Source organism: Megascapheus bottae, chromosome 10, assembly GCF_031878675.1.
Source record: "Megascapheus bottae isolate mThoBot1 chromosome 10, mThoBot2.hap1, whole genome shotgun sequence".
Lineage (NCBI taxonomy): Eukaryota > Metazoa > Chordata > Mammalia > Rodentia > Geomyidae > Megascapheus > Megascapheus bottae.
This window is the reverse complement of record NC_143518.1, coordinates 18,515,099-18,659,277: the sequence shown is the minus strand read 5'-3', so window position 1 is coordinate 18,659,277 and position 144,179 is coordinate 18,515,099. Positions and strand designations below refer to the sequence as shown.

General features: G+C 41.2%; 3 protein-coding genes across 6 annotated transcripts in view; 2 read left to right on the top strand and 1 right to left on the bottom strand.

Annotated features, from left to right (window-relative positions):
- The window catches only part of Rgl1 (ral guanine nucleotide dissociation stimulator like 1), a 225,506-nt gene extending 196,453 nt beyond the window's left edge, over positions 1-29,053 (top strand). For all 4 annotated transcript variants that reach the window (XM_090340261.1, XM_090340263.1, XM_090340262.1 and 1 more), the window contains 9 exons: positions 3,090-3,179; positions 5,630-5,716; positions 7,185-7,217; positions 10,007-10,128; positions 11,572-11,661; positions 15,153-15,339; positions 19,520-19,774; positions 23,232-23,346; positions 27,432-29,053. In XM_090340261.1, the coding sequence (XP_090196387.1) occupies positions 3,090-3,179; positions 5,630-5,716; positions 7,185-7,217; positions 10,007-10,128; positions 11,572-11,661; positions 15,153-15,339; positions 19,520-19,774; positions 23,232-23,346; positions 27,432-27,619 (1,167 nt within the window). In that variant the 3' untranslated portion in view covers positions 27,620-29,053. The remainder of the gene's footprint in view (positions 1-3,089; positions 3,180-5,629; positions 5,717-7,184; positions 7,218-10,006; positions 10,129-11,571; positions 11,662-15,152; positions 15,340-19,519; positions 19,775-23,231; positions 23,347-27,431) is intronic.
- A 6,995-nt stretch (positions 29,054-36,048) lies between these two features.
- Colgalt2 (collagen beta(1-O)galactosyltransferase 2) lies at positions 36,049-117,405 on the bottom strand. The gene is made up of 12 exons (XM_090340258.1): positions 117,143-117,405; positions 70,602-70,712; positions 66,690-66,807; positions 64,683-64,817; positions 59,408-59,612; positions 52,870-52,989; positions 50,988-51,064; positions 46,006-46,112; positions 44,857-44,989; positions 43,466-43,593; positions 39,990-40,196; positions 36,049-38,787 (listed from the first exon to the last, which is right to left on the bottom strand). Exons 1-12 carry the CDS (start codon positions 117,403-117,405, stop codon positions 38,511-38,513), a joined length of 1,881 nt encoding a protein of 626 aa, XP_090196384.1. The 3' UTR covers positions 36,049-38,510.
- A 9,363-nt stretch (positions 117,406-126,768) lies between these two features.
- Positions 126,769-142,323, top strand: Tsen15 (tRNA splicing endonuclease subunit 15). Its single transcript, XM_090340257.1, has 5 exons — positions 126,769-126,913; positions 129,458-129,539; positions 129,837-129,972; positions 139,945-140,086; positions 140,819-142,323. Exons 1-5 carry the CDS (start codon positions 126,791-126,793, stop codon positions 140,837-140,839), a joined length of 504 nt encoding a protein of 167 aa, XP_090196383.1. The 5' UTR covers positions 126,769-126,790; the 3' UTR covers positions 140,840-142,323.
- The last annotated feature ends 1,856 nt before the right edge of the window (positions 142,324-144,179 follow it).

Below are 144,179 nucleotides of genomic sequence, written 5' to 3'. Positions count from 1 at the left end.
AAGTTTACCCCAAGTACTCTAAGTTAAATTTAAATGTGGCTCACATTCCAACAAAATGAAAAACTTGGCTATGAATTGATGTGGTCTGTGCATCATCACTAATGAGAGTGGAATACTGTAGGTAGTTGGTGTGTGTGTGTGTGTGTGTGTGTGTGTGTGTGTGTGTTTTCCTTTCATCTTTGTTGATCATTACTCATATGAAGTGTATAAGTGTAAAAAGTGTAACTTTTTAGCGCAGTTTTACAAAGTGAAATCAAAGCATTTAAGTTCCAGAAGAACCGCTAAAGAAAACTACTGGGTTCAGTTTCTTACTCTGGAGCTCAACTGACTTGTAGTTGGGTTATCTTAGCTTATCTTCTACTTGTGGGCAAATGCAATGTGCTATCTCTGTAATATGATGAGTCAGTTAACATCATAGTTAACAATTCTGTAGTTTTACTTTAACTGTTGAAAGCCATCTTCTTAGCTCTTCTTAAAGAATGTCTTACAGTTGTTATATCCTGATTTCAAAACAACAGAAAAATCTTCCTGATTCTTGTGACTCTTGGTGAGAATTCTTCCTTGTTAAATTGATATAAACAGCTGTTAGAAAGCCCTAGAGCTTTGCCTTGCTGAGGGGATGTATGTTTAGGAAATCTCCACAATGTGCAACCAAAATTAGAACAGGAGATGATTAGACCTGGTAAAGACTTAGTCAACTAAAAATCACCAGTAGTGTCTGAGCTAGCACTCAACTGATATTCTTGAAATGAATGTAGTGCCTTATAGACAGAGTTCTCGTAGACCTAATAGAAAAGGCCCCTGTGAGGTCCAAGAACAATATGGCTGAGGGAAGCTGAACTCTGAAAACAATGAAAATAAAGGAAAGGTGAGAGGTTTTTGCCAAGCTAGAGGTGGAGAGGAGACAGGAAGTGAAGGGCCTGGAGAGGGGAGTTGGTAGAAGTAAAGGGAGAAATTCATCCAGACAGAGGTGGTGATTAAAGCCATGAGGTTGGATAGCATTTTTAATGAACATATAGATAAGAGAGAGGTGACTTGGAAAGAAAGAAAAATCACTCAGAGAATCAGAGTATGAACGGGAGGCAAGAAGAAAGAACCAGAGTGATACCAGTACAGTATTCCCAGAAAAGTCTTAGCACAGTCAGACTAGCGTATGAAAACAGTATAGCAGAAGGGGACTTTAGATCAAGGAAGGAAAAAAACCTGGAACCACTGCATATGACAAATAAGTAGGTTGTCAACTGCCACCTCATTTGGAAAAGTGATAATAGTGTCACAGCCCAGGTTAGCCTCAAACTTGCCATTATTCTGTCTCAGCCTCTCAAGTGCTATTAAGGTTTATACCACCAGGCTCACCTTATCAATCATTTTAGTCCTGTGACCAGGGATGGAATCTCATGATCATGAAATCACAAAAGTCGTGACATCATTAGTGCTCTTGTTAAATGTCTCAGGTCTGTTTTCCCTGCTAATGTCAGTGCAAGATCTCCTTTTCCTCGGTTGTTCTACATCACCTTGTAGGAGCCTTTTACCTTTTCAGAGATCCCCATTAAGAATTTTAGACCTTCTAATTCCTTAGAAGAAATGAATTCACAGTCCAACAAAATGCATACCAGAAAGCTAGTACTTAAGATGTATGGAGGAGTAGGGAGATGGGGAAGGAGAAAGAAAAATGATGAGAGGAGGGGGAGAAGGTATTCATCCTATCTAGTGCATTTGCAATGAAACTAGGAAAATTGAGGGATGGAGTGAGAGTGGGAAGGATATAGGAGAACGATGAAAGAGGTGACATCAATCAAAATGCATTGTGCTTTTGAATTGATTTGTTGAATGGTAACCCTTTTGTACAAGTATTTAAAGATAATAGAAATATGATAAAATTTTTAGATTTATCTACAATAGTTTTCATACCATTCCTCAGCCTATGACCAAGGGTCTAAATAAAGGGAGATCTGAAGACCTACATACTTCGAGTGTACAGAAGTGGCACACATGTTTACATTGGACAGATTCAGTTACTGACTCCAAGCAAATTCTGAATTATTGAGGTGGACTGGAACTACTTCGCATAAGAATTGGCCTGGGCGAGGCTACTAGCATGCATTCCCCAGGAAGAATACTGAGTGTGAGAGACTTGTTATCATTTGTAATATGAGAACTAACATGGGTCATGGGTTACTCAGGGTTCTGTCCCACCCAGGACCTGGGTTAAGGCTGGTTAATGAGAGAATATATTCATGCCTTGCCTTAGCCATGACCTGGAAAAAGAATGCTCTTGTAATTGTACAATAAGGTAATGTAATAAACCCAGGGAACACCAAGGGAGAAACTTACATAGAAGTTCCACACTCCTGAATTGTGAAATTTGCCTCCCATTCATGTACTTCCTGGAAAATGAGAACTTAATAAGACACTGAAACCACAAAACCAAAACACTTTATGTTCCATCAGCAAACTCATGATTAGTCATTATGTACAAGAGTTTGTTTTTACAATGGACAGTGGGGGAGAAAGAGTGGCCAGCTGTCCTCTGCCACCAGGGTTTGTACAACTTCCAAGCCTGGGAGGCAATTAGACAAACTAGGGAAAAGGGGAAAATGGGTAAAGGTCTGATTTTCACAAGCTGGTGGTATGCCACAAGACTGGACTTCCTCAGACAACTTCTGATATAAAAGTTTCATTTCACTAAGAAATACCATAGTTAGTTCCTTTCTTTCGCAGAATGCCAGCCAGTCCATTTCAGTCTACCATCAAGAAGAAGAGTTTTTAATTTGCAGGACATACTATGACATTGACTGAAATTTGCTGTGTGTAAAAATACCTTCTTTCAAGTTTATATCCAAATGAGACACTTGTTACAGTGGAGGACAAACAGGATAATCCAAGAAAACCAGGCCTTAAGCAAAGAGAGCACGTGGAGCCCAGCCAAGCATTCACATACAACAGCTCAAAAGCCTGTTGGAGACCTCTTCATTTGTATGGGATTCAGAAACTTGTGGAGGCTGCATTCTAGAAACTAGAGGCCCTTTCACTTCTCTCCAGAATGGGAACCCCCACCAACCCTCTTCTCTGTGTGCTCTGTTTCTTAGGAAGGAACCTCAAAATTTGCAAATCTGGATAGCAGTGTGAAAGAAAACCAGAAGCGAACTCAGAGGCGGCTCCAGCTGCAGAAGGATATGGTATGTCCGCTCTCTTGTTCCTCTCTGAGCTTGCACAGATGCTGGACACCTAGCACAGGTGTCTTCCATTTGGTTCATTATTCCCATTTGGCCCCATAGGAGGGAAGCCTGAGGCCTGCAAATCACATTTTCTGGGCCATTTCCTCCCTCTTGATTATAAGGGAAATTCTATAGCAGAAATGTGTTTATCCCTCTTACCATCTCTTCCCCCCCCCCCCCCGCTCCCCGCCACACTATTATGCTCAAAATGCTGCTGTTACCTTGAGCTTGAAGCCTCCTGGGCTTCCTCCTTTGGTCAGCTTCTGGGATATGATGGCAAAGAGAGTGGGTTCTTGTACACAGAAATGATTGTATTTGTTTCCAAGTCTTCTAGCCATTGTCAGCTCTTCTTCCTAACTCTGTGTATGACCTAACCAAACCTTTCTAGCTTTTCACTACTTGAAGGAGAACCATGAGTCCCTTCTAAAGACTGAAAAATAATTATATCATCTTCAGTTGTACTTGAAGCTTGTAACTTTGAGCATAAATAGGGGATCAGTAAAAGGACAAACAGAATATTCTCATCTCCATCTTGAGAAGATTTCCCTTTTCTTTGGAAAGCTGGACATGAATCAGAATATTTTTGAATGCTCAGACTCCTTTGTAACATAAAGCCTATAAAACCCACAGTGGTTCCAGCTTCTTGACTGTTCAAAGACAAAGTTTAAAAATAGCTGTTAGCAAAGGAGTGGAGAGATTATTTTTGTTCTGGAGGAGACCTTGTGTGCATAATGAGAAGGACAGTGAGTTCCTAAGGACAAGCCCTGCTTGGTGTGAACTGACCGAGGTAGCAGCCAGGCTCGTGCCCAGCACCAGGGCCTTGCCTAGAAATGCAAAGCACCTGCACTGAAATACCTGAACACAGAAGGACAGGGAAATCTTGTGAGAGCCTTGTTGGTCCTATAGAGAACAGAGATACTTCCTAAGGAGATTTAGTGAAATGAACATAGTATTTTCCTGTAGCTGCATGTTAAGATGTTTTCAACTTCTTTTCCAAGGGACTTTTTTTCATATATTTTTTATTGTAATTAATAGAAGGGTTACATTATATTCACCAGATAGAAGGTGCATTACTTCGCATACATTGATACCCTTTCTCATGTCTTGGTCCCCACTTCCCTCCCCTGCCCGACCTCCACCCCTCATCTTATTTTCCCCCCTTCCCTATCCAATTTCAAATAACCAAATACAAATATTTCCAATATATCAGATAACAAAGTGAGACACTGTAACAATATGAAGTAACCAAGGGACAGCAAAAGAGATGAGAGATAACGTTGTACATTAGGAACAACATTCACTCATTATATGGTTTTTTTTTCTATATCCTAGAGGTCCTTTCATTTAGCGTCATACTATATGACCTTATGTATCTAGGTTTTGCTCTATTGCAAATCTCTGCTAGGAGAGCCCAAGGATTCTACTGATTATGACAAATGAGAGAAACCATTGAGCCTGTGTTCCTTTGAGTCTGGCTTACTTCACTTAATATGATTTTTTCTAAGTCTTTCCATTTCCTTACAAATGGGGCGATGTCATTCTTTCTGACAGCAGCATAGAATTCCATTGTGTACAAATACCACATCTTGTTGATCCACTCATCAACTGAGGGACATCTGGGTTGGTTCCATATCTTTGCTATGGTAAATAGTGCTGCAGTGAACATCATTGTGCTAGTGGACGATTGGGTAAATGCCAAGTAGTGGAATTGCTGGGTCATAGGGGAGCTCTATGTTTAGACCAAGGGATGTTTTTAAAAAAGGTGCTGTCTAGGTGTCCTTTAGAAAAACCACAGTCCAGGTTTTTTCTTAGTCACTAGACTGAGGTTGCAGGGTTTTTGGAAAGAATGTCACAAAATGAGGCATGGGTGACATCATCTGGTGACATGTTCACGGTACCACAGGTCATGTTCATTTGGTTAAGGTTCAATTTGTCAGGCTTCCCTCTTTAAGTTATTAGTTTTCCCTATGCATCTTGGGCTCCTCGAAAATGAGTCACTAAGGGATGTCCTGTATTCTTGTGGTTCATAGATCTCCATTGTGCACCAGTCATGTCTTTTATTGATAGTGACCCTATTGCTATCCAAGGTCTCCAAACTGCCAGGTGTGTCCACACCCTGTGACAGAGAACAGACAAACTACTAACATGAGCCTTAGTAAAACATGAACCCCATTACAAACATATTTGAACCTACATGAGTGAGACTTGGATTTTCATGACTTTGAAAGTTAGGCCTCAGATAATGAAGTTCCTATGTTATTTATAGAAGATTGAAATACTTGTCTTTTTATCATAGAGATGAACACTGCTAAGCTTAAGTACCTAAGTGGATCATTTTCTCCAGAGTGAAGGTTATAGAAGCCCTTAAACTTTTCAGTGCAATAACAGTCTTGTTTTTGATTGTTGTTCAGGGTGTAATGCAGGGAACTGTACCGTACTTGGGCACCTTCCTGACTGACCTGACCATGCTAGACACAGCTCTTCAGGACTACATCGAGGTGCGTTCTGGGTGGGTGGTGTAGCGAGCCTGCAGCCTTCTGATTGGATACCTAATGACAGTCACTTCCACTGGGTTCTACGGAAAATCCATAGATCCATGTGCACATAATATTGTGCTTGATGCGAGGAAGAATAGTAACAAAAGAAAAATAGAACAAAAGTAATGCCAAAAGTGCCTCAAAAGCCAATGGAAGGAATAACTTAACCACAGTCAGCCGTGATTGATAGGAATAATAAAATTTGAGCAGAAATGCCATGGAAGAATATAGCGTGTTACAATTAATTACAAATGAACATTTGTGATGAAAAGTCCTTATGAAGCATGGTATCTGAGTAAAACCTTCATAGTCTGTAGGAATTAGGTGGTTGAGTTGAAGAAGAGATGATGTGCCTGCCCTAACGTTCTACCAGGGGAGTAAGAATGAGTCACATCTGTGAATTATCACTCATATCCCTCTTTTCTTGGACTGCTGCCTGTTCGGGGGCCATACACTTGTACTTAACTCACTTACTCTTATGCTCTGTCTTAGAGTAGGACAAGAGGTGAAAATCAGGCAGCTTGGGAATAACAGTAGTAAAATATTAGGTGGGAAGAAACTTGCTATTTGAAATGAGATTTAAAGATAACTTTGACACTTATTCCACATCACTGGTAATCATAAGCCATCAGTGTGCATTTATTGTACCTTAATAGAAAATGTAGAAGTTGTATTTGATGGAATGTACCTATCTCCAAGTTTGTCATTGGTGCTGTGGACATGTTCGTTCATTCTCATTCCCTGAGCTCTGTGTCTCTTCAAATCCTCTGCCTGAGCTTATCTCAGGAAACACCATCAGCATTGGGGAATTTGGGGAGTGAGCCTACTGAGAATAGAAGCTGGGGATGAAGAATTGAAACTTCACTTTCCATGTGCCCTGTGGAAGGGATTTCCTTTTGATAAGCCATTGACAATTTAGTTGCTAGTATGAGTCACTGAAGGTCTGATTTTGTTGGTTTGGATAAAAGAAAAATGTGTAAGCATTATTTATTCAAGCCTTGGCTTTGCATATGTATGTGGGTTCTGACCTTCCTTCTTTATCATTACTATTCTAGTTGGTTCCAGACATTTTGAGAAAAGACTGTCAGCCTGCCCCACCCTATTATAAATGGAACGTTTTTAACTTTTTAAAAAGATGATTCTTTTTTTCTGTAGTACCTGTAATTATAGGATCATTAATAATTATTTCTTTTTTATATATTTTTATTATAATTAGTAAAAGGGTTACATGATATTTGCCAGATAGAAGGTGCATTAATTCACATACATTGATACCCTTTCACATGTCTTGGTACCCATTACCCTCCCCCAGGATCATTAATAATTATTTCTTAGTCATCCCTTTGATCTGTTTTAATACGACCTAGAATCACACAAGGCTGTGTTTCAAAGTATCTTGGTTGTTCACCTTTTTCTAAATTTCTTTCAGGGTGGACTGATAAACTTTGAGAAAAGGAGAAGGGTAAGTAAAGGACTGTCAATAGTTCTTTATTTTATTTCATCTAGATATAAAAAAATGAAAGAAATGGAGACAACTTTCTGGTAGAGGCAAGAATAAAGAAAGAACACTTATTGGACATTGTTATATGTCTACCTGTTGTTCTTTACAGTGCCATGCCATAGGTTTCACTAAACTCTCGCCTTCAAAGGTAGCCTCAAAGTGAGAAAACCAGGACTCCAGAGATCAAATAACTGGATCTAGCAACAGAGTCAGCATTCAAATCTTGTCCTCTAACTCCTAACCCCAATAAGGAACTAACAGTAGAGTTAGAGGTATGGGTCAGGGGCAGAATGTTTGCCTAGCACGTGTGGAGTCCTGGGTCCAATACCTAGCATAGCCAAAAAAAGAGAGAGAGAGAGAGAAAATAAAACTAACCAACTAGTAAGCAAACAACACCCCCCCCCAAAAAAAACCCCACAGAAATCTATTGACTTCCTTTGCAAATAGCTTCAGCAAAACCAGGTTCACCTTATGGTTAATGATGTATTTTTAACACTAATGAGTAATATATTTTATTTAATAAATAATAAAGGATGTATCTTATACTTGAAAATTACCAATAAAATAAATGTTAAATGTGTTCCATTACAAATAAATATATGAGGTAATTCATGTGCTAATTAGTTTGACTATACAATTTTCGTGAGTTAAAAATATTAACAAGTCTCAAGTGGTAGAGTTCTAGCCTTGAGTCCAAGGACAGGGCTCAGGCCCTGAGCTCAAGCCCAGGACTGGCAACAAAAAAAAAAATATTAACAAGTTTTCCTTACTAAACAGGGTTTCTTTTTTTTTTGTCTTTTTTCTGTTTTTTCTCCCTGCCCCTACCTCCTGTCCTCCTGCTAAAAAGGGTTTCTTACTAGATGAAGTTACTAAGGATGGTTAAGTCTTGTACTTCTGTTTGGGAGAGGAAGAGATGTGGTCTTCATTATTCAGTGTAGATATTTTTTTTCTTTTCTGTCAGCAAGGAATGGATATTCCATATTGATTTTAATCTGTCTGTAAATAGAATAGTTCTGAAATGTGCTATAAAAAGATAAGACAGGTGCCGGGCGAGGTGGCTCACGCCTGTAATCCTAGCTATTTAGATCTGAGGATCATGGTTCAAAGCCAGCCCAAGTACTAAACTCCATGAGACTTTTATCTCCAGTTAACTACCAGGAAATGGGAAGTGGCACTGTGGCTCAAGAGGTAGGGCAGTAGCCTTGAGCTGAAGAGCTCAGGGACAGCACCCAGGCCAAGAGTTCAAGTCCCATCACCATCACCAACAACAAAAAGATATGATAGTCTTAAACACTCACTATATTTTAAAAACTCTCTATATCTTTTGTGTGTCAAATGGTATATTTACATAGAACATTTAAATGACTCAAAGGAAAGCCAGTGAGCCAATAACTTTACCCCATTGTTCATTGTTGTTTTTTATTCACTTGTTCATTCTTTCATTCCAAAAACACTGATATATATTGAATACTAGGGCTCTGGGGATTGTAACAGAGGAAAAAAACAGAGGGCCCTGCTGTGTTGGAGTTCACAATCAAGGAAGGAGGAGAGAAATAAGAAAGTAATTGTAACATCCCTAATAAGGGCTTGTGAGCAGCATTGGGTCTTAGAGAGGCATTACGGGGCTTCTAGACTTAGTCTGTACATCAGAGAAACTTTGCATTGGACTTTAAACCAGTAGCACTTGGAGCTAACAAGGCTGAGCTCCTCAGTCTCAAGATATGAACTGGAACTATGGTAAAACTGCCATCATTCTTATCTTTTTAAGCAGGATGATAAATAACCCGTGTCACTACAGAGACCCACATCGGAGGTCACTGCATGGCATGAGCTGATTCTTAAGTTACTGTGTTGATTGTATCCTCCTGTAAGGATAATCTTTTAAAATTCAGTTAGGCCTCCACAGTAATCTTTAACTTCAGAATATGCTAATCTCTTTCCTTTTAAGAAAAGATATTTAATGCTTGGAAAGTTTGACTATAAAGCCTAAAATTAAAGTTTATACCTATTGCTGACTTTTAAGAAGGGAGCCATTGAAGCATCTAAAAAGATATAAATAATCTTGGACATAATTATATACTTGCTCTTTTTGTGAGCTTTAGAAGATTTGGTTAAATGATTTACTGGCATAGTAAAAACCTAAGGATTCAGGAAATCTAAACATTCAACTTTATGAGGCTCTGGACTGTTTAGATAGCCAGCCCTACCAAAGTTTGTTTATTGTGGATTGAAGAAGATGGAAACGGGTGCCTTAGAACCTTCTTGACTTAAAGCATTTGTTTCCTTCATATTTTAAGAAATAGATCTAGAACATTTTCATCAAGTACTTAAACTTTGAAAAACCTTAAAGTGTTTTTCTATTCCAAAGATGCAAATGAAATAAAGCCATCATGGCGTCAACTGGTGGCTAATTTTTTTTTTATTCATCGGAGCTCTTGTCCCATGGAGAAAGAAGATTAAAAATTAAAGAATATAAGGACTTGAGAGATTCAGATTATTTTTCTCCCAGTTCTAGGATCAAACCCAAGGCCTTGAATATACTGGATAATGCTTTACCACTAAGCCCCACTCTCTGCCCCACTCTCTGTAAAGAATTATTTGGTTATTATTTTTAAGAAAGTCGTTATTTCAGAGTCCTCTTAGATGCTTTTCATTGTATTTTATCCTAACCTGTCATATGTTCATGTTGAAAGGATGTGTATTTGGTGATCCTTATGATTTCTTTCCTTCTCATGTTCTGTCTGCTGTAGGAGTTTGAAGTGATTGCTCAAATAAAGCTCTTACAATCGGCTTGCAACAGTTACTGCATGAACCCAGACCAAAAGTTCATCCAATGGTTCCAGAGGCAGCAGCTCTTAACAGAGGAGGAGAGGTAGGCAGGCCACTTGGCTTCTGGCTAGCTGAACTGATATGGGGTGAGACAAATGCTGTGCCTAAGACCTCTCCAGGTCATATCCCTAACAGTCTAATTTCCAAGGAGTGTGATATGGCTGGAAAAGCTGAATTGAGGGCATCAGAAGGTGTGCTTTGTGAGATTTGTCATTTGGAGGAGCAGTGGATAACTGGTATGGGTGGGATCCAGGCACAGATTTCAAAGTAGTGATTGGTGAGCATAGAAACATATATGAATTCTTGTATTTTGAATTATGGCCCAGTGCAGACCACCAGTGTAGTCTGGTGGTTGGCAGATTAGTTGTAGGCCATATGTGGTTCACTGCCTGCTTTAACTTTTTTTAAGTGGCTGGAAAAAGAAACAAAAGAAGAATATGACAGGACAGTTATTTGAAATTCAAATTTCAGAATCATAAATAAAAATTTATTGGAACACAGCCCATTCATTTACATCTTAGTCTATGGTTACTTTCATGCCTTAAAGACAGATGAGTGGCTGCAATAGCGACCATATGGCCCTCAGACCAAAAATACTATCTGCAGATCCTTGCTGTCGACCAAGGAGTTTCTTTGCAAGTTTATCATAAGGGAGAATAAAATTGAAAGTAAAATCAGTCTTTTCTTGTGACAGTTATTATAATCATTGAGATTTCTCCTTAGGTCTGCCTTACTAAAGGGAGTTGTATAAAGTTGGACATCTTCTCCCACCTTCTCTAATCAAGCACATCTGTAGACTATAGCTCCAAGTCTTCATAAAAGCTACTACAAATCAAGTGTAAATGTCTCTTATACATGTGGTGGCAGTTATCTCTCCCTGGCCTAAAGCTATCTGAATATGGACTATTTCTAATGTAGAGCATTTGGACAATTAAAAATTATATTTATATATTTTTAAAAATAGTACAGTTGCCTCTATCCACTGAAGGTTAGATATTTTTCAACAATCTCTGCTTTCATTTTCTCAGCTAAATGAAACTCTTGTACCCAGACTGACACAAACACACACAGACCCCCCCCCACACACACACATGCACAATGGGGAGAAGGCAGTAGAAAAGTAGTAGGAGGGGAGGATGACAGAGTGACAGAGATTCCTCCCCTGGTGAAGCAGTGGAATGAGAATGATCAGGACGCAGGGTGGAGTGAGCCTGCGATGCTGCCAGTGGGCACACATTCCATTCATTTAGGGGCATAGAATCGATAGCCTCAGGTGGAAGTAGTAAGGGAGGCAATATAGAATGTAAATTTAGCCCTTTATAATATCTTACATTCATGTTAACACAGTCTATAGAGACTATTTCTATATATCTATAGTCCATGTCTTTATTCCATATCTTTTCTCTAAAGCAAAAACAATTTGTGTGGATTGCACCTGTCCTTTAGTTGTCAAACTTTATCCCACGACTTCCCTTCTCTTCTCCAGCTACGCCCTCTCCTGTGAGATTGAAGCAGCAGCAGATGCCAGCACTACTTCCCCCAAGCCTCGGAAGAGCATGGTGAAGAGACTCAGCCTGTGAGTGCTGCCCCGGGGCCCACTTCCCTCAGAGTAAAGCCAGTCTTCGAGTGGCACACAAGGCCTCTAGGATCAGCAGTGTCTGCCCCACCTTCCTTAGCTTTGCCTTCTCATTCTGCTCTTTGCATTTTAGCCATCAAGACCTCCCTGAGCGTGCCAGACACACTCATTTTTATTTACTTTTTGCTTTGGTAGTCTTTTGAGCTTAGGGCCTGACACTTGCTTGGCTGTGATACCTTTATCATTTGAGCTACAACTCGAGCTATGCTTTTTGCTGGTGAATTGGAGATAAAGTCTCTCAGATTTCTCTGTCTAGAAGAACTGCCGTTCTCTGGATCCTAGCCTCCTGAGTTGCTAGGATTAGAGATGTGAGACATGGGATCTTAACTTTTATCTCCTTCTTCTGTTAACAAGTCTTCCCCACATAGCTACATGGCTCATTTCACACTTTCTTCAGACATTTGTGAAAATGTTAGCTTTGTAATGAGCCTCCCCGCACACCCAATTTAGTATTATAATCTGTCTACTCTACCTGCCATTACTGCCCTTTCTCCTCACCTGTTCTCCATCTTTCAATTTCTCCATTATCCTGCATACTGAATGTATCTTTCTTCCTGAGCTAGTGTTGAACCCTCATCCTCCTGAGTAGTTAGGGTTTAGGCATGAGCCACTAGCACCCAGCCATTATGTTTATTTTTTGTCTAATCTACATTATGATCTAAGAGACAGTTCTTATTATTATGTTCACTTTATAGACAGGAAAGTGAAGTAATCTCCCAGTAACAGGAAAAGCTCAATCCATACCCAAGATTTAGCTCCAGAACCAAGTTTATGACTTCCCCTCCATACTCTCTTGGAAAACATTCCGAAGGAAGAAAGGCAGGAAGTTAAAGAGGATGGAGAAGCAGAGAGAAGGAAAGAAGGGAGAAATAAAGAGATTCTAGATTGAGTTAGGTCTAAGCTGTGACTAGAGCATTTTTGTAGAGGTACCTTAAGAGCACCAATAGTGCTTTCATAGTGTCCACTATAAAATTGACCTCTCCAATGTTAACTTTTAAGGACATTTGACTAACGAACCTTGTGAAGGTAAGAAGCACAATGAAGGATGTCTCTTCTGTCTGCCCCTGGGGTAGAAATCAGCAGTATCTGGGGATAAGCAAACCGGTGCCCAGAGAACACTGGACAGTTTCCATGGCTGAGTGGGCTTATGAGCCACACTGATCTGACCTGTTCCAAGTCCATCAGTGGCAGGAACTTGTACTGTGTCATCTGTGAGGCGAGGATGCCATGTTTCCCGAATTGGAGGATCTGGAAGATGCCGGATCACAGTGCATCCCCATGTGCTCCTTCTTCCATTCTATCCATGACTTCTAGAAATGTTAGACACCCAAGAGACTTCTTTCTCCTGTCTTTTAACCTCAGTTATCTTTGTCTTTCAATTCCAATTTCTTTTTTTTTCCATTTTATTTTTTATTATCGAAGTAATGTATAGCGGGGTTACAGTTACATTTGACAGATAGTAGATACGATACTTCTCACACATTGATACCCCTTCTTATGTTTTTCAGTTCCAATTTCTGAGGAACTTTTCTCCAGATTTATTCATGATTTTTCTGACACTAAATGATTTTTCTACTCAAAAATAGTCTAATCCTTCCCGAGTTTTTAAATTCTATCTCTCTTTCTCTCAGAAGTGAATCATTTATCAAATTATCTTGTTCTTTTTTTTTTTTTTTCGGTCATGGGGCTTGAACTCTGGGCCTGGGCACTGTCCCTAAGCTCTTCAGCTCAAGGCTGAGCAGCCCTGCCCCTTGAGCCATAGTGTTACTTCCGGTTTTCTAGTGGTTAATTGGAGATAAGAGTCTCACGGGGTCTTTAGTGCCGGAGATGGCTGTGCACCTTGATCCTCAGATCTCAGCCTCCTGAGTAGCTAGGATTACAAGCGTGAGCCACCGCACCCAGCTTCAAAGTATCTTGTTCTTTTGTCAGACTGTCTTGTTCTGTACTCTTTAATTTCTTCTTTTATGCTTTTATTATTTTAAATCATACTTATTCTATTGTGTGACCAGTGGTAGTCATAAAAATATTTGTTGACTAAATGAGTCAGTGAATGAATGGCCAGTTTCTTTCTGACAGTTCTCATATCAGAGGTTCTCTACAGTCTGAACCTGCTGTTTATTCTACCTGTTGATTCTTCCTTCACTGGACTATTTTCTGGTCTATATTTTATAAAACTTTTTATTGTGAGCTCATTGTTTTTTTCCTCTAGGGGATTCTCTACAATCTTGCTGAAAATGTATTTCCTTTTTTATTTCCTTTTTTTCAAATCTAATTCTCCCAGAGTATTAACTGACCTGTGGCCTGGAATGCTTTCTTTATGCCTCACTCTTTTGAATGCTTTGCTGGGATTGTCAACCAGACCGGGAACAAATCAGTGTGAGGCACAGTCAGGCTCACACATGAATTCAAGAGAGATATTTTCTTTCCATCCAAATTCATATAGTCTTTTCCTGTGCTCATAGGAAGAGTTTTTGTAGCCCATCACCTCTAAGTTCTTTCAGAGTCTTTGCTGAATGGAAGGGGTTGTGGTTGTGGTTTTCTACCTTTTACAGAAGTCCTCATTTCTGAATCCTTTGTATGTGTTAAGTGATCAGTGCACAATTACATGTCTAAAAATGTTATTCCACCCCTCATTAATAAGTACAGTCGATATGTTAATTAATCATAAAAATATGTTAGTATTTTGCTAAGAGATTCACCTCCCACTTGCCAACCAGAGCAGACAAAACTCACGTATTTATGGCTTGCAGTTCCCTTTTCACTGAAGGTCACAGGAATTTCCCTTACTATCTTGCAAGCTAAGCTGAAAGGAATTTTTAATATTTCTTACCTAGTTCTTTTATGGAGAAGGGGTTTGGGTTATTGTAGTTCACCAGATGGTTGAAAGCAGAAGTCTTCTTCCTTGAATTTTTATCCAAACCATGGCAAGGTTTCATTAAGTTCATATTATAGTTGGAAGTGTTAGAGGTATGGGGGTGTTTTGAGTATCAAAAGCTTATTTCATGGACTGAAAAGTTGGAGGACCAAGCCTGCCCTGCAACTCAGGAGGTTGAGATTTGAGGATCACAGGTCAAAGCCAGCTGGGGTAGGAAAGTCCCTCTCTCATTCCAATTAACCACCAAAATAATGGAGGTGCTCAGGAACAGTGCTTAGGATCTAAGTTCAAGCTCCAGGACCAGCACAGAACAGAACAGAACAACAGTTCTAGAAAGACCCCAAATGAATCAGCTTAACAATGTGTATTCTTGGAAGTTGGAAACAACCTATTGAGACCAGACATTTATTTGCAAGAAATCTCAGAGCAAACGTTTTCCTGACATACTGGCAACAGGGTATACAAGATTGAAAAAGGGGCTTAAATGGCAGTGTTTGTGTCCCTGTGGATTCCAGGTTTGTAATAGCCTGGCTGCTTGGTTCTCTGTTTCCTACAGGCTGTTTCTAGGGTCTGACCTGATCACTAACAGCACTCCCACCAAAGAGCAGCCCAAGTGCACAGCCAGCGGGAGCTCGGGTGAAAGCATGGACTCCGTCAGCGTCTCCTCCTGCGAGTCAAACCACTCAGAGGCTGAGGAAGGCTCCATCACACCCATGGACACACCGGATGAGCCTCAGAAGAAGGTATGTGCTTGACCTCTTCCATAGTCCTACCAGAAGCTCCATACCACATCGGTGCCCTTCTAGTTTCCAAGTGTATTTTGAAAGCACACTCAAGAGTGGGGATGTGGTGATTCATACCTGTCATCATAACTACTCAGGAGGCTGAGAGCCAAAGATCATGGTTCAGAATAGAAAAGTCTGTGTGACTCCCAACTCCAGTTAATCAGGGAAATGCTGGATCAGAGGAATGGCTGGTAACATGCCAGTTGTGAGCTAGAAAGCTGAGCAAGAATATGAGACTTTGAGTTCAAGCCTTGGATCTAGCGTGCACACACAAACACACAGACACACACACGCAAGCCGACTTGACTCTTGCAGGGGGGGGTACTTCTTATAGATACTGGTGTATAAGCAGCAAGCAGATTATATTCATTTGACTTAAAAAAATATTCTATGCCCACAGCTAAAGGCACTGAAGGATTCTGACCTACGACATGAGTATACTTTATTTAGAAGAAGCAGGGTTGCTTTGGAAGGTACAAAATACTAGGAGAGGAAGATATATCCATTTTTTTTTGTCTCGGGCCTGGCCTTAACCAAGACTTTACTATAACAGTATTGCATAGTAAATTGCTTTAAGCTCTGTGATGTTAAACAACTCTCATACATCTAAGAAGTTGGTTGATTTGAGCCAACCTTGACCCTAGAACAATGTTAATCTGAGACAGATCCACCTATCCCTCCCTCTTTTTTTTTTTTGAAGTAATAGGGCCCTCAGAGCATGCTTTTTGATGCTAAGATACATGAAGAAGGAGACAAGCTCAACCTAGAAAACACATGTCCAGTCTCTGCTTGGTTTTTATAGATCCATATTACCTTGGCAAAAGCAGTGTGGTCTTAGAGATTGAACACAGGGTACAACTTGAGCTATACACCCAGTCCTTCTAGTTTTATATTTTTAAATTTCGGTAGTACTGGAATTTTCACTCAAGACTTTGTGCTAGCTAGGCAGAGCACTCTGCCACTTGAATCATGCCTCTAGTCTCTTTTGCTCAGCTTGTTTTTGAATAGAGTCTTCCATTTTCTAAACTGCAATCCTCCTATTTAAACTTCCCACTGTATGACAGATTTGCCACCTCCGTGCCCAGCTCTTCCTGTTGAGATAGAGTTTCATTTGCCTCGGGTGCCCTGGAAATCAGATCCTCCCAATTGCATCCTTCCATGTAGTTGATGACAGGTGTGTGCCACCACATGCAGCTATTTGTTGAGATGGAGTCTTGTTAACATTTTGCCTGGGCTGGCTTCAAACCATAATCCTATCTCTAACTCCTGAGTAGCTAGGATCACAAACATGAGCCACTCACTCAACCTCTTTGGTTTCTTATTCCAAATATAATAACCTTTTACAACCTCCGGAAAAGCAATAGGAGTGTGCTGGTAGCATTTGATTCATCTTTGACCCAACAATATCGCGTACCAACATTATGTGGCCAGATCCCACATAAATAAATGAAGCAATGAAATCCACTCTTTTAGTGAGAGGAACTGTGAAATAAATCACAGGGCAAAGGGCTTGTTGGATGCAGTGTAGGGTGAAGAATTGAAGTTGATGATACAATCTGCCATGTATGAAACAACTGACAAGTGAGGGGAACTGATAACAGAATTTAGATTTTCAGTGGCTACATAAATAAAAGATTAAATGAAATATCAGCTTTAATCTTGTATCTACATCTACTTTGGTCTATTGGTCAAGTTGCTTGGATCAGAGAGGTCAAATTTTCTATGATTAGAGCCTTCACTATTTGGGGTTGCTTTTTGGCCTCTGAACTTGCTGTTTATGACTGCTAGCTTCCTAGCTTGTGTTTTGGCCCATGAGGTAAAGTTTTGCCATTATCAGCAGTAGTGGCAGGTTAGAAACGCTCAAGCGACTGTCACAAAGCTGCCAGTCCTGGAGAGGAGTCATGTTTAGGTAGATACTCATCACGCTGCAGGGGTGACAGCCCTTTATGCTTCCAAATCTGCCAAGAAAAGCTCTGCAAACACCTGATGACTGGTCATTTTCCCAAAGGTCATGTCCCCTGAGCCAGGGATATACATCTTTGTCCATGGCTTGACAAAAGCCTTGGGTCAAAGTCTAGAGTAAAGACTCACTTCACTCTTGGCAGGTCCTGATGCTTTTTTAGGCCTCATAATCAGATGGTGAATGCTGTCTGGAAGTGATTGTGGAAGTATTCCCTGCGTCACTGAGGGATTTTCATCTTTGTCTGGGAAGCAGATGGAATCACATTCACCAGGTGCTGCCAGGAAAGAAGTGTGCATCAATGCAGATACTCTGTTTTCAAAAACCATGAAGATTTAGGATGGGGGTATAGCTGAGCAGTATAGGTTTTACCTGGTATGCACAAAGCCCTGGGCTCAATCTTTAGCATCAAGGAAAAGCGTCTTTTAAACCATGCAGAGTACTGTTGTTGACTGGTCCCTTTGTTGTTGTTTTTGTCTGACTCTCACACAACTCACATATGACCTTTTCTCAGAGTCATGAATTTAGTTATGGGTGGTGGACGTGCATGTGCAAGGCTTCTGACCTGAAGAGCTCCAGGCCATGACCTGGGAAGCCCCCTAGTTCTTTGGCCCTGGGATTTGGTGTTGATCACCCTCTCTGACAGTCTTCCACATGTTCTTTCCATTGGCTGACTGTCTCTTTCAAAGTCAAATAGAATTAGCATTGTTCTTTCTTCGTGTTCTTTACTTCTTTCATTCTTCACAGGCACTGGGAGGCTCAGTCCCAAATTGTTTAGCTCTCTTGTAACTCAGACATCCTCAGAGCTCAATCTTAGTTATAAATATTAGATTTATGGAAATGTAACTAAGGAAAAAACTTTATGTAGAAGATGGAAGTTAAAAAAATTTCACCCAATAATTAGAAAAAATGTATCATATTATCATATTATGGTAGAGATGTGACAGTTGGCTGCATTATCAACATTGCTTATCATGTTGTTGGTTGTATTTGAACAACCTTGTGGTAGAATTTAATGTATGGTCATGCCACAGGAAAGAAGATTTAAGTATCCACTCCCATTTTATTTAGAGTGCAAGTTGTTAGAAGGGTAAACTTTTGGATCCTATTTCCACGGGAGGGCAGACACGTATGAAAGAAATTAGTGTTATTTATTTTTAAATGACTTCCAGAGTATTTTATAGGGCTAAACTGGTATATTTTAGCTTAACTCATTTCCTCCCCCGCAAAAAAATTTACAATTGCCCACAGTAAGGTTTCAACATAATGATTTTGTTTTTAGGGTACTACTTCTCCTAGTACATTTTAGTCATCTTCTTTTTCTGCATGTATGACAAATATATTGTTAATCCAACAAGCACATTAACTGCAGTACCTTATTCCTCCATTGCCTTCATATGAAATATGGCTCTAGCAGCTCATATGGAAAATGACAGAGCCACTCCAGGGTTGTGTTCTACTGGGCAAGTGATTTGATTTCTCTTATCGTTATAATTATTTGCTTATTTTTTATAAGTGAGTTGCGGAATCTAAATGAGAGTAGACACACAAAAGCTCATATTACTGTGGTATGTGAAACATACCATGCATGTTAGGTTGATGTCACAGCAGAGTGAGACTGGTGGAGTTGGGGAACTGGAGCGCGCGTCCTGGTTTTACTGCCAACTGGATATGTAAACTTGGGTCTCCAGGGTTCTTTCTGGGTCACAGGCTCCCTGGCTTGAGAAAGCAAATGGGACTTTTCACCTCCAGGTCTTTCTCGTTGTCATTTCCGCACAGAGCTATGGCCTTATCTGAGAAATTTCTAAAAAAAAATACAGATGTTTCTTCCCTACAACAGATTCTGATTGTGATGTGGAGTTAATATAGAAAGATTGCTGTAGCCAGCCAGATTGAAGACTACTGGGGCTGTGGTCAGGCTTTCCTGCAGCCCATCAAGCCATTTCCTTCGGTTAGAATCTGCTGCCATCTGCTGGTGAACTTCCAGAAGAGTAGCTGAAAATGGAAATGGGAGCCTTGTCTCATCTATCCACCAGGGACCCAGTATGTGTGGACTGCTGTGAAGGGATGCACTGAGGGGGATTTGTCCCAGCATCTACTTCTGCTATGACAGTCACAAAACGTGTTGGCTCAGGTTCTAATTCTTGTGTTCTCTTCTGGATGTGTTTACTCTTCCAGCTCTCTGAGTCGTCCTCCTCGTGTTCTTCCATCCATTCCATGGACACAAATTCCTCAGGGATGTCATCCTTGATCAACCCACTCTCCTCCCCTCCATCCAGCAACAATAATCCTAAAATTCACAAGCGCTCCGTCTCTGTGACGTCCATTACCTCGACAGTGCTGCCTCCCGTTTACAACCAGCAGAATGATGACACCTGCATCATCCGCATCAGCATAGAAGACAACAATGGCAACATGTACAAGAGCATCATGGTGAGAAGCTGAGAAGCGGGCCCTGGCTCTGCAGCCGTCAGTGCTTCACACTGGCACGTCTCCAGATGGGTGGGGTCAGCATCTCAGTGTGCACACACAGCAGACAACCCTGCACAGTCTCCAACCTCTCCTGGGTGTGGGTTGACAATGCATTTCCCGCCTAAAATATACTCAGCAACAGGCCTCTAGGATCTCACTTTTACATCTCAAGCATTGCTAAACTATATTAGTGCACACCAGTGTCCCCTTTTCCAAATGATGAACGTGGGTGACCGTAGCCCTCTCTTCTAGGGAAATTGCTGCCGGACCTCCCCTTCTCAGAGGAAGGAACGTGTCTGGAGGAACATGAGTCCTTCCTAGTGTGATCCTTGTTGGAAATGCATTGTGTGTGCGTGCAAGTTAGACCTGGAATGAAAGTATTGATATCCCCCCCACAGCCCAGCGAATGTGTGTGGAGTAGTAAGAAGAGTAATGTTTTATCTGTTTGCAAATTCTAGGTTGGTTGCTGAATGCTGTGGTTTTCTGTATTCTACATAGTGACAAACTAGCTACATACACAAGAATGGAGTTGGAAAAGGGATGATTTTGATGTTTGTTTTTTTTTTAGATAGTTGCATATATGCCTCTTTGTGAGTCAGTATTTATAAAATTAGAGATTTTTGCTGTTTTAGCAAAGGCATTTTAAAGTGAAGCTGGCTTGACTTTTGGCTTTGTTTTTTTTTACTGAGTACAGGGTATTGGAGATGCAGTGACCCTGGTATAGTTGGGTGTCGCTGCATTGTTTGAGCTCAGGTGCCAGCAGTTTTACCCACCAGTATTTCTTCAATGAGACTGCAAATGTCAACAGAAAGGAAAAGTCAGACAATAACTCATTATTAAATACACAGATCTCTGGGTTCACCTCAAAGATCTCAGAGAGAGCTACTTGGAAGGCAGAGGTAGAAGGATGAAGCCCACGTCCAACTTGGGCAAAGCTAGCTAGATACCCTATCTTGAAAACAGAATAGAAGCAGTAGAGCTAGGGGCATGGATCAAGTGATGAGTGCTTACATAGTAAACAAAATTACCTGGGTTCAGCCCTGGTACCCAGAACAGGCTGGGGGACAGGCCTCAGGGGCACTGGAGACCGTAAATCACCCATTGAGATAGCTGGCCTAGAGGACTTGCTTTAAGACTTGCTCATGTTCCGACGTTGGGTTCTTCCACAGGAAGTAGGAGAAACCACTTTCACCCCAATCTTCTCCGTGGCTGTGGAAACCATGACATTTCTCTCCATTGTGTGTTTCACAATGTCAATGTCCCTAGATCCTATAAATCACGACTGTTCATCGAGGCCTCATTCACTCCTGTGCCATTCAGAACAACAGATCCTAGACACAGGAGGAGCATTTGAAATGGAGATGACCCCAAATGACATGAGCTCTGAGTGTGAAATATACACCAGAGTCTGAAACCTTGGTACAAAGCAAGTGAGCTATCTCATTAGTAACTTTAAATTTGATTATATGCTGGCAATATTTTTATACATTAGGTTAAATAAAACATATGAATAAAACTAGTTTTGCCTGCTAAACCTTTTTACATGTAGCTGCTAGAATTTAAAGTTGGTCATGTGGCTTCTCATGTATGTGTTGGACAGGATGCTGAAGGACCTATTAACATAACTGTAGCCATTAGTTCCCCTCTGGAGTTTTATGGTACAAAGAAATAAAAACTCAGGGAAAGCCTTGGTCCATCCTCACTTTTCAGCCTGGCTTTCTTTTTAAACAGGAGGTCTGAATTGTTAGCATAAGCCCACCTCAGTTTAGCAATCTTGCCCGCGTGATTTTCTTCTTTTCTTTCTCCTTTCATTTGTGTTGTTACTCTAATCCAACCCAGTTTGGGGAGAATTTCCTCTAGACGATCAAAATACGTTTTCCTTTTAGGATGAGCCTGTTTTTTGTTTCCTTATATCTAGATAATGCCACATATTTTGATAATAGAGGAGCAGTCTTTTAATGCTTACAAGGACGCTGTTGTAATGTGTATTGTTTATTGAATCACAAAGACCAGCTGCTGCCCTAACCAGAGGGAAACATCTAGGCACCACCATCCTCAGACTCAGCCAATCTCTTGAAGGAACTCTGTGTGTGTGTGTGTGTGTGTGTGTGTGTGTGTGTGTGTGTGTGTGTACGTACATATATGTCTCTGCAGTCCTCTCATTTCCTAATGAAAACAGGAATGGGGATGAGGTGAAATTTTCAAAACATTAAGTAGCTGGTATATTGAAGTACAGTGTACATTTAAGTGTAGGAACAGAAAGCAAATCTGAAGTGGTCTACTCCTTGAGGGTTTTTTTGTTGTTTTTTTTTTTTGCCAGTCCTGGTGACTGAACTGAGGGCCTGAACACTATCCTTGGACTTTCTCAAGGCTAGAGCTCTACCACTTGAACCACAGCACCACTTCCAGCTTTTTCCTATGTATGTGGTACCAAGGAGTTGAACCCCAGTCTTTGTGCATGCTAGGCAAGCACTCTTACCACTAGACCAAATTCCCAGCCCTACTCCTTGAGTTTTATACCCCTCAGTCTCCCTGTGTCCCTTCCAGCCAGTTTTCCTCAAGCTTGAGGTTCGTTTTCCCTGCCACATGTGAGTTTTTCCTGATTTTGAAGCAATAGACTCTATTATGATATAACCTCAGCATCTGTTTCTCTTGCCCAACATGAGGTTTTCAAGATTTATCTACATTGTCATGTGTGAGCAGTCCTTTTTTTTCATGCATTTTTCTTGTCATTCTAAAGGTGAGTATAGAGGGGTTATGGTTACATATATCAGATAGAGTGCATTTCTATTTGAGCAATATCACCCCTTCCTTACTCTCTCATAGATTTTCCCCCACTTCCACCCAAAAAAATCATATAGTTCATTTTCAACATAGTATCTAGTGAAGACCACTGCGGCATTTGTTCATCCTTTGTCCCTCTACTTCTGTGTCCCGCTGACCCTCCCCCAATCAGATAAATAAACAAGACAAAAAGAAAACAAAAACAGCAACAAAAAAGTCTCTTGTTTCCATTTCCTGGAGCTCATTCAATAAATATCATTTTATACAATCAGATGCACATGGGCATTGTGTCTTTGTGTTCCTCTCCTGTGAGTCTCCTCCTTTGGTTTCACTGAGTTGGAATACCTAGAGACCGACTGCCAATACAACCACGCTCATTGCAGCATTATTTCTGATAGGCAAGATATGGAATCACTCTAGATGCTCCTCAGTGAATGAGTGGATCATTCCATTATCTTAGGCTTCTGCAGGTGGAAGCAGGAATGAACGTGAGAGTAAGGTTCAGTTGCCACTAGTCCATTCTTCCCAGAGAAGAACACGCACAACATGGGATGGAAGAAATAAGGGGGTCAAAAAGAACTCTCAGGAAACACTGAGCTAAGGATTTTTACAAATGCATTCGTTGTTTTTGCAGTTGACAAGCCAAGATAAAACCCCTGCGGTGATCCAGCGGGCAATGCTGAAGCACAACCTGGACTCTGACCCTGCAGAGGAGTACGAGCTGGTGCAGGTCATCTCGGAGGACAGAGGTCAGCACGGGGTCCTTCGAGGGGTCCCCAGTTGTGGAAGACAGAAAGGGGATAAAATGTGAATGATCTTTCTCAATTGGAACCTTGTGACGGATTTTAATCAGGCAAAAGTTAAAATGTGTTGACTTACTTTGTAAAATTCAGCATCTCAAGCTGCCCCCACTAACTTTTGGGTTCCGAAACTTTCCAAGAATCTTCTTTGCCATTTTTGTATACCTGTCTCCCTCTTTCTTTTGCCCTTTCCTATCTCGTCCCCTCACCCCCTTTTCCCCTTTTTCCCTTTCCTCTTCTTCCTCCTTTTCCTCCTCTTCTTCCTCCTTTCTCCTCCTCCTCCTCTCTGTCCTCCCCCTCCTCCTTGTCTCTTTCTCTCTCTCTCTCTCTCTCTCTCTCTCTCTCTCTCTCTCTCTCTCTCTCTCTCTCTCTCTCTCTCTCTCTCGCTTGCTCTCTCATTCTCCCTCTCTCTTTGTTTGGCAGAACTGGGAATTGAATCCAGGGCCTTGTGCTTGCTAGGCAGTTGCTCTACCACTTAAGCCATGCCCTCAGCTCTTTTATACATTATTCACAGAGTATTCGTCTAGGAATGGGTCTATCTGTATCAGAAGGTGAGGAATCTGTTGGATCTTTGCAGATGGCCACACATCTCCTCTATCTGATAGTGTATTTCTCAGTCACAATCTGGGTTAGAATTTCTTTTTGTGTTCATTCACTCATGAGAGGCTTCGTTTTTCTTCATGACTGATCTTCAGCTATCAAAAGCTTTGATTTCTGAAGTTACTGACCTTATGCTTTTTGTGATAAAGAAATACATCCATCAATCAAGGGCACTTGTTATTTAAAGCAATGCATTCCCTAAGGACTGCGAGTCTTCTCCAACAGGAGAAAGTATGTTGACTGAGACGACCCCCACCTGCAGAGACACTGAGTACTTGTCGGTTTACCAAGGAGGAGTGCTTCCTTCCCCAAGTCAGCAAAGGGGATTACATGCACTAGATATGAGTGTGCGGAGGGCCTGATCCACTGTACCTGACCTTCAGAGCACCCCGGCTTGGCCCTGGGCTCAGAGGACAGTGGCTAGAATGGGAATAGGGAACACTTGTTCCTAGACATTAAAAGTCACTGCCTCTCGGGAATCCTTTGGCACCTACTGCTTGGAGGTTTTCTCAATTCAGCTGAATCTTAGGTGGCATGACAAGACTTTCTCAGTTGAAACTTTTTTTTTTGCTCATCCTAGAGCATGAACTCTGGGCCTGGGTGGCCCTGAGCTCCTTTTTTTGAAGGCTGGCACTATACCACTTGAGCCACAGCTCCACTTCTGGCTTTTTCTGTGATTCATTGGAGATAAGAGTTTCATGGACTTTCCTGTCTGGGCTGGCATTAAACCTGGATCCTCAGGTCTCAGCCTCTTGAGTAGCTAGGATTACAGGCATGAGCCACCAGCACCTGGCAGTTGTACCTTTTAAATGCAGTTTGAATTAGAATTTGCAACCCCCAAAAGTGTTCTGAGTTTTAGCATGTAGCCCATGAAACAGGGTTAAGTGAGGCCTTGGGGTTTGAAGGTCTAGGGATTTCAGGGTGTAGCCTGGCCTCAGCTGTGCCCACAGCTGCGTGGACTGGGGCACAGCTCTGGTCCTTAATCACTCCCTCAGGGTCCTTACACATCACAGGGAAATTATGAGGCTAAATGGAAATAAGGTACTTGCTTGCAAGCACTTTGGACAAATACTAACTAATACGTAACTGGAAGGAGACCACTGCTGATCAGGAAAGGGGTTATGCTTCATAGAGCACAATGTGCCAGTCACTGCCAACCTGGTTGGTTTAGTCTAGCTGTGGCGGTCTGCACATAGGAAGCCCATTTGAAGCTCACTTTAACCCAACCTGCCTACTCAGATGCCCCTGCTTTTAAACCCACCTCAACCCCACTGCAACAGACCTGAACTTGCACAGCTTCCTAAAAAAAATTGTCAGTATTGGAGTTTGAACTCAGGGTCCCAAACTTGCTAGGCACAAGTGCCCTACAAATTTGGCTTGTAGTTTATTTTATCAGATAGGGTCTTTTGCTTTTACCCAGACAGTCTGACTGAAAGCCTCCTATCTCTGCTTCCTAGGTTTGGAAGATTTGCAGGCATGGCTGCCAAACTTGGCCTGTGCATTTACTTTTTTTAAGATATCCATTACCACTGAGTACCAAATAATATGTACTTTCTCTTTAAAATAATTAAATCAAATTATTAAATTAATCAAATTAAATTAGAATATATTAGCTTTGATGATTTCATATTGTACCGAAAACCATCTTTATTCAGAAATTACAGATAGCAAAAAACTAAAAATAAAAGACAGAATAAGGAAATTAGATAGCTAACTGGAATCACTGAAGCTGAAAATAAGTATCAGCAGAGACACACTTTTCTGTATGGCTGCTGTTTAGTGTTAAAGTGTACACTCTGTATCCAGGTTTTGCTCTATTGCAAATCTCTGCTAGGAGAGCCTAAGGTTTCTACTGATTATGACAAATGAGGGAAACCATTGAGCCTAAGTTCCTTTGAGTCTGGCTTACTTCACTTAATATGATCTTTTCTAAGTCTTTCCATTTCCTAACAAATGGGGCAATGTCATTCTTTCTGACAGCAGCATAGAATTCCATTGTGTACAAATACCACATCTTGTTGATCCACTCATCAACTGAGGGACATCTAGGTTGGTTCCATATCTTTGCTATGGTAAATAGTGCTGCAATGAACATTGTTGTGCTGGTGGATTTAGTATGTCTTTGTTTCTGCATGATTGGGTAAATGCCAAGTAGTGGAATTGCTGGGTCTATGTTTAGTCTTTTGAGGCACTGCCATACTGCTTTCCATAGTGGTTGAACGAGTTTGCACTCCAACCAACAGTGTAGTAGTGATCCCTCCTGGCCACATCCCCTCCAGCATCTGTTGTTATTCGTTTTCCTGATCCTGGCCATTCTAACTGGAGTGAGGTGGAATCTTAGAGTTGTTTTGATTTGCATTTCTTTTATGACCAGAGATGTTGAACATTTCTTCATGTGTCTATAGGTCATTTTTGTTTCTTCTTCAGAGAAGACTCTCTTTAAGTCTTTGGCCCATCTTTTAATGGGATGGTTGTTACTTTGGAGATTAGTTTTGGAGTGATTTAATTTTTTGAGCTGTTGATATATTTTAGATATGAGGCCTTTGTCTGTTGTATGGTTGGTGAAGATCTTCTTCCACTCTGTAGGCTTCCTAATTAGTTTTCTAGTGGATAATTGGAGATAATAGTCTCAAGGACGTTAGTGCCCGGCTGGCTTTAAAATCACAGTCTTCAGATCTCAGCCTCCTGAGTAGACAGGTTTATAGGCATGAGCCACCATGCCAGGCTCTTAGTGTTTTTTAATTGAATAAATTGTTGGACATAGGAGTTTCCCCATGGAAATTTTACATACACATGTATTTTAATTTAATCAGAATAGCCTTATATTTTGCTTTCTGTTTCCTGGCCCCTCCTGCCATCTATAGATGTAATATATTTGGATATTATTTGTCCTCTATCATTCCTTTTCTTTCTTCGTATAATTTATGTTAAATAAAATGAATGACAGGAAATTAAAACATTCCCTGTTAGGGGAGGGGCAGGTATCATCAGGAGAGGAGGGTCATTTGAGGGAGAATGATAATAAATATGTCCAGTGAATTCATACATAGAAAGAGAACAGTGGAGCCTGCTGAAATATTTTCTTTCTTTTTTGTTTTCCTTTTTCTTTCTCTTCTTGGTCTGAGACTGGGACTTGAACTTTTTACCTGTTGCTTTCACTCATTGGCGTATGCTCTACAAACTGTGTTCAAGTGGCTTTTAAAATGAGGCATGGGGAAAGGGGAAGTGATAAGAGAGGGATGAGTGTAATTGAGATACATTGTATGTAGGAAATGTCATAATGAATCATCTCTAGTAAAACTAATACAGGATACATTTTTTAAACTTTTCTTCCCTTGTCCTAGCCTTGTGTCTGGACAGGGCTTTTGCCTGCTGTATCCCTGCCAGGCTGCCCCACACAAGCTGACTGCTTTTGCTTCCCTCATCTTTTCCAGAACTTGTGATCCCAGACTCAGCAAATGTCTTTTATGCCATGAACAGCCAAGTGAACTTTGACTTCATTTTACGCAAAAAGAACTCAGTGGAAGAGCAGGTGAAACTGCGCAACCGGACCAGTTTGACATTACCCAGGACAGCGAAGCGGGGCTGCTGGAGTAACAGACACAGCAAGATCACCCTCTGAACAGGCACCAGGGCCCCGTGCCTGCCCAAGGCAGAATGGGGCCAAGGACAGGATCACTGGTGAAGCCAACAGATATTTATTAACTACTTCCCATGTGCAAAGCACTCTATGGAGAAATTGGAAATGAATTGAACATGAAAGGAATGAGCAATCCACTGAACTCTTGGACCTGAGACTTAAACAGAAAAGTATCCACATTTATAAATATATATATGCACACATATTAGTATGTCTGTGTATATGTATAGAGATATAGATCTAAAAGAAAGACTTTATGGGGTATTCTGGACCTTGGAAAAACATATTTGCACAATGGCCTGGGACGTTAAGGCCCCTTTTTACAGGGATATAGAAGGAACTGAGAACCTAGTCTCTTATCTTCCATGTAAATCAACTCAGCTCTAGGAACACAGAGTGTCCTTTGTGCCAGTATTAGAAGGAGTCCAAGCTTTATTTTTGTAAAAAGGAAGGATTACTTTCTCAATCAAGTGCCACCAGAGAAAACAGCTGGAGAGGTTGGAACAACCACAGGCTGAATGAAAGGCCATTTTGCAAAGGGTTTGGATGAGTCTGTGGCCTTTAACCTCTGCCTGCATCTTTTGCTTTCTGTCTGCCCCCTCCCCCTGCCCAGCCCTGGCGAGGCCCCCCTGCCCGTCAGTCATCATCCTGACACCTTTGCAGTCAACACAAGCCCATTTTGATTTACAGCAAGCCCACTGTAGTTCTGTGTTCTCGCCTAAAGGACCTGTCATCATCGTTACTGAACAAATAGCCATGTTCTTTCCTAACTTACCAGCCAAAAGAAAGCAAAAAGAATGTTGACCCATTTGGACTCTTGGATCTGTCTTGAAATACCACTACATCATTGCCTTTTCTCATTGCCTTCTGCAGGTGAAACTGTCGAGAGTCTTTTGCCATCTGGAACCTGGTACTTCTGTCTTATGTGCAATTTGTTGTTCAGGTGTCGACTTGGCGGTTGACTACATTCGATCACGCTGAGCCTGTGGAAGATTTGTGCAGCGGTCACTCTGTTTAGAGCCACTTGGAGGATGTTCCCTGCCAATAACACCATCTATTTGATTTGCTAATTTTATAGCATTCCTGTGCCTGGTTGTGGGGAAAGAAATGGGACTGTGTGTCCTATCTCAGTCTTTTCTCAAAGAGGTAGACCCTTCCAGATGGACTCAGTCGCATTCTTTGATTCCCCACGGTTGCAATCCTGGTGTCACCGCTAAGGGACACTTCTGTCTCTGGTAACACCATCATACTCCTTCTTCCAAATCTGAGCTATACTGGGGTTTGAACTAAAAAGCCATATGTGGGAAGTTGACGTGTTTGAGAAGCACTTTTAGATGATTGTCTTTTTCTAAGAAAAATCCCCCCATGCCAGTTTTTATTCCAAAAAAAATAAAGAGAACCAACCTAGATTATGAATTACTGATTGTAACATGCATCTCTTTTTCTTCTAATCTTGTGATACAGCTCCTGAAGTGTACATAGGGTTTCTGTGATGTTCATAGCCACATGGATTCGGTATGAAATATCATGAAAAGTTTAGAGATTTAGAGTGATGGACCAAAGAATGAACCAGGAATCAGCTTAGTGTCCTTGGTCTTCTAATAGATATCCTGGACCATTGTAGGTGATTGGACTAGGTGTTATAAAGACAGGTTGAGTAGGTTTCAACTGGTCGGAAAGCGCTTCCGTTTGTGAGCCTGGGTCAAGTTGTGTTTTTGTGCATAGAGGAGAGGGATCCAGAGTTGCTGCCATCATGGGGATTGAAGGAAATGTAGCCTTAGCCTGACTTCCTTGGTTAAAAGGTCAAAAAGAAAATGTAGAACTATTGACTTGGCTCAGGTATGCCTGCCAAGATCTACATGCTGTGCTCATGTGCTTGCCCTGTGTGTTTACACTGTATATGTAGAACCTAGATTTATATACTGAAATGTAAAATATATTATATATTTACCTTTTTAAAGACAATGGAAATACCAAGTAGATAACACATGGCCTCATTTATTTAACACTACCTTAATGATCTTAAATTTGCTTCGGGAAATACCTTCAGCCACTCGCATGCTTGTCTTTCTGCATCTCCATCATCTGTTTACCTTTTGGTTAAACTAATAAACTGGCTCAGGACTTGATTGGTATGTGCTGCCAGATCCAAAGGGGTTGTTTTTGGAGGGTTCATCAGGTGGGTTCTGGGTTCTCAATTTGTCAAAAAACATTAAGAAGCCCACTCTGCCTGGTCCAGTTGGAGAAAGCCAAGGGAAAAACGAGTGGAAGGGTTGGAGTTTCTCACACTGGCATGAGGGGTGACCCAGGAAACTTCAGTCTGAAATGATGTCTTGCTAGATTGCTGTTCTTAGGAGCCATGTAGCACATAATCCCTTTATAAAATCTAATTTAGCCAGGTGCTGGTGGCTCATGTCTGTAATCCTAGCTACTCAGGAGGCTGAGATCTGAGGATTGTGGTTCAAAGCCAGCACAGGCATGAAAGGCTGTGAGACTCTTATCTTCAGTTAACCACACAAAAAAAACAGAATTGGTGCAATGGCTTAAAATGGTAGACCACTATCCTTGAGCAAAAGAGCTCAGGGACAGTGCCCAGGCCCCAAGTTCTAGACCCACCAGCAACAACAAAAAAAAATTAAGAAAATAAAACCTAATTTATAGTGAGGAGCCAAGGTAATTCATGCCTTCTTTACAAGAGCCTTCACCTTATTCAGCAGTGGTTAATGTATAGATAATTGTGAAACTTTCCATGATGTTCCAGAAGCCAGGGTGATCTCAGGGTGCGGAGGGGGGAGGAGGAAGCAAAGGTCTTCCCAGAAGGCATTGGGTCTGAGTTTGGCTTCACTTAATAGACACATAGCAACACCATTTATCATTGTATCACCTCAAATTTCCAAGAGTTACTTTCCAGTGGAATCCTCAGTGGATACAAATCATATTTAGAGGGCCCTTATGGAATTTTAGAGGGAGAGAATTAGGTGTTTTCATAGGAAATTGATAATGAGGGGTAAGAAAGGGATTTCATCTTTGGCATTATTATTTTTTTTTCAAAATAATTCTAGAAGACCACTAGTCTGTTCATTTTGTCTCTATCCAGATATCTTATTTTACTAGAGTGATGCCTTTTATATTTCAATCTTGATTAACAAGAACTCACAGATTTATTATCATGTTGCACAAGAGCATCAGGTTTGGCATTGCTCATGTGCCCTGGATTCTGGGAAGTTTCCTGATGCCAGATCTCTTCTTTTACTGATGCATACAAAGTTATTTATATTGAATTTTGCATTGCTATTTTTCTTACACTCCCCCAATAGAAATTACTTCCAGAAGGGATGTTATTAGGCTAGGCTAGACTAGACTGGAGTAACAAGCCAAGAAATCTCAGTAGTTGAATCACAGTTGTCATTTGTCTGATGGTGCACCAGAAGCCAGAGAAGTCTCTAACTCTACCATTTCATGTTTTTTGTTTTGTTTTGGCTTTTTTTTTTTAGCTACACCGATGATACAAAAGGTACATACACTCAGTATATGACCTACTATTCTGTAGGTCATCAAAGTGACCTTGTTTATAGCACACTGACCTAATAACAGGGGAGGCTGGAATACTGTGGTCTTTACCCCACAGCGATGAGGTCTTCCTCACAGAGTATGTAGGACAATGGGCCTTATTTCTAGTGTCATCAGAGACAGGGTATGATAGGAAGAGGATTTGAAATGGGGCCATGCAGAGCAAAGAAAGAAGAGGGGCAAATAGCAGAAAGAGTAATTGAATGTTGTCTAGTAGCCAAGAAAAATCAGTAAGAGTCAGCCAAATTCAATTAGTTTAGTCTCAGAATTTGGAAACCATTGTTGGCTGTGGTTTCTCAAGAGCTCTACCCAGAAAACTGCATGGAAACAATCCACCGACTTAGCAGTTTGAAGAATCCAATGTATGTAATATTTGTAGAGTCTGAAAGCAACTTACAAATCATGAGCCAGTGTTTACAGTACCTTCATGGAACCGAGCCCCAGAATGGAGCCATTGCTATAGGTCAAGGGCAGAGAGCTGCATCATCAAAGCCCACCCTGTGCTTATCACCCTGGTCTGGGAACTGAGTGGAGGAAGAGACTGCATGTATATATACGTATATATGTACACACACACACACACACACACACACACACACACACACACACACACACACTTACTTCCAGCTTTGGAGAGAATTATAGACTATCTATTGGCTCTTTCCCCAAATCTCCATTCATATGAACTTATATAAGCTGGGCATTTGGTTATTTCTTAAAGTCTCCAGGGAACATTCTTCTGGGGCCTATTACCATGGACACTGTTTGCATATCAGAGTTGGCTCCTCAGCAGAGATTTGAACCTATTCTGTATCTGTGGACTCAGTCAACTCACAGGGTAGGTGCAGGTGCACCTTGAAGAAGTACCTGAGAAGTTCCCAGAGGAGGAGAGCGTCATTCAGGAGAGCCAGCGCTAGGCTTGCCCAGGAGCTCACAGGCTACAGATCCAGCCACTTATACGTTCATAAAAAGGGTGACAGTACATCAAACAAGGAAAAAGGAAAAGAATGATTTCACATTTCTGAATTGTTCCTGCCATTAAAAAAATTAAACGCAGGCCCTGTGTCTCGTGCCTGAAATACTAGCTTCTCAGGAGGCTGAGATCTGAGGATCGTGGTTCAAAGCCAGCATGGGCACTAAAGACTGGGATTCTTATCTCCAATTCACCGCTAGAAAACTGGAAGTGGAACTGTGGTTCAAGGGGTGGGGCGGTAGCCTTGATCTGAAGAGCTCAGGGATAACACCCAGGCCCAGGGGTAGGGTGGTAGCCTTGAGCTGAAGAGCTCAGGGACAGCACTCAGGACCAGAGTTCAAGCCCCATGACCCACAAAAAAAAAATCAAGAAAAAGATCAGTGAATGATGTCTGACATTAAAAAAATAAATCATGTTACCAGTTTTGAAATGGGAAAAATCTGCTGAAATGATTCGCTTCCCCACTCTCACGAGACATCCATTTCTCAGCCTCATTGGTGCAATATCAGCAGCCAAGTCTCCATAATGTTATTTGAGAATTTTCAGTATAATAAGCTGAAAAATCAGTACATGAAATGTTATTGGTGGAAGCTACAAGCTCCTGTGTATCATGCTCTGGTGTGTGTTGGGAGGAGGGCAGGACTGGGACAGAGGTACAGACAGATACAGAGAGGGAGAATGAAGAGAGACTGGGATTATATTAGCTCTTAGCCAGCAATCAAAAAGGAGATGGGGCAGCCTCACAGCTACGCTATGCTCTTTTGCCTAGCTGTAACTGTTAGTGCTCCTTCTGGCTGGAGGGAAATCTTGTCTTCAAGTCTTCCACTTCCCTGCCCGGGTGAGCAGCCAGGGGTCCAGATGTGAACCTCTTAGAGGTGGGGCTTCATGTGTGCAGTAGCACCCTGGGAAAATCTAAGCCTGCTGCTGTCTTGAGGAAAGATTGACTCATGGAATTGGAACATGTCCAAAACTTCGACAGCTTGTTCCATTGCTATGGTCCAGAGAGGCTCAGATTGAGGCATGAGGCCCGGTCTGCAGTCTGTGCAGTGAGAGCAGGCTCCAGTCAGGGGTGGGGTGGGAGGGATGGGGGGACGGGGTAACTGAGTGAAACCTGGGATGAAGTATCCTTCCTCGAGCTGGCTGAATATGTTAGCGCACAGCTGGTAGTGATTCACTCAGGGACCTGGATGTTCTCTGCAGTGAGGGAGGGACGACTTCTCCCAGCAGAGGCCATGAACCTGGTTCCTCTCTCTCCTGTGTGCTTCCAGCCCCGCACAGTTCGTGCAGAGGACTCTCAGCTCTGAAGGCCCTGTTCAGAGACAGCTCTGAAGTTTGGCTGTGGCTTGTTGCTATTCTACATGCCCTGGTGGCACTGGGTATCCTACTACTCCTCTTCAGTACCTCAGTGTCTTCCACTGTTGTGGATACAGAAATGATACAATAGGGGCCAGGAGTTGGGCCTTTCGTGGTAGAGTGCTTGCCTCATATGCACGAAGACCCGGGTTCAATTCCTCGGTACCGCATACATAGCAAAAAAAAAAAAAAAAAGCCAGAAATTGTGCTGTGGCTCAAGTGGTAGAGCTCTAGCCTTGAAAAAGTCCAAGGACAGTGTTCAGGCCCTGAGTTCAAGCCCAGGACTGGCAAAAAAAGCCTCTTTTTAAAATTTTTCCTCTTATGTTCCTCCTCAGTTCTCTCTGGTCTGGTGATGGACTGCATTTCTCTCTCCCCTGGTCCTTGCATTACTCAGTTTTCTGTGGTGAGCAGGATGTTACTCTCTGCCCTAGGCTGTAAGCTGCCATTTTGTCTCATTCTCCCTCCTGTTCTCGAAGGACTTCCATCCAGCCTCTTTGCTCTCAGCTCAAAGTTCCCTTTGCTGTGCCCTGAAAGGCCATAAGATCTTTCCTGTTCATCCTGGGTCTCATCTTTCTGAGTAGGTAGGATTTACAGATGAAAGCCATCAGTGCTGAACCCATGCCAAGATTTTTTTTTGAAGCAATTACTCCCTCAACAGCAACATCTAGATGAATAAACTCCTGTCTAGGTGTATGTTTCAAGCTCCTACCTCCTTTGGAAAGAGAGCATTTTGTTCTTGGTGATTTTCTAAACTTCTCTGCAGAACAGAGAGAGGTAGGGCTATATACTCAAGCTCACACAGGAGTTAAGACTCTGGCTCCCTCTACACTGGGAAAAACCTACAGGCATCACTGCTGGGTGCAAGAAGCCTTTGAAGCAGTTGTTCTGCAGGCTCCAGAAATCGCTCAGCAATGACAATTTTATTAAAATGCCTCAGTCCAGAGGAGGCCAAGCTGAAGAAAATATCAGCAAGGGCTTAAAAATAAACCCAGTAAATTAAAAACCTATCCAATTCCCAGAAACAATTCTTCATTATTTCCATCCCTTCCCAGCAGATGGGAGATGGCTTTGGGCTGGGAGTAGCTTTGGGTGTGGCAGAAGCAACAACCTAAGCAAGCTCTTCTCAGTTACTAATATATGGATGGGAAGAAGCTACATATGAAAACAAGACACCCAGGCTATTCTAGATCAATCCACAGAACAGAAACAAAGTTAGCCCCCTGCCCAGAATGAATCTTATTGATCCATCCACTATGTGCCTTGCAATCCCATTCAATGTATCTATCAATAAATTCTCCAACACTCACTTTGATTCCTCCCCACCACCAGTCCCTTCTTTTCTATGCCTGCCCAGCATGTCCATCCATATGACCAGGCCCCAGCTTCTTTCTGAGTCCCCACTTGAACTTACACCCAGCACAACCCTCCCCTCTCCTGAAGAGAGGCCCCAGCACAACCTAAGAGAACCAGTTCTCTGGGGTCCTGTGGTCCATATTAGTCCAGTCTCTGAGCTTCCGCTATCATGACTCAGCCATGTGCCCACAGGGCTCCCCCCTTGGAGTGGACAGTGGAATCTGCAGAGGTAGGGGCCTAACCTCATCCTATGCAGTCAGTGCCCAGCGCAAGACTTGAAGCAAGAGAATGCTCACACGTGGTTTTTGAGATGCTAGAGACACTTACGTTGAAACAAAAGGAATTACTGGGGCTAACATGAATTCTCTTTTTATTTGGTTTTGTTTTTCTACTTCTTGACCTGGACAAGCATCTCAGTTATCTTTCTTGATGGGCTTACCAGTTCCACAAAGTACAAGATGAGCAACTACATAGGACTTCCTTCTGTATTGTGGAAGTGTACACAGTGTACAAATCAATGTATCATACTGCCATCTGGACAAGGCAGGTATGCCCCATCTCATTTGCCCTGGAGAGCATATGGCAGTGAGGACCCTCTCTGGCCTCTGATCCCCTTGGTCTAGTGTAACTCTGGAAATCCAAGCATCGCTCGACATGGTGACCATACATCAAGTAACCAGTGAGCAATCTTCAGTTCTAAATTTTCCCCCCAAAGCTCCAGTAGACTAGTCGTTTGCCACTTCTCTGTCGTGCAACTGCACCACAAGACAGACAAGGTAGAGTGCAGACACGTCAGCTCTTTCTCTTCTGTACATTTCTGCAGCACACTCAAGAGCACCGAGGCAGCACCTGTGCGGAGGGCCCTGAACACGTGGCAAGTGGGTACCTGAGACACTCACAGCCACACCCACCCTGCTACAGTCATGCTTGTGTGTCCAGATTGGAATCCAGATAGGCAGAAAGAGAGCGGGAACCAGGATCAGAGGCAAGGTTATGGCCCTGCGAAGACTAGAAGGTTTAAGACTAGAATGGAAGGTCAAAGAATGTCTAAATTGCTAACAGACGACTTGGAAGAAATGCTAGATCTGCAGTTTCCAATTTTCACGAGAAGGGCACAGTGCTTGGGACTCAGACCTGAGCAAGGAGGCACAAAGACTGGACAAACAGAGCCAGAAGTTTATTCACAGTAGAACAGTCCTAGTCTACAGTTCCAGAGTTTAAATCCAATGTCTTTTAAGAAAGGAGACTTTTAAAACTCATCAGACCAGCTGACAAGTAAAGTTCTTTATGAAACAAAACAATACACAAAAATAAGTCAGTCTTCTTTCACTCCCCACACCCATCCATCTCCCTTTAAAAAGAGATCATTAAGGCCAGACACACTAGCACACACTCAAACTGCAAACAAAACACCAAATACCAAACACTCAAGGAAACAACAGTCACCTAAAGATTTGGTACCAGGCCCTCCGGATTCTCGTCTTGATTAGTGAGATAAGAAGAGTTAACATTCCAATCGCTATGTCCTGCCAGTAAAAACTGGAGTCTTACAAAACCTCTTTCCTTTCTGACCGATTGGCCAGGGGGGATGATCAATTGCCAATCAGGAAGGAAGATGGTGGCTGAGGCAAACCATCACCAGACATCCTAAGATGCTAGATTGTGAAGTTGGACAGTTTATGCAGTTTGTATAATTCTTCATTTTACACAAATTAATCTACAAAGAAAGCAGAAAGGAATTTCAGGAACCCTTTTGTTTTGTTGGTTCCCTCTTCCCCACACACACTTTGGCAGTACTTAGGTTTGAACTCAGAAGTTTGCACGTGGTAGGTAGGTATTCTACTATCGAGTTACTCTCCAGCACCATTTGTTAGCTTGTTTTCTTGTTGTTGTTGTTTTTTCTCTGCCCTTGTTTAGTCTTACAGTTTTTCCTGGGCTGGCCTGGCCCACAGACCTACTTAATGCTTTCTGCCTAGCATGGCTGACATCTGTGTAGTGCATAGTTATTGGTTAAGATAGAAGGGTCTCACTAACTTTTTGTACAAGTTAGTCTCTAACCACTATCCTTCTGATTTCTACCCTCTCTCCTCCCCCAAGTAGCTAAGATATTAGCCACCACACCTGACTTTGGGGAATACATTTTTCTTTTTTTCTTGGTGGTCATGGGGCTTGAACTTGGGGCCTGGATGCTATCCTGAGCTCTTGTGGCTCAAGGCAAGCACTCTACCACTCTGAGCCACAGCACTACTTCCAGTTTTCTGGTGGTTAATTGGAGATAAGTGTCTCATGGATTTTCCTGCCTGGGATGGCTTTGAACCCTGATCCTAATATCTCAGCCTCCTAAGTAATTAGGACTGCAAAGGAGAGCCACTAGCACCCAGCAGGTGATATCTTTTGAAAAAAGGTGTCAACGAAGGATCTGGGCTCTAAGAGTTTTCTTTGTCATGGGTGGGCTAAATCCATTGTCCAGTCTATTGTTTATATTTAAAATGGAGAATAGTTTGTTTCCAAATGGTAGAATCCTTAAGCATCAGGCTTCCCTGTAAAAGATAGGCCTGGAAATTCAGGAAACTTGGGTCATTGAACCAATGTAGCTATAGGGACACTCCCCAGGGTGCTAGCCACATCTGTTTCTCTACCTCATTGAACAGACAATGTGTTCCCTTACATTTTGTGAAATAAATAATCCAAAATATAATGAAAAATCCAGGCACAGACAGTTGCTGGCATGAAAATGTGCTCTGTCTTTTAACTCAGGAAACTCACACTTACTTGTTCACTCCCAGGCTAAGAGGTGGAAGGGAGGGTGGGTGCTCTAGCTGGCTAGAGCAGGAGTTGCAGCCCTCCCCGCTGCCCTGTATATATTACAAGTGGCCACAATATGAATGGCCAAAGCCTTCAAATATCTATTTGATATCCTCATGGCACATTGGATGCCTCTTTATAAAAGCTCCAACAGCCCTTGACGGTCAGATCCCAGTCTCTATCACAGCCAATTACCCATCCCTATGGGACAAGAGGCTAAGAATTTAAAAATCCATTTTGTGATAAGGCTTATGATGGAATTTCTTTAAATAAGATGCCCATGAATTGATTTTCAATGGTTTAACTTACTCAATTTTTTTTTAAAAAAGGAGAACTTGTACACCAGTTTTCAGGGTCATATACAATAGAGCATCAGGACAATACATGTTATCTATTTGGCTTAGAATTATAAAGGTCACATCCGTTAAAAAAAAAAAAAAGGACCATCAGGATCAATAAATGTGGTCCAGTTGGCTTGGGTGCTATGATTCCCCTTGTATTGATGTGATGGCGTGGTAACCCCGTCTCTTGTGGAAGAATGAATCATGTTGCCTCCAGGATCATATGGCTAGATAGCAGAAGAACTGGGTGACCAGACTAAACTTGAACTTAATGGTTCCCATCTTTTGGACATCATGGGAAACTTGGGTTTAATTTCCCGATTTGCCTCCACTGTTAATAATATATGAATTTTGCTCAATCACATCTGAACAGGTTGACGAGATGACCATCCCACTCAAAAGCACAGGAGCCAACAGATGACTAGCCCTGTGGAGAAACTGAACAGTGATGAACCAAGGTCCTGCTCCCCAAAGGTTTTCATAGCTCATCCCTCGTGGGTACTGTGTCCAGAGAAGTTGGTGGCGGCAGAGCTTCTGTGTTCTTGGCATTGCTGTGGATGGGACCCTGTTTCCGGGACTTCCAGGAATGTGTCCTGTCCCAGTCAGTAGCTACCGTCTCATTGTCCCAGATGGTAGAGGTTTCTGTGTCACTGAGATACCCAGGTTGGCCTGTGTAGTGGGTAGGGTAAATGAGCAAAGGCTCTGCGGAAAAGGCTTTCAAGTCTCTGGATTCATAATACTCCTTGTACTCAGCTCTGAAAACAAGAATAAACAGACACATGAGAGGGTGAGAAGAAGGGTCAGAGCTCTGTAACTACTTGCATTCATTTCAGTGTTTTTTCTTTGTGTGACTTTATGAAGAATATTAGGCCGCAAATACAATAAAGGTTCCACTGAAAGATTCACATGAACAGTGAATCGAAAGAGGCCAGGATATTTCTGTGCATTTACATAGAAAAGTTAAATGAATGAATTTCAGGTTTTACTAGAAATGGTGAAAATTAATTTCTGTTGAACCATGATTATAAACACAATTGCTTTATAAATAATATTGGATTAAGAAATGAAGGTATCTGGGATCTGGACTGCAGCAGTGGGGTAAATGACATGTGAAGGGCTAAGGAATATGGCAGCTGGCTCCTTGTAAGTGTGAAATATGGGGACAACCTGGACTTCCCTCCTGTGCCTGTTATGTGATTTGGCCACACATAGTGCTTTGTCAGTCATTCCCAAGTATTAATTTCCCTTCAGTTTCAGAGAATAAGGGTGGGAACCTACTTGGTCTGCCTCACTCACTAATTTAGGAATCTCTGATTGAGCAGCAGTTTATGTGCAATAGGATACAGAGATGTGAGCACATTCCTCCCTTAAAAGTGTCATAGCCTACTGGAGAGACAAAACCATCTCCTGTCATTCTTTGCAATGAGTACGGCGTCCCCAGTAAGCTACAGGACTATGGAAGTTCAAGCCTCATAATGACCTGTGCAAGTGGCTGGGGCTCGCCCTCAACCTTCTGAACTTTTCCTACATCTTTGTGACTGCAAGAATCACAGTATTTCACAAAAATTTGGTCATGAGTCTTGTGTTCCTGGTCAGATTGAAAGCCTGACAAAGATGGCTAACCTGCCTAGTCAATGGTACACATGTGAGTTGAACTGGATCCAATGAAAAGACCTGGGCAAGGTTATAGAAATAAATGAACCAAGTCAAGCATAGTCCCAAGCAGAGTATGGTCCAAATACTGGGTATTAAAAAGGGCCATTAGGCAAGCCATTCACTATCTCTGCCTTATCTTGCCTGGCTATTAATAGGGTTATTCACTTGAGTCAATCTCTCCTGGTTATGTTATAGAAATCTCATTCAGGAAATGGGTACAACTTCAGAAAATATCGAGTTCTACTCCAGAAGCAATGTCATAAGCAGAGGGACATAAGCGTGACAGCAGAGGGAGACTCACACAGGATGCTTGTTGTACATGATTGGTAGAAACTCATCCACTGGCAGCATTTTCCCAAAGGGATTAGCTCCAACCAGCTTCTGTGCTCCTTCCAGAGAGATAACATAGCCCAGGGTCCAGTAGGAATAGTCAGCTTCAACCAGATTCACTACATTGGGCACTGCTTTCTCAGGCTCTTTCACTTGCATCCTCTTCCTACCAATGTAACTGTATAAGGAAATGGATAAAAGAGAAAAAATCCAATTTGAATATTAGACTGTTGATCAGTGTCTGAATGAAGCCCAGCTTTGATTTGTATAGACAACTTTAACACAAACACACACACACACACACACACACACACACACACACACACACACACGTAGTTTTTATTATCTTTAAGTAGTTGTACAAAGGAGTTACCATTCAACAAATAGCTTATAAGCGCAATGCATCTTGATCAATGTCTCCCCTTACGTTCTCCCTCATCCCTCCTAACCCACCCCTCCCCTCAATTTCTTATTTCACAGGGTATACATTGAATATTATGACCGCATTCCCCCTTCCTTTCTTTGTCTGTCCCCCTCCCTCACCTCCCCTTCTCCCCCACAGCTTTCGAGTGCCAGTTTCTTGGTATTCATTTTCTTGGGCTGTGAGTTCGTTTTTCTAAGGAATTAGAGCATTTGAATTCTCTTCTGCAAATATCGTATTTTGGTTAATACATTTGTGGACACTTGCATATGCATGTATATTGTACATTTATAAGTAAGTGCTAGCTTCCACGTAGGAGAGAAGACACGTGTCCTTTGTGTACATACAGCTTGTAAAGCTTAGACTGGCTATGTCTGATCGCACCACAGTTGCATTCCATTGCCAACCATGGTTATCACTCGTCATTGCCCTGACTCTATTTATCGACATTAGTTCATTTCCAGTTAGCCCTGCCCATGGACTGTCTTCAAGCCAGGAAGGGACATTGCAAAGACATTAAAGGATCTGTTGGATCATTTCCCAAAGATAGTATGGGATTTCCAGCTGTGTTTAGAGAGGGTTGAACGAGACACAGAAGGACAGATGTGGGAATCCTGAGCTTGTCTTCAAGTCTCCAGAGCTTCAGCACTGCATGTTTTCTGCACAGCTTTCCAAATGTTGGTGGCAAACAGAGGACAGAAAAGACCGTGGGAAAAAAGAGCAGTGATAGTAGAGGACTAAAGTCCACTCCCAAAGGCCTCCTTCTGGGGAGTGTGAAGCTGTAGAGCTTTCTTTTCTCGCTCACACTCATCTAGTTCTACCAATGACTCCTCTAGACCACTCTTATCTAGGAAAGGCACCCAGATCCACTCCCTCCCTCCTCCATGAACAACTTCAACCATACAGGATGCACTTTCTGCCATTCCTAGCTTCCAAGTCCATGCTAGCTCTGTGATCCATTACTTTTGTCCGCCGCTTGTTTAGTTTGAGCTTGACTAGAGTGAGTTGAGTTGACTGTTTTGTCCTATGTTGCCTCTTTCAACATTTAGAGGCTTTTCTCTGGTCAGGACATCCCAGAGCCTGCAGAATGCCTTGATGTCCAATGAGCAGTTCTTCTGAGGTTCATCAAATATGTGTCCTCTCAGCCACTGCCTCAGTCTTTTCAGATTAAGGAGTCGGAACTACCTAGAGTGTCAGGGAGTGGAAGGGGATTTGAAATGTGCTCGGGAGATTAAGGAATTAAATTTATAAGCTTTTTTATTGTAATGACTAAATTTAATTTTTAATGAACTACATATATTTTTTTCTTTCTGTGATGCTGAAGACTTGGTACCAAAAAGGATACCATTTCACTAATGATTAAAAAATACGAAAATATTTAATATGTTGAAACCATTAAAATAATATTAATAATGCTAGGATAAAATAAAGTGGATTAAATAAAGTGTATTATTAAGACTACTTTTACCTGTTTTTTTTTTACTTTTTTAGTGTAATTACCAAAAACCTCCAAACTTAACATATATGACTTGCTTTCTATTGCTATTGAAAAGCTCTTCCAGGATGATTCCAATAACTTATTTGTTCCCATTTACTACTTCTTTCTTCTGGAAAGATTTATTGTACCAATTATGGATAATTATTAACTTGTATGCTTTGAGTTTAAGTAATATTTGTTTATCCTTTTAGAGATAGGTAAGCACTGAAACTTTTAAAGAGTACACAATGAGTGTAAATGGAATATGTTAGCTAGATCAAGCTATGAAATTTAGAATACTTCCACCCCATATCTTCAGTGGGACAACCACTATTGCTTCTTGCATCTGAGAAGTACACCAATCAGACTCCATCTTTATAGACTTCCATGATTACTTGTGTCACATGGGCATAACAAGGCATTCGGCCTCCATGCCTGGGAGGCCTCGAGCCTAGGTTGCAGAGCAGCAATTCTGGAGGATGAGGAAGCACAGCCAGCTCAAGGGGCTGCCCAGAGTACCACAAGGAATCACATGGCAGGGCTGGGGTCACTTTTTTTAAAATACTGATTTGGATGTCAATTTCTTAGGCCTTAAGTTTCTTTTCAAGGTCAGAGCAGCAGATTTTCTGACATAACAACTATCCCTTCTGGGTCTATTGTTAAGTTTCCCTCTGGGGAGGGGAGGGGCAGGTGAAGCTGGGCTGCTGCCACTGCTCCAGAAGAACTGCTCTGACTTAGTGAAATTGCCTTTGACACACAGCTGGGGAGTGAAGAAAAATGCTCAGAATTCTGTGCTTCCTTAGAGGGAGCTAGAAGGAAAATGTTTTGTTTTCAGAATAAAGAGGGACAAAGAAGAGAAAAAGAGGGAAAAGAAAATAAGGAGAAAAGAGAAGGAAGTGAAGGAGGGGGAAAGGAAGAAAGGAAGGAAAGACAAGAAAGAAAGAAAGACAAGAAAGAAAGAAAGAAAGAAAGAAAGAAAGAAAGAAAGAAGAAAGAAAGATGAGGAAGGAAGGATACAAGAAACAAAAGAGGAAGGAAAGAAGGAAGGAAGGAAGGAAGGAAGGAAGGAAGGAAGGAAGGAGAGGGAAAGGCAAGGAAGAGGTGAAGGAAGGAAGAAAAATAAAAAAGGAAAAATGGGGAGAGAACGAGGGAAGGAGTGACATTGTCCTAAAAGAAATGTACTTTTTTGGTCCATCGTGGAGCTTGACCTAGAGGCCTGTATGCTGTCCCTGCTTCCAGCTTTCAAGTAGTTAAATGGAGGTAATTGTCTCACAGACTTTCCTGCCCAAGTTGGCTTTTCCTGCCCAAGTTGGCTTTGAACTTTGATCCTCATATCTCAGCCTTCTTGAGTAGCTAGGGTTACAGACGTGAACTAGTGTCTGGCTTTCTTGTGATTATTTTCCTTTTGTGTCTAGAAACATTTTGGGTGAGAAACAGGTAAGTGGAAGGAAACTTGAGCTATATCGCCTACCAGCTAGCGAAATGGAGATTTTTGTCCCTGGGAAAGACAGAATGTCTTTGAAATGCTTGCTGTCTTCTAGTCACTCACATGAGTTCCCAGTCCAGCTGAGCACGGTCAATGTCATCCATCAGTTTCATCAGCTTCTTCTTAAACTGATGCTCAAAGCGCACATCATCTTCGATGACAAGAGTCTTCTCCAGTTCTTGATCAATTACCTGCAAATGTCAACAGTAGGGAAATACCCTCTGAAAAGTTTGATAGCCATTTTTTTCACTTTTAAAAATTGTTATTATTGTTCACAAAGGTGAGAATCATTATTACTAAGTAGGTAAATATTTGGAACTCAGGAACACAATTGCACAGCTCATAAGTGGAATCTAAGTAAGCACTCATTTGATAGTAGAATGGATAAACTGCGGTATATTTACAACACTGAGAATGCAAGATCTATAGCTAAACCAAAGTTTGAGGTGAGGCATTGATTGTTCTAAATATAATACTGAGAACGTGCAAAACATCATCTGTAGAGAAGAAAGTCCAAAAATAGGCAAACCATTTTAGAGATCAGGACGATTAACTTTGAAAAAATGACTAGAAGGAAACTCAGAGAGGGGCATTTAGGTTGCCGGTTAGCCGTTTCTTGATCCAGATGTTGATTAACATGGGTGTGATATTGTGTGATATTTGTTTGTGCTGTGTCTTATGATCTATCAGTTGATCATTCCATCAATCTTCTATTTCATTTAAATGTAAGTCAGGCATAAACCCAGATTAGTAAGTACAAGAAGATATTCAAAGGTCTTTCAGGAGGTTTTCTTTTCTTGTGGAAACTTCCTTATTCAGGAATCCCATTTCCAATAAAACTGCCATCAAGGTTTTGTTCTGTAAGACATGGATGGGGTGGAGCCTGGTGCCAGTAGCTCGTGCTACTCAATGGCTCCTAGCTTAGATCTGAGGATTGTGGTTCAAAGCTAGCCCAGGCACTAAAGTCTGTGAGACTCTTGTCTCCAATTAAAGACCAGAAAACTGAAAGTGGCTCCTTGGCTCAAGTGGTAGAGAGCTAGTCTTGAGCTGAAGAGCTCAGGGACACTGCCCAGGCCCAGAGTTCAAGCCCCAAGGCCAAAAACAAAACAAAACAAAAAAAAAAGACATGGGGTGGATTTCTCTGTTTCATGTTACCTGGACAAGGTACCGCATAATTTTAGCATAAGGTGATACGAGGTGCTGCTGTTGAAGATGTCAATGAGGCAACACAAGTGAGGTTCCTAAGGCACAGATATTGCCTCTGTCACCATCCCAAGTAGCACCAAGGCTGCCCTCCTTGTCCCTTAGCTGCTAGCTTGAGGGTGACACAGGCAGAAGAAATTGTCAAGTATATTTCCAGAACAGTCACGGGCATCTGGTCTTCATTCACCTGCGACGTCCCACTCTGCTTTCTCTTCATTAAAAAACTTCCCTCTAAAGAAAACACAGATTACCTCTTTCCAGATGGAGTAGTGGCTGAGGAAGCAGCCAATTTCCCCCCTGGTTAAAGGCCTGGAGGAGTAGGGATCTCGATAGCCTGGCAGCATTTCAATATTCAAGGCTTTCAGCTGGCTTGTGTTGAGTGCCCTGCATGACAGAGAGAGAAGGTCTGGTGTTAAGCAAGTCAAGGTGCCGTCATGACAGAGGAGAGAGGTGGAAGGAAAAAGATTCTCTCTTCCCCCCCCCCACTCTCTCTCTCTCTGCCATGGTTCTATGGCTAACGTGATAGTAGCATTATGGGCTTTGCAAATACAAGATGGCGTCTTTTATTCTTCCACAGACCCCTGCTGCCTTTTAGCCACTGGAAGGAACAAGGTAGATGTAGATTCTCCAAGGTGCCAGTCCTGAGGAAACAGTCCTTGTTCAAGTACACTGGCAGCCCCCTGAGAAGCTATATTGTCAGAATCTGGCTTTCGTTTCTTGGGGTTCAGTGTCTATAAACAACTTTATCTTATTGTCTTTGTCAAGGAACATTAGTAGCCACTGTTTAACACTGTTTGGCATTAAGGGCCAAAGCTAATGAGAATATGGTCAAACTTTAAGGGAAAAACAAGAGGGGAATGACTTGAAAAACACCAACATATTCTTTTTTAAACTAAGGTATAGCACGGAAATGGATGTGTTGTAAGAATCTGTTTCTTGGAATAGTTCAGAGTGCCAAATTAAAGGGCAAAGCAAGTCAAGACTAACAAAATAGGAATGGCAGCAAAGCCTCCTGAAGGTATTCTATCAGGTTCCCTGTATTATTTTTTTTACAGCCCCACCTCCAGGAACTGCTCAGCCAGGGTGATCAGCCTGGCTGCAGGCATCTCACCCAGGAGGACACTGCCACCCTGATATCCTTCTCCTGTTCGTTTTCCTCACACCAGGGAAGATGGAGATACCCACACTGTTACAGGAAGGGGCCAAGCATGTCCACTGGGCATCTTGAGTTTAATAACCAAAGATCACTGGACAGAGCCTCATTCCAAGGTGGACCTAAGTTTAAGGCTACTACTGGGGTCTGTCCTGTAATGACGAGGGATGTGGATGCTCACCCAGAACCCACCATCTGCTCGGTCCCTCCCACTCCAACCCATGTACCAGAGGACGACCTTACTCACTTCCCATCCACCGCCTCCACGATCTTGACCTGGATCTCCTGCTCATACAGTGTACGCAGCATCCGGTCCCGTCTGTCCTTCCTGCGTTTCAGGTTGATCATGAAAATCTAAGGCAGGAAGCCAAGGAGGGAGGAAAACACAAGGCACCGGAGTCTTATTCTAGGCAGTGTGAAAAGCTGAGTGAATCTCAAGATCAAAGTTATTGGTTAGCTGAGGATGAGAAATGAGAGGGAAAACCATGGTGAGAGCGGGTACTGGTTTATGTTCCATAGCAGGCTTCACGGAGAACAAATCGTAGCAACCTACCCCTACTTGTGTTACTCTGATACACACGGATAAAGGTGTTCTCCCTACTCTTGACAAAGTTCAGAAAGTTATTCATCAAGAAGGTGAAGGTAAACTAAACATGCAGCACTAAGAGGAAGCAGACAATTGCCAAATGGTGTGTGTATGTGTGTGTGTGTGTGTGTGTGTGTGTGTGTGTGTGTGTGTACAAGTGCACATGCATGCATGCACCAGGGCATAGCCTTTATCCCTTATAATTTTTTCCCTTAATGCTGGAGCTCTACCTATTGAAGATAAAGGTCTCATGGACTTTCCTGCCTGAGTTGGCATCGAACTGCAATCCTCAGATCTCCACCTCCTTAGTAGCTAGCAGTACCCTGCTCAAGTGATTAATTTTTTTCCTCAAAAATTGAGGTTTATGGGCTGGGAGTTTGGCCTAGTGGTAGAGTACTTGCCTAGCATGCATGAAGACCTGGGTTTGATTCCTCGATACCACATACATAGCAAAAAGCTGGAAGGTGTGCTGAGGTTCAAGTGGTAGAGCTCTAGCCTTGAGAAAGTCCAAGGACAGTGCTCAGGCCCTGAGCTCAAACCCAGGACTGGCAAAACATGTTGAGGTTTTTTTTTTTCTTTTCCTTTCTTCCATTTCTGGGGTTTGAACTCAGGGCTTTGTACTTTCTGTTTACTTGTTCAGCTTGCTTTTTTGGTTGGTCATTTATCACTTGAGTCATACTTCCAGTCTAGATTTTTGCAAGGGTTTATTTCTTCTATTTTTGGAGACGGAGACTCAGAGACTTTTCTGCTAGTCAAGGCTTTGACTTTTGATCATTTGGACAATCTCTCCTGAGTAGCTAAAATTACAGGTAGCATAAGCTGCCACCAGAAGTGACTTCATTTTGTTTTGCTTTTTGTGTTATTACCAGGGCTTGAACTCAGGGCCTTGAGCTATTGTTTGATTTTCTTGCTCACAGCTGGTATTGTACTGTTTGAGCCATGCCTTTAGTACAGTACTGTACTATTGTACAGTATTATAATACAATATATTATACAGTATTATACAATATTACAGTATAGTATATTATATTACAGATAAAAGTAAAGGCACTTAAAAATAAGACAAATCCCAAGTGTTTTTTTTTCACTTCCAGAGTTTCCAAAGCTTTCCACTTTAGTAACTTCTTTGCTAGAATTCCTTAACTCCTTTAGAGAGACAAGAGAAAGAGGTGAGATAAATGATCCTTGCTCTCGGAGATAACTCTTTGGTAGAGCAGAAAGAAATGAAAGACATAATGTTATCATCATGTAATTGTAGTTCAGTAGAAAATCCTGTAGAAGGAACAACTAACTGGTCCATGAAGTAAGGAAGAACATGAATTCAGATTTTCCCTTGAGGGCCTGGTCCACACAAAAAGAAGACTCTAATGACATTGCCCATTCATAAAGAAATGGAAAGCCTTGGAAAAAATCAGATTAAGTGAAGTAAGCCAGACCCAAAGGAACATAGGCTCCATGGTTTTCCTTATTTATGATAATTAGTATATATCTAGGACTCTGCTAGCAGAGGATCACAATAGCTCAAAGGCTATGTACATATGATCATACCAGATGAGACTAAACAAAATAAACTTGAGGATATGGAAACAAGAGGGTTTCTTTGTGATTGTTGTTCTCAATGTACTATGTGCAGTTATTTCTTTTCTCCTTTTCCCCCTTATGGTTAATCTCATGTGGTTACTGTATCTGACATTGTTACCTGGTGTCTTGTATATTCATTTATTTGTTTATTTGAAATAGGGAGAGAAGGGGAAAAACAAGATGATTGGGATTGGGAGGGAGAGGGGGACAAAAACATGAGAGGGGGTATTGAGAAGTAATGCTCCCATTACCTGACGAATGTAACTGTAACCCTTCTATACATTACCCTGACAATAAAATGAAAAACATTTTTTAAAAAAGAAGACAGCCCTAAGGAGCTGCAGAAGATGAGGCTATCCTGCCTAGTCCAGGACTGAGGACCCTCACAAGTACTTACTGAGCCTCTGGAATGCTATCTTGGCGAATCAGTGTTTCAATAAGGTTCTCTTATAAGCTTCAGTAAACTGGCTTCAGACATTACAAAGTTCTCCAAGACTGGGAGACTTTAAGTGCCAGCAAAAAGTGACTGATGGTCTATAGCGTGAAGAAGGAAAAACCTATAGGAAAAGTCAGCAAGCACTGCCTCTCTCCTTTAAGGAAGACATTTACAGTTTCTCACTTCAGTTCTCTCATCTGTAAAAGGACAGTTAAACTCATCTTTCAAGTTCAATATAGGTGTGTGTGTGTGTGTGTGTGTGTGTGTGTGTGTGTGTGAGAGAGAGAGAGAGAGAGAGAGAGAGAGAGAGAGAGAGAGAGAGAGAGAGAGAGAGAGAGAGAGAGGGAGAGAGAGAGAGAGACATTGAGAGAGAAAGAGAGAGAAAGAGAGAGAGAGAGAAATACGGAATACTCATTACTAGCCTGGAGTTCAGACTATACTGCAGTCAGCGTTGGTTCAGTGGTCATTTTAAACATCGTAAGAAATATGTGTTGTAGTAGGATCAAGAGCTACATGAACTAAAATGTCAGTCCCCCCCTTGCAAAACCATCTCACTTCCGTTCATTTATAAAGCCCTGGAAGAAACTGGGGGGTGGAAGACATGTTTGGAGCTGATCTTTCTGCTATAGGGAAAAGCAGGTTAAGTATAGCAAGATCTCATTGCCTCTTTTGTTTAGTTAACTAAGTGATAACTGTGGTTTTTGTTTTTTGTTTTTTTTTTTTTTTTGGTCCATCATGGGGCTTGAACTCAGGGCCTGGGAACTGTCCCTGACTTCTTTTTGCTCAAAGCTGGCATTCTACTTTGAGCCACAGCTCCACTTCCAGTTGATAAGAGTCTCAACTGACTTTCTTGCTGTGGCTGGCTTTAAATCTTGATTATCAGATCTCAGCCTCCTGCGTAGCTAGGATTACAGGCATGAGCCATCAGTGTCTAGTTTAATAAAACAATTGTTTTAAATTCTGTGGTGACTCTATTTGTGGTGACTTTTTTCTTGGCACTTTATAATGTAATGAGTTATTCTTTGGAGTCTCTCCACTTAGGATCCTCCTGTCGTGGGCCTGTTACACTCCGCGTTTGTCTCTCTCCATCATCTTACAGATGTGGAGTGCTTAAATGCGGAGCCACCTGGGGTCACTCCAGGATAACAAAACAAAACAAAGTAAAACAGGAGCAAAACAAATCCCCAAACGTCCCCTCAAACCAGAGACCTCCAATCTGGGAGGCTTTTAGTAAATAACAGTTCCGTTAGGACAAGGGCAATAAAATCATGAGCCACGAAGGAAAAACACAGACAGCACAGCTCGCTCATACCCAGTGAACAGTAAACAGAGAAAGGAGCTGTGGAGCCAAATGCAGCCCAGACACCTCCAACGAGGTCACAGGGCTGGGAGGACTGAAAGGGCCTCTGAAAGCCCTTTTCCACTGTCTCATGTCTGTGCCAGAAAAAGACTGAGCAAAGCAGAGTCCCTGAGCCCGTCGTTTTCGAAAGCTGGCTTTTTCCAGCAGGATTATGGGAGTGACTCCGGTTTTTGTCTCCATTTATTTGCTCTGCTTTGGTCCTTGTAGAAATGTAATTTTAGGAAGAAGGTGGGTATATGCAGAAGGACACATGGGTCCGTTTTGCTTGGAGAACTGGAAAGCTACAGGAAAGGAGAGCGACAGCACTATTCTGAGTTCCATCGGCCCCTCCCAAGCCTGTATTTTGTGCACGTCCATGAGAATTACAGGTATCTTTTCCTTCCATTAAGCAGTGGTAATGAGCACCAACCACAGTGGACTGTTGCATGTCCAACGTCCAGAGAGAAATGTGTCTCACTGTGTGGACTTCTGAGGGGCTGTGCTCACCTCTAGACCACAAGGAAGGAGTCAGTGATGTGGAGCTGTAGTCATGGTCCTGCAGGCTCTGGGGTATAACACTTTTTCATATGTCTGCTTCCTCAGTCTTCCTTTGTTTTCCTCCCTCCCTCTTTCCTTTCCTTCCATTTTCTCCCTTTGTCTTTGTGTGTGCTTGTTTCCGTGGTTCGACAGCGCCCAGGCCAATGCTTCCCTAGAGAGCTGCATTCTGGGTTGTGCTTCACTTTGATACAATGAAAACTATGGAGTAAATTTGATCTTCAGAACAAGCTATTATGAAGCTCTTGCCTGTTCAAAGCAGATTTTTTTAACACATTTCTTTTTCTCTCTTCCTTTGTCCTCTTCTAACCTTTCTCTCTCTCTTTCTCGCTCTCTTTTTAATGGAAGTTCAACAGAAGAAAAAGCCAATGTGCTCCAACTAGAGAACAACACACAACTTCTTTCCCTTTCTCTTGAACCTCAATTCAGTTAGATAAAGCCAGGCACATTCACTTTCCCTAGGAAAGACTTTCTTTTTCCTGATGCAACGATTAACTCTCAGGTCCAGGTCCCTCCCCTTCAAAGATAAGAATAGAGGCAAAGCAAATAAGTACTTTTCTCAAGACCCCATAGCCTTTCCAGCAGCCAGGTCATTGTTGCTGGCTTTCAGTCAGATGCTTGGGATGGTACTTCAATACAGACTGTATACAACAACTGTGTGGCGTATATGTACAAGCATGGGCTGTAGGCCTCCCCCCGCCCCCCAATACACATACACACACACTTTCCTACCTCATCAAATCCCATCTTGTCTGGATATTTAGGGACGAGTGACACAAATTGGGAAGGTTCCATTGGAGGACGGTCAACTAGAAGACACAAGAGGCACACAGAGGGGCTTTGTTAGTGACAGGACTCAAAATCAGAGTTCTTGCCACATGCCTGATCTTCAGGGCTGGAGACCACCCACAAGGGTCTCCAAGGCAGAGGAGAGTTGCTTGGCAGGTCTTCAGGACCTCGATGCTATGCTGGAACCCTAGTAGCATATGTGTGAGAAGTAATGTACCTACTATCTATATACTACAATAAAAAATTACATACATGCATAAAAATGTTAAAAACAAATTCAATAAAAAATTATTACACGTGGAAAAACAAACCTTGCTTCAACTTTTTTTGCTTCTCATCGGTATTTTTCCCCCCAGATATATTCTTAGAATAACTTTTCGTGGGGCTAGACTTCTCTCCCAAATAGCTGAGATTATAGGCAGGAGTTGCCATGCCTAGTCTAGCCAAGAGACTTTTTCTTTTCCTTTTTTTCATTGTCAGGGTAATGTATAGAGGGGTTACAGTTACATTTGCCAGATAGAAGGTGCATTACTTCTCACACATTGATACCTCTTCTCATGTTTTTGCCCCCATTCCTTCCCCAGCTCCCTTCCAATCATCTTGTTTTCCCCTCTCCCTTTCCTATCTCAAATAAACAAATAAATGTATACACAATACACCAGGTAACAAAGTCAGATACAGCAACCACATGAGATTAACCATAAGAGGGAAGAAAGAAAAAAGAAATAACTGCACATAGTACACTGAGAACAATCACAAAGATAAACCTCTTGTTTCCATACCCTCGAGTTCATTTCATTGAGTCTCATCTTGTATGATCATATGTACATAGCTTTTGAGCTATTGTGATCCTCTGTCCTAGATGTGTACTAATTATTACAAATGAGGGAGACCATGGAGCTTATATTCCTTTGGGTCTGGCTTACTTCTCTTATTATGATTTTTTCCAAGTCTTTTCATTTCTGTACGAATGGCAGCCAAGAGACTTTCTGAAGAAGGTTCAAACTTCTGCTGCGCAACTCTCCAAACCCACCTTCCAAACCTCCCTGGCCCACCACAGTGACCACAGCAGCATGTACTGCTATGGAGAAGTCACAAATTAGAAGTATCCTGGGATGCCAGGACTGCAGCTCTTGACAGAAAGAAATAAGCTACAGGTGCCACCTGACACTGAGGTTTGGAGACTGAAACCCATACAGTGTATTTACCCCAACCTAACTGAGACACTGTATGAAAGGTGCGATCAGTGTGGCAGACCCTTCCTGTTGTTTAAACACAGCCTACCAGTCACCAGCCTTAATGCCTTGCTGGTGCCCACTGGCCACGGTAACTTTTCTCTTCCCAATCCCTATTGTCCTTATCTCTGTTCTTTCCACAAAGCACTGTACTGCACTGTTGAGTTTTTGTTGTTGTTGCTGTTGTTGTTTACTTTAACCCCTTCTCTTCAATTAAATGTAGGCCCTAAAATCTGATAATGGATTATAAAACATTTTGACTCCCTAGTACCTTCCCATAGTCACTTATATATCACAGGAAGGGATTGCATGTTCATTCATTAAACAAAAATCAGCACAGCCTAATAACACTGCAGCCATTTTTTAAACTCTTTTGGGTTGCCAGACACTCTGTAAAATGTCTCTAATATTTACTTTCTTGTTCCTTAGAGAGGCCATTTTATTCATCGTATAGGAGCCATCAGTCAGTCCATAATGAATGAAGAGCTGACTCGCTGTTTCAGCCAAGGATGAGAGGAGATGCCAGGCTTTTGTGAGGCCTGATCTCACTGGTTTGGTTTTGGTGACAATGAACAGTGCCATTCACTCACTCATTGCTTCTATCTGCACGTGGATGAGGGTTTCCATGTCTTCTTGTAGGGTCTGTTGAGGCTTCAGAGGGATGGGCAGGTAGCCGTAGTGCTCTCTGTTGCAAAGGTACATCTGGATACCTGCAGAGCCAAGAAAGGAGCAATGTCAACCAACCAGAAAATACTAAGTTTGTTTATTTGTTGGTTTGTTTATTTATCTGATTCTACAGTACCACGGTTGGAACTCAGGATCTTGTACTGTGAAACTTAATTTATGGCAGAGCAATTTTTTGCTTTGGTTATTTTTAAATTTTTATTTTGGGTAGGTTTGTATTTGGCATTGTCCAAGGCTGGCCTCAGACCATGATCCTCCAACCTGTGCCTCCCAAATGCAGGAAAGCGCCATCCCATTTCTTGATTGAGGGAGGACCTCACTACCTTTTTGCCTACGTTTGCTTTGAACTAATCCTCCCAATCTCTGCCTCTGGATTACAAGCAAGATTAGAATGTGAAATATGAAACACTGTTCTCAACTCCAAAAGACACATTTTTTCATATATTTTTATTGTAATTAATAGAAGGTTTACATGATATTTGCCAGATAGATGGTGCATTAATTCCCATACATTGATACCCTTTTGCATGTCTTGGTCCCCATTTCCCTCCCCCCACAACCACCCCTCATCTTGTTTTCCTCCCTTCCCTATCCAATTTCAAATAACCAAATACAAATATATCCAATATATCGGGTAACGAAGTGAGATACTGTAACAATATGAGATAACCAAGGGACAGCAAAAGAGATGAGAGATAACATAGTACCTTAAGAACAATAATCATTCATTATATGGCTTATGTGTCTATATCCTAGAGATCCTTTCATTTAGCGTCCTACTATATGGCCTTTTGTATCAAGGTTTTGCTCTATTGCAAATCTCTGCTAGGAGAGCCCAAGGTTTCTACTGATTATGACAAATGAGGGAAACCAGTGAGCCTAAGTTCCTTTGAGTCTGGCTTACTTCACTTAATATGATCTTTTCTAAGTCTTTCCATTTCCTAACAAATAGGGCAATGTCATTCTTTCTGACAGCAGCATAGAATTCCATTGTGTACAAATACCACATCTTGTTGATCCACTCATCAACTGAGGGACATCTAGGTTGGTTCCATATCTTTGCTATGGTAAATAGTGCTGCAATGAACATTGTTGTGCTGGTGGATTTGGTATGTCTTTGTTTCTGCATGATTGGGTAAATGCCAAGTAGTGGAATTGCTGGGTCTATGTTTAGTCTTTTGAGGCACTGCCACACTGCTTTTCATAGTGGTTGAACGAGTTTGCCCTCCCACCAACAGTGTAGTAGTGATCCCTCCTGGCCACATCCCCTCCAGCATCTGTTGTTATTCGTTTTCTTGATCCTGGCCATTCTAACTGGAGTGAGGTAGAATCTTAGAGTTGTTTTGATTTGCATTTCTTTTATGACCAGAGATGTTGAGCATTTCTTCATGTCTCTACCGGCCATTTTTGTTTCTTCTTCAGAGAAGACTCTCTTTAAGTCTTTGGCCCATCTTTTAATGGGATGGTTGTTACTTTGGAGATTAGTTTTGGATTGATTCAATTTTTTGAGTTGTTGATATATTTTGGATATGAGGCCTTTGTCTGTTGTATGGTTGGTGAAGATCTTCTCCCACTCTGTAGGCTTCCTGCTTAGTTTACTAGCTATGTCCTTTGCCATACAGAAGCTCTGCAGTTTAATGCAGTCCCACTTATCCAGCCTTTCTCTGATTTGTTGTGAATCTTGGTCCTTATTAAGAAAGTTTCGACCTGTGCCAAGGAGGTCTAGTGTATCTACTATTCCTTCTTGTAAAGTTTTCAGAGTGTCGGCTTTTACCTCCAGGCAAAAGACACATTTTTTAATGACAACTGGAGAAAGTGAGAATGGATGATGGCTGACGCTGAGTTTGCCATTGAAACTGAATAAGTGGTTATTCTGGGTACTGTCTCTAGATCTCAAAAATATTCTTTTATTGAAAAGTAAAATATAATATTGGGGAATTGTAAAAATTCTGGCCCCTCTTCAACCCTAAGGAAATTGATTTTTTTCTCTCTGAAGAGAAAGCATATGTATGGTCTGAAATGAACACTGAGGGCATGAAAGGATCAAAAGGGAGGCAAAGAATCCTCATTCCAGAGGGCAAAATGGAGGGCTGTAACCAATCTCCAGGAAATAAGAAAATGAGCAATGAAGCCTGCATTTGATCTGAAAGCAAACAGGAAGATCCTGTGAGGCTGAGAGATTATTCAAGCTAAATCTAGGCACACATGAAACCAAAAACGAAAAAAAAATACAAAGATATATTGAAATGTTCCATGAATTCCCTGTGCTTTTCCTTTATAGAGTTGGAGTTGGCCAATAGTAACTTCTAAAATGAGTTCATAAAGGGGCAAAAGAAAGCCTGCATCTCAGGTCCTATTAAGACCCTGCAAAATGACAAGGCCAGAAGTATGTCACAGCCCTCTTCTAGTCAACCCTGGCCTTCACAGCCCCTGGCATTGAATTCTAGACTTACAAAGCATCCGTGTTCAATATGACAGCTGGTAATGAAGGAATCCAGAGCAGGCAGGGGATGAGTCTTGAGTAAGTAAAATATTGCTTAGTTAACATGACGAGTCTACCCAACTCTGGTCCATGTCATTATGACTCTGATTTGCTAATGACTACAGCCATCAGTGTTTTCCTGTGAGGGAGTTACTTGCATAGTAACTTCTCTGTTTTGCACAGATGGAATATTGGCCAGTCAGCCATGTTGCTGGATAAGTCAGGTAAAGTTGTCACCATGGTTTAATGGAGAAGGAAGGGGAAAGAATGGTCCAAACCCAGCTCATCTGGCTGGAGTCTGGACTGGTTCCCTGGGTGCTGCCACTTGTGCATTCTCTATGTAAACTCACTAGCTGTGCTATTTGCCTAGGTGGAGGCTTCCTGGACACTGCAAACCAAAACTAGAGCTTATTTCAAAATCCTAAGATGCTCAGAAAGTAAAAGCCATCTATTTTGCTGTTTAGGTTATATCTTTAGTTAAGCACATCATTTTTTTGTTGTTGTTGTCTTTAAGTAGTCGCACAAAGGAGTTTCCATTCAACAAATCCATCCATGAATACCACATTCTCATGTCTCTCTCAATCCAATCCTTTCCTCACTTTTCTTAATTTTGCAGGTTATATTATTCCATATGAACAGGATATAGATCTTAGACAAGTAAGGTCTCAAAAGTAACCAGAGCACAAAGGGTATGATAGAATGCATGTCTACCAGCGTGAAGCCCTCAGTTCAAACCCCAGTGCCACAAAAAAAAAAGTTGGGGCCAGGAGTGTGCCCTAGTGGTAGAGAGCTTGTCCAACATGCATGAAGCCCTGGGTTCAATTTCTCGGTATCATATACACAGAAAATGCTGGAAGTGGTGCTGTAGCTCAAATGGTAGAGTGCTAGCCTTGAGAAAGCCCAAGGACAGTGCCCAGGCCCTGAGTTCAAGCCCCATGACTGGTCAGAAAAAAAAAACATTAAAAAATATGCAAGTATTTAGACAAAAAACTATGAAAGAAGTTGGTTCTGTTAACTTTGCTCTGGGGAAAAAATTGTTTTGGAGAAAGGAGAAGTGAACAACAAACCATACCAAATGTTTCTTAGACATATCTCGAACATTTTTCTTGTGCTCACATAGTAGGTGAATGATGGAAACATATATTATCTCTATCCTTGGTGATAGTTTAAAAAAATCAGACTCAGAGTGGCTGTGATTTGTTCAAGGCCACACAGTAAGTGATTAAAATCTTGGTCCCTTCAGGACCCATGCCATGTGTCCTCTATCCTCCTGGGATTCCAGTCAGTTTCAGAATCATTAATTCCCATCCCTGCTCTCTCTACTGAGGGAGGTGCTTTTGATGAATACTTCTGATGTCTGCCTTCCACCCCTACCACATCACTCATCTCTTTTGACTCATAGGAGGTATTTGAAAGATGCCTGGCTGGTGCTAAGGTTGGGTCCTGTAGATGTCATATATAGCTCAAACCACTGGCTATGAGGGAGGTAAACTTGATTCTGGCCTCATGTTGGCCCCCAATATTTGCCAAATCCAGCTTAGAAAAATCCTTTTAGGATGTCTTCTCCCTTCATCACCAGCATACAGCAAGGACAATATGATGCAGGACTGGGGCTAGGTTGGATGGTCCTGCCTGAAGCCTCGCTTCCTTTCACACATCTACATGATGATGCTATGGTAGATGATACACAGCTAGAATGTGTCAGAAGAATGAAAACAAAGGAAGACTACTACTCATCTGACCCAGAAAAGATGGATCATCAGAATCAGCATGTGACTTCAGGCTCATCCGTATACCTCCCGCCCCCGCCCACTCCCCACCCCACATGTTTAAAGGGCAATGAATTACTACTTACACATTTGTTAGGAAGTATCCTTCATTCTTCCCAGATAACAGTGGCCCTACTTAGACCCCTGTCTTATCTAATCTATCTTGCTCTTTGGCCATTGGCTGTTAGAGATTCTAGTTAGGCCTTTGCATGGAAAAATCTCAACTCCTCAAGGAACGCTGACTAATACAATGCTAGACATAAACGTAAAGCCAGGTGGGCTGATCTTGTTTCTCTTGTCCTACCTTTTCTCTAGATGAATTAGCAAGGAGCTTTGGCCACCTGTTTTCAATGTCCCAGAAAGTCCTTGGGGAAGTCTGACCAATCAAGCATAAAATATTGGTGAATCAGCCAAGCAAAAGACAAGGGTGAAAAATTCCTTGTGTCACTCTTCAGCCCAAGTTTCCAAGTATTGGTTTAAAAAAATCATCATAATTCAGTGCACAGATCACAATAATGGCTTGTGCAAGGACTATAAAGGAGGACTATGCTAAGAATTAGCCATCACTGTAATTGTTAACAGCTCTTTTTCTTGCTTCCAGCTCTTAAGTAGAGGATTTGGCACAAGTTGCAGAAATGGAGAGAGGCCTTGCATCTACTTCTGATCCTGGGGAAGTCAGAGCAAATCACACACCAAGATGAATGGAGCTTCTATAATTCACAGGGCCACAAGAATCTCCATGAAAACTTTTAATCTGTCAGGGTTGTTTTTTTTTTTTCTCCCTCACCCAAGGCCTAAAAAAATGCCTACGTCTGGCCAAAGGATCTAAAATGCTGCAATTTAAATGAAACATCAGCCTTACATTTCTACCAATCTTCTCATTCCTTCCATATCTCCAGATGTGTGAGGTACCCAGGGCCTGATGTGTGAGGTGCAGTTTGAATTTGTATTCACAGTGTCATCTACCAGCAACCTTCCCAACCACTTGGGAGTCTTGAAAATCCCCTTGGCTCTAACTTATGTGGCCATAGAGTTTATTTCAACATCTTCTTGGGTTGTAAACCCATTTTTGCTACAGGCTAGGTAGCACATTTTTTGGCCTACAGATAATGGACCCTGATTTCTGCAAGGCAGTTCTACCTTATGTCAGTAGGCTTTGCTTTAGTGATGTCTACATCTTCTTATTGAACTATTTGAATTGTGTCCTACTTGACAGCACAGGTGAAGCAAAAAAAAAATCTTTCCTGCCTATTCACGTGTCTTTCTCCAGAAGTCTCCAGACTGCCGTGGGAATGTTTTCCTGGCCATTGATCAAATACTGAAGTCTGGCTTTGTCCTTACTTCCAGAAGATGAAGGCAGAGGCTGGTTGCTTCTCATATCTGTTCTCTCCTTCTAGAGTGAGGGAATTTGAGCTTATGAGTGCTTAGAACACTCTGTGCCCCACTCGCAGGCAATTGCTGTCTCCTTGCTAAGCTCTGGGGTAAAGAGACAGTCTGGTTGAAGTGAAAATCTGGGTTGAGTGACTGGACTGGATTTGTATAGAGACGAAGAGTGTCTTCCCTCTGTTCTTGGCTTGCTGGCTGGGACATCATGGTGGTGGGATATTATGGGTTCTGTGACTAAGGGTGGAGGCTTAATGAGTGTAGAAGGGCAACACAGATGGAATCTGAGACTGAAAATACTGTGAAACACAGCCACCATATCAGCCCAGACTTTTCTGTTTTCTTTTTTTGCCAGTTCTGGGGCTTGAACTCAGGGCCTGAGCACTTTCCTTGGGTTTTCTCAAGGCTAGGGGACATTGCCAGTGTTGTTGTTTTTGGCTTCTGTCATAGCTTCCTAATTAGTGAAGCAACTCCTGCAATTAACAATAACCAGGCAGTTAGCACTAAAGGGAACTAATCAGATTCCCTTGACTCCAGCATCATCACTGCTGTCTCCCCCTCTGTGTGGCCCTACCAAGAACATGGAGGCTTGGGTGGTAAGTTAGTCCCCATTCTTAGTCATTGATGCTCCCAGGGACATAAAGGGGGCTGATATGGTTGCTGTAAACAACCCACCCCCATGATTACTATGTGACAGATCAGTGGTTTTCAACTGAAATGGCTGTGTTTCTAAATAAAATGCCCAAAGACATGGGAATGGGGCATTTGCAGTATTTCCATGATGGCAGTACAGCCAAATATGAACAGTACCTGCTTGCCTGCTGGAGAAGGCAAAGACGATAATGTCATCGAAGGTCCAGGTATAGTCCTGGTGTGGGGGGTAGAAGGCCAGCTTGTCAGAGGCTTGTTTCCTGAGGTCAATCAGAAAGGTGGAGTGCACCATGGGCACTGGAAAGCAGCCCGTCCTCTTCCATTCACGAATCTGAAGGTAGTCTGGGGTCCGTTTGTAGAAGCCCTAAAAAGAGCAAATATATGGGTGATGGTCTCCCAAGGACTTCATTTCCCCAGCCATTGCAGGGTCTTCACTTCTCTCATTGTGACCCCAGATTTTCCAAAGATGCTCAAGGATTAGAATCTCTGTTTCAAACAGCAAAGAATCTGGATATCAGAAACAATATTGATTCGATGTATTTCTAGCTTTGACAAATTTCATAGAGATGTATTCTGTGTTGCCTTAGATTTAGAATGAATATACAAAGTAGGAGTGTACAGCAGTTTGGAGCACAGGTTCTGGTGTCCGGTGCTTCGAAGTCAGATCTCATCTCCCCGCCTCATTGTGTGTAGGAGTCACTTAGGTGACTCAGCTTTGCTGTGGTGCTTTCCTTGTCTTCAAAAGGGGGCTGATGTACTCAGCCCCACAGGATTTCCCATAAAAATTAGTCAGATAAAAGTATACCATTCTAGCATCAAGACTAGCCTCAGCAAAGATTGGCTAACATTAAAATGACTACATTACATTATAGCTAATATTAAGAATTATGGTATTGCATTACTTAGATATTCAAATTAAAGTCTTCTCTCAGTACAATTATTTATTTGATATTCTAGTGGAGTTGTGGCCAGTTTCACATTTTGCATGTGAGTGGGTGTGGGGGAGAGGTGGGATTAATTCATCTTTTGAAATTTCTTCCCTGCACAAGTATACAGGCAAACCCATCCCCTTAGTGGTTTTAAACATGCTAGTTTTCCACAATGGTAGACTGATTAACTCTTTCCTTTTCAAACTTAATTGTCCATACAACAAACACCCACTGGGTACCTGCTACAACACAGGCATGATGGGAAACGTGGAGACTTTATAAGTAAGATGTCCTAGTCTTAGTTCGTTGAGCAGCTTACACTCTGGTGGCACTGATTAGAACTCGATATTATCAAAGCACAGATCCATCCCAGAAAAGGCAAAAAAAAGGTATTTCAACCAAACATGCCTAAATATATGTGGAAGGTTAGCCAGGTGTGCTGTAGGCTCAGTGGCATGAGTGGGAAATTTTGCACAGCCCCAGAAAGGACAAAACTCCTGTGGGAAATATGAGTTCTTATGGGTTCTTCAATCACTCACATTCCAATGGTGGCATTTCCTGTTGAGTCAGCACCACATCTCAGGCACCACAGACTCCTTTACATCAGTGTGTAAGAGTGTTCTAGTTGATTAACCCTAACACAGACCATCCCACAAATGATTATCATAATCATTTTCTACCTGTTCATCTTTGTCCATGCATAAGCATCAACTACTCTGAACATTTCAGCTTATGAAAATTGTTTCATGGATAAAGAAGGAAACACTGATTCTTCAAAGGATTGAACATGCATGTCAAGTGGAAAGTATGAGATTCTTAGGAGCAATATTCTCAGAATGAGCACCCTGGACAATCCAAAATTTCATATGGAATAATAAAAGACCCTGTATAGCAAAAACAATTCTTAGCAGAAAGAACAGCGCAGGAGGAATTTCAATACCAAACTTTAGACTCTATTACAGAACTATAGTGACCAAAACAGCTTGGTACTGGCACAAAAACAGGCCTGAAGACCAATGGAATAGAACTATGGTCCCAGATAATAACCCACAGACCTATGGCCACCTAATCTTTGATAAGGGAGCCAAAAAAATAGAATGAAAGAAAGACAGCCTCTTCAAAATGTGGTGCTGACAGAACTGGTTAAGCACCTGCAGAAAACTAAATTTGGATCCTTCTTTCTCACACTGCACTAGGATTACTCCAAATGGATCAAAGACCTTGAGGTAAAAGCAGATACACTGAAAACTTTTCAAGAAGGAATAGGAGATGCAGTAGGTCTCCTTGGCACCAGTTGAAACTTTCTTAATAAGGACCAAGAAACAAAACAAATCAGAGAAAGCCTGGATAAGTGGGACTGCATTAAACTGCAGAGCAAAGGACATAGCTAGCAAACTAACTAGAAAGCCTACACAGTGGGAGAAGATCTTCACTAACCATACAATGGAAAAAGGTCTCATATCTAAAATATATCAACAGCTCAAAAAATTGAATCACTTCAAAACTAATCTCCAAAGTAACAACCATCCCATTAAAAGATGGGCCAAAGACTTAAAGAGAGTCTTCTCTGAAGAAGAAATAACAATGGCCTATAGACACATGAAGAAATGCTCAACATCTCTGGTCATAAAAGAAATGCAAATCAAAACAACTCTAAGATTCCACCTCACTCCAGTTAGAATGGCTAGGATCAAGAAATCTAATAAAAACAGATGCTGGAGGGGATGTGGCCAGGAGGGATCACTACTACACTGTTGGTGGGAGTGCAAACTTGTTTAACCACTGTGGAAAGCAATATGGCAGTTACTCAAAAGACTAAACAGAACTCCCCTATGACCTAGCAATTCCACTACTTGGCATTTACCCAGTCATCCAGAAACAAAGACATACTAAAGCAACTAGCACAATGACATTCATTGCAGCACTATTTACCATAGCAAAGATATGGAACCAACCCAGATGTCCCTCAGTTGATGAGTGGATCAACAAGATGTGGTATTTATACACAATGGAATTCTATGTTGCTGTCAGAAAGAATGACATCGCCCCATTTGTAAGGAAATGGAAAAACTTAGAAAAAAATCCTATTAAGTGAAGTAAGCCAGACTCAAAGGAACATAGGCTCAATGGTTTCCCTCATTTGTCATAATCAGTAGAAACCTTGGGCTCTACTAGCAGAGATTTACAATAGAATAAAACCTAGATACATAAGGCCAGATAGTATGCTGCTAAATGAAAGGACCTCCAGGATATAGAAACAAAATGAGTGATTATTGTCCTTAATGTACTATGTTATCTCTCATCTCTTTTGCTGTCCCTTGGTTATCTCTTATTGTTACAGTATTCACCTTGTTATCTGATATATTGTATATATGATCAATGGGTTATTTGAAATTGGATAGGGAAAGAGGGAAAATAACATGAGCTGTGGAGGGGGGGAGGGAAATGGGGACCATGTCATGAGAAAGGGTATCAATGCAATGTATGTGAAGTAATGCTCCTTCTATCTGGTGAATATAATGTAACCCTTCTATTAATTACAATAAAAAATATATGAAAAAAAGAATGAGCAGCCTGGAGATTTTATGGCAATGAGGATTCCTCATTGGATGTGAGTGAGGATGGTGAGGAAATGAGAAAAAAGAGAATTAAAAAAATGCCTCCCAGAGGGAAGCAGGGATGTTGGTTGTGTCTAATTTTCCACACAAATTTAATGTTATTGGTAGTAATTCCTGTTTGTTGGCCAGAAAGAAACATGGTCATTTTGTTATGAATGGATTTAGGGACTCTGAAAATCAGGGCTTGTCTTAAGCTTATGAAGTCATGTGCCATTTGTGTTCCTGTTCTGGTAGAGGCTAGAGCAGAACGGTAGAAAGCCAATCATAGATGGAAGAAGATTGTGAGATTCTTGAGTTGTGCAAAATTGACTTGTTCTGTGCAAAATAAGTGACCACATTCCTCCTCCTTGTTTTTAATAATTAAAGTGGAGAAGAGAATAGCAGAGACTCACATAACATTCCCCTACCCTTGCTGCGAGTGCCAAAGCATAGCTCATTAAAAATAATGTTTAAGAGATTGTATTATATAACACTGCAGATTATTAACAGAGCTTAAACTAAGTTGACATAATGTTTTCTGCCAAACTGAATGGGTTTTATAAATATAAAACTGTCACCATGCTGAGACATAGGGCTAAGAAAAATCATTCAAAATTCAAACTTCAAAAATCATTCAAAATTTCTTTGAAGCAAGGGAAAACATTTCAACAAAGGAGGAATGCTAGCTCTACAGTTTGTTGCAGCCACTGATTAATTTTAGGAAAATTTGCAACCATTTAACATACTGTAGCTGAAACTATGTAAAAAATGTGTTAATTCTCATTATTCTAATAATACCTCCACTTTGCTTTATTTGTTTGTTTAGATATGGTCTCACTATGGAGGCCAAGCTAGTTTCAAATTCAGGATCCATTTGTCTCAGTTTCCTAAATTCCAAAATGCTAGATTACAGGAACAAGCTACCAGATCCTGCTTTCTTTTCGATTGTAATAAGCACATCATAGTTTTCTATGCTGCAATTTAGTTAACCCTTCTTTCATCTGGGTTGCATAATGGAAGCATTGACATTAAAGAAATGGCAAATGCTATCAGTTCAGGTCCTTCTCCACTATAAAAGGAAACCATCTGGCCATGAGAATGCATTTTCTCCCTTACTACATCTTTGCCTTACGTTGATATTTATTATAGCAATCAATTTAATTTATATCTGTAATTCAGTAAAGAATTAAAAAATAGCGCCAGGACCATAGCCTAATGGTAGAGTGCTCGCCTAGCATACTCGAAGCCCTAGGTTCAATTCCTCAGTACCACATACACAGAAAAAGCCAGAAGTAGTGCTGCAGCTTAAGTGGCAGAGCACTAGCCTTGAGCAAAAAAAAAAAAAGTGTCCAAGAACAATGCCCAGGCCCTGAGTTCAAGCCTCAGGACTGGCAAGGAAAAAAAAAATAACGAGCATCAACATTTAAGGTAATAAGACTCTAGACTTGGGAGATTTTTATTATGGAACAAAGAAATTATGGAAATCAAATCTTGTTTTAGACTTTTAAGTGAAATTTGGAAAAATAAGGTATTGTGTCTATTTTAGACATTAGGACACTAAGGAAATTAACTTGTCACAGATCAGCAAAACAGTTACACTCTTTGACTCAGTAATTCTAGTTCTAAGAAACTATCCAACAACTCAACAGCAAATCCAGAATATAAATTAACTGAGATGGCCATTACAATAATTAGAAGTAGCAAGCACATGTTGAAAGTGAGAGAAAGTAAGTTGCAATACAGTCACTTGATGGTAATGTAGTTATTCAAGAAGAGTCTACGAGCTATGGCAGTAGACCTTTCCTGAGAATGCTTGCTCTCATAACCCCCTGGCTTGTATGATTCAGGGGAGAAACAAGAAAAATGTGAAGGTGGTGCTGTTTAACAGGGTGTTGCCAAAAGACTTGCCTGGGGTGTGATTCCGCACCAGAAGTTGGAGTATAAGCCCCGGGACTCCAGCATGGGGGCCACAATGGTTTTGTTTTCTGCAATCATTAGATTGAGGGTCTGTGGATTAGTCAGGAAATTGTCGACATCTATGAACTAGGAAAAGAAAGGGATAACAACATGAGCTGGAAAGGCCCTTTGCAGTAGTTCCAGAGCAACTCAAGCACATCAGATCTAAAGAACCATACTTCTCTATGCTTCTTAATGGGACTCATACATGTATCTGATCTAATCTGCAGAAATCCAGCTCTACATAAGGCACCCACGAACTACTGTTCATATTGGACATAGATTCAACCAGGATCTTGGCTTCAATATAAAATCCTTAACCAATAAAACATCCCAAGCCCTTAAAATTATGTTTATAAAAAAACACAACATTGTCAGGGCCAGGAGTTTGGCCTAGGGTTACAGCATTTGCCTACCATGCACCAAGACCCCCGGTTCAATTCCACACTACCACATACATAGAAAAAGCCAGAAGTGGTGCTGTGGCTCAAGTGGTAGAGCTCTAGCCTTGAGAAAGCTGAAGGACAGAAATCAGGCCCTGAGTTCAAGCCCCAGGACTAGCAACAAAACAAAATTGTCCATTTTTGTACCAATGGGCCAGTCTCTTTAGATTTTCTGTAGGTGCCAAGATGGACCAGAAAAGATTATTTCATTCTATTTCAATGTTATCAATAGAATTTTTGCTTAAAGTACATTATATAAACCCTTGCGGACCAAGAAGAATTTCTTAGAAGTCCATTTTAACACCAACAGAGGTAGTGTAACACAAGTAGTTTACATATAAGAAAGAAAAGTAAGCTAGGAGCAGTGGTTCATGCCTGTAATCCTAGCTACTCAGAAGGCTAAGATCTGAGGATCAAGGTTCAAAGCCAGCCTAGGCACAAACGGATCTGAGACTCTTATCTCCAATTAACTTCTAGAAAATGGGAAGTGGGGCTTGGCTCAAGGGTAGGGTGGTAGCCTTGAGCTGAAGAGCTCAGGAACAGTGCCCAGGCCCAGAGTTCAAGCTCTATGACCCACAAAAACAAAGAGAAAGAAAGAAAGAAAGAAAGAAAGAAAGAAAGAAAGAAAGAAAGAAAGAAAGAAAGAAAGAAAGAAAGAAAGAAAGAGAGAAAGAAAGAGAGAAAGAAAGAGAGAAAAGAAAGAGTTGTACACTTAAAATGACTAAAATGATAGATTTTTATGTTGTGTATTTTTAATTTGACCATGTTTTGAAAGGTATAAGTATTCATTTTATGAAAAATCTTGTAGTTTGCCACTTGTGTATTTCAACAGCAAGTTGCCATATACAATTTTGTATTATCAGCGAATTCCTAGGAAATAATTTGTGTTGAAAGTGTGTGTTTTGGAGTAGCTGTGGAGGGATGTAGATCAAAAGTATTTGTTCTCTTTAGGAATCTAGTGACAGCAGATGTTTATAAGTACGGTCTCATTTCTAGGGTTATACTGGAAAAGTTTTGCTCAAAGAAGCTGGGAGGAGGGTAGGGAGGCAGTGTCCAGGAAAGGGTACTGTAACTCTTCAGGCTTCCTTACAAATCTGCCTTTCTTTCCAGTTGAGATAATTCACTTAGATGAATGGATTTCTAATCAGTGCAGTGGTGTGGGCTTGTTTGTTTTTGTGGATCTCTCCTTAAGATGTGAGGAAAGCGATGGGACTTTTGTGGAGAGAAGATCTTCCTGACTCAAGTGTTTCTTATTGCTGTTACATGAAAGAGACCAGATAGTTCAGGAGATTTTTGGCTCACCCACTGACTGGAAGAGCAGCAGGAGAAGGTATGAGCTGAAGTGTAAGCACTGAAACCTTGAGGACCAAGAGTTTCCTTATTGCCTTTAGTAGAGAAGGTGAGGCTTAAGCTGTGTCAATTGTTTCCAGGATACTAGCTCTTGGACAACTGATTTGAACACATTTTAGACAAGCGTTGTCAAGAAATGAAGAATTTTTTTTTTTTTTTTTTTTACCAGAATGTAGTCTGACCATTTTTCCCTCGCAGTTCTAAGGGCTGCCTGTCGTAGTTTCATGACGTGGGCAAACCGAGAGCTTGGCCAGTGCTTTGGTCCAATTTCCTCAGGATAAGACCTAAAAGAATAATAATAATAATAGCTTGTAGTTACTGAGTGCTTACATGTAGCAACTTGTTCATATAAATATTTATATGTGCTTACTCATTCCTCCAGCATCCTCTCTATATTATAGACTTGGAAACAGAATCAATGAGAGATTAAGACACTTTCTGCTTACTAAGAAAAGTCTTCGTAAGAAATATTGCAGTGGATTTATTTTATTCTTCCGATTTCTCAGGCTGACCTCAAACTCCTATGGCCAAGCAGTCTTTCTGCTTGAATCTCCTTAGCCACAGGGATTACTAACAAGAGCCACCATTCCTGGCTTCCCTTCAGTGCGTTCTAACAAGACCCCTGTGTGGTAGGCCTACTGTTCATCCCACTTCACAGATGAAAATATCAGTATAGAGGAGTAATGTCTTTTGCCCAGTGCTACAGTTAATCAGGAGTACAATCAGAATTCAAATCAGGCAGACTGGGCCCCAAACTTATGGGGTTTTTTATGTATATGTAGTCATTAAATAAGTCCCCAAGGAAGTCAAAGCTTTAGCTTATGTGGTCGAATCCTGGCAAATGAATGCACAGAGCCTAACCTATTGATGCATCTCCGGTAGAGTGAAACCATGGAGCAGACATTAAATGTTCTCAGGATTTCTAATACCACCCACAAATCATAAAAAAAAGGGACTCACTGCACCTTTCAGAATCTCTGAAAGCTCTCAGCTACTGGGGACATCAATGCTGTGCGGGTGGTAAATAAATTTAGTGATTGTTTCCGCACAAAAGCCACAAGACTGTAACTGTACAAAAGAAACAGTTAATAAAACTATGCATAGAACAGGAATTCTCTGGAATGTCTTTCCCAATTGTATTTCGATGGAAACCAGTGGAACTCTTATTTTTCTGGGCCAAAAGCAATGCTTTTCACGTGGATACTTTTCACATTGATGGTGTATCACACATGTAAAAAAAATTGGCTACAGCAAACATTACCAAAGTAGGTATACAAATTCTTCCTGTGCAATTTAAAAATTGTCCAAATTCCATTATAAAAATGAGTCTAGAAGACTTGAAAATCATTTGTAGTGTTAGATTTTACTTAAGATACAGACCAAATGCTTTCAACATATGTATATAGAACAAGGAAGGAAAAACAAGAAGGAAGGAGTGAGGGAGGGAGGAAGAGTATAATAAGAGAGCGGAATTTGTTATTATTAGTATACAAATTCAGCTTCCAATAAATAATTTGTTCTGGGTAGAAAATCAAGTTAATTTCTTCATTCTGCTACAATTCCTTAGGAATGAATTGAAGTAGCCTTGGGACTCACTAATAAATGTATTTAAAACTTACTGTTTATTTTTTATATTATTCACTCTTTTTTATCCAGCAAATCTTAATTCGGTGCCTTCCATGAAAGTAACATTGAATCTGGGAATGCAAAGTGTTTGTCTGCTTTAGTGCCTGCTCCATGACCTTACAATTTATTTAGAAAAATTACATAATTAAGAAGTGTATTGTGTCAAGAAAAATATGGTATAGAAAATAAGCAATTCAGAGCCAGGAGCATGGTCTAGTGGTAATGTGCTCGCCTAGCATGCACAAAGCCCTGCGTTTGATTTCCTAGAACCCCATACACAGAAAAAACTAGAAGTGGTACTGTGGCTCAAGTGGCCGAGTGCTAGCCTTAAGCAAAAAGTGTCCAAGGACAGTGCCCAGGCCCTGAGTTCAAGCCTTAGGACTCAAAAAAAAAAAAAAGAAAAGCCATTGAACTGCTGAAAGGTAGATCTCTGTTACTGGAATGATGGCAGATGTCCTTCTGCACCATCTAAAGTTTGGGGTAGGATTTGGTTACAAAGAAGAAAAGGTACTACCAGGACATGTATAAGCCATATTTGACTATTGAAAATAAATGTTCAGAAGAGAGCAGGAAGCTCAGGAAATTTGGGAGAGTTTTAAATATAGAGCCCTTAAAATATAAATCTCAGGTATGTGAATTTTGTTCTGTAGATACTCTAGATCCACTGAAGTCTTTGTAAGAAAGAAGTGAAACTACTTCTGTGTTTTAGGAAGATTGTTTGACAGTGTGGTCTTGAGATGGCTAATTTTGATTGTCAACTTGATAGGGTTGAGTGATGATGCTTAAGAGGTGAGTTACAGCATACATCTGAGTGTTTCTATGAGGGCATTCCCAGGGACGATGAACAATGGAGGGGGAAAGACTTGCCTCAAAAGTAGGCAGATTGGGGAGCCAGATGGAACAGACACGGAAGGAGAAGGCCAGCCAGTGAACATAAGCTCCAGTCTTCAGACAGGGTACATCCATCATTGTTGCCATCCGTGAACACCAGACTCCAGACTCCATCAACCTTTTAGTAGGATCTCACCTGAGTGACTCTCCGGGGAGCTTCCAGGCTATCTACCTCACATTGGTGGCAGGGATACACCGGTGATTCCTCCAGGGACCATGCTTCAGCTTCTTGAGCTGAGTGGCTCCTGGATTCAATGGCTTTCCAACAACCAGACAGCCATTATTGAGTTATCCAGCCTCCAACTGTATAGGCCAATCTAGCAAATCACTCCATATTTTATCTCTCTCATCTATCTATCTATCTATCTATCTATCTATCTATCTGTCTATCTGATACATCATATTATGTTATACACATTAATCATATTATTGAGTTAATGTAAATGTATATATATGCATATGTATATTACATACTAAATGTACTTATAAATTGCAGTGAAATATATTACATAGTCACATAGACAATTAATATAATTCCTTAGAAAGACAAAGTCAAAGCCCAATAAGATAAGCACCAAGAAATAAGAACTTGTGAGAGGGGATGGAGCCAATGAGAGAGAGGTCGCTGAATGAAAGGGAAAAGGTAGGAAGAATGCAGGCAAGAATTCATTTCATATACTACAAAAGTAAGGTAAGGGGTGGAGAGACGGGGGTGAGAATGTTGAAAGGGGTGACATTGACCAAGATACATTGTATGAATGAACTGCTTTGTTAAATGGAAACGCCATTGTAAACTATAGATAGTAAAATCTAATAACATGTGTGTGTTTGTGTGCACACACGCGTGCACGTGCTTGTGGGCACACGTGTATATTTGTTCTGTTCCTTTAGAGAAAACCTTGACTAATACAGGTAGGGTGACTTGGAGATAGAAGTGACTAAGAAATTACTATACTTAAGATTGGAAATAACCTGCCGAGCACCCGTGGCTCGCACCTGTTATTCTAGCTACTCAGGTGGCTGCGATCTGAGGATTGTGGTTCAGAGCCAGCATAAGCAAGAAAGTCCGTGAGACTCTTATCTCCAATTAATCATCAAAAATCTGGAAATGGAACTGTGGTTCGAATAGTAGAGCACTAGCCTTAAGCACAAAAACTCAGGGCCAACACCCAGACCCCGAGTTCAATCAAGCTCTAGGACTGGATTGACCACACACACACACACACACACACACACACACACACACACACACACACGCACACCCTGCAAATAATCTAAATATCCATCAATAGAATACTGACTGAATAAATTTGGCAAATCTCTCTATCAGATACTATGAAGTTTCAAACCTGAAGAAGCTTACAGATACATAAAAGGTTGAACTTGGTTGGCAATTACAGAAATAAAGGGAATGGAGGAACAGCAAGGCTCTCTGGCAAGCAGAAATATCAGGTGTCTTTGGAGTCATGGGTGCCCTTGAGATTGGAGATGGGCTGAATGGAAACCTGGTAAAGAAGGAAAGATAAATGGTGACTTCATGAAACTTGCTCTTGTTACTCACTCTGGCTCGTCCATCGGCCTCCACTCCACATAGTGATAAAGTCTCTGCACGTTCTTCAGCCATTCCCTGAGTATTTCAGTGGTGTTATCCACATTGTGATCAGTGGCTGCCCTACATTAGAAAAAGTGCAATATAGTTTCATTATGTCATCCAAAGGAAAAGCGGAAAGCCAAAAGACCCTAGAATAAATACAGGAGACAGGCCAGTATGGAGGTTGGGTGGTGGGGGATTGTACATGTGAAAATAATTTCCTCATGGTCCAGAGCAGACTATGCATTTCTGAAGTGTGAGATGGGGCATCCTAGCATGTTTGTATTAGGAGAGCCTATTCAGAGCTCAGTCTACTATAGGATCCATAAGGGGTGTCTTATTCTAGAAACATGTGACACAACTTAAGTAAAAATGAATTAAGCTAGAGCCAGTTAATGAGTCCCCTTGGAAATTGTGTTACTTGCTTTGGTTTCTTGTATCTAATACATAAATGTTACCTCTCAAACCTCACTGACAATTACTCTCTAGCAAAGATTCAATTTTATTTTCATTTAGCATCAATGTTCAGGGCATACCAGCGTATCTATCCAATGCTTCTTTAATCATGTATGTAAAAGGAGAGGCCACAATTATAATTCCAGTATAAAAGTAGAAATCTAAGTTGTCCTCACTCATCTATTTTGAATTTATCTTTCCATCACGCATGGGAAATAAAATGACTTCACAAGTTTTCAAATGATGTATACAATACTTGTCTGTCTTGAAAGTGCAGCAAATAGACCCACAATAAAGTGGCTTAACTCACTTGCATAGCCCAAAATATTCTCAAATTATGTCACAAACTAAAGCCCAACTTCATACCACATGTGAGACTTGCAGCAGCTGACCTGTCCATATTCAACACTAAATAAAACTAAACAAGAAAAGAAGAAAAATGGAGGGAGGGAAGAAGAAGGGAAGGACACAAAACAGTCATAGGACAAGAAAGGTTCCTAACACCCCTATAAAAGTAGCAAAAATTTTATATCTATGTCAATTCAGCTGTACTTTTGGGGGGGAGTACTGGTATTATCTTTAGTGGGGTCCCCTTAGAAGAGGGTTTTGAGAAGACCAAAAGACAGAATATTTCCTCCGTGTGTGGCAATATTAACAAAGAAGATTTTGTTAAACCTTGTCCACAATGGCCTTCTTGTCCTTCACTTGAGCTTTTGCTCAAAAGAAATTAAAATCTTCTGGAGAGAGAATCTTCAGGAATGTTTACAAGAAAACAGTGTAAAGCATAGTGGACCTCTATTTTTTGATAGGAAGGAATTTATGTGAAACATAAAGCAACTTGAAATCATGTGACTTAAGACATAAGGCATAGCAAAATGGGGAATGGGGATGTGTGTCTAATAACAGAAACTCTTATTCTGTGAGCTAGCCATCTGAATGGAAGCCAATATTATTAAAAACATTATTCAAAAACTTAGAGGCCAACTTTGATCTGCTTTTGAGTCTCTTCTTGGAGCTGGATTTGAACCAGCTCCTTTTTTCACATGATCTGGAAAGGAGCACCACAGGCCCCTCCCTTCCACTACCTGCACAGTGCTAGAGGTGGTGCTGAGCTAACGCTGTTCGAGGATCCACGAGTTCTCCTTAGGATAAAGACAGAGTTGAGGGGAATATGAACAACTTGGTAAAGGAGGAAAGGGTCAAGAAAGCAATGTGGAAGAACTGGAGGTTGGCCAAGAAGTATAGCTAATCACAAACATGGAGTCACAGGGATGTTAGTGTATTATGGTAATGTATGTATGTCCACATTATTATTATTATTATTATTATTATTATTATTATTATTATGTGTATGTGTTACTGTGGACATGAACATAAAGCCACTAATACTTGACATAGTGGATAGCCAGAAGAGTATCAGATCATCAAACTTCTGATCTTATGAAGAAAGAATGTATAGAGCAGTCCTTAAAGCAGAGAGTTAGTGTGAAGGCCTGTTATTCTTCACACAAAATACCATGAATAAAGCTGGGCACGATGGCTCATGCCTGTAATTCTAGCTACTTAGGAGGCTGAGATCTGAGGATCAAGGTTCATAGCCAGCCTGGGCACTAAAGACCATGAGTCTCTTTAGTTAACCACTAGAAAATCAGAAGCAGCACTGTGGCTCAAGGGATAGGGTGGTAGCCTTGAGCTGAAGAGCTCAGGGACAACTCCCAGGCCTAGAGTCCAAGCCCCATGACCGACAAAAAAATAATAATGAATAAGAGTAAGCTTAAGCAAAAAAAAAATCTTGATCTCAATGATCCTCAAAGGTTTTTAGATCTCTATATGACTTCTAAATTATTTATGAGTGAAATTTATTACTCTATTAAGGTTGTTTCTTCATTATTCAGGTTTGAAATGCTTTGCCTCCCCACACATTGATGCATTTCCAAAAGGATTCCTTTTCCTTTTGAAAAAAGTGGTCTTATCATTTATGAACTGTATTTTCCTAGTGTACAAATTAAACATCTTCCAAATCTTCCTGAGCATCCCTCATTGACAAACATCCATAGAGACCCCTGTCTACTTAAAAACTAGAAACAGATTTAATAAGTTAGAAAATTCCCTATGCATTTTCTTCTCTGTATTAAGATTGTCTTTGTTCTCAGACTTCCCTGGAAATGAGCAAATCTTCCAGCTGCTGTTGGGAGAGATGCTTCCCAACTGATCTTTGATATACAGAGCCAAGTTCCGCAAAGCTCAGTCCCAGAGTAATAAGAGGGGTGCTGGACCATCCCTGTCTACAAGGAAGCCATGAATCTCCCACTTGAAACCCCTTCGCTCCCCTGGCCACAAATAAACACGCAGAAATCCCAGCACTTACTTCCAACTGGTGTATTTCAAGCCTATTTATTTATTTATTTATTTATTTATTTATTTTTGCCAGTCGTGGAGCCTTGAACTCAGGGCCTGATCACTGTCCTTGGACTTTTCTCAAGGCTCAACCACTTGAGCCATAGCACCATTTCCAGCTTTTTTCTATGTATGTGGTACCCGAGCCTTTGTGCATGCTAGGCAAGCACTCTACCCTTAGAATTTTTTGAAGCGTTTTTATTTGACTATGTAATAATGAAAGCTAGCAAGCCCTGGGTGGATCAGAGGGCTGGAGGGAGAGATGCTACGGGCCCGGATGCAGGCTCCCTGGAGGAAACAGGAAGCTGTGCTCATGGTTATATTTTCAGAAGCATGCACAGCAGAGCAGCAGCAAGGTGCTTGCTTACTGTAAGACTCCAGAGCAACTGGACACAAAACTCTCAACTGGATAGAAAGCAAACTCTTTCAAAGTGGGAACCTCCCTAGGAGGAAGATGAGGCATTTGAGGGTTTCAACCTGAAAGGGTCATGCAGTACCAGCAGAGATGGAGCACTGCCTTGGGTGGGCTATCTTTCTATCGGTCAGTCTGGGAAAGGCACCTCAGGAGAAGTGTGGCTTCCAGGTGTTGTCAGGAAAGCCAGGTATGTGATCAGACAGGTATGCATCTACCACATGATTTGAAGGCCCTCCCTAATCAAAGTAGAAAACTGTTCTCTGAAAGCCCAGTGGCTCTCTGGTCCAAATGTGTAGTAGCTCTATCCTGATTCTTTCGTTGAAATTTAATTGCCAATGGGATAGGATGAAAAGATGGACACTTTAGGAGGTTTAAGATCAGTTATTAGGGCAAAGTGACTTTTTAAAGGAAGATGAAGTGGGAAGGGAGCATCCCTTAGCCTGTGGACTCCTTCTGCCCTATGAGGAATGAGGTGACAAGGTATCACTTATGGAGCAATAATCAGACATCAGATGTCTGTAGACATAATCAGATGTACATAGACATACATATGTAGACATACATGGACATGTGTATGTAGGCATACACAATGTATGTAGACATACATTAACATAATGCACTAACAATGATTTCTCTATACCTCTTAGCAAGACCAAGACCTTCCAGCCTCTAAGCATCTCCCTCTTCCACTTTTAGGGGAGCTGTAAACTTGACATGGATTCATTGTTTATGGTCATCAGTCCCTGCTCACCTTCTTTGGAGCTAGAATTCAAGTGGGAAGAATCAGGTGCAATATCCCGGTGGCCTCAGAAGGACATGGGGTCCATATCCCCCTTTAGAGCTGCCTGTTCACCCCCTCTCTCTGATCCTGCTTCTACTTTCTGTTTCCTTTTTCCCCCTCCTCTGTAGCTGTGCTAGTCAGCCAAAATTCATAAACTTTGGCTTCAAAATCTAACTAGGACAAAGGTAAACACAAACAGAAACGTGATCAATAGCATGTGCAGGGATCTCATTGGCTGGTGAACTTCTTGGGTTAACAGTTGCTTGGATGTTGCTAGGTGGAGGAAAGCGCTCATGGAACAGACTCACCCATAAAGAAATGTGTCTGGTGGATGACCCAGCTCCACCAACCATCGTAAGCCAAAGAAACTCAAAATTTATCTAGCAATGACTAAAAACACTGACATTTCCCCTTGTTCCAGAAAGTCAGTCTTTATTCCCAAGTCTTAGCTCTTAAGCTGACAGGCAACTTGAAATAATTAGAATTGACTCAATTTTTTTCCACAAGTCCTAAATGAGGGTTTTAAGGCTAAACTCTCCATGGAACCATAGTGAAGATCCAGCCTGGATTTCTAAACAGGTGGATTCTGGATATCCTGGTTATAGTATTCCTGATCACTTCCAGTGGCACTGAACCTGAGGAAAATGTTGTTGGTTTCCCCACCACTCCAGGAAGCCTCAGTCTCTCTGGCAACACAGAACAACAGGATTGCAATTGTGGGGGGCAAGAGGACTGGTGTTTTGTCTCTTCAGAACTTGTAAAATCTGTTCTCCAGAAGCTCAAGTGAATGATGATGGAATGATAAACAAAGTTATTCACTGCCTAGACAATTCTTACCATGATGAACAAGTTGGCAAAAACTGAATTTTCCAATTCAAGACTTCAAACACAGAAGGATCTTCTTAAACTCCTCTTATTTTCATCCAACAAAGAAGATTCATTGGTGAAGAAAAGAACTCCGCCAAAAAACAAAGCTTCTCTTTTGGAAGCAGCCAGTGAAATTCATTTTTAAGAAAGGCCCTGTCATCAAGCCCCTACCATCTCTCTTGTCTACTCTCAGCAAGAACCACCCCCTACCCCGCCCCGACAGCAAGTCCACCAAGATGAGGTAGACATGGGGCAATACAGGTAGGTTGAGCCTTGCTCTTAGGTACTAGATGGACTTCCAGAGATCTAGAGTCCCTGCTAGTAGGACAGTACATGCAGATATTGTTAAGGATATGGATTAGGGAGCCTTCCAACCAATGTTGTTCCCAACCAAAGCATTTTCTTACTTCCTCCTAAGTGAATCCATTGCAATTCTTCTTAACAAACTAACCAAAAAATGCACTTTGCATGAATACTTGTTCATATTTTCTTAATCTCCTGCTCATCCCAGAACCAGTCATGAACTCATCACTCCTGGAGCCTGAGCAAGTGTGATATGAAAAGACATATTGACTTCTAGAAATTCATGCAACCAATCAATCCATTTTATTATAAAAGAATAGGAATTGCTCCTAATGATAAAATGTTCTGCTTGACAGTGACTTTTCAACTGAGCCCAGTATCATTGAAAGGAAGAGAAGAGATGAACTTAGTTAAGCATATTATAAGTGGTCCATATCTTGCTATTTTGGATCTGATTTCTACTTTTCTTCTCCATGTTAGAAACTTGTCCATTTTTTTCTTAATCATGTACTATCCGATTTAGCATTAGCGAAATTAGATAATCTTTTTCTTTCTTCTTTTTGGATTTTTCCTCCATTCGTTCCGAAACTCAATCTAGCTTCCTTATCACAAATGGAATTGGATGCCTAGAAAACACTTGTTGGAATGGAAGATGCACAAAGGACTTATATAATCATCCCAGAATGAAGGGATTGATGTTTCAGCAGGATACCAAACAAGGAAAATGGGAAGCTTCATTAAATTCCCAGAAACTCTAGGGACTTAGGCTTGCTTCTTCTTAAGTCCTCTGGAATCAAAACTATTAGAATTCTATGAAAATAGCAGCAACAGTGTCAAACACAAACAAATCTGTTTCTCATTTGTCTGTATCTCTTCCTCCTGTTTTTCTTTTCCATTGTTTATTGTTTACTCTTTTTCCCACCCATTTCACCCACTCATCATCTTCCCTTTTCTCTTCCTTGCTGGCCTTTTGAATTCATTCAATTAAGTTCTTTGTTAAATACGTGTGCTTGGCAGATACTGAGTTGCTCATGATTTTTGCCTCTCTGCTGAAGAACTGAAGGAGTGGTAGTAATAAGAAGTCACAACAAGGCCTAGGAGCCTAAACATTTTTCTTCCCCAAAGACCTCAGGCTGAACTTGCGGTGCTATACACTTGTTCCCAGACTCACTGGATCTATTCCTTTCTTTATTACCAGACTCTTCCCTGCAGAGACAGTGTCTCAGTCCCTAAGTCTACTCCCCAAGACTATATGTTTGAAGAATAAATGAGTGGGAGGGAGGTTTCCAGGGGCTTCTTCCTCCATGCAATCAAATACCTACAAAACACAGCCTGGGCAGGAATTAACTCAGAAAGATCATTTCTGTTTGAAAAAGACATTCCTATACCCCAACTGATGGTTAGTATGTGAGAATATCCACAAACAGTAGACTGTCAAATTGTTTCAGGTGAAGCCAAGATTTAAGGAAACAAGTCTGTTACCTATAAGAAATTTTAGGTGAAATTCCATGAGAATCTTCCAACTTGGCATCATACTTCTGAAAAACGTGCACCCAACACAAAGCCCCATTGTTTCAGGGCTTAATAGTTAAGGCTTGTCTGTCTCCATATGCTCAGAGCACATTGTTTACTAATTAAATATTTCAATTATGGCTGGGAGGATAGCAAAAATATCACTTTTCTATTTTCATAAACACAGAAAGAATTTTCAATGAAAGAGAAAAGACAAACACAAATACAGCAAAGCCCTAAGAGCAGGAGAATTAAAAAAAAGAATTCTGCAAACACCAGTGAATATTAAGTGTTCACCATTACACCTATGATGTATACCTATGTACACCAACTTTCCTTGAACAAAAGTTAAGACATAGTCACTGCTGCAAATATTTTGTGATGAACAGTTATACCGAGATGTCATCCACATTCCTAACATTTGCCTTTTGAAGAATACATTTTAGTGATTTTCAGAATAGTTATAGAGTTATGCAACCACCACCACTACCTAATCATAAAACAGTCATCACCTCCAAAAGAAACCCTAAACTTATCAGTCACTTACTATTTCCTCATCTCTTTAGCCCTTAGTACCCACAATTCTGCTCAGAATGTTTTGTGCAAATCCAAATGTACAACCCTGGCCTTTGTGTCTAAATTCTTTCACTTTGCATAGTGTTTTCAATCTCTTCCATGTTAAAGAATATATAAGTCCTTCATGACTTTTTCTGGCCAAACAAAATTCTATTGAATAGTTATATCTCATTTTGTTAATATGTTCATCTGTTAAAGGGCATTCAAATGTTCTTGTTTGTCAGTAACTAAGAATAATACTATGTTTGTACAACTATTTAAAGGTAATTTAAAAAATGACATTCACATACAAGCTTTTTGTAGATGAATTTTCAGTTCTTTTGAGTGTGACGTCTCCAAATTTAAATGTTATAGAAAGAAAGGAAATACACAATTGCCCATTATGGAAATCCTACTATATTCCAGGTACTAAGTTTGACAATACTAATCCTAATAATAATTCTTAGGTGGATATTAGCTTTCAAATGAGTTTCAAATGAGGTTTCAGAGACTTACTATATGAATGCTTGCAGTTTTGTTTTGTTTGCCATGTACTTTGCCCATTGTTTGTGTCTTTCATAACATCTGACTGCCTCCTGCTTTTATTACAATGTTGCACAAGGAACCCCCTTCCTCATGTTATGGAAAGCTCAATTTTCTGTCACACGAACAGATACCAGGTCTCAGGACCTCCAAGGGCCACTGTGAGCATGGAGAAGGGTCAGGTCTCTGTGGAGGAGCTGGCAGGGAAGGTAGGACAGGACATGGTGATGAAACCTTGAGGGCACGCCAGCACTGCCTAATGGTGAGCCTGGGTAAATGCCACCAGTGTAAACAGTCGGCCCTAGGGCCTAGCTGAGCAATGTTATGGCAAAACACAGAGCCTATGAAACATGAGGTCATGGTGAACTAGAGCCAGGGTGACCACAGAGAAAGTCACAGCCCACGGGCTGGGCTTGCACTATGAAGCAATCGGCAGGAAGGCCTCATGGCCACAGCTGCTGCTCCGTGTGAACTACAGACAACCTGGAGGGGAGAGGCCCCTGGGATGGAAGATCAGGAGGAAGCAGAGCACTTAAAAATACCAGCAAAGATTTTAGTTACCCATCTTGAAACTACTTGGTGCAATTAGTTCTAAAATCTAACAAGATTATATAACCTAAGAAGATTATATAACTTAACAAGATTACATAATTCAAGAGGAATTATTAAATAAGCTCTTTTTTTGTGTATATGGTAGGGTTTTGAACTCAGGGCCATTCTTGTTAAGCAATTGCTTTACCACTTAACTCATGCCCATAGCTCTTTCTGCTTTAGTTACACATGAATTTAAAAGGTGAAGAAATCAGAATTACTGTAGTTACCATTAAGAAGAATAAAAATAGACATGCCAATTGAAACAGAAAAACAGGACAATAAAGTCTGCAAAATATTTCAATATCATCTCTCTTATTCTCCCCTGTAACTGAGTCTTGTCTATCTAGTGTAAAAGAATAAACAGGGAGCTCCATGACAGCACCAACACTGGTGGCTCGTGCCTGTAAGCCCAGATACTCAGAATACTTAGCATGCTCTTATGACTAAGTGGATAAGTAAGTGCTCAAATAAATCAATGAGAAAATGAAAACCTTATTAATGTTTTAATCAAAGAAAGTAATGAATCTATAACAAAAGGTCATAGACCTGTATAAAGCATTTTGATTTTTTTAAAGCTATGCCTACAAATCATGGGTGCTTTCCTACTGAAAAAGCTGGGTGAAACAGAAAATGTCCAGTTTGCAAATGGAACTTAAGGCTGTTTTCTTTAGTCATCAGAGCACAGCTGACAACAAACCTCAGGGCAGTCCATCACTTCCCCAAGCCCTGTTTTTCCAGTGACAACTCACTCCAGCAACTCAGGAAGAAGAGGACCATGTTTACCTCACGTCTACTGCTTTGGAAAATTTGAAGTCTGGTTTCCCCAGGTCACCTACTTGCTGGTTTTTTTGTACAGAGGAGCAGACAGACATTAGATACACACACAGATACCTATATGCAAATTGAAGAGTCATAAGAAATATGTCAAGTTTCAAGTTATTTTACTCTTGGTCCTGGTACTGGGGCAAATAGGAGACTATTCAAATGACATTTTCCTCTGACACGCTCATGTCCTGTAGATGTGGGCCATGTTGTGTGTGTTCTTACGAGTGCAGATATACACTTCACAGACATCTACTGGCTTTAGTTCTCACTCCACTCTGCAGAAAAGGAAGCCTGCCAGGAACTGCATTGGAACTCTTGGAACAGCCAACTGAATCTTCCCAACAATGCTACCATGTACTTTTCTTATTACTCCATTAAACAGCAAACTCGTCTCAGAGGTGGGAAAAGTGAGAGCCAGACTTAGGTCAGACAGCGGGGCCTAGAGGATATTTTTTTTTATTACCTTCAACCACTGCTCTGACTCTTATTTTGAATGTAGACTTGGGAGTGAAGTTGAAAACAGAAGGAAGTACTTTTAAAGATGTAGAGGATTCGTCGTAATTTTGTCTTTACAGTGCTAGAAATATCTGAAGGATTTATGTCACCAATCAAACTGCTGTCACCACAGCCCAATAGGCCATTGGCCATCTTCACATTTCAGGAATAAACATACTCAAACAAGTAGTCAAAACTTTGAAGGATGTCTTAAAGAGCCACTAGTGCTTCATGGTTTCTCAGATTTTCTGTTGTCCTGGTCATCAACTTCCCAAATAAGTGGAAGTTTCTTTGCCTTTGAGATGAGGGGTGAAGTGAGCATTATTAGAGAAAGGAGGCACTAACTTTTTGAAAGCCTGAACCAGAGTAGATCTGGCGATTCTGGAATCACCAAGTCCTGGGTTCTAGACTTACAGATCAGAAGGGGTCACCTTCCTGAATGAGTCAAATCCCCTGGATATATGTTCTTTTTGTACCAAATTCCTTCTTTTCTAGTATTTAACAGAGTTGTAATTTATTTCTATAAGAATGAACAATTTACTGATTTTCTTGTGTATAGGCAGTACTGAGGAAGGAATATGGTTCATTGTGCCTGTCCTTACAGCCTGAAGCCCAGATCAACACTGTTCTCAATACCAAGTAAAGTTGCTAAGTATTACTAAATGCAGGAATGCTATTGCCAGCCTTCCATTTCTCTCTAAATAGATAAAATGTGAATATTTTACCAAGAAAAGCAAAACACAATCAGATAAAGATAGTGAAATTATACAGGATTCTAGCTACACATAGTGAGAACAAAAGAGGATACTCTTAGAAGAGAAACACAAAGGTCTAATGCCTACATGCTTCTTTATATTCATATAAAATTATATGTATATATAAAAATGAACTCCAAGATCTGGAAATAAGAGATCTTTCTTTTTCTTTTTCAAATATATTTTTTAATTTTGATGATTCTGTTTTCTTCGTGTATAGTGTATTCATATGCATCTGTATATATATATATATATATACAGATATATACGTATTTGGAAGGGTTGTATGGAGGGCATAGAACTCGAGGGAAAATGGCTGAAATGGTGCAGCAGTGGAGCTCAGTGGACACTGATGAAAGTGAACTATATGATTCATGGATAGAGACAGGAGGGAGCGATTGGGAGAGAGTGAGGAAATAGAAGACACTGTACAAAAGAAAATGTACTTGTTATCTGACTCATGCAATTGTAATCCCTCCATACACCACTTTATAATAACAATAAAGGAAATTTGTATTTTAAAAAGGATGGTGAAAAGTCTTTTGGGACACTTCCTTTTGATCTCATAATCCTTATCTGGTAAGCCTGACTTTCAAACTGTTGAAAGCCTGGGAGAACCAACAATCTGTCCAGGAGGAAATGAGGAATGGGACAGGTTGCTCTGAAGGTAGTACCCAGAAGACACTGGGCGAACAACAGGTTCAATCTTCTGTAGTTCATGATGTTGGTGGATAGGGCAACAGGTGAGTCATTCTCCCCAGCTTTCATTAGGATGTGGCCTTTGAACAGAATTAGAAACCCAGTAAGAGGATTTGGCACTCATAATTGTAAACACAGTCCCGTTCCAGCCAATGAAGGAAGAAGGTAGCCACTGCACTTCCAGTCCAAAAGAGGACTCAGTGGATTCCCCATAGCCAAGCAGTCCAGAAGCAGCTTTTACTGTTCTTCCTTCCCTGACCCAGGTCAGGCCAGGTCTGAGACATGCTGTAGTCTGCAGCTGCCACTACGCTTTTCTGGGAGCCAGTACTGTCGAACATTCAGACATCACTACCCCAGAGTTTCCTGACTACATTTTCAGTCACTTCATAATAGGTAAATTAGCTCTTCTAAGAGGACACTGGTGATTCTTATTTTTCTCCCACATGTTGCTGTATAGAAGGAAATTACATATCATCACCAGAATCAGATTCAAACTCACAGATCCACATTTCTTTAACAGAGGAGCTGAGAGGGACCCAAATTATCACCACAATTATAATTTGTATAAAGAAACAATGAAAGCCCTTTGGAGCAATAGAATTCCCAAGAAGCATGTGGTAAAACAAACAATTTGTATTTCTTATTGAATTCTTACAAATGCTCTTCTATTTTTATCCATGACAAAACAGTGCACAAAGCTCCTAGAGCCTGACTGAAAAAAATCCAAAATCCAAAATGTTCCAAACTCTCAAACTTTTTGCAAAGTTTAGAGACTTTGAATTTATTTGAAGATTAGGCAGGCCCATATGATAAAATTTATGAAATTATTTGAAAATTTGAAAATCTGAACTCTGAAATGCTTCTGATGCTAAGCAGTTCAGGTTAAGGAATTCAATTTATAAGTCACACTTAGTTTAATTAATATGTAAAAGTGCATTTTCAACAGCATGGATGAAGATATTTCCTTGTGGCAAAGTCTCAAGGCCAGTAATAACAAAATACTTGTATAAAATCAAAATCGGATTTCTAAAAACTAGAAAACAAAGTCAAGTATATTAAACTGCACACTATCAAATAGATTGCCTTTTATCCAAGAAGCTGCACGGAAAAGTTACTCCTGGAGTCTTTACAGGAGTAAATTATTTTAGTTACTCTAAATTGCTTCATATTTTTAAGTCTTAGTTTTCTCATTTGTACATGCATTTACTAGAAAAACACAAAATGCAAAAAATCATATCCAGCTCATTAATATACACATATTTTTCCTCTCAAATAAAGTCTCATTAGGTAGCCCAGGCTGGCTTTGAACTTGAGTTCTTGCTGCCTCTGCCTCCAGGGTAATAAGCTTACAAGCATGCAAGCTTCTCAGTTTTGAAAATTCTTGTGAAGTTTCCAAGTGCATAGTAAGAAATTGCACATAAGTATTTCATCAATAAATAAATCCACACTATAAAAGGCATTTGGACCTTATTTAGTGGGAAAATTCTCATTACAAAAGGGAAAAATATTGAATCCCAAATCTATAACGTAACATTCCACTCTTAACCCTGAACCTCAAAGCTCTTGAACTCTGTAGGTTAAGTCAAAAGGCCAAACCCTAAGCTAGCATTGGAAATATTTCACTGGTTTAAGAGTTCAGACTTTTTGTTTCTTGGGGGGAAAAATCATTTTTCTTTATAAGATTCTTCCAAGTGCAGCTTTCAAATGATGATGCTTAAACTCACTAGCTATGCCATTTCATGTTCTAGTTTATCTTACCACCCGATCTTGAGAATTATGATTTATTTCCCTACTTTTACAGAAAGCAAACATTGGACTAGGGACAGGAGCAAAGCCAATTCTTTCATGTCTATCCCAGGCTCCTACCTAGGCCTCTCTCATAGACTGTGAGTCCAGAACTCAGAGTTGAGCTCCTAGACCTGAGAGCAAATAAGATCCATTTGGACTGCAGTGAACTGTCTGGTGATGATCACCACGAGCTGGGAGAGAATAAAATAAAACCTGGACTCCAGATCTGCAAATAAGCTCGTAGACATTTGCATTCCCTCTCATGACTCAGCCATTCTGTATGAAAGGATTCACTGTGTGAGGAGCCCAGGCTGGAAGACAGAAAAGAGAAGCAGCGCTGCGGGCAAGAGAGATCACCCAGCTGCTCCAATCACTGAGCGGAGCAGCTGACCCTAGGCTGTGCTGTATTGTTAGAAAGCAGTTGCTTAGTTAGAGAATAATTATCATGAAGGAAATTCATCTTTGTGTGCATACTACAAACATTACAACATGAAAGAAGAAAGAGGAGGAAGAAAGGGAGAGAGGCAAAAGTAGGTAGATGAGAGACAGCAAATGAGGGGGTGGGGAGAGGGAGAGATAATAGGATCTAATCAGTGTGTTGGGATTCAGAACAAAGCAGTCATATTTGCTAATCGGCTCAGGTGATACTAGTCTGTAACTGCAGTCCTGTTCTCTAGATCAAGACAATGAAAAAGGACTCAGGTCTGAATTTTTTCTATCTTTGGGAAAATTTTTTAACCATTTCTGAGCTTCAGTGTCTCTTTGTGACACTGAAGATCACACACTCACACACACACACACACACACACACACACACACACACACACACGAACTGGTGGTTTATGGGTATCCATTTTACTCTTTTCTTTTTCCCTTAGAGGTAAAATCTGGGATTTTTTTTTTAAAAATTAGGACACATCACCACATAGATAAAAGTAGTCAGTTCCAAAGACCACACCTACGTTATTGTGTAAGTTGAAGATAATGGTACATACGAAGTGCTTTACATGGCTTTTTGAAAACGGCCTGAAAGGTGAGAGAGCTGTGTTCTTTCCTCCTCCTTCACTTCCATATGCCGCCTAGAACTTGAGGAGACAGGAAGCTAAGAGGAGTATTATACAGACATGTCTTATACCTAAGAAATTCAGAATGGACTGGGTACCCAGGGTACCGAAATCATCTACTAGGCCTAGACTTTTTACCACTAAGTTCCTTCATGAGGAATACCCACTTTTGTCATATATGTAACCCATGTTATTCTGAGTTTTTAAATCATACTCAGCCAAAATAATCTTGATGCAAAAGACCAGGATTATATCTACTATTAAAAAAATGTTTTAACCAGAAATCTATTCATAAAATTACACCCTACAAATACAACTGGGTGTGTATATGAAGAGATAAAATAAAATATATTTACTGTATCATTGTTCATGATAGCTAAAGATTGGAAACAAGCTAAATCAATTATAGTGCAGCTGCTTACAATCCAAGAGATTTAAATGAAATATTCTCCAAATGGAGTTGACTATCATTTTGTAGGGGAAAAAAAAAACCCACGACCTAGTGAGTCTTCTAAAAATAGCTGCAACAATGTCTTCCTTATATGTCCTGACTTTGACATTCCTCTTATCAAGAGATGGGGATTGTGGGGTCCGGGAGTTTTGCCTAGTGATAGAGTGCTTGCCTATCCTGCACAAAGACCTGGGTTTGGTTCCTTGGTACCACATACATAGAAAAAGCTGGAAGTGCACCCTGGCTCCAGTGGTAGAGCTCTAGCCTTGAGAAAGCCCAAGGACAGTGTTCAGGTCCTGAATTCAACCCATAGGAGTGGCAGGAGGGGGGGGGAGGGAGAGAGGAGGAGAGGGAGAGAGAGGGAGAGAGAGAGAGAGAGAGAGAGAGAGAGAGAGAGAGAGAGAGAGAGAGAGAGAGAGAGAGAGAGAGAGAGAGAGAGAGAGAGAGAGAGAGAGAAAGAAAGAAAGAAAGAAAGAAAGAAAGAAAGAAAGAAAGAAAGAAAGAAAGAGATGGGGACTATGGTCTCCTCCTCTTCATTGTGGGCTGCAGAAGTGGTGCTGCTTAACTGGCAAGGCTGGGTTCTTGTTCAGATGACTCATGCCCAGCATCTCCAGTCATAAAGTAAGACGCTGTGCACATAACATGGAAAGGTCCCACATGGGTGTTCTGCCCAGCAGTCCTAATCTTGCAGACTGCCCAGTCTAGTTACCAGAATTGGGACTGAGATTTTGGATGGCTCCAGCCTCCAGATTTTTGAGCTAAGAATCCAGCTATGCTGGAGCAGACAAAAAGTAGTCCTGCTGTGCCCTTCATGAATTTTTGATTGTGATAGATTAGTTATCTTCTGATGCTACTATGTTTACAGTGGTTTGCCACTCATCATGCTTTTAACCTTTTCCCTGAAAGACTTTCCACACCATTTCAGTTAATCCTACTCATGCCCTTGTTCATGTATTACATTTTCAACTATATCTGATATATGGATATTCATGTCATGGATATGTGTAAGATGGAGATAAACTAGTCTTTAGCTTTCTCTAGCCATGTGGTTTTGAAAGCAGGAATTGCTATTAAGTACCTGCTCTACAAAGCTGAAAGATGGAGACAATATTGAACATTGAACATTTAAAATCATATGTATGATTTACTACCAACTTTAACGGTTATGGTACTTTAACAATGCACACTTTGTTAACACTTTCTTTGCTACAATGAATTAGTAACTTAGAAGAATATTAGCAGCTATCACAGTACCTGAGAACTCAAACAGCAGCACTTTCATCATGGAGTAAAGTATATGTTGAACATAATTTCCACTCCACATCTTCCACTCAGAACTCAGATACAAGCAGCCATAGTCCAAGCTCAGAAGGTTTGGGGAGTGGGTGAGAACATGAGACTGAAAATCTTTCTTCTCTGTCATAACCATTATGGAAAATCTAAGATATTTGAAATTAATATAAATGTCCAACAGCTTAATGGTGAGGGAGGAAAACTTCCCAAACACCTTAACTATTCTTTTGGCAGACTTGTGAAGCTACTGGAGAAAATAAGGTGTGGCCAGGAACTCAGAAGATTTATTACAAGTAGTATCAGGAAATATGCATCGAGCAGAGAAATTCACAATTTTAACTGTGTTCTACTACAACATATAAGGTATTTTCAAGCTGTTCTACTTAACTGAATTCACAAAATCCTTTTTAGAGGACTTATATAACAGAAGACAACTAGTTCTCTCTTTTAAAAAATGCAGCTGTGTAGCATACAGAATATCAAATGTTCTATTACTGCACGTCCTTAACTGGCTTAATGGGCGGTTTACAAACATCCTGAGGGGTTCAGTGACACTTTTGTAATGGGCACTAGAAGGAACATTAACTTTTGCTAAGTTTTGTGGAAATATTATTTTAGTCTGTTTGATGACAAAACAGGAAGCCACACCCAGCAGGAGAGTCGGAATAGGCAGGTGTCAGGGTAAGTGCCCACCTTCTTCAAGGCATCAGTGATTTGTCATTATTCAAACTCTTCTCCTATCCAAGGTTTGTGAAAGTCATTAGGGACACTTACTATTTTACACGCCCCAAGACGTTGACTGTCTCTTAAGAAGAAAATAGTTTTGTGGCAGAGGTGGCAGCCGCACTAGCATTGTGGAAGGTGACTCAGAGTTCTTGTGATGCTTCTGCATCTCCCTATGCCTTACAATGCCTGTACATGGGCTAAGGACCAATAATACAATAAACAGGGCTCAAGGAACAGTTGCAGATGAATGATAAACAAGGAAAACCCAAATTTCTCCAAACTTTCTAAGTTTCTGGACACAAGAGCCATCAATAAATGTCAATTCTGTGTCTTCTCGTGTAAAATCTCTATCCCCAGCTAACGTGTTCTGTTTTCTCTGATATTTACAAATATTTTTAAATGAAGGATATTTTATAAAGAAGCCCATGATCTTTAATGTCAATTATTTAAAAGAGCAAAACAATTGAAAAGAAATAATTCAGGATAGAGGAAACCAAAAGAGAAAGAATGAAAATATAAGTTATCTTAGCATTCTGTCTAAAAGTAAAATCCTATAAATGACAGATTAATTCATGAAATTTGCAATGTGGATTATAGTGGATTGTGGTGTTGTCTTGGGGTCAAATTTCTCAATTAAAATATTGCAGATATTTAAGAAAATATTCTTGTTTTAAAAAAGTACTAAAATACATGGAGGAAAAGGAGCATGAGATATGAAAACTATCATAAGGAGTTAAAAAATAATATGTTTAGCTAGCCGCCAGTGGCTCATGCCTGTAATCCTGACTACTCAAGTGGCTGAGTTCTGAGGATTATGGTTCAAAACCAGCCCAGGGGGAAAGGTCCATAGATTTCTATTTCCAAATAACCACCAAAAAGCCAGAAGTGAAGCTGTAGCTCAAGTAGTAGAGCACTAACCTTGAGTAAAAAATTTCAGGGACAGCCGGGAGGTCCTGCATTCAAGCCTTAGTACTATCTCATACGCACAGACACACACAGACAAACATACACCCCCCCCAAATAGTATATTTAAAGGCACACACATATAGACTACAATATATGAAATATATAACTATATTGTTATCCATTTTTTCATATTATTCATGCAACTTTTCCATAATTTTTAAAATTATTTCAGAATTTAAAAAGTAAAAAAAATTCTTCATATGAAAGTCTGTGTGCATACTAACAAGATTGTAATACAGTAAAAAAAAGAATTATGCTGTGAAGAAATAAGAAATAAGATCTAGTAGAAGAAAAGTATAGAAGGGTAAACCTTCAAACCTTCAAGTCTACTTGAAATTCTGACACATAAAGCTCCAGATCTTCAGAAACAAACCCTATGAAGATCAAAGAGGGAGTTGTCAGCTTCAAACACAACTTGTTAAATGTGAATTAAGAAGGATAAAAATTTCCTTCTCCTTCAGTATTCCTAGAATGAGATTTTAATAAGAGACTGACACTTTCATTATCAACATAATTCCCTTAAATCCCCTTTGGAAATGGGTGAGGTGTATGCAGATTAACAAATGAGTGTGCGATATTTAGTTCAGTTCCCCCCTTCCTGCCTCCTCAGGCATACACACTACATTGGACCAACCATTTCAGAAAGCTCGTAAGACTGTCTATAAATGGTAGCTCTTCAAATTAGGCCAATTATTTTATACTCTGCCCTCAGGAATCCCCCTACTTCCTAAAAGCAACAGCCATTGTACTTGTTTCTCATTTTAAATTAAGAGTAATGTGTTCCTCCATCTCAGGAATTCTATGCTGACAGAAGACAGCACTACCTTTCCCAGTCACTGAATGCAAAACAGTGATTATCCAGAATTAGTGAAGCGCACCAAGAAGTTAGCAGAAAGATGGGACAGAGAGCAAAGGGGACGAGCAGAAAAACTTGGGCTGCTTGGGTTAATCTCATATTGTTACTGTATCTGACTTTGTTTCCTGGCATATTGTATATCTGCTTATTTGTTTATTTTAAATAGGAAAGGGAAGGGGGAAAACAAGATGACTGGGCGGGGGGAGGGAAATGGGGACAAAAACATGAGAAGGGGTATCAATGTGTGTAATGTACCTACCATCTGGCAAATATAACTGTAATCCCTCTATACATTATAATAAAAAAACTTGGGCTGAAATGATCATTATAATGGTATTTTTGATGACTTTCCTGCTACTCAGGAGGCTGAGATATGAGGATCTCAGTTCCAGTCCATGAGATGCTTGTCTCTAACTCATAAATCTGGAAGTAGAGCTATGGCTCATGTGTTAGAGCTCTCATCCTCAGATCAAAAACTCAGGGCCAAGCCAGATGCCATGGCTCATGCTTGTAATCCTAGCTACTTGGGAGGCTGAGATCTGAGGATCAAGGTTCAAAGCCAGCCCGGACACAAAAAGACCTGACTCTAGTTGACTCTAGTCAACTTCTAGAAAATGGAAAGTGGGACTTCAAGGGTAGGGCAGTAGCCTTGAGCTGAAGAGCTCAGAGACAGCACCAAGGCCGAGTTCAAGTCCCATGACTGACAAAAAAAAAGAAAAAGAAGAAGAAGAAAATAAAGCTCAGGGCCAGTGTCCAGGTCCAGAATTCAAGTAGCAGTACTGGCATACAAAGAAAAGAGAGACTTTCTCTCCCAACTTCTTGGATATAATGTGTATTTAATCTTCACTTGCCATTGCCATGTCTTATGGTTACCAGAGAACTGGGGCTAAAGCTTTATTTACCTAGTAGTGGGAGTGCCACATCACTAAAGGAACCATTATCCAAAGTAATTTTCATGAACAATGTCATTTTCCACATTCTTAGCGCAACCAATGAAGCAGCAGCTAGTTGTTGTAGCAGGAGGATCAAGCAAGGAGATTCTGCAGGATTTACCACTAGGTGTTGTGCCCACCCATCTACAGACCAATCATGGAAATGCATAACATAGAGAGAGACCACATGCTCTCCCCTCTGGAAATTCATGTCTAGTGATGCCTAAGCTTCCACTTCTTAGTATAATTCTTAAAGAGAGGCAAAGATTCAGGATTTTTGTTGTTGAAAATATTGAAAATTCTTCAACGGCATCAGTTTTAAAATTGCAGGTCATGCACACAAAATAACATTTGCAGTCTGAATCTGGCCACAGCTTTTCCGTTTAGGTTCTCTGCTAAGGCTATTTGCCCACGGTGGGTGGCAGCCAGGGACAGTTGTGCTATGTAATCACTAAACGTCTCCAAAAGAATCCACATCTAAAAAGGCATGATGGAACAAGGGGTTAACGCCAAAGACATCGTGTTGATTCAGGGGCAAAGATAATGCTTCTCATCTTCCCTCCTGCCAGTCTCCTCCAACCTCTGCCCCTTCTAGAAGAATGAGGCACACTGGCCTGAGCAAAAGACAATCTCTTTGAGCTGTAGCCATAAGAACAGTAGTTGTGAAGACAGACAGGGAAATCACAGAGCAACCACAAACCCACAAGTTCACAAACCCCAGCCATGAGCTGCTGGGTACCCTGCTTGTGGCCAGCTCTGGGGAAAGAACTTCAAGGTTCTGTGGGAAGCCTGTCAGCCTTTGCTCCACACTGACTATGTCTTACAGCAGTACCACAGAATCTCCAGGCCAGATTTAGGATGGCTGAAACAAACCATCCTCACTCTCAGGAGAGGGACTATAGCTTCTGAGTAGAGAGAGCCCTGAGCCAAGGTGTCTTTCAGCCACTGGTCTGTTTTGTAGTGGCACCATGCTGAGGCTCAGCTGGGGACTCTGAGTTGGGGAAAGGCCTAATGTGTAATTAGCAATGGCAGACATCTACAAAAAAACACAAAAAAAGCCAGTGGACATATAAGAGTCATTTCAGCTGTTTGTTTTTTTGAGGGGAGGGGGTGGTGCAGGTCCTGGGGCTTGTATTCAGGACTCGGATACTGTCCTTGAGCTTTTTAATGTTCAAGGCTTTCACTGCCACTTGGGTCATAGCTCTGCTTCTGGCTTTTTTGGGTTTTTTTTTTTTGGAGTTTTATTGGAGATAAGAGTCTCCAAGACTTTCCGGCCTGCTTTGACTTTGAACCACAATCCTGGTATCTCAGCCTAATGAGTAGCTAGAATTACAGGCATGAGCCACTGGCACCTAGCTATTTCAGCTTTTGAAACAAAATGAATCAAAACCATGTCAGAATAATGCAATCCACACTTCCTCTCTCCGTAGCATCCCTACCTAGCTTTGAACAACCAAGCTGCTGTTTACAGCACCCAGTTGAACACTTGCTGGCAAGATCACAAAGTGTGTTTTGGGAGCCTATTTCATGAAAACTGCAACCTGGGCCAATGAAGCTTTTATTTTCGGGGCTTGGTATTTAACATTTTCCTCTGACAACTTCCTGGAAAGAGAGAGAGAAAGCTATTAGGATCCATTCAGCTACTCACAATTTCCTGTCTCTCTCTAATTGACTCTGCCTGCAGCTACCTGCAGAGATGTCTGCTGAAAAGCTTTGCCTACTTTGCTTCTATCTGCCACCCAAGAAACCCAGAAAATCTCTATTTCTAGTACCACCTACTGTTGAAGGTGCCAGACAGGGTGTGCAAAACCTGCTTCCTTGTTCCAATCAGCTGTCACGAATCTCCCCATGGTGTGCACACAGGATGCACTATCTCAGTAACACAAGGAACTGCAATCTTCATCTGCCTCTTAGTTCTCAATGGAAGGAATTATGAAGCTGCAATGAGCATGCAGTTTTCTCCATTGTCCATCTTGTCACATCACTAGGGTTGTGTAAGTCCTATATAAAGAGATGGGAGTGGCAGTGGTCTGGTCTGTTGATTGATATGTTCCCAGATGGCTACATAAATCGTCAATGTGGGCCCACTGAATATAGTTCAGAAGGAAATACAAATCTTATAAACTCTCTACACTTACACTGGCTTTAGCTGAAGAATACTGTATTCTAATTTATTTATTTTTTTGTGCCAGTCCTGGACTTGAGCTCAGGGCCTGAGCACTGTCATTGGACTTTCTCAAGGCTGGAGCTCTACCACTTGAGCCTCAGCACTACTTCCGGCTTTTTCCTATGTATGTGGTACCGAGGAATTGAACCTGGGTCTTCGTGCATGCTGGGAAAGCACTCTACCACTAGGCCACACTCCCAGCCCTGTATTCTAATTTATAATCCTGTAATCTCCGAGGGGAATAAATGTAAAAGGGAAAGAAAGGGGTAGAAAAATGAATGATTTTTTAAAAATTCTTCCTGTGTCTACTAAGGATATATTTCTCAAAAATTTTTTAGGCAAAAAGGAAGAAAGAATGTGGGTGGCAGTGGCTCACACCAGTAATCCTAGTTACTCAAGAAGATGAGATCTGAGGATTGTGGTTCAAAACTAGCCTGGGCCAGGCACCAGTGGCTCATGCCTCAGGAGGCTGAGATCTGAAGCTTGAAGTTCAAAGCCAGTCTGGGCATGAAAGTCTGAAAGTCTGTGAGACTCTTATCTCCAATTAACCACTAGAAAACCAGAAGTGGACTGTGGCTCATGTGATAGAACGCTAGCCTTGAGCTGAAGAGCTCAGAATCAGCACCTAGGTCCAGAGTTCAAACCTCATGAACAAAACTAGCCTAGCCTGGGCTAAAAACTCCACGAGACTCTTATCTCCAATCAACTACTAAGAAAAATCAGAAGTGGAGCTATGGTTCCGGTGGTAGTGTGCTAGCCTTAAGCTCAGAGGCAGAACCCATGACCTGAGGTCAAGCCAGTAGTAGTATGGGGTAGGGGGAGAGAAAGGAAGAAGAAAGGTAAATGGAATCACAGACTAGAGATCGAGCTCTTAAGGTCTCTCTTGAATCTACCTACTATTCCTCCTCTAGGACTGCTCCCAGCTTCAAGGAAGTGCCTGCAAGAAGGTATTAAAAATCCCTATCCTTTTTCTGTACAAAAGTTTTTGCCTGTATTTTTGAAAGCATGGTAGAAAATTTCATTAATAGAAACACATTAATAAAAAACAATACTGGATTAGAAATTTCAATTGGCCGAAAATCTAAATCCATCCTGTTTATCTAATTATTGGAAAAGATAGGTGTTACCTTCTATGTCAAATGAAAACATGATATGGATCACATTTCTACATCCTTTCCTTAAATAGGAAGAGAGGAAAGAGAATGGTTGAATATAATTTTCATAATGAGTATAGATGCTGCTTTGAAACAATGAATGTTTATTTTTACTGAACTTAATATCAGGCATGATAAATAAACTGTATATTTTAAGTGTGGATGTGGGAAATCTAACAGAAATCCATGCTGGGTCCTTTGAAATACACTGTGTTCCCATCACTGAATAAGCAAAGTAAGAAAAAGAATCACATAGAAAAAAATTCTAATCTTCCTCCTCTTGGAAATTTAGAATAAGACCTCAGCTTTGATCTTTACTTTGTAGCTAGACTGAAGAATTGGAAGGAAAACATATTGGGCCAGGGTGCCTGAATGTGAGATTCTATTCAGCTAGAATAGAATATCTGCCCTTTGCCAGATATTTACTGAGTTCTTTCCTATCAGGAACCTCCTGTGCTACAATCTGAGGATATAATGTCAATAAATTGAGTTTAAGAGTAGATATAGAAAGTACAGAGGGTAAAAGGATATCTTAGATACAGGAGCACACTGAGAAACTTTTAAGTCATATTTTTGTGTTGGGAGCCAGAGTGGAATCAAACTGTACCTTGACTTGCATCAGATGATGGCTTTATTGTCTTATTGTTTTCTGGCCCTATTCTATGTAAATGACCTGAGAATTACCATATGAATGTAACACCTGGAGGTTCCCTGGGTCTGGAGGAGGGAAGAAGCAGGAGTGGAAAATAAACGCAGCAGTCTCGGCAGTCTTTTACCTGGACTGCGGACATCCCGGACCCGGTGTGTCTGTCTCTCTTCTATTTCTTGCTAGTCCTTGCCCCTGATTTCAGGAACCCCAATCTGCGAACCCTGGTTTGCTGCCGGTTGGCCCCGGCATTTTTGGACCTGGAGGAAGCAACTAGAAGTGTCATAAGCCTTAGAAAATAGTATAGATACAAACAGTTGGGATCTCTCAAAGGCCCCTTGGATGATGGTTCAGCTAACTGTAGTGTGTGTCAGAGAAGGGGACTACACAGGATGGAGCAGGAAAAATTAGCAGAATTCCTAGATCTTGAAGAATTTATGCACTTGCTCTTTTTTGTTTATGGCTGGTGCTATGCTTCTGGCTTTCAGATGGCTATTTAGAGATAAGAGTCTTCTGAATTTATCTGTCTGGGATGGATTTGAATTTTGATCCTCAGTTCTCAATCTCTTCACTAGCTTGGATGACATGTGTGAGTGTGCAGAAATGATGCTTAAACTTTAGTGGATGACAAGCCATAGAATTGCCAGGTACACCTGAACAATATCCAAGATCTAGTAAACTGCATAAATAGCTGTATGTGAAACAAGGAAGAGATTCTAAGCCCCAGCTACTGCTGCTATAGATGTGTGTGGTACGTAACCTATTAGAAATTCTAACTCATAATTCATTGACAGTCACTATTAATTTTAGTGAGTTTGTCAAAGAACTTAAAATGTCAAAAGTGATCCTATAAAAACGAGTTCTTATTCCAAGTCTAAACTTGTCAGGTTTATATATATAGACAGATGGTGACTTCTGAGCCCATCAATAGTTAATAAAATGTGACAGAATTAGGTTTTTTGTACTAAATGGTTCCTCCATATTAAATTTTTCTGAGTCAAAATGACTTAGAAATTTCCCCAGCAATTATAAATTATCGGTCCCTAAAATTGTTGTCATTCACTGAATGACATTCTAAACAAAGAGTGAAATGTTTTGTCAGTCTGAAATGGAGCTTCTTGTGCTAAGAATTGTCCAATTCAGTGTGCTAAGAACAGCCATCTGGAATATTTGCAAAGCACTTTATTGTGGGAAATGAGCGTGGATGTTAAAATACTATTTATAGCTATAGTAGTGATATTTAAGTGTTAAATCAGGCTAAATGTCATTAATTTAGAAAGCATTGACAGAGGACTTTAATTGAAAGAACATCTGGCTTCTAGGGAAATCAGAAGGAAAAACAAGGTTTTCAAAAGAGTATTTGTGCCACGCAAAAGGCACTTTTCTACTGTGGGACAGGGGCTCAGGTTTAAGTCTGAGAACAAGGGTGGTGTTGAATCTAGCCTTTGGGAGCCTTGAAGTTTATATTTCCTGGGAGAAATCATTTAAAGAAAAAGAATACAGAAGCCTAAATGTAAACTTAAATATAGAATGATGATTTCATGTAAAAAATATATAAAGTGAATATTTCTTTCCAATTTGTTTCCAAATTATAACAAAATTTTTTAAAAGCTGAGAAATACCACAAACATCTAAAGCCCACAAAAACACTCGATGAAAATACTGTCTGGAACTTACTGAGAGTAACTTCTGTAAATCTACTGCTCTTTGTTTTTGTTTCCATGCATGCTCTTAACGTTTTCACAAATATTAGAAATTTCTTTTTCTTTTTGGCACTGCTGAGAATTGAAATCAGAGCATCTCACTCCCTAGCGCTCAGTCACTGAGCCATATCTCCAGTCTCTTTTTGCACAGGCTATTTTTGATGCCATGACTGGCATCTCTTATCTGTGCTGCTGAGGATGACAAAAAGCATGCCACTGTGCACAACCATTGTACATTTCCCTTTGCCCAGCCATTCATTGAGTTGGAGTCTCATGAAATGCCATGCCCAGGGCAGGCTTAAAGGATGATTCCTTAACTTGTATCTCTCAAGTAGCTAGGATTATAGGCCTCACTTATTGACAATCCCTTATATTTTGAATGCAGAGAAGAGAAACATAATAGTTTAGTTTTTTCCTTGATCAAAGTTGATTAGCCTTTGCTATGTATTATTAAGGTGGAGCCTTTCAATCCATTTCCTTGGTGACAGTTTGGTCTGTCTTTACAAATGGAACTGCCAGGGTCTCAGATCACATAGCCTTAGATGGGCCTGAGGGGTTGAAATAGACAAGTCACACATTCATTCAAAGGAACTCAGTCACAGTGTGCTATGGTCCATGCTCTTTAAATGCAGAACTGAAAGCAATGTGTTTGATATGCTTATAATTATATTGAGTTATATTCATTGAATACAACTATACAAGTATGAAGAATTGCTGATAGAAGTTTTAAGTAGAATTAATAAAAACTACATCACTCAAATCTTTGATCTTTCGCCTGTGAGTCAAATAGATGGAGCAAATAATGACTTTATGCGCAAAGCACTGTGGGCCATACCACTTCCCTCCCCAAGTTAGTTTCCCCCAGACAGGCATCAAATAAGACAGGGCCACTCCAAGCCCACTCAAAACAAGAAGTGTGCTACTTCATCTTATCAGACTACTGATCATATGTGTTTTGCAGAGGTTACCAGCATATGTCTAGACACATTGTGGTGGACACAGTCAGGGGAGGGAAGTCAATCTTCCTCAGCTTCACAGTTAACGTGCTTTTGCCCCTGGGTTAGGTCATTGGTTGGTTGGGCCTAAGGAGGAGGAGCCTACTACTACTAATATGTGTTTCATGGGGTTGTTCTGAGCTAATGACTACATTGACTTGTGGAAAATGGTATCACAATGACCAGTAAATGCCCACTAAGTCTTAAAAGATATTATATAATAGCCTTAGAAAAACAATTTACATATTAAGAATAAAGAAGCCAGTGATCGGCTTATAATCCTAGTTGAGAAGGAGAACACTGTGGTTTTCAGTGGAACCACTTCAGGTAGAAAACTCTGAACGATCCCATCTGAACCAGTAGCTGAGTAGAGTGGCTCATGTCATCCTAGTGGTTCTATCATCCTAGCTTCATGGGAGGCTGAGATAGGGAGAATCGAAGACTCAGGCCAGCCCAGGGAAAGAGGTCCATGAGACTACATCTCAGTAGAAGAAGCTAATTAGGAAGCATCTGCTATGGTGGGAAATGACAAAGAGGTAAACATCAGTGAATACCACTTAACAGGAAGCAAGAGCCTACCTTAAAAATAACTACCACAAAAAAAGGACTGCGTACATGGCTCAGTAACCAAGACCTGCTTAGCAAGCACAGGGCCCCAAGTTCAAGTCCCAGTACTATCAAAGAAAAAAAAATAAGCAAAAACACTTATCCTGTATTAACTATAGGTAATGCTTTAAGACTATCATTATTCTAAATTAATGTCTATATTTATAGGAAGGAAAAAATGCTTCTTTTCTAATATTAATTATTCTAATTGGTGTGCAATATTTCCTTTCCTAAGAAATATATGAAGAACCCCAACATCTTCAGAAGGAAAACAAATCTTGACAATGATTTCATTCAGAAGAAAACTTCTTTTCATTGCTAATGAAATCAAGGAACACTACAAACCTTTTTCAGGGTTTGCACATTTTTCACTTTACCATGAAAAAAATCTAAATATTTAATAAAGTAGTTTAAACAGTAGTGCTACACACACACACACACACACACACACACACACAAACTAAGTGAAGAAGCATGAGATATTTTACAGCCAGATTTGACACAAAGGCTGCCTATAGAAATGAATATGCAATCTTATAAAGTCATAAATTAATATGCTGGCAGATTCTTCAGACAGAAGGAATCAGAATAAATTGAGAAGGAAGAAATATTCTCTGGCAATGCAAGCAGTCAGCATGCCAAATGTAGGGGAGAAGTGGGGAGCCTGTTAAAAAGCAAGTGGAGTTCATTGTGGAACCATATTTTTGCTTAAAGCAAGCCAGACTATAATTCTGATTTTACTAGATATTAGACGTTAAAACATTTTGAATTTGAACAGCTACACTTCTTTTCACAGACTCAGTAGTATGCCCCTCCCTTCTAAAATAAATGAATCATTTCTCTCTTCCCTGATTTTTGGCTTGTTAATATCCACATATTTAGGGCCTCACTACACTGAGGGTAAAGAAAATGCCTGCAACCTAAAGAACCTCAGTCTTACATGGTCTAAAGTAGCATTGTGCCAGCTCATGTATAAGGCAGAAAATCTCTTGGCAGTTCTCTTATTTTTCATGAAGAAACCAGAGCTGTGCTCTGCCAAGCAGACAGCTATGAGCTCACTGGACTGAAATAATTACTCATTGAGACTTCTCTCCAGGATAGGGCTAATGGGTTTATGTGGGAAATGTAACTTGATTTTACAGTTTTTATTATTCTTTTCATGATCATGATCAGTACCCTTTGCCTGTACTTACTTGGGCCTGACAAAATTCTGTTATGTTAACTAATGAACAACAGTTAAATGCATCGTACGTGTTTAATCAAAACAATCTTCATTTTTTAGTTTACAATGCTTTATGAGAATTATTCTTGCTCCTGTTTTAAAAGATTAAGAAATGTAGGGCCGGGAGTTTGGCCTAGTGGTAGAGTGCTTGCCTAGCATGCACGAAGACCTGGGTTCGATTCCTCGGTACCACACACATAGCAAAAAAAAGCCAGAAGTGGTGCTGAGGCTCAAGTGGTAGAGCTTCAGCCTTGAGAAAGTCCAAGGACAGTGCTCAGGCCCTGAGCTCAAGCCCAGGACTGGCAAAAAAAAAAAAAAGAAAGAAAGGAAGAAAGGAAGAGAGAGAGAGAGAGAGAGAGAGAGAGAGAGAGAGAGAGAGAGAGAGATTAAGAAATCTAAGCCTCAAAACAATGGAGACTGAGGGAAGAGGCTTTTATGTGTTTGTTTTTGCTGTTGTTTTATTTTGTTATTTTGTTTTTGTGCTAGTACTGCAGCCTAAACTCAGAGCCTCATGCTTCCTTGCCTTGCCTTGCTTACTCATGGCTGCCATTTTACCACTGGAACTATATGTCCATTCTGGTATTTTGCTAGTTGACTAGAGATAGAGGCTTGTGGAATTTTTCCACCTAGGTTGGCTTCCTTCAGATCTCAGCCTCTTAAGTAGTTAAGATGACAGATGTGAGCCACCAGTGCCCAGCCAGCAAAGCATTATTAAGTTGTAAGATAGCCCATAGCTGAGACTTAGAATGTATAGTTGAGCCACAAGGTCAAAACAATCTGCTCTAGGTATCCCAAAGCCTGAGGAATCCTTTTAATAAGAAGAGATGTGATATCAACTGAGGGAGTAAGGACAATGGTTTCAGTCAAAGATACAAAGCAGAATCCAAAACACTGATCTATTTTTTTTTCTGCATGTCTAAAGAAGCAAATGGAAGCAGGAGGAAGCCGCAAAGAACTTACCTAAAACCCAGGGATGCATGCCATAAAATTTAAGTCTACCCCAGCTTATTCTTTAAGTAACAGAAGAGATAAGCATAGATCTGGCTATGTTTAGCACAAATCTGTTGATGGATGGAAGAATGCTTTCAGTGATTATTGAAGTGACAGTTTTGTTTAATTCTATGCCATTCTTTTCAAATAAAGCACACTGAATTCTCCTGTCTCCTGTTACGAATGGCATTACTAATGACAGCAGAACCCAAAACAAGGCCTGTGGAAACTTTCCACTGTAAAATCAGGCTGCAAAGGATCTTAAAGTAGGGAATGTGCTGTCATCATTTATAAACATAGTAGCACAAAGAATGCTTATTTCTTCTGGACATCGGCCAGAAGAATGTATGAAATAATGAATGAATAAAATGAATGAAAATAATGAAAATGCATTATATTGGTGTTGATTTTGAAAATGGATATTTCCCCCAAAAAACATGCTCAAGGAATGGAATGTCACTGAGAAGGCAAATGTGAGGTAGTCCACAATTGTCTTAGCCATAGCAACTTTTTGGGCTTGCTTCCACAGGGGACATTTTATGGCTTCCTCTTCCTCTCCTCTTCCCTCCCTACCATTTGTCAAGGCAGCTTCCTGTCATCATCAGGCCCTACCTCCAGTATCACCAGTTTCAAAAAAGTCCTGCAACTGGGGCTCCAGCCATCTGAAAGTTTGGGCCAAGAGATCCGCTTCTCCATTCTCACTTATGTGGCACCAAGCTGATGCTGCTGTTGGCTGCAGTCCTTAGCTGTCTCCACAAAGGCCCCTCCTCAGAGTGGCTTAGATATCTTCATGAGGATATTTATTAAGGTTGGCAGCCCCCAAAGGCAGAAAACAGGAAGACTGGGGCAAAGAGTGCATTCTTTAGACATCTGCCCTTGGACGCCACAATCTCTCATTTCTACCTTCCTTGGGAAATAAATTTGTCAAATTCTAGGACACATGGATCATGGCAGCCACCTGGGAGGTTGGTGCTTACATTCTGAAGAGAGGTTACTGGTTTTTTTGATAGGGGAGGAAAAGTATTGGGGATTGAGCGCAGGGCCTGGTATCAGGCAAAAGCTCTACCACTTGAGTCACACCCCAGCCCTTTTGTTTTCAGTTTGTTTTTCAGATAGAGTTCTTGGGTTAACTTTACTCTAGCTGGGTCCTAACTAGGACACTCCTCTCTCTGTTGCCTGAGTAGCAAGATTGCAGGCATGAGTCACCAAGCCCAGTTCAGTAGTTTTAAAAAGGTGACCTTTGAAGTATGGCATGCAAACACCCATGCAACCTCATATTTTCTACCAATTACTTCAATATATAAAAGACATGCTTTCTACTTTTCTAAGGAGCCTTAACCAGGTATGAATTTCTTCTTAATGATAGAATAAGTGAAAAGAATTATTTTTTAAAACCCAACAAATACTGTCTTTTTATGTTTTATTTACTAATAGGCTATTGCTTTATCTTGCTGTCTACTAAGTTGGAGATAATACAGCACTTAACCCCATTGAAAAGTCAATTTCAGAGCAAGCTGAAAGGAGTTTGAACAGTATTTGGAAACAGTTCCCCAGATGGAATCTGCAACCCGTTTTTTTTCTTTTGAGACAATGACACATTCAATTCTCCTACCAAAAATGATATCACTTCTTGACAACTGATTGTTGAGGGGTCTGGAAGGACAGTGTGATTTTACCACCCGGTGTAAAATTAACTACGTATTATAGTCGTCTGCAACATCTGTCTTCCTTAGGACCAAACACTAAAGAAGTGTAATATTTTTTAAGTTGCCAAACCAAAAGTTACTTCTCTAGATTAAGTCATGTTTTTTTTTGTTTTGTTTTTGTTTTTTTTTCAGATGAGGAGGATTATCTTTTCCCACCAATTTCAGATAAGATGGCTGAATTCCTGATTGCGATTACTAAAACTCTATGGGCAAATAAATATTTCAATCCATAAATTAATGGAGGCCAGCTTTGTAAAAAAAAATGCTTCTTCAGAAACAAAATGAATTGGAAAAGAAAATAGAGTTAAGTCTGTGATGTTAGTAAAGAGACATGATATGAGGACATCAACATTTTCTTAAAGGGGAACTGGTTAAAGAAAGTAAAAATGTCTATTCACCTCTACTCCTTTGACAACAAAACAACTAAGTGTTCTCTCAGGGAAACTATTTGTTCTCTAGCTCAAAAACACAGAGTACTAAGGCAATTTATCATCTAGAACCTGAAAATTGGTATATTGATCAGGGAAAATTAGCATTTCATCTGATACTGTTTCACAGATGAGAGGAGAAAGCTTCAAATTGCAATTTGCTTCAGGGTCCCATTTATTGTGTTACCACACCTAAGACTCACTAGGACATTTATGCAACCATGTTTGAGTTCCAGTGTTACAAAAGCATTCTAGAAGACTCTTCCTTCAAAAGCTCAAAACAAGCTGAGCTCAGTGACTCATGCCTGTAATCCTAGCTATTCAGAAGGCTGAGATCTGAGGATCACAGTTCAAAGCCAGCCTGGGTACTAAAGACTGTGAGACTCTTATCTCCAATTAACCACTAGAAAACAGGAAGTGGGACTGAGATTCAAGTGGTAGGCGGTAGCCTTGAGCTGAAGAGTTCAGGGACAGCACCTAGGCCCAGAATTCAAGCCCCAGGATACACACACACACACACGCACACACACAACACACACACACACACACACACACACACACACACACACACACACACACACACCTCAAAGCAACTGACACTGAGTTTTAACGACTGGAGGCCATTTACAGCTGGAGGGTTGAGTCCAGCAGCCAAGACAAGACAGAGCTGAGAGAGGCAGCCAAAGAACAGAGGTTTCTCAGGTTAATTCTAAACCAATGGAAGGATTTGCTTTTTTCACTTACTGGGTACAATCCATTAAGGGAAGAGTTCAGTTTTGGAGACTGAACCTCAGAACTGTAAATCAAAGAGTCAGCCAGCAATGGGAACACTCTCTTAAAAAAGAACTTTCTTTTTGCCTTTGATTTTATTGAGAATAATCTTTGTCCTCTTGATTTTATTTTTCTGCAGCATATATACTCAGTCAGGAGATAAGGGATTGTGGATCTCATAAATCTCTACTTTCTCAACTTTTCTTCTGCCCCAACCCTCAAGCATCAGCTTGAAGAAGATGTTCCTGCCCAGCTTGATGTCATAAAGACCATCCTGGTTATTCAGGCTCTGGGCACCTGAAGTTGTCAGTCACAGATCTGGCTTTAGCATCTCTATGACCTAAAGGTCATATTTGAGAAGGAGGAAGACTTACTGCCAACACCAAACTCTCATAATGTACTTCCTCACATACTACACTGAGCAAAACAAGCTGGCCTGCAGGCTGCATTTGCAAAAAAAAAAAAAGCAAGCATGCATGTTGTTTCCCACCCACAGTGACATATGTCAAGCTATTTTTGTCTTCCAAAAGTGGGGAAAAGGGACATTCCAGGGAAAACGTGCACTCACTTTATATGGAAACAAAACCTAAGTGGACAAATGCCTTCAATATGTACATGCAGCACATATATTATCCCTAGTGTTGACAGCAACTGGTACCCAGGTTTTAGATCTGGAACTCTCTCTTCTGACAGAACACTCTAGATTCTTCTTCCCACCATGGTCTGCCTATTGGCTGCTGTTATCCATGAAAGAGATGCATGTTTCTTTTAGGGTAGAAGGCTAAGAAGAAAAATGTATGCAGAGGTGAATGACTAGGATAGTAGTTAGGAATTCAGGCATGGATAATTCAAAACCACTAAGGAAGTCAAATCTAAGTACAAATAGAGAAAATGAGTTCAACATGCTATCTTAGGTAATATGGCAACAGAATGAGGAGTTTCATTTCTTAAGGTGTAAGTGGTAGAATTTCAAACAAACAGATGTGTATGGCTAGAAAAGTCTTAAAGACTACCCTATCCAATACTCATTAAACAAATGAGATTGAGATGAGCATAGAGCTGCAGAACTCAGGAAAACATGCTTGTACATGGGAGGAGCAAAGTAAATGAGTAAACAGTTCAGAAAATAGATTTACTTGGTACTGGGAAGTCCTACATTGAATATTGCTGACATGAAATTTGAATCTCACTATTTGAACACAAAATCATGGGCAGCAGAGAGATGAGACTCGGATCAAGATGCAGAACTAGGCCAGAGGGATCTGTTACCAAACTGGTCTCTGTTTATCCATACTACACACAACCCATCAAGGACAACTGAAAAGCAAACGCTTACCTTCACTTTGGAAATCACATGGGAAAATGAGTGTTTAGTCCTTACGAAGATGGCATAGGTGGCAATGCCCGGCCAATAGGCCCAGGATTTCTGTGTTTAACAAAGGGATTCTTAGTAATCCATCTCACATTGGGGCTGGGGGAAATCAGCCAGTATTAATGAGATACTGTCCTTTCCTCATGAGACAAACTCCAGCAATACCCTTTTGACTGGTCTGTATTTGCACAGGCTTATGAAGAGCAATCAGAGCCATTAGCAAAGACTTGGCAGGATCTTATCTAATCTTCCTGGAGAGAAAGAAAACTGGCCCAGAAGTAGGATTATAACCTCTACTCACCTGCTGGCATGGCTGAAATCCAATGCCTAACAAAGGAGGATCCAGTGTGTCTTTGATGTCTGGTCAAAACTTTGAAGCTGTGTCAAGACCACAGGACAAAGACAGTACTGTTTATGCAAATCCAGAAACAAAAGAAGCTCAACTCCAAAACCATTCAAAGTAGCATCAGAAATTCAATACCCAGAAATAATGAGAGGCCCTGCCATCAGTAGGAAATAGAAAAAGCTAAGCTGGGCAACACACCAAAATACATACTGTGGGAGGGGCCGCAGAGCTGGCCAGAGCCTGGCTGGATGTGCTTTAGAAGCCTTGATATGTGCAGTTCCCTTAACCATAGGGCAGCCGTCAGTGACAAAAGAAGTCCTGGCTATAGCTGCTGTTACGCCTGATACCCTGGGTCCTCCATGACACATTCCAATACGTGCTTCTGCAAGGCCAATCTTCCCATTGCCATATTCTATGGATGGTCCATCTTCTTCAAGTACATTCCTTCTAAAGAAGACAGCCCTCGGTGATCAGTCTTTGGAGGCAATATGCCAGAAATTGAAATACAATGGGTGATCCTAACACAATCCCCAAAGATTTAGCATTGTTGGACTAAGGGACCAGAAATCAGAATTAGGGATTATTAAAGGTCTTCAGGTATGGTCACTCTCATGAAGGAAGTGTGAGGGTAGATTGGGATGGGACCCTGGAGAACATCTGGCCCAGTGGTTTGCAAACCTGACTGTACACTGTGATTTCCCCTTGGAAAGGATGTTCACTGCTCTGGCTCTCCCTCACAGATGCAGACTCAACTGGCTTGAGATGCCGCCCAGGCATTAGTCTTTATTTTAATCATGCTTCTAGTAAGCAGCCACACTGAGAACCCCATCTCCTGCACATTTCCCTTTTGTTAAAGAAAACTGAGGTTCACCAATTAAGAGACTTTTTCCAAGTGAGCCAGCTGTGCGCAAGCTTCCCAGTCCCTCCAAGGCACAAGACAAATAATGAACAGATGACCTCTGCGCCCTGAGGGAAGATGGATGAAGTTGGTTTTGACTGTAGGCACCTGTTCTAGGGCTGACCTGCCACATGAGGCTCTCCTTGTCCCCAGATGACCAGCGACTTCTTGCTTGGGAAGGAAAATGAAGTAAAAATGAAAACAAATGCACAAACGTGGGACTCTTTACAGTGGAATTTTTTACAGCAAAAAGAAGATAGGGTATGGAATAGCACATGGTTAACAGCTGTATTATGCACACAACATTGCTATGCATGCAACAGTAATGATGCTACTATATTAGCTTCCCCTTTTGTTCTTTTTGTTTGTTTATTGTTTCTCATTTTGTTCTTGGTTTCTTTGTTGTGGCAGGACTTGCGTGGGAAATTTCATCCACACAGTTTGCTGTTTGTTAGGCAGGCATTCTGTTTTTGTTTTTGTTTTGTTTTCATTTTAGTGCTGGTCCAGGGCTGGAATTTAGAGCCTGGTAGGTATCTCTGAGCTTATTTTTTTTCTTCTCAAGGCTACTCCTCTACCACTTAAGGAACAGCCCCACTTCCAGTCTCATGGATTTTCTTACCCTGGCTGGCTTGAAATCAAGATCCTCCTGTCTCAGCCTCCTGAATATCTAGGATGATAAGCATGAGCCACCTGCCCCCGGCTAGACAGGCACTCTTACCACATCTCCAGCCCCAGTATTTGCTCATTTGGAGATCAAGTCTTGCTTCCTGACCAGGAAGAATTCACCTGCTATGTTAGGATTCCTGCCTGGTAGCTAGGATAACAGACTTGGGCCACTGCATCCAGTTCTTCATTGAGAAGGAGTCTTATGTAGTATTTTTCTGCCAAGGTTAGCCTCAAACCCTCAAGCCCAAAAGTATCAGCCTCCCAAATAGCTAGTATTACAGGAATGAACCATGACAGTCAATCCTTGGAGACGGGAGGAGGGTAGGAAGTACTAGGATTTGAAGTCAGGACTTTTACACTTGGTAAGGTAGGCTCTCGACCACTTGAGCCATACCTGCAGACATTTATTGCTCTGGTTATTTTTTAGTTAGGCTTTTACTTCTTGTTTAGATCTCTCCTGCACCAATGTCTTCCTACTTTTTTGTTACTTGGCTTAGTTGGGTTGATGAGTGCATGCTACCACATCTAGCTTCTGTTGAGATGGAGTCTCAGGGACTTTCATCCTTAGCCTGGACTGTTCCCCAGTCCTCTTCATCTCAGCCTCCTACAAAGCTAGTATTACAGGTATAAGCTACCACACATAACTTCTATATTAACAACTTCTTCCCTGCCTCCTACTCCTCTTCCTCCTTCTCCTTCTTTTTGCTATTGGACTAAGAAAGTATGCATATGTTTGGTCTAATTTTACCAAACTATGCTGCTGCTGATGTTTGCTTAACTGGGTTTCTCTTGTACAACACTGCACCTGAGTGCTTCCCTTAAAGAAATTCTCTTGGCCTTTTTGGTGATTTAAGTATCTGGAGTCTGGAGAGTGTGCCAGTTATCCAGACTCTGCAAGTCTTTAACCCTATGGCTTGTGCTTTAGATAGTTGTATAACCTTTGCTCTCCACAAAAGGCCTTCCAAGTCCCTACTGGGGCTTCTGGGAGTATATCTTTTACAGTTCCAAGTAGTTTTCATCCAAATCACTAGAGTTCATGTTTAAGATACAGATTCCCAGGTTCCAACCATGAACAGTCCGATTAAATGCGACTTAAACAGTGTGACTAACAAATACCCTGTGTTGTGATCCATCTGGGCCCTGAGTCAGTGTTAGCAATACACTAGTCCAAGCCAACCAGCTGTATCCAAAATGTCAGCAGAACAGTGATGAGGACCTCATCCATGCTGGGCCCATGAGCTAGATCCTGTGGGCAAATCACTCTTAGACGACCTCAGCTACTAAATTCAGCATGCTCACCTGGCTTTCTCCACAGAGGCAATCAATGATGACAAAATAAATAAGAGTATATGTAAATTATTCCTCATTTCACATTACCTCTCTACTTTAGTTATCTCCTCAAATGTTGCTTAATGGTGAGAACTTTCAAAGTCCTTCTGAAATGTACAACACGTTGCTGTTATCTACGGTGCAACAGTCTACCAGAAATGTGTGCTTATATCCATCTGGGGTACACATTCATCAGCCTTCCCCTAGTCCTCTCCACCCCTTAATAACCTCCATTTGGCTTTTAACTTCTAGGAAATCAATGCTGGTAGATTCCATATATGAATGAGACCCTACAATGCTTGTCATTCTATGTCTAGCTTATTATGCTCTCCAGTTCCATCCATTCTTTGTTATTTATTACTATTGGTCTGTTCTTAATTACATCAGATTTGTACAGTTTTTCATAATAATGTCTATGGGTCTTTGAGATTTCTGTGGTGGCAGTTGTTATCTCTTATTATCATCTCTGATTTTATTTATTTGAGTTCTCTCATTTTCTTAGTCTAGACACAGGTCTGTCTCTTTTGTTCATCTTTTTGAAGAATAAGGTCTATATTTCATAGATCTTTTGTGTTTTTTAAATAACCATTTCATTTATTTCTATTTATTTTTTCTGGTCTTTGTTTCTTCTTGTTACTCTAGTTCCTTGGTATAAGGCATCTTTAATTTATTGGTTTAAACATTCACCAATCCTCTTGCTAAACAGCAAATTCTACAGTGGAAATCAGCATGCTTCCTAAAGTTTACAATCTAAAAAGATTGAGAAATGGCAGAGAGAAGACTTGCAATTTCATAAAAAATATTTGTGTAGGCTGTCTCATTTAAGCTTTCCATGGTAACTCCACAAAATCCATGTGTGACAGAAGACATGGCCCAACTGCTTGAGTGCTCTCCCACTGGAGGGGAGGTAGCTGTGCACAGCTGGCTGTGCAGTGGTGCAGAGACAGAGGAGCCACCTGGTTTCACTTGGCAGGAACTCTCTACCATATTGATGGTTCTAAACCATAATGGCAGTATGTGTGCAGTTTGGCCAGGTTTATGAGGCTGGCTGGCAACCAAGATGCTAAAGAGATGTCTATTTGTCTTACAAGGGACTTCAAGCCAGGACCTCAAAGGTCCCCAAAGTTCACAGATATCCCTGGAATTTAAGGTCCCCTATATGTGTCTAGAAAATTCTTCCAGTATCTTGAAGAAAGGGCAATTTTGCACTTCTCACAGCTTTCAGGAAGAACAAAAATTAATGCACACAAAAATTAAAGATGACTCTTTCTTAGAGCCACATCAGTCTTCTGTGAGAATCACCAGTTCTTCATCATTTATCACCCAGCTAAAATCACACAATCACTGAGAAAGAAATAGGATAAGCCGGGCACAGTGGCTCACGCCTGTAATCCTATCTACTCAGGAGGCTGAGATCTGAGGATCAAGGTTTAAAACCAGCCTGGGTACAAAAGGACCCGAGACTCTTATCTCCAATTAACATCTAGAAAAATGGGAAGTGAGGCTTGGCTCAAGGGTAGGGCAGTAGCCTTGAGTTGAAGAGCTCAGGGACAGGGCACAGGCCGAGTTCAAGCCCCATAACCCACCAAAAAAAGGAAGGAAGGAAGGAAGGAAGGAAGGAAGGAAGGAAGAAAAAAAGAAAGAGAGTCAGGAGAGAGAGAGAGCGAGAGAGAGGGAGGGGGGAGGGAGAGAGAGAGAGAGAGAGAGAGAGAGAGAGAGAGAGAGAGAGAGAGAGAGAGAGAGAGAGGGCGCACCTTATACTGCCAATGGGTTCTATAGTCTAAAATGCAGGCACTTTGTCTATCTTCATGGGGAGATCTACTTAGGAAGTCCCCTTTCTCTAGCCAGATACATACCTCTAATAGCCCTTGAAGGTACTTGACCTGGAAGGAAATGAACTATAAATGACAATAGTTAAGGTGATTATGAAATCAGGTGCTCAGGAAAAATACTTCCTTCAAGGGAAGAATCCTGTCCTAGCCTCGTTTGTCTGCATGATTCTCACAGTCATTTAGCCCAGGATAATTATTTATGTTATTCATGTTTCTGAACTGTGCCTTTTTTATGTAATCTTCAAACATTTATCAGAAACCATTGGAGGAGAGAGCTATTTTGCCATCTGTATACAGAGAAACAAAGTCTCAAGGCAGAAGATAGGCATTAGCTCATGGCATTTGATGAATAATTAATAATAATAATTACTAGTAATAATAATCACCACGTCAATGAAATGAAACTTGTGTTACAACGTTCAGCTGTAGTTGGTTATGAGTCAAAATTTCAAGTCTGAAGTCTGCTGAAAGAATTTCTGTACATTGGAGCCAGGAGTTTGGCCTAGTGGTAGAGTGCTTGCCTAGCATGCACAAAGACCTGGGTTGGATTCCTCGGTATCACATACATAGAAAAAAAACCGAAAATGGTGCTGAGGCTCAAGTGGTAGAGCTCTAGCCTTGAGAAAGTCCAAGGACAGTGCTCACGCCCTGAGCTTAAGCCTAGGACTTGCAAAAAAAAAAAAAAGAATTTCTGTACATCTACTACTCCTCAAGAGGAAAACAAATAACCTTTAGCCAAAACTAAGGTTTAATTCAAGCAAAGGGCTTGGTTAATATCACCAACCACAAGTGCCATATCTTAATAGATCAGAGTGGTAGCAAGCTCAATTGACCTAATGAATTATAGTCACCTTGTGTATGTTCTGTATGGCATTTCAGTTGTTACCTATAACAAGGTCCTTCTCATTTTTTTTCCTCTGTGAACAAACAGCTTTCCTGCTAGGGGGATGGGTGCAGAGGGGAAAGCAATACATTAACCCAAGTTTTAAGTAGGTCTTGGATCCCAACACTCCTTGAGGAGCCTGCTGATCCAAAGCTGTCAGGGATCAGTTAAATCAAGTCAAAGAGACAATGGAGATAACTGCATGCTCACACAGTGTGGGTCTGAACAAAGTCCAGAGAACAGTGGCTACTCTGTCCCAGTCCCAGCTGCTGTGTAGAAATGCAGGTTTAGTAGGGCTCAGGGGTGCCTCCATTGGGCCTGTTCATATGAAAAGTCACACAGTTATGATATGTGAACTTTGAAGATGCACATCAAAAATTATCAAAGAATAGTGCCTGTTTTGGCTAGTCCTGGGCTTGAGCTCAGGGCCTGAGCACTGTCCTTGAACTTTCTCAAGGCTAGACCTCTACCACTTGAGCCTCAGCACCACTTCTGGCTTTTTTCTATGTATGTAGTACAGAGGAATCGAACCTGGGTCTTTGTGCATGTTGGGCAAGCAATCTACCACTTGGCCAAACTCCTGGCCCAAAAAGAATAGTTCTTAAGAGGGAGCTTAGGGACAAGCTTTCCAGTAGCCAGAGAGACCTGGACAAGAGAGCTGGATGGGTGTTATCAGAAAGTGTTCAGAGTAACTACCTGCAACAGGGATTATGGGAAGGTGGATTTCAGTGTGCCACTCAGAGCACAGAGGAAATGAATTTAAAAAACAGAAACACTTCTTGGGCTAAGTGTATGGCTCAAGTGATAGAGTGGTTGTCTAGTTCAAATCCTGAACTCGAATATTAGGCCACCAATAAATAAATAAATAAATAAAAATGTTATACTTATACAGAAGAGGATACACACATACATGTAACATTCATCTTTAGGTTAAAAGGACAAGGACATATGTATGTTTTTGGAAAGTTTCTAGAAAAATAAATAACATTACTGTTGGTATCCTCTGGTAGGTAACCTGAAGAAAAGGGGCATTTGATTTTTTTACCATAGTCCCACCAAAATTAAGCTTTTAAACATTGATTGTTATGGATGCATATTGTCTTATGATTTACAAAAGGAAAAGCCAAATTAAATTACTATTATATAAATCTACAAAGGTCTGAAGGGATTTAAATTTTTTAAATCAGTGAGTTTTAATATGTTGGCAATGTAAGGAACAACTAAATAAACAAGCCAATCCTTTGAGATTAAAAATGACAAGGCCTGGAAGTGGCACTGTGGCTCAAGGATAAGGCGGTAGCTTTGAGCAGAAGAGCTCAGGATCAGCACCCAGGCTCAGAGTACAAGTCCCATGACTGACAAAAAAATGACAAGGCCTATATAGTACAAAAAATATATTTCTTTAGTTTCTGGTGAGTACTAGCTGTGATTTACACACATACGGGAAAACTTCCTAGAGTGCTAATTGGAGAAGAATTTAACATCCAAACTATAGACTACCAGTGTTCTCTCAGATGTTGCTTTATATTATTGTTTTGTGAAGGAGTGTGCAGAATCAGCCCTCATAATTTCTCTGTCATAGTCCCTACAAAAGTCTTATAATGATCCTACTAGATTGTGCCATAGACTCAGAGACAGTGTTGCACAGTGATAGAATACTTGCACACAGTTCAGTGTTGGGAAAGGAACCAAAGCACAACTAGCAACATTCTTGGTCACAAAGCTCTCATTGTTAATTCTTATAACCACCAAAGACAGCCAAGCAAGAGAACCACAAGAGATCCATACCTATAAACCTGGAGTCACAAAGAAATTCAGGAACAAAGTGTCCGGATAAAGGATTTGAAAACAAATCTATTCACTCAAATTCAATGGAGAATAATTTTCAGGCTGCTTAAGTCAGGAAAGAAATTTGTTATAAAATAAATTAACATTAAAATAGTCACAGAGAATTTAAAACTGGAAATGGCTTATCTCACAACATCGTTTACTGTATGATTTACTGACAGGAATCTCTTAACTGTGCCAAGCATTGGATTCTCATCCATACAACTCAATAAATACAAGGACAATTTAGGCCTCCTCTATAATTCTGTGGGCAGTTTGTCCTAATTGGAACTGAATTAGTGGCATATATTAGTTACCTCAGTTATTATCAAAGGAAGTGTTCCAATCATATTTTGAAATGGATGAAGAATTAATAGCCTTCAACATTTACTGTAAAGGGAACTGAGTTTAGGAAATGAGCAAATTGGAAACCACTAAAATTTAAAAAGCTGGAAAACAAACACTCTTGTACCAATATGAACCCCAAATATAGCCAATTTGCATAGATGAAAAGTCATTGCTACTAAAAATACTAAATGCACACAGTGACCACAACAAGTGACATGAATGCATATGTAAAGCCCGGAGTTACTCTGAAGCAATTCCTTTGAAATGTACTAAAATAGTGAAAAGTTCAGTAACTTGCCAGTGTTTGAGGTTAAGTGACAAAACAATCAAGACAGTGGAAGAGAACCACTGAGTCCCTGCGTGCTCAAGCAGAAGCGACAATTCTCATTTGAAAGACATACTAGTGCCTCTGTGTTTTCAAGTTGGGTCAACAGACAGAAGCAAAACAAAACAAAACCTTTCTTGATCTTAAACAGACCATATGAACTGTGTGTGACAGCTGCTGGGTCTTACCCTGGATCCACTACACACTAGCTTGTGACCTCAAGTTAGACAGTTGCGTGTTCTGTGCACTCCGTTTCCTCCTGTATAAAGCCAGAGAGTGAGAAATGTAATGGCCCCTCTTACTGAGGCTTGCTGGCAGGAGTAAATCAGTTATTATAAGAAACCTTTCAAGCAGAGTTATTTTGGGGCATTTTTGTATTTTATTTTGGATTAATAAGTGCTAATGATACATACTAACAAAATTCAGTGTGATTTTTTTCAAACTTCATTCAGAAAAAGGTAAAGATGAGACAAAAGAAACTCATAGGAAATTGTAACTCTCATTTAGCTAGCATTTGTGCCGAGACTGAGCATATATGCTCTCTCATCTACTTGTTAGAATCATGCATTGAGATAGTTGTTATTATTGGTCACTTTTAGGTTAGGTAGTTTCTTTTAGCGGTTTACAGATTAGAGCTGTAGTGTGTCTGACTCTAAGCTTACACTTCTCGCACTCATTCTTAACCATCAGGTTGAGAATCATAAGGAAAAGGGGTAGAAAAGTGAGGAAAACAGACTAGCAGTCAAAAGAGGCCTAAAGAATCACTGATACCAAGGATGGTGATAAAATAGGACATCACTCTCACCATTAGCAGTTTGGAACAGTTTATAAACACATTTACATTATTAGTGTATCCAGTTAAACATCTAGCAAAATGCTACTTGTTGGGCAATAAAGAGGAGACCAATTCAAGATAATCTTCAAATAATTCAGGAACAAAAATATAGGACAACATGTGGAGTCTACCACCCCCAGAACAAATAGAAGCTCATTGATTTGTTTGATGTTCACAGAATCTCATCACAGGGTTTAAACAATAAAAAAAATGGTTCTCAATTTAGTAAAATTAGAATAAAAATTCAGTATAGACTCTACTAAATGAATTGTCCAAATTGTTCTGTAATTACATAGCAGCTACTGCCTTGGAACTGCACAGACTTTGTGAGTCCAAAAGTCTCCCCACAAGAGATGCCGGCTGTTCAAATGGCTATGCCATGCTCCATTTTTTCACTATCCTGGTACGTGGCCTTGCTGCCCTAAATCATAGCTTTGTAAGAAGGATGAGGTCAACCTTCTGTCTTTTGCTGAAGGCCATTTGTTCATGTCTCCACTGAACTGAAGAGAAATCACTGAAGTTCAATGCCACGTGTCCCAATGCCTTCAACTTAACTCCATAGCCATTCTCTTGAACTAGCTGCATGTTTTTGGTTTTCTTTTGCCAGACCTAGGGCTTGAATTCAGGGCTTGGGCACTTACTTGAGACACAGCATAACTTCTGGCTCTCTCTCTCTCTCTCTCTCTCTCTCTTTCTCTCTCTCTCTCTCTCTCTCTCTCTCTCTCTCTCTCTCTCTCTGTGTGTGTGTGTGTGTGTGTGTGTGTGTGTGTGTGTGTTACTGAGGACTTGTATCCATGGCTTCAGGTATGCTAGGCAAGCGCTCTACCATTAGGCCACACTCCTGGCCCCTCGCTGCATGTTTTAGTTAGTTCCATAAACATATCATCCTTAGTTTCTCTACACAGGATTTCATTATTTTAAGGAAAGAAAATAGTTTGGTGGCTTTTGAGATCAGAGAGGTAAATGTAAAATTGCTTTACTTTTTGCTGGTATGATGCATCTCTAAACTACACATTTCCCATTGTTCAATCTAATAAAAATCAAACTTGCTGTTAAAAAGAACTGCAGTCATTATTCAAAGGCAGTCAATCATATCTCTTGTTGGTACTTTTCTTTCCTGTAGTTCAGATATGGCTCAGATCGTTAGGTAAAAAAATATTCATATATTCATATGGGATCTAGGAGCCAGACACCTCAATGGCCCCATAATCTAGGCGGGGGTGGGGTGGGAGGGAGTCTTGATCCTGAAGGATCTAGAAAAGATGCCTTCTCAGACATTTCTCCACCCCTTGGTAGAGGCGGGTGGATGAAGAAGAACTAGTCTTTATTGAGTGGGATACTGAGGTAAGTAATAATCAACTGAAGCTAGCATCCTAGACTCTGGAGGCAGCAAAACTCTTCTGTTTGTAAAGTTCTCAGAAGCTCACAGACATTTGTGACATTAGCATGTGCTGGCTTTATTAAACAAGACAGTTCAGCAACATAGACTGTTGAAAGGATCTTGATTGAGTTTCAGAAACCACGAATAAGCAACTGGTTAAGCCCCTCAAAGGTGGAACATCCCAAGACAGCACCTCCCCTCATAGCCCATAATCTGCACAGTCACAAACTCATCTGGAGCTAGACTACAAGTCCACATTTCCACAGAGACCTGATAGGGATAGGAGTTTGGAGATCCTGGTCATTACACCAAATACTCCCATTCCCTCAGTGGAAGCTCTAGCTGATGTCCTGGGTATTTTGTTTTTCTCCTTGTAACACCCTCCTTTTTCAACTCCCCTTCATTTCCAGACTTTAGCTGGCTCAGCATTCTTCAAAGCTCAGTGCAAGCTCAGTATGAACTCCTCTAGAATCCTTCCATGGCCACCTAAGACTGCCCTGCCCTCCATCAAATTTTGAAGCCCTCTGTTTAAATGCCACTCACATCACCTTATACTATCCATGTTTATCGAGAAAGAGAATGCTTTTCTTCTACATTTTTTGTTCACTTGATAAAAGCTCTTCAGACCCAAAAGAGACTACTTAGAAATTGACATTTTAAAATTATTAGTACCTAATAAATTATACATGGTTTCCAAGACAGAATCAAGAATTTTCAAAGGATAGTCTTCAGTGAGTAACTGAGGGGCTGTCCATGCTTTTAACCTAAGCTTTTTGAGCTTTCTCACTTTGCTAACACTGTGACCTTAAGTGACAGTAACATGGAACGTAAACTAAGGTAAGGGAAATAGACACATCTATGCAGATTTAGAATGCTACTCATTTAAGCAGAACAGCATCATCCACGTATCCTGCAGCACTCAGGGTAGTTAGGATGTACATTCTATGGTTGGTTGAATCTAATTGTATTATAAAGTGCATGGAATTCAAGAGCTGGAAGGAATTTTTCATTAATTTCAATTTTCACTCATTTTAAGAAACAGCTGTCTATGAATTCCATAGCTCAATCACATATCAAACAACTTTCCTAATTTATATGTTTCTTATAAAACCTATAATTAATATTTTCCTAGGCATTCTTTTGTGTGTGGGGGGGGGTCATGGGGCTTGAACTTGGCCTGGGTGTTGTCCCTGAGCTCTTCAGCTCAAGGCTATTACCTTACCCTTGAGCCAAGCCCCACTTCCCGTTTTTTTCTAGAGTTTAATTGAAGATAAGAGTTTCAGGTCCTTTTGTCCCCGGGCTGGCTTTGAACCTCCATCCTCAGATCTCAGCCTCCTGAGTAGCTAGAATTTAGGCGTGAGCCATCAGGTCCGGCTTTCTAGGCATTCTTTAGGGGCAAGTTTGGGATCAAATTCTAGTTTTTATCATGTATTAATTCTATGTCCTTTGATGTGAGTTATTATACAGAACAAGCCTATTACATCCTTTGTAAAACAAGGGTCAGACTATTTCTCTTTCAAGTTTACTGTGTGCTCTCGTGTCTCACACCCATCATCCTGGCTACTTATGAGGCCGAGATCTTTGAGTGAAGACCTGAAGCCAGCCTGAGCAAACTGTAGAGTAGGAGGCAAAAGGCAGAATGGGAGGTAAGGATCAGGTGGAAGAGTACCTGGCCAGCGAGCTAGAGACACTGAGCTCAAACTCCATTCCGGCACTGTAACCACAACCACATGGGGGGGAGGGGTGGAAACTGACTTTTTCCTTTTGGAAGAGAAACGGTTAAGAAATAAATAGATTTTTCCTTCTGACTGAAAGGCTTCCCACTTGCGGTGGTGCCTTCTCCGTGGCGGCCGTCACGTATAGCGGTGTACAGTGGAGCAGTGTGCTGCCCCTTGTTTGCTTTCCCACCTCTGCCACTCCCGCAGCCTCCGTCTTCATCCTGCCTCTCCGCTTGCTGTGGTGTGAGGACAGCTCCCTTTACGACCACCAGATACACTGCCCCGGGTAACCGGGACTCCGACTCCCGGAGGTGGAAAGGGAGAGTGCCCAGAGGCGCCTAACGAGGTGGAAAGGGAGAGTGCCCAGAGGCGCCTAACGAGGTGGAAAGGGAGAGTGCCCAGAGGCGCCTAACGAGGTGGAAAGGGAGAGTGCCCAGAGGCGCCTAACGAGGTGGAAAGGGAGAGTGCCCAGAGGCGCCTAACGACCCGGCCAGAGGCGCCTGGCCTGAGGGTCACCCAGGGAGTGGGGGGCTCCCCTCACTCGTTCCTGACTGGAACCTCAGCCAGCACATGAGTTTCATTCAGAGGAAGCCTTGGCTGTCTTCCCCCGGGCAGCTTCAGCACGTCCCAGTACAGGACGCCCTGGGGTGGCATCTGGAGCGTGGAGACCCAGCCCGGGAGGGCACACGCTGGGGAGGCGCCGGGCCGGGGGAGGGCGAGGCAGAGCAGACCCCGAGGAAGACCCATTTCATCTGCCCGGGGTCCAGACCACCCTTCTAACCCCCGGGGAGAACCGTGGACCCGGTGACTAGTTCCGAGGATCGCATGGGGGATCGGATCGGGGGGCGGCTACGCGCACCCTATCTTCTCCCTCCAGAGCCGGGGACATAGAAGGAATCTCGAGAGTGGGAAGTGGGGGGAGCGGTGTCGGCCAGATCCAGGCCACCCATGCGCGCAGCACCCACACCGCGCCGGAGCACCGACGTCCCCAAACCTGCAGCCCGCGCGCGTGCCGCAGCCCCGAGCGCTTCCCCAGCGCCCCCGGCTGCCCACCGCCCCCCGCGGGCCCCAGCCCCGCCGCGGCGCTCACCAGATGGCCATCCGGCTCTTGGGGTAGTCCAGCCGCTCCAGGCAGCCGAGGAAGTGAGGCAGCGCGTGCGCCGCGTTGCGGGCGAGGAGGGCCACCATCACCGTGGCTCTCTGCAGAGGCGACTCCGGGAAAACCATCACCTCCTCCTCGTCGTCCTCCGAGTCCGGCTCCGCGGCGAAGCGTGCTCGACAGCCGCCGCGGAGCAGCGCGGAGGACAGGAGCAGCAGGGACCAGGCGAGGGAGGCGGCGGGGCGCGCAGCCATGTTCCAGCCTGGGGCCGGCGGCGGGGAGGTCCAGCCGCCGCGAGCACGGAGCCCGGCGGCCCAAGGGCTCTCGGGGCCCGCACGGAGGGCAGATGGCGGGTTCCCGGAGATCGGGGGTGCTGCAGGGGCTGTGGGGCTGGCAGCTCCCCAGGCCGGCCAGCGTGCGCACTGGCGCAGAGTCCGCCGCTCCGCTGATCCTCGGGCCGCTGCAGCACCGCCCAGGTCCCGACGCCGCCGGTGCCCCGCGTACCTGCCGCCGCCTGGGCTGGCTCACAGGAGGCTGACAGTCCTGAGTCCGGCGGAAAGTTCCTCCAGTTCAGGCTCAGCGTGCACAGCTGAGGTCTGTGGCTTTCTCCGGGGCGGTGAGGTGTGGCCGTGTCTGCCAATGGGCGTGTGTGTGTGTGTGTGTGTGTGTGTGTGTGTGTGTGTGTGTGTGTACATAAAGGTACAACACCAAGAAAATTTATTCTGTTTGGGGCAAACCACAGTCTGAGTCCTTCACAGTGATGCAATGTATGCCGTTTTTCTCAATGCACCTATTGACAAACGAGTAGAGTGCTCAATTGGGAAGCCACCCTAACTATTCGTGCCCGTGCTAAACAAAGTTCTAAAAATACCAAAAGGCAAAATGTTTGCATTTCCTTAGGCACACAACTTCTCCTGAAATTCGTTCGTAATTGAGGAAACACTCAACATATTTGAAGACTTTCATTTTTAAAATTTCATCATGGTATTATATTTAAGTCGTCGCATAAAGGGGTTATAATTCAACACGTCAGTTTATGAGTACAATGCACCGTTGATCAAGGTCTCCCCTTTCAGCATTTGACTTGTAGAATTCTAGAGATGAGACCCGTTTAAAAAAGAAAAGAAAAGAAAAGAAAATCCTAATCACCCCTGTTCCAAAAGTCCAAACGTAAGGACAAAAAGAGAGATTCACTGGATGGTTTTCTTTTCCTTAATGACCCAAACTCATCAAGAGCAGCAAAGACAGGGAAAACGCATAGTTAATGGAGTGAGGAGAATAGAGGAACTCGAAGCGGGATACAGGAGGGAAACGCAATTAGCAGGTGGAATGACATTGCTGTGCTTCCTGGAGAAGCCAGCTCGGCGGAGTGAGTCATGTCCTTCTTGTGAAAACTTTTGCGTGAATGTCCTTCTTGTGAAAAACTCTGCGTGTGCAAGGCACATTGGAGCCATTAGGTGTTCCATGACGACTAATCCCAACAAGCCTTCAGCTCTGTCCCAGTCCTTTCCCAGTTGTATGGATTGTTTTCCACAATGGTCGGAAGCTTCTTTCTTTGACTCCCTCAGAAGGCAGTCATGTCCTTTATTAAACTCCCCAACTCTGAGATCTCTGAGCAGCAGCCTGTGGCCGCTCCTGTTTGCCATGAAGGCCTTTGAGCTGTAGGGCCTCTTCTAGACCAGGTTTTGCTTCATGATTTAGCTCCACTCTCTACCAAACTGGTCCTTTTCTGTTGGGGACCGACTGTGGGATCAATGACCTTGGACCTGACCTTGGACCTACACAATGGTATACACAAGGAAGTAACTCTTATCAGGATGACTTTAAGCAATGTCAATCAGTTCTTATCATGATGACTTTAAGCAATGTCAATCTGTTCTTATCATGATGACTTTAAGCTATGTCAATCAGTTCTTATCATGATGACTTTAAGCAATGTTAATCCTTTCTCAATTATCCTATATGTGATTTGTTTACTATTTTGTATGAATGTAGCCTCTGGCAGTTCCCTAGTTTTAAGAAGAGTATTTAAGGTCGGAACTTAAAATAAACGACACAGTCTTAGGCAGCAGTCTGGAGCTCACAGTCTTCTTGGACTGCTGACTTGGGCTGTAGTCCTCCCGAACTCCATCTGTTTGTCTCTCTTCTATTTTTTCCTAGTCCTTGCCCCTATTTCAGGAATCCCAATCCGCGAACCCTGGTTTGCTGCCGGCTGACCCCGGCACTTTTCTAGCAACTTATTTATGTCAGTGTGCTCCTCTCCTAAAACAACACTAAAAAATTATTGAAAGCTTTGTTTCTTTCTGCTGACTTCCTCTGGGCCAAGCTCTTTGAAGGATCTGTACTTCTGTTCTACATTTCTTCATCTGCCAGCTTACCTACCTCAGTGCCAGCATGCACTGAGTACCTGCTAGTGGCTTTGGCCCTTTCCTGTGCTTGAAAACCACACAGCTGGCTTCAGCATTGGTGAATTTAGTGAGCACTCTCTAGTCCTTACCTTTCCAATCCTGTGTCACAATCTATGCATTCTCAGATTTTACTTGTCTGTTTTCAAATCTGTCACTATGTGCTACTTTTGTGGGCCCTATGGTCTCCTGGGGTTAGTATATCTTCCAAATCAGAGTCTCTTGTTCCAACCTCTTTTCTAATATGTATGTTTTTATGACTAACATCCAATATCTATTTTCTTCCCTTCCATTTTCCTGCAGGAACAGACCCTGTGCTCTTGGTCTTGTAGAGGAGGCTAAGCAAAACCATCTATTACAAGTATCATAACAGAAGTATGTAGCAGCTACAGCAAATGGACAGAGGAAAGCATGGCCACTTCTATGGGAGTTGGGGGAAGGGAAGACTTCAAAGGGTTTCACAGAGATGATTCCCATGTTGTTCTGTCTTCTCTTTTCCTTCCTTGGCCTATGACTCATTCAAGATGCAAGACTGAGACCCCTTCCAGGCCTTAGAATTTGGGATTTCATATTCATCATTTGTTCACCTTTCTTCAGGCAGAGGAAGTTTCAGAGTAGGAATCCCCATTTGTGTAGTCTTTCTCCTTTTATCTCAGCTTTGCAGCTTATCTGAGCTCATTTTTTTACAATGAAGAAGCATGTAAAACTAACTATGGGGCGTGTAGCCCTGCATTGCCTTTAATAGTACACTGAAATCAGCTCCCTAGAGTTCTGAAGTTTCCTGGACACATCACATGAAAGATACCTGTTTGAAACGTATAGTCAGTTTAGAATGCTAATTAGTCATGGGTATTAAGGCCAAAGCCAGATATGTGACCAGAAGAAGACCACATGTGGGACTGGGCTGGGCATGGAGGGGGAGCTTGGGAAATGTTCCTATTTTTACTCTCAGACTCATTCCATGAGCTAATTGCAATTTCGTATCTTGGATACTTTTTCTCTCCCATAGAATTAGTGTTGTGAGTTAATTTGTAAAACCTAATTAAAAATAGTCAAGTATATTTTTAAATACCTTTTGCTTAAAATATTCTGTCATGGAAACTGGTTGACTGAAACTGGTCCCAGTCTCCATTGCATTAGACTGCCCCAAGAGTTCCCATGTGATGTGATTGCTTTTCTGTTTCCCCCCCACTCCGGTACCAGCATGGGAGGTCTACTCTGGGGACAACAGAACCACTGACTCTGGCACTTAGTTTAGCTGTGGCCCCAATGATGGGCAGAAGGCTTTTTACAGTGAAACTTCTTGAGGTTTCTGTGGCTCTAGCAGTCAAGAGGGGGAGGAAACACAGATCTTTTCAGAAACTGAAACATTCTAGAAAGTGCAGCAACTGCTGAATATTGGAGCTTAGCACTGGAGCTGAATTTCTGCCCTGTTTGGTGTCACTGGTCCTGTGTGAGATCATCTTTCTGAACATCAGTTCCTATTGGAAGAAAATAAGCATACCTCACTTTTTGCTCCAGGAACATGTATGAAATAAATAATAGACATTTGGACATTTGGATGTTAAGTATTTGAATTGTTTGCTGGGGACAGAAAATTGGGGTAAAAAAGTGGACTGTCCTCTGCATAGCACTAAGGGGCTACAGTGGGGAGAGGGAGCCTGGCTAAATCAGCCATGTTGGTCTCTTCTGCACGAAAATGTCTTTCCTCCACTATCTGGGTTGTTTTATTCTTGTTTCATCCAGCCTAAAATGCTACAATGTAAGATTTATTTGAAAGAATAAGTATGCTGTTTCAACATGAAAGAAAGAAAAGACGGCTACTAGGCGATATCTTCTGTTATTCCTACATTTTTAAATTTTCATCTCAGTATCTAAGTGGAAATGCACTATATAAACTCTGGTGAAGGAGACTGATGAAATGGAACTAACTCTCAGGACAAGGCAAATCTATAAAGTTCCCCTGCATGGGCATAAGGAACTTTCTAGAAAGGGGAAGGGTGAGAGGGGAAGCATTCTGACCAATTGCAAAGATCAAAACCCAACAATCTTGATTTTAAAGTGTTGAGAAATGTGTAGTATATGTTGGGAAATAGAAGGCAAAAGGTGAGACAGGATGGAATTCCAAGTAAATGGAACTGCACAAACCTTAGGAAGCTGCAATGAGAAGAAAATGGCTGGGTCCTAGAGGGAAATGGAAGGAAAGCTGGAAAATTATATGATTTTACATACAATAATTTCTTGAAAATGGGCAAAGGACATTGAATAGATGTATCTCCCAAGAAATAGAAAATAAATCTATAAGCACATGAAAAGTTTCTCATCGCAATTAATCACTAGGGCAATGAATATCAAAACTACAATAAGACCTTATACTCAATAGGAGGGCTACTGGCTCAAACCAAGAATCAAGACAGTCAATAACAAACTGTGGTAAGGATTTAGAAAAGCTGGAATTTGTACATTTGTGTGGTGAATGTTAATATGTACAGCTGCTGTGGAAAACTTAAGAAATAAAATAGAATTATTGTATGACCCACTACTTCACTTGACCCCCTGAAAATTCAGATTTGTTTATATATATATATATATATATATATATATATATATATATATATATATATACACAAAGAGGCATTGTCGACAACAGCACAACCTGTAAGCCAAGGAATATCCATTCAAGCAAATTGTGGTAAATGCCTTCTGTGGTGGATTATAAGTTTGCACATGAGCTTAGGCTCAGGACATTATGGTAAGTGAAATAAGCTAGTCACAAAAAGACGAATGTTATCTAACTCATAGAAATTACAATAGTGGTTGTCTGGGGTTGAAGTGGGCAGTTATTAATGGGTATAGAGTTTTGGCTTTACAAGATGAAAAGAGGTATTATTTGGGAAATTTATTTCTGGGAATTGAACTCAGAGCATCACAAATGGCAGTCAAGCATTCTGCCATGAATCTCAGACTAATGTTTTTCATTGCAAGTTTTTTTTAAATATGTTTTCTTGTTCCCTAACTAGTTTTGAAGGCTTCTGTATATTTTCTAGGTATCTTGTCATTCCCTCTCTGCCCCCCCCACCCCTCTTCTTTAGCTTTTTTTCTTGGAGCTGATGCTTTCCATTTGAACCATATATCTAATTCTGCCTTTTTGATTTGTTAGAGATAAGAATCTCTAAGATTTGTCTGCCTAGGCTGCTTAGAACCTCAGTCCCTCAGTTCTCAGATCTTAGATCTCAGGAGCTAGTGTTATAGGCATGAGCCTTATCTTTTCATTGGGTATCGTAAATGCCTTTTTTGAATCATTGTGCCAGAAATTCTTAATTAAAATAAAGTGAAATTTGTTAAGTAATTACTTACATAGCTTATGCTTTGGGGGCTTGTTGAAAAAAATGATCTGTATCTTATAGTTATAAAATACCTTTTTTTGCCAGTCCTAGGCTTGAGCTCAGGGCTTAAGTACTGTCCTTGGACTTTGTCAAGGCTAGAGCTCTACCTCTTGAGCCTCAGCACCACTTCTGGCTTTTTTCTATGTATGTGGTACCAAGGAATCGAGTCCCGGTCTTCATGCATGCTAGGCAAGCAGTCTACCACTAGGCCAAACTCCCAGCCCAGTTATAAAATACTTTTTTGTAAATATACATATTTTACTAAAAATTTTGAAGTGTTTGCTTTTGCCTCCAGTCAATTTTTTGAATTGTCCTTCTTTTCCTCTTTCCATATCTGAAACTTCACTTCTGACCACATCTGCACTGCTCTGTTTCCTGACTTTCTATTTTGTTCTGTTTATTCACTTATTCCTATAACAACATCATATTCTCATTCTCATCTTCCTTTCCTGTCTTCTCTTACCACCCTTTCCTTTTCCCTCTCCCCACCTCTCCAAATATAATCGTGCTGCATAGGCCAGATTGACCTTAAGCTTGGATTCTTCTTGGTTTTGCTTTATGCGTGCTGGGATTATAGGCATGTAGCAGAACACTTGGCCTTATCACATACTCATACCTGCATAAAAGTCCCTTCCATTTGTTCTTAAGAAAACCCTTTCTGGGCTGGGAGTGTGGCCTAGTGTGAAGAGTGCTTGCCTAGCATTCACGAAGCCCTGGGTTCGATTCCTTGGTACCACTTACACAGAAAAGGCTGGAAGTGGTGGTATGGCTCAAGTGGAAGAGTGCTAGCCTTGAGAAAGTCCAAGGACAGTGGTCAGGCCCTGAGTTCAAGCCCCAGGACTGGCAAAAAAAGAAAAGAAAACCCTTCTTGTGGTACCTTTATGCTTACATTTCAGAAGCAGCTTATCAAATATTAGGAGAACCTGGAATTTTGATTGAGATTGCGGGAATGTATAGACCAGTTAGGGTGAGACTACCATCTTTACAACATTGAGTCTTTCCAAATGAAAAGTATTCCTATCCAATTGTTTTTCTAATAGCCTTGAATAACATTCATAATGTTCTCTAAAACATCTTTGTGTTGTTTATTCTAAATGGAAGCATTCTCTTTCAAATCATTTCCTGGTTGCTTAAATAGCACTTGAAATTTATGGGAAAAAGTGGAAAGGATATCTGTATTATTGTTAGTAGTTCTCTACACCATGGTGACTCCCTTAGATGTGTTAATGCATGTGAATGATAAAACAGATATTCCCAAATAACATTTTACTAGAATTCCTCAGCTATTTTTAAAACACAGAGAATCTTATTTGGTTTGCGTACAGATACTTAACAAGACATATATGGATACTAAATGAATAAAAGGTAATCTAGAAAGGTAGCCTGTATTTTCTTGGTAGCCTGTATTTTTTAGCTTGAAATAAGTCTAAAACAACACGGTATAAAAGCCTTTTAAAATTCTTTCATCATTTTTTCTAGCACAGTAAAGGCCTGGCATCACAATTCTGCATTTGCTTTTCCTCTTGAGACTCTAGCTGAATTAATACGTCTCTGTCTAGATGTCAGAGATTTCTTTTGCAGGAATAAAATGGTCTGGCTTGCAGTATCAGGCTGGGACATCGGTATTCTAACGTGCCAAATTACACAGACTTTGGTTAAGTGCAGTAAACTCTAGAGAGAATTTTGTCTTTGTTACCTGTTTCTTTCTCCCTAATCACTCTGGTTCTCTGATATGGTGAACGTCTGAGGCAGTGGTAAGAGGAGAAACCCTTCAGCTGATCAGAGGTAGAGCCTCTATCCTGTTCTCTAATGCATTTCACTACAGATTGCCAGAAGAGCCATTTCAATGTTCTAATCTTTTGTATTTAAGCCTACCCATTTCCAATCAGCAAAACTTACTTGCAAGTTTTTGGTGCTTAGCCAAGTATGGTATCTAATGCCTGTAATCCTAGCTATTCAGGAGGAGAGGCTGAGAAGATCCTAGCAGTTCTAGCAAAAAGTCCTTGAAATACCTTGTCACCGAACAGTTGAGAACTGGGCTACTTAATATCAACCCAGCTTTAAGGGACAAGTTTAGAAGACTCCAATGTTAGAAGCAGGGGTATACACTTGTCATCCCACCTATAGCAGGAAACATAAAATATTAGAACAGAGTCCAGGTACTGGCCAGGCAAAAAGCAAGCCTCTCAAAATAACCAGTGCACAAAAGGGCTAGAGATGTGCTTAGCAATCCCTGAGTTCAAACCCCAGTATGCACCCAAATTTATTATGATTTAATGTGACAGCTAAGAGACACTCCATTTTCATTCGCTTAGTGACATTATAAGTTGGAAACATTTAATACATGTTTGCATGATCATGCTTTATTTCCTAACAATAGTACTTAATATATGTGCCCAAAGGTGACATCAGTCTGTTGCTTTATCTATGTATGGCCCTTTTGGGCTTTCCTTTCTGCTCCAGCTCTTTTTCTTAAGACTTAAGCTGACAATCTTTCCTTAAAGATGTTTTGAGCTGTGTTCACCTATTATCTAACCTCTTTATTGAATTTTATAGAATTTCCATTCTAACCACCTCAGGGGACAAAATGCTGCTGATTCTGTAAATAATGTAATATGAAGTGATTTAGATCTTTAGAGGTCAGAGAGACAGGTCTATTCTTTTCTAATTACTTTAATGGCAGTGCTCAGTGCTTCAAGGAACCTGGTTATTTCAGCATTATTTATTCCTTTGGGGGATTGTAGCTACTTTGCGGAAGTTAAGGACAATGATTTAATTGAAATCCAACACATTCTAGGACAATTTATAAGTTCTAATGTGCAAATTTTCCTTTTGCGCCTTTCAATGCATTCAAGGCTCTTTTTCTTTGATTTGCAACAGTATGAAATAACACACGCTCCTCTATTTGTGTTACTTTTCTTAAAAAATGTTATATTGGAAAATTTCTGTCATCAACTTTAGCAACATTTTATCTATTACTGTTTCATTTTTCTCTGACTCATTCTTTTTCTGTTATTAACACGTGTGCTGGATTGCTTATCCTGTGGCACATCAAGTAGCACATCTCCAAGGATTTGTTTTCTAAAAAAAGAGTATTTTTTTCTCCGATGTTCACCCTACGTAACATCGAGTTTACTTTGTTCTCTGTAATTTGTCTTAGCCATTAACTAAGTGAACTATTTCTGAAATGCCAGTCTTCAGTAGTAGAATGTCTGTCTGGGTTTAAACTTTTGGTCTGCTGACATCTCTTGTCTCCAGGTTTCCTTTCATGGACAACATGCTTCACTTCACTGGGGATAGTTGTAAGGAAGGTCACTTTAAAATCCTTATCACATGGACAGCAGGTTCTGAAGTTGATCATGTTCCAAAGACTTTCTCTTCTACCTGGAACTCTGAATCATTTAATATCTGAATTAATTAAATAACCAATTTTTATGCGGATGCTAAATATTTGAATTCATTTTTAATTAATTAAAACATCAATTTATTAAATGTATCAATATTAAAGCAAATACTTGAATTAATATTTGAATTTTTTTTATGTGTGTGCTGGGCCTTCAACTCAGGGCTTGGGCCCTGTCCTCGAGCTGCTTCTGTGCTCCAGGTTCTACGCCCCAGGCCACAGCTCCACTTCTGGCTTTTGGCACTTGGGGTCTGGAGAGCCATGTCTTGCTCGCATTTAGGTGACAGCCTCTCGGCCACCCCTGGCTCCTACCCTGGGCCCCCCCTCCCGCCCCCCCCCCGGAAAAGCCTGCGCTCGGAGCGAGCGGCGGCGGAAGGCCGGAACGGCGGTGCGCGCTCCCCGGCTTCCGGCGGGGCTCGCGTGGCGGTGCACCGCGCGGGCCGGCATGGAGGAGCAGCGCGATTCCGAGCCGACTCCTGGCGGCAGTGCCGCGGATGCTGGCGGCGTTGGTGGCGGCGGCGCCCACCCGTGGGCCCCTCAGGACGCCTGGATGGCCACGCACCCTAAGGTCAGCGGAGGGAGAGGAGGAGAAGGAGGAGGAGGGCGGCGGCGGCGCCGGCCCCTTTCTCAGGCGGAACTCGGGGGCCGCGGTCCCACGGCGACCCGCGGACGCGCGGCGGCGCGCACCGGCCTCCCCCGGAGGCCAGCACTCAAGTCCTTTCTTCAGCCAGAGATCCCCACACCCTGGATCCCCGCGGCTCCTGGGCCGCCGTGCACGGAGCGCGAAGCCAGAGCCCTGAGCAAGGTCTCCGGGACTGTGCCGAGCCCAGATTCGTCCGCGGCCCTCGGGGGCGCGCTCCTGACTTCTCACACCTGGTGCCCTGGGCCCCTTTGACAGGCCCACGGCCCCCCGTCCTGCTCCTGCGGGAAGATTGCCACCCGCAGTGAGTTGGTGTTGAGTCTGACAAGGACCAGACCAACAAGACTGCAGTCCCCCCCCCCCCCCAGCCAAGGAGTAGTAATTCATAGTTATCCTAAATCCAACAACAAAAACCTTGAAAGAATACTTAAGCCCAGAGTGATTTCTCCCCACACTGTCTTTTGCTTGATTTTTTTTTTTTTGGTCTCCCCGCTCTCTCCCTTTCAGACCTCGAGAAAAGAAACCATAGCAGTTATTGAGTACCTTAAAAAGAAAATAGCAACCTGGCTCACCCCTGTAATCCTAGCTACTCAGGCAGCTGAGATCTGAGGATTTAGGTTCAAGGCTACCTTTGCAGGAAAGTCTATGTGACTCCACCACCAATTAATCACCCAAGACCTATAAGTTACAACTATGGCCCAAATGGTAGAGCACCAGCCTTGTGCAAAAAAAAAAAAAAAAAAAAAATCTCAGAGACAAGGCCCAGGTGCTGAGTTCAAACCTCAGGACCGGCAAAGCTACCAAAACAAACCCGATTAACTTTTTAAGACGGAAAGAAATAACCGATGAGTTTCCAGGAATGCCTTTTTGTCAGTGTGAAAATTACTCAGTAAAATGGTATCAGTAAATCAAAATGGCATCCTATTACCTTCAGACACAAGTTACGTTCTGTAATTCATGTTTTGAGTTTAAGCACAAGGACCTCGCAACCTGCCTCAAAATTAACATTATTTTTCATGTTCTGTTTGGGGTACACAACTGAGCATGGCTCTCAGGCACTGGTGTCTTTACCATGAAGCAGATGTAGAAAGGTTACACCGGGGCTGCCATATAGCTGTCACAGCTCCCCTCCTAGTAACCCTCCATATCCATCTGGTCAAGGATCTATCTGGAAGCCTTGGTAGTTTTCTTCTTTAAAATTCAACAAATACATAACTGCCTTTGCTCATGCATGAGTGACACTAGCAAGGGTATTTTAGCAGACTCTATATGTAACTAAGAAGTTAAGGAAATAGAAATGCCCTACTAACATGTCCCAACAAAAACACGATTAAAATGTGTATCTTCTCTGTGAATGGATTTCTTTACAAGCCCTTGAATATGTGTGCCTTAGTTCTACCTTCATGTGAAAGTAGAGCACCACAACAGTGCTGTGCTTCTCTGTATACTCAAACCACACATGTCCTGCATGAAAAATTCATCATCCAGTCCCCCTGATTAGAGTACCTTTGACTCATGGACATGCTTTTCTCCCCATTCACATATTTTTTTTTAATACATTTTTTTTTTTTTTTTGGCCAGTCCTGGGCTTCAGCTCAGGGCATGAGCACTGTCCTTGGGCTTTCTCAAAGCCAGAGCTCTACCACTTGAGCCACAGCACCAGTTCTGGCTTTTTTTTCCCTAAGTATGTGGGACTGAGGAATCAAACCTGGGTCTTTGTGCATGCTAGGCAAGCACTCTACCACTAGGCCAAACTCCCGGTCCCCCCCATTCACATATTTTTATTTTTGCCAGTTCTGGAGCTTGAACTCAGGGCCTGAGCACTGTATTTTGGGGCTTTCTCAAGACTGGAGCTCTACCACTTGAGCTGCAGCACCACTTCCAGCTTTTTCCATGTATGTGGTACTTAGAAATCAAACCCAGGGCTTCGTGCATGCTAGGCAAGCACTCTTACCATAACTCCTGGCTCCTGTCTCTTAAGATTTTAAGTACAGTTCCCTGTAAGCTCTGTATTTGCAGATTCAAACACTTTGGATTGAAAGGATTTGAAGACAAAGTTGCATTAGTGCTGAAAGGGTACAGCAACTATTTATAGAGTGTTTGCATTGTTATTAGATTATATTGGTATTAGAGGTAACCAAGAGAGGATTTGAAGTATATAAGAATATGTGAATAGATTAAATGTAAATGTACAGAGATGAATATTCCTGAATTCTGGTATTAGTAGTGGGGTAGGGGAGGGGATGGCAGCTAGAGCCGTTCTATGGATACTGGAGGGAAGACTATGACTCTATTTATTCTAACAATTATAGGTTCTTTACAAAGATTGGATCTTATATAGCCTTGTAACTTCCACTAAATTAGGAATACATATTTTAGTGATCATGTATGCATATGTGTGTATTCAGTGACTGGTTGAAAAATATTAAAAGTTTCTTCCTTCCCTATTTTGTATTACATTTTTATTTTCAGTACTTAGAAATGATGGAATTAGACATAGGAGATGCAACTCAAGTTTATATTGCGTTCTTGGTTTACCTGGACCTCATGGAGAGTAAGTTCTTTGCTTATGTTGCTTGGTTATTGGGGCCACGGGGATTTGGGACTTAGGTTGGAATGTAGCATTGGTGACATATCAGTCATTTTTGCATTTGTTATTAATTTTGCCAGTTAATTTAATATTCTTCATTCCTTTACATTAGGAATAACTGTAGCAGAAAAAGGTTAGTAAAGTACAGAGAGGAAATAATATTTATGAGTGATATTTGCTGAGCTCAGTTTGGGTAGAGCTTGCAAATTTTATTGTTTGCTTTTAACAACCATTATCATCCATTCCATGATGCTCTTTTAGGTAAAAGCTGGCATGAAGTAAATTGTGTGGGATTGCCAGAACTGCAGCTCCTCTGCCTGGTGGGTACAGAGATAGAAGGAGAAGGGCTACAGACGGTGGTGCCTACTCCCATCTCTGCATCTCTCAGCCATAACAGGTGAGTGGATGATTTCAGTTTTATCAGGTCCTTTGGGGAATAGGAAACATTTATCCTCTTGGTGAAGAAGCAAGACTTCTGACTTGGGCACTCTCTCTTCTTGGCTCTGATGGAAGCCAGCTGCCATATGACCTAGCTATAGCAAGTAGAGAAGACACGGTGATTCCCGAAGAAGCAAGAGTGTTGTAAAGGTGGGAGCAGGGGAGAGAGGTTCACGAGTGTAGTTGAAGAGCATAATGTTTAGCTGGAAGCCACATACGTGAAGGTTGGGTTATAGGGAGAAAGGACTAGGTTCTCCTTGGGTGAGTATAAGCATGGAGTTAGAGGGCAGAGCACTGAAATTGCAGCATGGATAGCTTTGATGAATGCCTTGTTTTCCTTTGTATAGCCTTGCATTGAGAAGAAGTTCATTGGGCGATTTTCTGAAAATATGTGGGATATGCAAAGGTAACTCACCATGAATAGGAAAAAAAAATAGGTTTACTTAAGACAGCAAACAGTTTTTACTCAGTAATAAGGCGCTTATAAAAAATAAATTTGTTCCCTGCACATTTTAAATATCAGTTGTGGGATAATACTCCCTGAGAGTTTTTGTTTTGATTTAGTAGGTGTTAGGGGTTTCTATGTGTTTGGCTCAGTACTGGGAGACCATGCTGATCAAGTCTCAGTCACAGAAACAGTATCTCAGCATTGAATGCTATCTTACAAAGTAAAATTTCTTGGGGCCGGGCATTTTCAAGGCTAGAACTCTACCACTTGAGCCACAGCACCCCTTCTGGCTTTTTCTATGTATGTGGTACATACATAGAATGGAACCTGGGCCTTCATGCAGGCTAATCAAGCACTCCACCACTAGGCAAAACTCCAGGCCCCAAGAAATTTTATTTTCTAAGCTATTCCTACTTCACTGTGGTTTTAAAAATCTATTGTAAAACAAAGCCAGACACAGAACCTACGTAATTACAAGAAGTGGCATGTGAATGAGACGATACGTATTTTCAAGAATTTTAATGTTATATTAACAAGTGTCCTGTCAACTTGTTAGAAGCATTATTACTTGCTGACTACATGGGCACACAGCTGTAATACATTCTCCTGAGCCATGCTGCTTAGCTCCTTGAATGTGGGGAGTGGATTGTTAGCTTGTTGTTATTCTGTTTTGGTTTTTGTTTGGTTGGTTAGTTCTGGACTTAGAGCTTGATCTCAGGGCTTGGGTACTATCCCTGAGCTTTTTTGCTTAAGATTAGTGCTCTACCACTTGAGCTACAGTTCCACCTCTGATATTTTTGGTGATTAATTGGAGATAAGAGTCTTACGGACTTTCCTGTCTGTGCTGGCTTTGGACTGCAGACCTGAGATCTCAGCCTCCTGAATAGCTAAGATTATAGGTATAAGCCACAGGTGGTTGGCTCGGAAGTCTTTTTAATGCTCTGTGTTACTTGAGAACACTGGAGGCAGCCATGTGTACTAATGGGGAAGCTGGGTAACATTCAGTATCCAAGAGTGAGAGGAGATGGCTGTGCTAGAGGTATATTTTCATTCCTTTCCCAGCAGAGAGCTTGGAGGCCTGTCAGCCTTCATTGATGTTTCCCAGTTCTAGGATATGTTATTTGTGAATCTGGGCTGAGCTATTATTTGTTTTAACTACAACTTAGTTACAAAACATTTCATTCATGGGGACCAGTAATCCTAGTATGTCACTTGAAGCCGTTTCAGTGGCTGTCAGCTCTCTCTCACACGAGTGGCAGCCGAACCCCTGTCTTTGCATGGCTCATTCCTTCCTTGACTTGTTTTACAACTCTCCTGTGGCATGAGCCCACTCCTTATAAGGCATTCACTCTAAGCAGTGTTTAATGTAACTGTGTTTCTATCTGAGTGTGCTTTACAAATGCCAAAACAGATTTTCAGTCTGTGTCACACGACTTTTCCCAAGCTGTGGTTTTGTTTGCTTAGTTTCTGGCACAAGTGCAGACAGATCCCATTACAGGGTGAATGTGTGTTTGAATGACAGTGAGTATATATGATCACACCTAAAACAATTTGTCATATTTTCAAATCCCAGAAGGTCTTGTATACACTAGTCCTGCAAATATTGATTTAATGCTAATTGCCACTCTCCAGTGGGAGAATAAAATTAGCAAAGACCCGTTGCTGATTGTTGGTGGGAATATTATGGAGTATAAGGTGACTAGTTGTTAGCATTTCCTAAAGGCAAGGGCACATCTTTTTTCCTCCCCTCAACTAAAAAACACTTACCAAAGCTAATAACTTTTAGTATGCAGTATATGTGTCTGGATGGCAATTCGTGTGGAAAGCACCTTGAACTATTTTCTACCTAAGGCAATCTAAGGAACCCATGAATAATCTTGACAAATGCCACTGGAGGTGAAGCACATTTCCCCAGATACCACTGTCACATGAAATCCAAGTCACAGTGTTGCAGAAGTCAGCAGTAACAGGTCACACACAACATACATAGTTGTTGATATTGATGTTCAGATAGATTCTCTTTGGGCCAGTTTGCTGTTGCTATTTGTAGAGTATTACAGTGAGAGAGACCTATTAAGCCAAAGTTAGAAAAGCAGTATGGCAGATCTCTAAAGTGGAATTTGTGTTGCAGGTAGCTATTAATGTGTCAGGGTCTCTAATGACTTTCACCATGACCAAACTTAGGAGCAAAAGCAATTTTATTTTTGATTTCTGGGTCCCAGCAGTTCCTCTTCCCTATGACAGCATGCTACCTCTCCATTCTAAGATGTATTTTGTACAATTGTCACATCTAGAAATGGCATAGACCATTTTGTTTTCAATGGTCTATACGTCTTCTGGGTCACAGAGGATGGAAATTCTTTTATACGTAATTGTTTCTAACCTGGGTAAAGAGTACATGTTCATGAATATACATGCATTTAAGCATGCATGCATGCATGCATACATGCGCACAGTGCACACACATGCTTGTGTGTATACACACATTTATAGTATGTGTTTTGCTTTATGATGATTGGTGACCTCTCAAACATTTTATCTGAGAAAGTTATTCCAGGAGTTCTCTTTCTAGACATAGCTTCCTATCTGAATATTATTCCTCAAATTAGGAGAAAATTCCATAATCTTTATACCAAATTGTACTTCTGCTGGATACCATAAAAAAGTAAAAGTCTATAAGAATTTTTGTCATTTGGTACAATCAAGATTCTTGGCAAGACTACAATTACATACATTTTGGCTGAACATGGTGACGCATGCCTGTAATCCTAGCTGCTTTGGAAGTGGAGAGTGGAAGGACTGTGGTTTGGAGACAACTCAGGCAAAAGGTTAGCATGATTCCATCTTAAAAAAATAGGCTTGGGCCAGGCACGGTGGCTCACACCTATAATCCTAGCTACTCAGGAGACTGAGATCTGAGGACCAAGGTTCAAAGCCAGCCCAGGCACTAAAGGATCTAAGACTTTTATCTCCAGTTAACCTCTAGAAACCAGTAAATGGGGCTTGGCTCAAGGGTAGGGTGGTAGCCTTAAGCTGAAGAGCACAGGGATAGTGCCCAGGCCAAGTTCAAGCCCCATGACCCCCCCCCCCACACACACACAAAGAATAAGTTTGATAGGGTTGGCGATATCGCTCAGTTGACAGAGCACTAGCCAGTGAACAAAAGCATTAAGTACTGAGTTCAAGTCCTGGCATGATACTATGTATATAGAGTTCTAGCTATATGAACTGGGAGGCCATAGGTAGGAGGAACACAAACCAGACTGGCCTGGGCAAGAGTGCAAGACTGTCTAAGTTATAACTTTAAATTATAAAGAGCTGGAGTTATGATTCAAACAGTTGAGTATAAACACAGGGCCCCAAGTTTAAGCCCCAGTACTGCCAGCAAAAAAGAAAACAACCCCAACAACATAAAAAGACAAATAAAAGAAATGTGTTCCTCTAGAGAAGTGAAACCATTAAATAGCCCTTGGTAGACTTCCTGGCTAGTGATTATCTAACCAAGGCCTGTTGTAGTCTGCTGTCACAGTGAGGTAGCACGTTCTTCCACTTCCCAGTGAGGGAGTGTGGGCCCGTTCTTCATCACAGTTAATTTCTCCATAATTCTTAAACATTGTCAGGGTTTAAAGATGGGGGAAAGCCTACTGATTTTCATATAGAACATGGTTATTTAAAAATCTACTTGTATTTGGTTATTTGAAATTGGATAGGGAAGCGGGGAAAACAAGATGGGGGGTGGGGGGGGAGGGTAATGGGGACCAAGACATGTGAAAGGGTATCAATGTATGTGAATTAATGCACCTTCTATCTGGCAAATATCATGTAACCCTTTTATTAATTACAATAAAAATACCAAAAAAATCTACTTAGATTATTTAAAAAAAAACAAAACTTCTTATAGAACATGATTATTTAAAAATCTGTGCTATCCCAATTCCTTACACAGTGGTCACTAGATAATATAAATGGATCGGTTATTTACTGCAACATCTGTGGCATTGTTGTTTTATGAGGAGAAAAGAAGACCTGATATTTTGAAACAGTAGGCTATTTCTTATTGTTGTTGTTTTCCAGTTGTGGGGCTTGAACTCAGGGTCTGAGCACTGTCCTTGGACTTTTCTCAAGGTTAGAGCTCTACCACTTGAGCCTCAGCACCATTTTCAGCTTTTTGTATGTATGTGGTACCTAGGAATTGAACCCAGGTCTTCGTGCATGCTAGGCAAGCACTCTGCCATTAGGCCAAACTTCCAACCCAACAGTAGGCTATCTTATTGGCTATTTGTAAACTAAAATAATATGTCAATAAAGTATTATAAACATCTATAATTATACTTCTTAAGCACTACATATAATGGATGTAAATTGAAAGGAATATGATTATAGACCATCTAGTGGCAAAATGGAAGGGTGTTTTGGTTTGGTGAGCACATGAAACGGTACATTGCAGATTACACCATCATTGTGGATTATGATGCCTGGGCTGGAGAGGTAGAAAGTTCCACAGGTTTTGGCCATCAAGTGGTCCATCTAGAGGTGAGGTGGACAGCTGTTATGTCCAGTGTGTTAGATGTAATGAAATACACACAAGGCTGAGGAAGATTGTGGGGAGGGGCCTAATCCATACCAGGACAGGAGATGGGCTGGGAAACCTCCCCAGAGTTACCAGATGTCTGAGATCTGAAAGGGCCTTCAACACAGCACAGCCATGGAGAAGGAGGCTCCTGCAGAAGTACTCACATGAGCCACGTGTCCAAGGTGAAGGGAGCATGAAAACTCCAAATGGGCTGCTTATAACAGCATTGGAATGGCTGCCACTGGTGGTGAGAAAATTGTGTGTGTGTGTGTGTGTGTGTGTGAAAGAGAGAGAGAGAGAGAGAGAGAGAGAGAGAGAGAGAGGGGGGGGAGAGAGATTGGGAGAGAGAGTCATACAGACAGAGTATGAATGGACATAGAATGAGAAAGGAAGGGAGAGACAATATATGAACGAGTAAACTTGTGGGAAACAGCAGTGAGAATAAAGGGATTAAGTGATTTCAGGATCTAATAAGTGATCAGAGAATTGAAAGTCTAGAGAAAGCAAGATCAAGAGTTTTGTGTCCTTGGGAAACAGACCCTGATGCGGAATCTGTACATTGTAGACACCGGCTCCTGTTCTGTAAGACATTAATACACATGCACAACCGTGTGAGGATATGGAGGTGATGGCTGTTGGTGCAAGTGTGGTTGGTGACTGGAGGAGGTTCAGTGACTCCCCTGCCACCTCCTTGTCTCCCTTGTAGAACCTTCTCAGGTTACTGACCTGTAAGTGTGGAAGTGCAGACCCTATCTCTTATTTATGCTCACATTGTAAACAGCGTTATTCACTTCCATGGTTTTAAACACCACCAAAATGCCTTTGACTCTACAATTTGTTTCTGCACCTGCACAAGAGTTCTCCCATGGAGGTTAGACTTGTGCATCTCCAGTTAGCATGTCCAAGGGGACTCTTGCTTTCCCTGCACCTCTTCTGTCTGTGGGCTTTCATTCTTGAAGGCACTGTAAGTGGTAGTTGAGAGTAGTATGCCCTGCTTGTCTAAAACTGATTTAGATACAGACTGAGTATGTGGGACTTGCTTCCATTCCCTGGAAGCTCTTTGGAACTGATGCTTTTTTTTTTTCCCTTTTTTTAACCTGCACTGGACAGTTTCTCTTTCAAACCCTCTGTGACGTGCAGCTGATTTTATGAGAGTGCTGTGGCTGAGGAAATGTGCTTTACTTCTGCAAGCATCTATCAAGATTATTTATAGACTCCTTACAGTCCCGTAGGCAGAAAACAGTCTACGGTGCTTTCCACAGGGACGGATTGTCCACACACATAGGTTGATAGACCATTTTATAACACAAACTAAAAAGTACTTGTTACCTTGAGAAAGTAATTTTAGTTTTTATTTTTTTTTAATTTTAGTTTTTAATTAAAAAAAATTGGGGAATATACTGAGACTTGAACTCAAGGCCCCAGAATGCTGCCAGTCTTTTTGCTTTTGTGATTTAAATGAGGTCTCCTATAGGTCCTCCTATTTATACCTCCTATTTAGTAGAGATGACAAAGTATTTATTGTGCCTGTCTTTTTTATTAATTGAGATAGGGTCTCATGAACTTTTTGCTCAGACTGGCCTTGAACAATGATCCTCCAGATCTTAGTCTCCTGAGTAGCCAGGAATATAGATGTGAGCTACCCCAAAAGTGTTTTAGATAAGAGAAAGCTATCAACTAATCACCTCACATTTTTCTTCTTCTTTCTTTTTCTTTCTTTTTTTGTCAGTCATGGAGCTTGAACTCAGGGCCTGAACCTTGAGCACTGTCCTTGAGCTTTTGTGCCAAAGGATATTCTGCTACTTTGAGCCACAGCTCCACTTCTTGTTCTCTGGAGGTTAATTGGAGATAAGAGTTTTGGCCGATTTTCTTCCCAAGGCTGGTTTCAATTCAAACCTGATCCTCAGATCCCAGCCTCTTCAGTAGCTAAGATTACAGCTGTGAGCCACTGGCACCCAGCTTTCACCTCATGTTCTTACTAGCATAATTTTCTTACAAATAATCAGAAATGGCCACTTTAGCAATTTTATTCTCCTGCTTGTGAACAGCAGTTATCATTAAATCAATGCTACCGAAAAGACCAGTGTGTATGAGATCTTCTGAGACTTGAAAAATAAGTGACGACATCTTAGCAATGCTCCTGCCTTTAAGTTAAATTCTGTTCCTTCTATATTCACCCTGCCCTTTTCCTTCTTTTCTACTGCTGTCTTTGGAAAGGACTGTATTACCTGTGGAACCAAGTTCCTTCTCAACATGACCAGAGATATTCTTAGCTTATGGGGTTTAATATTATAGTGGTACATATTTTCTTGAAGGATACCTAATATTATTTCCTGGGAAGTATATTGTTTATTGTAAGTTTATTATTTGAGACTTGAAGTCTAACAAGTGATGAAATGATTTCTTCATGCTACATCTCTTCATACAAGGATATGTTCTCACCCCCACATCTTGCTGGAGTTGATGTTTGCTGGTGAGACTCCCCGGTTCTGAAGTCTTCTTTCAGCAGATATAGCAGTGTTTTTTGTCTTTCCCTTAAAAAACAGCAAGAAAGTAGCATTTTTTTTTTTAAAGCAGAGGGACTCCTCATTGACAGGAATAGCCACATAGTCACCTCATTGTTGAGCAAAACCCCTTGTGATTTCAGCTGACTTGCTTTTTAAAAAATTTTTCTTTTAACTAGGAAAGCATGGGTGTGACTTCCCAGGCGGCATTTTGTTACCTGAGATGAGCCTTTAGAACGGGGCCTTTGGGTGGACATGGATTCTTCAATGTCCCTGGTACTGACCTCCATTTTCATTGTATGATGGAGCATCATTCAGCCATACCATCATGAAGCACCAAGGAGCCAGTCCCTTGGAGAGATGTGGCCACAGCCTGTCATTCTGACCACGGTGGTTAACTCGCTTGGACTGAGTATTAACTTTGTAACTGTTTTTTCTTCAGGCTTGTTGTCTGGTTGGTTATGTTATGCTTATTTCCAGTGTGTAGAGCTCTTCTGTAATGTTGGAGAAGGAGAAACCTGCTGTGATCATTTGAATTTTGTTACTGTAAATCAGCAGCTGTGATGAATATTGATATATTTTTTCCTTTAGATGAGATTTTTTCCCCCTTGAGATTCAAGTCAGTGTAAAATTCAAATTCATCTTAATAGTATATAGGACCTTTTCACTTACTGATTTCTAAACTGATATTTCAAATGTATTGGAAATTAAATAGGATTGTAATATTCTGGTGATCTTTCCCCCATCTTGACGCCTTTACAGTCTTGTAGGATTTATTAAGCAGAAGTTCATAGCATTGTCCTTTTATGACTATTATTAGTAATCAATTGGAAAGCGCAGCCTGGTGACTTAGAGGCTCGGTGAACATTATTTTGAGGTTATGTGGTATCCTAGGAAGGAAACAAGGACAAATGATGGGTCTACATTAAGCACCTATGAAAAACAGACTGGAGCAGGGCATTGGTGACTCATACCAGTAATCCTAGCTACTTAGGAGGCTGAGATCTGAGGACTGTGGTTTGAAGCCAGCCTGGGCAGGAAAGTCCACGAAACTCTTACCTCTAATTAAGCACCAAAAGGCTGAAAATAGAGCTATGAATCAAGTAGTAGAGTACTAGCCTTGAGCAAAAAGGCTCCGGAATAGAACCCAGGCCTAGGACCAGCACATGGGTGTGCACACATGTACACACTAGCCTGGGAAAGATGCTAACAGGAAATTTGAGAAGACTTCTGAGTGTGTTTAAGTAACAGCTGCAGATAGTGTTGTTACTGTGAAGATTCCTTGGTAGTTTTCCTCACACACATTGCCAAGTAGTAAACAAGATCTTGGAAATGGGAACTTCCATTCCACGTTTGACAGTGATTTCTCTCAACTCTGAAAACAAAACCCCTTTTACAACTCTGAGCTTCATTTTCAAACCTTAGGGTTTCTCACATGGGTGTTTTGAGAAAGTCTGAAAATATTGTGCTCTTTATACTGAAGAAGTATGCGGACAAATAAATATCAGCTGAGAAGAGCAGCAAATGAGATGGAAATTGCTGTCCAAAAAACTCTATATATGGTCTTAAATCCCCATACACCTTTACACCTTAAGAAACACATACCTGTGTGCACACCTGCACACACACACACCCACCCACCTGTATCTTACGGAACAAGAGAGTGCATAAGAGTTTAAGTTTCTTAATGAGTTTTTACTTTCTGATCTGTATTGTATTTTCAGCACAGTCTGAATGTTAGGGCTACAGATACATTGCACATGGAGAAATAACTGTGGTGCATATTGACAACAGGAGGTTTGGATAAATCTGAATTTTTATAGCCATCCCCAGGCTATGTCTATAATTTTTATAGACAAAAATAATACAGGGCCAGAAGTTTGGCCTAGAGGTAGAGTTGCTTGCCTAGCTGGTACAAAGCCGCGGGTTCGATTCCTTGGTACCACATACATAGAAAAAGCTGGAAGTGGTGTTGTGGCTCAGGTGGTAGAGCACTAGCCTTGAGGTAAGCCCAAGGACAGTGTTCAAGCCCTGAGCTCAAGTCTCAGGACTGGCCAATAAAAACCAATAATAATAATTGTAATTATATAGGGTGGAGAGCCTATAGAAACTGATCTTTTTCTGGTTAGGTAATGCTTCATCACTTTTGAAAAAGGAAGCTATTTGTACTAAAAGATTTGACTACTAAAGTATGCTGTCTTTTAGCGGGTGATACTAACAAAGTTTCTAATTAGTACCTGTGATTATCTGAATCTAAGTGCACTGCTTATAGATGCTGATATTGGAGGCTTCAGGCATTTTTGTCATGTTTTGAGTATCATTTCCTCTTCCCAGTGTCTCACTGCATTGGATTCATCATTACCTGGCTAGTGGTGGCTCCTACATGCATTGTGTTTTTGCTTTCAGGATTAGGGAAATCCTGAAGGCTTCTCGAAAACTGCAAGGTGATCCAGATCTGCCGATGTCATTTACCTTGGCCATAGTGGAGTCTGACTCAACCATAGTCTATTATAAGCTCACTGATGGATTTATGCTGCCAGACCCTCAGGTCAGTTTTGAGGTAACTGGCAGTCAACACTGAATACAGAGGAAAATTACAACACATTCTAAGCTATTTGTACAACGACTGCTCCTTTTACCATTTGAAAAATTCCACCTGGTTATTTTTGCAAAAAAGTAATTCTCTTACTCCAGAGAATGTCAGTTTTCCAGAATATTTCATGAAGTCACCATTCATTTAATTATTATTATTGTTGGGGTAATGTTTAGAGGGGTTACAGTTACATTTGCCAGGTAGTAGGTGCATTACTTCTCACACACTGATATCCATACTCATGTTTATGTCCTCATTTCCCTCTTCCCACCCCTCCTAATCATCTTGTTTTCCCCCCTTCCCTTTTCTATTTCAAATAAACAAATAAACATATACACAATATGCCAGGTAACACAGTCAGATACAATAACAATATGAGATTAACCATAAGGGCCAAAAAAGAGAAAAGAAGTAACATAGGACATTAAGAACAAAGTGAATAACTGAAGTGGAATGTAAAGGCCAATAATAGTTTTAATCTAAAGAGTACTTCTTAAGGAACTCTTTCAAATGGGTGACATTTTTGCAGAAACATTTTAATGAAGTAACTGTTTTGTGCATGATATCTTTACACACTTTGTTGGCATAATTGGGATACTTACATAAAATGTCCTTCTGATTTTTCTCTTAAGTCACACTGTTGTGTAGGGAAAAGGGGCATTCTGATCCTTTTTCTTTGTGTTGCAGAATATTTCCCTTAGAAGATGACAACGCCTGTGCTCACAAAGGATTGAATTTGAGACCCATCAGGATTAAGCTACCTTATCCCTGATTATCTCATAAGCTTTCTTTCTGGAAAAAAAAAGAAAACTCCCAGATAAAAGAATTTGTATTGTCAGAGATGTACAGTAGTTGCTGTAGAGTGTTCTTAGTGGAGTCAGTCTGCATTTGTATACAAGTTATGGCAGGGTATATGCAGAGAGGAGAATACATGTGTTGCCCCTGTGGGCTTGCTGAGGTCACCTCCTCTTTCTCTTCTTCAGCCCTGTAGTACCTTTTGGCCATTTCACCCAGCTTGGAATGGCACTTACATGGCCTTAGGCACCTGAAGAATTTACTGCTCTCTGCTTTCCAGTAGACACGGAAGGATTCTTTTTGTTTGATTTCTTTTCCTGCTGCATTTACTTTCCTTTTCTATTAACCTTAGATCAGAACTGAAAATAAGCTCCTCAGGAGTGTAAGTTTACATGCGTGGACTAGCCAGGATCTCTGATTGTTGCCTACATGAATTGCTACCTACAGGAATACTGGGCCTTTTGTCCTACCATCCTTATTAGGTAATAGCTACACTACTGTATGAGATAGAGTGGAAAACATCACCCCTAAAAATGTCTCTATTAACTATGCCCAACCATTCCAATTTTCTTAATCCTCCAATTATGTTATACAAAGTATGAAAATTATATGCTCAAACATTATCCAGCTAGCATTACTTTTAATAGTCCAAATTGTGAGCCACTTAAAAGATTAGGTCAGGAATTTACACACTTTCTTAAAGGGCCAGGCACTAAACATTTAGGCTGTACATACATGCTCTACTGTCTGTCATAAGTGCCAGGCATTGCTGTTTGTAGCATGAAAATATCCATAGACAGTATGTCAACAATGGGCCAGGCTGTGTCATAGTAAATTCAAGCTTTATTTACAAATGTGGAGTCATTACTTAGCATCTCCTGGTCTAAGTAGTTAATAAACCTATCTATGAGTAGCACACTGTGTACTCATTAAAAATGAGGAGTGAGGGCCGGGAGTTTGGCCTAGTGGTTAAAGTGCTTGCCTAGCATGCAGGAAGACCCGGGTTCGAATCCTTGGTACCACATACATAGAAAAAAGCCGGAAGTGGTGCTGAGGCTCAAGTGGTAGAGCTCTAGCCTTGAGAAAGTCCAAGGACAGTGCTCAGGCCCTGAGCTCAAGCCCAGGACTGGCAAAAAAAAAAAAAAATGAGGAGTGAATATTATGACAAACACAAGAGCACATTTCAGTGAAAACATCGCACACTATGAAAGTGCAAGTGAATGTGAACATGTCTGCAAATAATATCCAGCATGGAAGAAGAGGATGATAAAGCAAGATTACTATCCGTGGTTATAGTAGCACGCGCTGTAGGATAAAGAAATAGGTGGCTTTCCTTCCCCAATATTTCAGTTTTTATTTCTATTACTTTTCTAATAAAATGTTATAAAATAAAAAGTGTCCTGAGCTCTCTATCCTATCTGTCATGGCCTGGTGAGACTCACACTTAGGGCTGCAGCGTGGAGGGTGAGGGAGGCAGGCATAGGTTGCTAGGCTGCCACCCAGCTGTTGACAGAGCTGTAGCCTCATGGAAGGCTTGGCTGGGGAAAAGTCCACCGCCTCTTGTATGCTGCTGGTGGTCTTCTATTCCATATGATGGCCTCTATTCCATGTGATGGTCTCTATTCCTAAAGGTGTGAGAGAAGGCCATCCTTGGCTTCTCAACAACATGGGCCCTCCTGGCATAACTGCTTTCTCCAAGCACCTTGTCATTCATGGTAATAAAGTCTTGTGTATCACATCACCATCACCATCTGGCACAGAGTTAGAATGCAGTTCACAGGTTCTACTTAGACCTTAATGAACAATAAAAAAAAATGGAAAAGATAAACCTTGGGACTATTTAGAGTAGTATAGAGTATTATTTCTGGTCTGTAGTTATTCCTGGAACCTTGGATGATATTTGATTTTCACTTCTGTTCTTGATGAAGCTATCTTACCACTCCTTCAGATTCCCTTTGATTTCCGGGGAGTTCTGAAGAGCTACTTATTCAGACCCTGTGCTCTGTGACTCCAACTCCCAATTTGCAGATCTAAGCATTCTTAAATAGCGTGTGATAAATTCTCGCCTGAGTCCACTGGGCCTTCTGTGGTTCTGTGTGAGGACTTTTATCACAGTGCTGCAAAAACAGCTGCTAATGGCTGTCAGGTTTCCATGTCCAGAAATATGGTGACTACAGGCCTTGGTAACTACAAGACCAGAGGCTCTTGGGGCTGGCTGTGAAAGGTTCTTTCTCCAATCTCTAAAGCCAGGACTCTACCTCACTGCACATCTTGAGCTGCTTACTACATTTCAGAATGCTCCCTGTGTTCTTGGACAGTGTTGTTCTGCCCATAGCCAGCCAGATACATGCTAGCGTGAGTAATGGTCTAACAGTGTATATAAAGGGAGGCTGTGTCTGTCTCCTTTTAGTGAAAAACTGGGCAAGGAGGATTTGTTTAATTTTGTAACTGAGTACATTTGCCTGTCTTACTAAGCAATGAGCTCTTATCACGCAAGAAGTCATGTCTGCCCCAGCGCTTTCCACAGTTCCTGGCACATAGTAGACTTCCAATAAATATTTGGAGAACTAATGCATGTTTATTACAGACTTGCCCGATTATGTGGTTTTCCCTCATGACACACCAAAATGATCTGCTTGAGCACCAGAGGGCGCTGTGAGATAAGTACATTTTTAAATTCTAGGAATCCACAATTAATTTGAGATTAACTGAAGAAGTGCTCTGAAGATTTATTTTCAATCTGTGGGAAGTATCATAAATAAAAATGTAACTTAGTTTTATGTGCTGGCACCCCCTGCTTGGCAGGCCTCTAAAATTACCCTCTTCTGGCATCAAATACATGACTTGATTCAGGCTTTGCTCAAAATATAGCTCTGCATTTAAAAATAAAAGCCGTTGGGGGAGTGTGGTTGTTTTTTTATAGACTATGTTTTTGTACAGATCCATATGAAAGCATACATTTCATATTTCCTTGAAAAATCTTGATTTACTCTGATTTCAGGATCAATCACTCAGAGAGGCCTTAGCTCTGAAACATTTTCTCTCCTCCCCCTCCCTTCTCCACTTCCCCCCTCCCCCACCAGTCCTGAGGCTTGAATTCAGGGCCTGGGCACTGTCCCTGGGATTTCTCAAGGTTGGTGCTCTACCACTTGAACTACAGCATCACTTCCAGCTTTTTCTGTGTATATTGTACCAAGGAATCAAACCCAGGGCTTCATGCATGCTAGGCAAGTATTCTACCAGTAGGCCATGC

What these genes read in the sequence shown, in the direction of transcription:
- Colgalt2 (XM_090340258.1), bottom strand. Translation starts at nt 117,405, where the DNA reads ATGGCTGCGCGCCCCGCCGCCTCCCTCGCCTGGTCCCTGCTGCTCCTG. An exon ending in ACAAGATGGGATTTGATGAG is followed by an intron (nt 46,113 to 50,987) that starts GTAGGAAAGTGT and finishes TTCCTGCCTTAG; the next exon opens with ATTTTCATGATCAACCTGAA. An exon ending in GTGGAGGCGGTGGATGGGAA is followed by an intron (nt 44,990 to 46,005) that starts GTGAGTAAGGTC and finishes TCTGTCATGCAG; the next exon opens with GGCACTCAACACAAGCCAGC.
- Tsen15 (XM_090340257.1), top strand. Translation starts at nt 126,791, where the DNA reads ATGGAGGAGCAGCGCGATTCCGAGCCGACTCCTGGCGGCAGTGCCGCG. An exon ending in GCATCTCTCAGCCATAACAG is followed by an intron (nt 129,973 to 139,944) that starts GTGAGTGGATGA and finishes TTTTGCTTTCAG; the next exon opens with GATTAGGGAAATCCTGAAGG. An exon ending in TTATGCTGCCAGACCCTCAG is followed by an intron (nt 140,087 to 140,818) that starts GTCAGTTTTGAG and finishes TTTGTGTTGCAG; the next exon opens with AATATTTCCCTTAGAAGATG.